At 43.5% G+C, this 144,179-nt stretch overlaps 1 protein-coding gene across 1 annotated transcript; it reads right to left on the bottom strand.

Moving 5' to 3' along the window:
* Nucleotides 1-6,985: 6,985 nt before the first annotated feature.
* Nucleotides 6,986-60,661, bottom strand: SYNDIG1 (synapse differentiation inducing 1; the record flags this gene model as incomplete). Its single annotated transcript, XM_084283505.1, has 3 exons — nucleotides 6,986-7,144; nucleotides 49,842-49,979; nucleotides 60,182-60,661. 3 exons carry the CDS (start codon nucleotides 60,659-60,661, stop codon nucleotides 6,986-6,988), a joined length of 777 nt encoding a protein of 258 aa, XP_084139631.1.
* Nucleotides 60,662-144,179: the final 83,518 nt, after the last annotated feature.

The raw sequence follows: 144,179 nt of genomic DNA on the forward strand, positions 1-144,179 counted from the left end.
CTTGGTAGAAACGAGGGGCTTGGGCAGCATGAGCTGTGCAGAGGCAGCGCATCTTATTCTCCCAAGAAGAATTTCTCTACAAACCGATGAAGTACAAGAGATCTGGAAATTGGACTTCCTATGTGATAAGTAACACCACAATCTGAACATGTGTTTTGGGCTTTAAACAGAGCAAAATATTGCATTTTGGCAGTTCCCTAAAAAAAATAAACAAACAAAATGTTTTTAACAATTTCAGTTTGGGTCTGTCAAACAAGGTTTCAATTAAAGAAAATTCAAGATGTGCTCTTGCCAGCTGGACTGCAGTTTGATCAGTATCAAATATTTTTGGAGACAAATAATTTCAAAACAAAATAGTCTGTTACATTTCAAAAAGGTCAGCGTGAAATATTCTGCCATTGTACAAGGGTATTACTTTTTATTTTCTCAATTATAAAATGTCCTTGAAAATGACATCTTCCTGCAGCCAGGCTTTCCTTTTGATTGAATGGCATTTTCTGGTGGAGAATGTTCTAAGCAAACATAAAAATGATTAGAAAATGCAACCAGCTCTAATTGCTGGTGTGTGCCAAGAGTACACTGACGGGTCTTTTCTCAGAGGGGAGGAGGAAAAATGAGGTTGCCTGTTTTGTTTTTTCTTTCTTTAGTGGTTCAAGTCACTAGCTGCTCAAGAGTTACTGGTATGAGTTTGCAGACAAGGCTCCAGAGATGGTCAAATGAACCAGTCAGCAACATGAAATAAAAGAGGGTGAGAACAGGATGTAGTGGGTAGATTCATACTCATGCTTTAGAGACCTCTGCAAAAACCTCCTTGAGACTCGGTTGCTTGCTGTGACCATCCAGCAGTATTTTTGCATGCATGCTACTTCCTTTATGTCCATGGAGCTGTTGCATCTGTGTCCTTTCTGGTCTCCAGGATGGTTTGCTTCCTTGGATAGGTTGTTATTCTGTCATGGCTGTAATCTGCTCATAACCAAAGCACTTTTAGTAACAGTGAAAACTGTTGCTTCATGAATTTGTTTTTGAAAGAAAATCCATATTACTTAGCCTGCATATTGGATCATTTAAGTATTTATTTATTTGTGATTAGTCTTGCCTCTTCAGTGTGTCTCAAATTAGTAAAAAATAACAAATATGTCAAGACTTGTAGGTATTCTTAAAATATAATGGATAAAACAGTTCTAGTACAGAATTCAGAAAAGCAGCCCCAGTTCTGAATGTGAGTCAATCAGGCTACCCCAGGTGCTCAAATTGTCTCAAGCAGAATACGAAGTTCTGTACTGCACAAGAGAAGTGGGAGCTTGATTTGCAGTGACCAGACTGCCTGAAGAACTGTCCTGTCTTGGTAAAACAAAGCTGTGAGCAAAGCCACACAGCCAGCAAAGAGCATCCTTTGTGCTGCACTGCTACAGGAAACAGAACAGGAGGCTGAAAAGGCTGGGCTGGTTTAGACAAGAGAACGCTATTCTTGTCTTCTCTCCTCTGTCTGATGCCTCTTGTCCTGAATTTGAAGTTGTCAGGTGCCTAGGACTATCTACCCGGAATGCATCTTGCTCATCTTGCACATAATGAGGTGTCCTAGGTACTCCCTTTCTGCAAATACTCACCTCATGGTCTTGTGTTGCTAACAGGTAAGTGCAACAAACTCCAAGTCCTACAGGTTGTGTGTACTGTGGCCTGTTGTGCACTCTGAGAGAAGCTCCAACACTGGCTGGGGCTTTTAGCAGCTGGAGTGTTGATTCTCTGACATCTAATATGTAGTGTGCTTTCTCAAAACCCCTTCCCATGGGACAATGATTGGGTGTATTTCTTCTGTTGCAGTGGTTCTTCTCATGAAGTTTGTAGGCACTTCATCATTATATTAATGATGTTAAGTTTCACTGAAATTAGTTACTGAATTAAAAAGTCACCGCACACACATGCCTCTCAGCTGTGATGGGTTCATGGCAGCATGCCCAGAGAAGGTGGTTGTCTCTGCCACAGACAGGCAGGCTCGTGTCTGCCCCCAGCCTGTTTCATCCTCAGTGTACAGTGCTGCTTCCAGCAGTCTGCATGCCATCATCTTGCTTCGGTCAGGAGCTCCTGCAAGCTCACCGTATGTTGGGTGTTGTGTGGAAGAAGGGGGAAATTCATCTCAGACTGACAGAGCAATAAAAAATGCTCAAGGCTACCAAGATTCCCAAATGAAGGCACCGAGAATCAATGGAGGTATCAGGGGGTTATGAAATGCCGTCAGATGGCAGATGTAATGTGTAATTAGTCTCTGACCCAGCATATTATTTGCTGAGAGTCTCTCTGTTCCCTTGATCTCCGAGACATTCACAAATACTTTTTTTTTTTCCTCCCTTCTCAGTGAGTCTCCAGCACTCCCCATGCATCTTTTGAGCCTAATCCACAATGACACCCTACATTATAAGATTGAGTTGGAGCCTTCAGACCCTGCACTTTACAGGTTGATATTTTTCCTTGTAGTAAATCTTACCTATCACTGCAGCCTGTCATCTGGTAAGGATATCAATGCCATTTCTTTGACACCTCCTGATTGAACCAATATGAGATGAAGGTCTCACCTCAGAAAGGGAGGGGAGCAATGAGGTACTGTAGTGTTTGGGGAAGAGTTTCTCTCCTTCCTCTCTGGGATGGCAGAATTATTTCATAAACTAGACAGGAACTCCATGTGTCTGAATGCAGGAAGGTACCCCAAATGTGAGGTCTATTTGAAATAAAGTTTCCTTTAAGTCTGGAGAGAGCATAAAAGGAGCAATGGCTTCTGAATAACAAATAAGTTTAAGGGATAAGTTTAAGCTGAACTGAATGACGGGTAATTTAACTCAGTTTCAAAAATCTTCTTTGAAAAAGGAAAGCACCCAGAGTAATTTTCTTGGTCTCCCTCTGTAGACAAGAAAATTTCAAGCGTCTATCTTTACCTGTCAATACTTCCACCTATCTTCTTCCAATTCATCATCCACAGCAGATGTATGATCCCTGCCTCTCCTCCTTGGTTGCACAACTCTTCCTTTCCCAAAGGAGGGGTTTGAATAATGATCTTGTGCTGAATGCTATTTCAGCTCAATAACTACTGTCAGTATTTGATAGCCAGCAATGGTAAGGCTCTAAACAGCAGGAGTCACTGCCATAGCAGTTTATGAAGGTATTGCTCTATCTGGTTATGTTTTCACTATCCATATAGGTTTGCACACTATGGCCTTGCTCAAAAATACCGTCATCTGGGTAAGGCAGATGCACATACTGGTGTTTCTGCCAAGTGAGCCTGAGCACACAATAGGAAGTTTATGCCAGGTTTATTCTGGCTGGGTGTAGACAGGTGGTACCTGGTCTGACACAGAGCTGATAGATGGAAAGATGACACAACAGCTTATTTCTGAATAGATCTTAAATGAGGAGAGTGCTTGGCAGCCCATGGTATATGGTGGTTTGGAGCTGGTATTCAGAAAGCAAAGCCTGGCAGTGTGGTTTCAGTCAGTGTGTGTCATGCAGGTTGTTGTCTATGAATAAAAGGCCATGGATCTCCTGTGGCTACCCAGCTTCAAAGCGGCATTTCCAACCTAAGCAACAGGAGCTTTTGATTTCATTTGCACATGGACCCTCCTCCCTTCTGCTACTGAAAATGGCTAGAAATCCCCCCAAGGGTGCTTGAAAAAAAAACATTCCCTGGATTTGCCAGCATAAGGCTTTCAACAAAGACAGAAAAGGTCATAGGCAGCCCAAGGTATCAATTTTACTTTTGGTTCTTGCTGTTCTTCTTGCTCAGATGTCTTACAAGAGCCCAAATCACCCACCTCTCAGCTCTTTCTAGTTGGGCCCATCAGGATGGCAGAGCTTTACACATCTCCCAGGCTGATGGGGAAAGAGGTACTGGTAAGCAGTAAAAATGTTTGGAAAAAATTATTTCCACAGCTGACATCTTCCAGGAGCATTACTGCAGATGGTGAGATATATTCACAACTCAAACAAAATGGGGATGAGCCTCTCTTTCATAATTCAAAGAATATGCATGTGCATGCAAACCTGAAAGGGTTTGATGTTCCTTGTGTGTGTGTGTGCACTGACTTCTTGTGAACCCCCATGTCTTTGTAGGGTCACCCACTCTGCTCCTCCAGCTGTGCAAGGAGGAACAAACCCCACTGCCAGGGTGGTCCCACAGCCGTGTTGGCCTGGGGCTGCTGGGCCAGGACACACCACAAACGTTTAAGAATATTTCTTTCAGATGCACTGTTAAAGAAGAGACAGATCCTGAAGTCTGTCTCCACAACAGGGAGTCATCATTTACAGCTGGCTCCTCAGTCTGTGTAGTGAGGTGCCGTAGGCAGCATTTTGGAGCCAGTGTTGTGTATTACCTGTCTGGAAATATTGTGTATTACCTGTCTGGAAAGGGGACCACAGCAGCTGAAATACTGTATCAGCTCCTCACAGCCTGCTGGAAACTTTCCTAGCCTCAGCCAGAGTTTTCACTCAGACAAGATGCTACTCCATGAATATGTCTGACATAGGCCCAGGCCTAGTGTACATAACCCTGTAGTTGTACAGGTCCAGCAACACTTCACTATACCCTTGAAAACAACCAAGAAAAAGACTTCCCACTCTTTGTGACTGGGAACAGTTTGAAATGTGACAAATTTTGAACCACAGTGGGCCCAGCCACCTGATCTCCATGTGCATGAGAAGGACTGCAACACACATGTCAGCATGGTTTTTAAAGCCATGATGCACTGCTTTGGACCGTAGCTGGAAACCCTGTGCATCCTGCTGGAAGAGTAAGGAGAATAAGATCGTGTCCTTGCCCATATCCAAACCTTGAAACTGCCTATTGGTGAAAATCCAGAATGGAAATGCTAACTTGACCATGCCTTAATGCCTGCCTTCAAAGTGAAGGCCCTCTCCATGGCAGTTGCTAGAAAAAAAGAGTTGGAGGGGAAGAAGAGCCACAGAACTGACTTTGCCTTAGTAGCAAAACCTGGCCAAAAACCTGCATTTACTGGGCTTTAGCAGTGGCCGAGAACTGATGAAAATGAATAGAGGAATGTTGCTGTACTCCAAGTTTGGTTTGAAGCCCAACAAACCAATGCCCAAGAAAAACTGCCACTGACTGCAATAGGCTTTTGGGTTGAGATACAGTTTGGAATAGTCCATATGGGTATTTTTCCAGGCAGGTGAATTCAGACTTGTACTGTGGCAAGTTTCACTCAGTCTAATATTTCACATCCATCCAAAGAAAGTGTCACACAGAGCAAAAGCAGCTGTATACCATGTATTTTAATAAACTTTATAACCAGCAGAAAAATAGTTTTGAATGTGTTTGTTCTCCTCCTCCCTAAAAAAAAAATAAACCAAAAGTCAAGCCAAAACTAAAACAATGTCAACCCCAAAACAGAAGGAAAAAAACATCCCAGAGCAAAACAGACACAAAATACAGAGGTGGACAAAAAGGTCTTTGGGTAAAGAAACAGTGTTGGTAAAACAGGAGGCAGTGAATAATAAAATATTTATTGTCTTGATCAGATTATGTGTAGATATATGCATATGTAGATACATATATATACATGTATCTATACACATAAATCCTTGGTAAAATGGTACATTTGTAAGAAAACAAAATAAAAGGGTGACTGTGGGGAAGGAGTAAAGAATAAAATAATAAATAAATAAACTAGTCAATGAAGTAAGGATAATGCTCAGTTCCCTTACAATATCCCATTACATCACTTATCAAGGGACATGCTTTTCTCTCCATGGCTATTTTGTGTCCCCGGTCCATGGAGGAGCTGTCCGCTTGTAATCTGAGTGATCCCCTTTGATGCTCTGTGTTTGAGCAATACCTCAGAAATGTATGAAGCATTCCTTCCCCTGGTTAATTCCCATGCTTTTCCATGTTTTGTAATTTAAAAATGGTTAGTATTTCAGTTTGCACTTTTCCCCCAGGTTTCTTGCATTTGCTGCTATGCATGTCTCCACAGTAGGGTGGAGCAACCCCGGCGAGCAATATGCCACAGGAATGTGTTGTTATCACGGTGTGACTGGATGGAGAAATTCATTTTACAATGGATCCCATGCTACTTCGACCTCACACTCAGTCTGCGGAGCCAAGTCATGCAGTAACCTCAGCTGGTCTGTATCGAGTGGGCCTGTGGGTCACATCTTAATCCAAAAAAATGAAGAAAGGAAAGAAAAATATTTTTTATTATTATTTTCTTTTTTCCTTCCATGGAAACCTACCAACATGAGAAGAGTAGGAAATACCATTCTCTGCTTCACTCTTAGGCAAATGAGTTCTGCATTAAAAAAAAAAAAAAAAAAAAAAAAAAAGAGAGAGAGAGAAGGAAAAAAAAAAAAAAGAAAGAAAACATTCTTCCTCCTGTTGTTATATTGCTCTTTCAGAGAACCAGCCACTGTCCATACTTTTCCAGATCTCAGTGCCGTGCTTAAAAAGCAAACTAAGCACAAGCTCATGCTGGCTGCAAAGTTCGGGTCACCAAGAAGGTATTCAGAGAACATCTCTGTTTGCCAGCTTCTTGTAAACACCATATTGCAAAGAAGGCAAAGGCAAAACACTCCTCTCCACACCTCCCTCAATTTTTCTTTTCTTTTCGTTTCTTTTCGTTTCGTTTCGTTTCTTTTCGTTTCGTTTCGTTTTCCTCTTCTCTCCTTCCTTCCTTCCTTCCTTCCTTCCTTCCTTCCTTCCTTCCTTCCTTCCTTCCTTCCTTCCTTCCTTCCTTCCTTCCTTCCTTCCTTCCTTCCACAGGGTTTCATGAAGAGAAGCAAGACTTGTGCATCACAAATGGTGGAATTAGCCCCATCGCAGCCACCTTCCCACCCTATAGTAATGCACAAGCCCATCTTAGCCTGTACCTGCCCCCAGAAGGTGTTTGTTTGTCTCTTGATCTTTTTGAAAAACCATGCAGTCTGATCTGCTGTGGAGTTCTGCAGTACAGGTGCTGGGTGGCTGGTTCTCCCCCTTTCCTGAGGCTCATAAGTGATTGTTTTTGGACAGGTAGGCAATAAGAGCCACGGCCACCCCGACATAGATGCCAGTTCCAATTGTGATGGACAGCACAGCCAGGAAGAGTGCTCGCCGAGAGCTGGAGCTTGCATGGTGGAAGTCGCCCTTGGCTACAGCTTTGTTTGTCTGCAAGATACACAACAACAAAAATGCAATATATTTATTTGTTTCATCTGAAAATGAAGATGAGATGCTCTTTTCTTAGCTGAAACATGCTTGGGGATATGACAGTAAACTGTTTGGGAATCAGATACTTTTTTAGTTGAATTGGATTACTTGTATGATTGAGATGATTATGGAACCAAAGGCATCTCAAGCAGTATTTTTAAATGCCTTGAAGCTTAAACAATTTGTAGGATTTAATACTATGTGTCACAACGATTCCTGAGACAGCTCAGCCTTTTCTGAGAATGTGAGCAGATAGTCTGCAAGCCAAGAGTCTCCTAAGTCCCCTTCAGAAACAGCTAGAACCCTGTTTCGGAAAGATGGGTGGATTCCAACCTGGCTGGGAATGTTAACAAGGGAAAAGCCATTTAAAAGTGTTATTTGGAACCAAAAATTCTTCCAAGTCAGCCAAAATGTTCTTACCTGGACAAAGGCAAGAGGGGCAGAATTTTCCTTTCCCATGACCAGGTGAAGTGACTGGTGCAGGATCACCACCACAAAAAGGCCAACCACCACCACTTACCTTGCCTTCACCTTAGTTCTGAGCTTTAGTACAGGACACAAACACTTAGGAAACTAGAGCTGGTAGACACTTGATTCAGCTGAACCCTTCTGCATACAAGCAGGACACTCTGCTTGATTACCACAGTGACAACGAGCACGCTTCAGCGCGATTCTGAAGCGGGGCCATTGGTGCTGGAGCCATGGCTTTGCCTCCTGGGGGCAGTGCATTCACACACACACACAGAATTTCTAGGTTGGAAGAGACCTCAAGATCATCGAGTCCAACCTCTGACCTAACGCTAGCAGTCCCCACTAAACCATATCCCTAAGCTCTACGTCTAAACGTCTTTTAAAGACCTCCAGGGATGGTGACTCCACCACTTCCCTGGGCAGCCTGTTCCAATGCCTAACAACCCTTTCAGTAAAGAAGTTCTTCCTAACATCTAACCTAAAACTCCCCTGGCGCAACTTTAGCCCATTCCCCCTCGTCCTGTCACCAGGCACGTGGGAGAACAGACCAACCCCCACCTCGCTACAGCCTCCCTTGAGGTACCTATAGAGAGCGATAAGGTCGCCCCTGAGCCTCCTCTTCTCCAGGCTGAACAAGCCCAGCTCCCTCAGCCGCTCCTCGTAGGACTTGTTCTCCAGGCCCCTCACCAGCTTCATCGCCCTTCTCTGCACCCACTCAAGCACCTCGATGTCCTTCTTGTAGCGAGGGGCCATTCGGGTGGATGTGTCAGCAGAAGGAGGAGTTTCCATTTTGATGGTGCTAAAGTGGCTTTGGTGTCTCTTGCTCTGGTATCCAGTAGCTTACAAGACTGATCCAAAACCCTGGTAAAGGCATCAAATCTTGTATGTAGGTCTGATTACCCTAGCAGCTGTCTTGAATTCAACCTGATCAGCTGGAGCTCCTGAAGTTACATGCCAGACATTTAGGCTTGAGTACAATGAACCTCACAAATTTACAGCTTTTTAGATAGCAGCAGGGTCACCCAGGAGGCAGTAACAGATCTGTCACCTACAAGAAAGGTCCTTTAGAAGCATACGAGCTCCATAAGGTCTAGATAGTCTTTGTTCCCGTGTTACAATGAGTGAGGAATTCTTAATGCTTTAATTGTACTTCTCCACAAATGCTCATTTTGCTGGGACACTTTCTGCTTCAGTATCATCTAACTTTCTAGACAGTTTTTGCTCCATTTTCTATCATTTTTACTATCTTGCTACTCAGAGCAATTTACAGCAGACGAATGACAAGATTCCAAGCTGACAAAAAGGCTCCTGGCCTTTCTGTCAATGACTTTATTAGGAGAACCGTCTCTTCTCATTCATCAACCTAATTTTTTAAGCATAATGCCTAATAAATGTTTCAGGCAGAAACAATGTCAAACAATGCATATTAAAGGAGAGGTGGAGCAGGCTGCAGGCAGGAGGAAAATGACTCTTTCCAAACAACAACATATAAATAACTCTCAGGTTTACCCTTAGCATCACGTCCTATAGTTCAGATGGGGAAGGCATCCGACTCACTTTGCAAAGGATGTCCAGCCAGCCCCTCACCAGGGTTAGTGGTGGTTTTATGAGCTTCTTGCCTGGAATCTCCAGACACTCAGAAACAGAGCCCTTTCTGGAAAAAGTGCTAGGGGATTTGGGAATCATGGAGGCTTCTATTAAGGTTGCTTGAAAGTCTTGGCAATGAAAGCAGAGAAAGCTCTAGGAATAGGTGGTCATTCAGCTCTCCCCAAAGATTTTCTCCAAGCACTTGCCATTCATCAGAAAGTTAATAAAAGCTTTGAACAGAAAGGCTCCTAATAACTGAATTTAGGTTGAATTTATTAGACTTAAACGTAAATTTGCAGCACTGAAGATATTTATGCCTTTGGATAAACAGAGTTAAAGAGTTTCAACACCCAAAATGGAAGAAAAGTTGGAAATTGTTGGAACATTTCAATTTGACATTTCTGAAATGTCACGTTATATTATGAAAAATTCTACAACATTTTGGGCTGACCTCTTTTAAATGAAACTTTGTAAAGCTTCAAAGCAGCAGCATTTTTTCATTTAAAAATAGCCCCAAAACTCCAAGGGAAAAGAAGCCATTAGCCAAAATGTCAAATAATCTGAAAACCTGACACTATGTCTTCATTGGATTCAATAAAACCTTAAGATCTAGCCAAAATGATGTGTTGAGCAACCCAAAGGTATTCAGAAGACTGATTTGTTGAGTGCTAATAGCCTTTTTTTCTGATAGGATCTTCAAACTAGTGACAAATCTGCTCACAAATAACAGTTATTTTTCCTTGTTTATTTGTTTACTTCTTGTTGAGCTCTTTGAGGACTGTCCTGACCTTTGTAAAAGGATTGCACCTATGATGAAAAAACAGCTTTTTGTTAAAATATTCAACCCAGCCAAAACCAGATGTTTTGTATTAACTGTGCGTTGCCATAGAGTTGCAGAATTTAACATCTTCTGTCATTACGATGTAGCATGATTTCACTTGTGGAACAAGCCTGCACTTTCACATAAATTTTATTTTCCAAAAAATTGCCTATTGCAGGAGTTGTGTGGTTTTGTTGTCGTTGTTGTTGTTGTTGTTGTTTTGTTTTGTTTTGTTTGTTTGTTTGTTTTTCTTTTAAACTAGTGTACGTTTTGCAAAATATATACTATAATACATTATAGCAAAATATATACTATAATACATTTACATATAATTATGGATGTAGAGAACATTAGTAAGTGCACATTGGAAGGACAACTTTATGTTCTTCCTTTAGTGCATTCAAAAAGTTTTCCGCTGAAATGGAGAAAGTACCAACACAAAAAACATCCTCCACTAGTGTAAAAATAGTCTGAAATTGCCTATTTATGACAAAGAAAAAATTTGCTGCTATTTGCTAATTAGAAAAACAATCCCATTATTCCCCTATGTCACCATATGCAAATTATAGCCTTTCTGCAGGTTTAAGCTAGATGGTTCTGGAAAATGGTTATTACACAAAATACAATTATGGCCAATTTTATTAGGTTAGCATCTGGCAACTAATAAACAGTTTTTCTTGAACTTTATTTATTTATTTATTTATTTATTTTTAAACAGGGATCTTTGATATTTCTGTGTACTTTGAGAAAGTCCCTTGGTTTTGGTAGCCATCCGCCAGTTTATGGCCTAGCCCATTTAATGCCTGACACAGAGAAACCACTGTTTGTGTTTGGGTTTTCCATTCCTGGGATGCCTCTGCCCTAGCAAATGCAATGTGGGAAATGAAGACAAGAAATGCCTCGTGTAGATCAGAGAGCCCAGTCAGACCCAGTCTCACCAGCTTCTCCTTGGCCTGGTAAAGAAGATGAAAATAATGGTCATAAAACCTAAAAATAAACTAGGGCATCTAAATGCAGACAACTAAATGTAGTGGTCAGGCTGTTTACGTGATTTTATAGTGTCTGTATTCAGACTAAAAGCTTCTCTTCTTAGAAGAACTGGCCACCTGGATCAAATGCCACAGACAGGTAAGCAGAGGCAGTGATTCAAGGCTCCAGAAGCCCCAAAATGTACAAGTACACAGACAGGCATCTATCATAGATCCTTCTTGGTATCTGCAGTCAACCACAACACTGGGACCTCAGGCACCAAAACAAATTCAACCTCCTGTTCTGACACGTATTTTTGGGTCAAATGATGAATGTTTTCATAATGCCACTCTGGTTAAAACTGTAGAAAAAAAAAGCTAAAAAAAAAAAAAAAAGCTGAGTATGTTGGATAAAAATATTAAACTGAATAAGGAAAAAAAAAAAAAAAAAGAAACCACCAAATTTTGGTTAAAAACACTTTTAAGCCAGTTTGCAGATTATGCAAGGCAGGATGCATTAGGCTGATGCTGTTCCCAATTTCACAAAAAAGCCCTATCTCAGGTACCTACAGTGCCTGTGATGGACATGCTCTGTGCACCCCTGGGTGTCCACAGGCACCACAGTCTACTCAGAAACCTTGCCTAAGATGAGGAATCCCTGCATCCACCCATGTGTTTTACTTATTAGATGTGGAAATTGGGTAATGTTGATCACTAGGTCCCTTGGGCTGATATGTTAAATGATAAAAAGGCAGTGTTTGCCCAGCCATTCATACCCAGTTTGGAAATGGATTTCTGTGAACTGCTTTTGGCAGACACAGCTCTGACCTCAGTAAAGCAGAAAATGCAATGTTTGCTTTCATTTTTTTCCCTTCCACTGAAAAATAAAGCTTTAGCTATTAGTATTAGTGGGCTGAATACTTAGCTGTTATTAACTGGCCCATCATACTTGACTCTGGAAGGTAATGCAGCAACAACTGGTACAAGAATGAAGATCTAAATGCCATAGTAACAAAGGCTTTGATTCACTAAATCATCTTCAAGATAAGTACCTTAATTTAACTAGTAAGGAATACAAAACAGCTATTCTAATGGGTTTAAAAGTGAGTGCAGAAGTAAGCACTTTTCTTAATCAGAATTATATAATGTGTGGAGTTTTATGGCATTTCTATCCATTTGTTTCTTCCCTTCCTTAGCAAGACTGTGTCTGGCAGACAGATGATTGATGAAGCAATTTAATACAGTCTTTGGGCAGCAGTGGGACCAACAGGTTTGATAAACAGAGCAGGGGATGCGTGCAAGACACAGGATGAATTATGAGTGGGGGAAAATTCATCACATCAGCACCAGGTTCCCTTGCTGCACAGCCAGAAGATGAGATACCTTCCTTGCAAAGGGCTCGTATCCCTGGACGAACCCCGCCTCTTGGTTTTGCTTTGGCTTGTATCCTTTGGATGTCCAGCTATGACCAGGGGCTTGTCAGCTACTGACATAGGCTGCCATGAAGTTTGAGGTCAGCTGGGGCTAGAGCAAATACCAGCCCTCACTCAATCTTGCCTTCTAGAGGCTTTGGAAGCACCCCAGGAAAGGGACAGGGTGGAGAGTGGGGGTTTGTAGAAGGGGTAAGGAGGCCTGAAAGGTTTTTCTGTCTTTATTTAACTAACAAAACTAATATCTTGTTTAGGAACACTTTCAAGGAACTTCCCTGGAGTTCCCACTTGAGCTTCAGCAAAACATATTCATCACGTCTCCAGGCTGCATGTTTTACGTGCTGAGGGAAGATGAATATTGTACCTGTACAGATGCAAGGCCAAAACATTCTGCTGCATCCCACACGAACTCATATATCATGCTCACAAAATACCTTGTGGTATGCTGTGTCTGGAGACAAGAAACACATTGATCACAATTATTAATCCTGCTTCATCCCCTTGAGGCTAGACAGCAGGAATGGCCCCATGCAGTAGGAGGAGAGGGAATCCAGACCTGTTTGATCAGGTAGCAGGAGGGTTTCTTTTCACTTTATGGGGAGAAATGGCCAGCAGGGAGCAGGGATGCACAGGTTACATGCAGTCATTAGCCTTAGTCACTGGGTCTTCGATCTTCAAGTGTTGTGCAAATAAATGACACAAAATGAGTGACTCATACAGAAACCGATCCTGCTCCCATCTCTTCTTCCATCTTTCTTCTAGGCAAAAGCCCTGGCCACTGTTTTTGGCTCGTCCGTCTTGTACTTCTGCTGATCTAAAATTTCTGGGCAGTGATATCTCCCATCTCTGGGTTGCACCACTTAGTTTCACTGAGTGCAAGAAAAGGACTCCAGAGACTTTTCTCAAGATACAGATGGGAAAAGGCTGCTCAGGATTTGCTTTTGGACCATAAATGACAGAAGGGAGGTGCCATTCAGCAGGGAAGAGCATGGGGCTGGCAGGCACCAGGCATGTGGGTTGGGATGTGGCAGGGGAGTTTTCAGGCTTGAGAAGACTTCTCTGGCAACAGAAGGGCTATTCAAGTCCCATCAGACAGCTTCACAGGCAGAAATGGTGATCCAAATAAATGACAGATGGTCCTGCACTCTGTCAGGCATTTGTGAATTCCTTTATGCCCACAATATAATAGAAACTTCAGCCCAGTAGAAACTGAAAGGCTCTTCTGGAGGTTTCCATCATTTCTGCTGTGAGGTTGACCCAAGAAATCGACACAAGTCTCAAGTGACCATTCCCTGCCTGTAACTTACAGTGGAAAGGGTTAAAGGAATTTCCACAATAAAGTGGAAAGTGGAGAGGGAAGAAGGTGTCATCTGAAATGCAGACAGTCCTAAACAGACACACAAACTTCCTAGTTTCAGTGCTGGACTTAATTTCTCATGATGCTTAAGTTTCTTTTCCTCTTCCAAAGCAGGTGTTCAGCTTACATGTAGTCTTATCCAGCCTTTCGACAGCAGTTTCTAAAACCAATTACTTGGGTCATCTTCAGGGGATTTCTGTCCATTCTCTGGTGCTGATAGGTAGAGACTAGATAACTTGGGACTGTTATCTTTCCTTCAGAGATGGATCAACCCTCTTCTAAATCCTGAGCATTTAAATGTTAAAAAGTGTAAAGTCTTGATGATAACCTACTGTCTGGTAGCACTGAGATCCAGTTGGGATAGCTTATGAGGGCCGTGTTACATGTGGGGCAGTGCTGAAATACCACTAGTGGTTGGGGAGCAATGCCAAAAGGATGATACAGAGACGTAAACAGAAATTCCTTGACATCTGGAGAGGGGATAAGCTGCTATAAGCAGCTGCTGCTGCTGCTCTGCTCCAGGTTCTTCCATATGTCTGAAGTGCTCTGCTGCACCTCCGAGTGGCAAAACAAAAGCTGGTATGAAAACTTACTCTCAGAGGATTTCTTCCTCAAGTGATTCCTCATTCTAGTAAAGAGGTTTGTGCTTTCCGTGGCCAGAGCATAGCTCTGTGCAATGCAGGTGCATCACAAAAGGCAGGCAGGTAACCATCTTGTGTCTGGAGTCAACTCTTACATTGCACTTCACATTTAGATGCAGTCTAACCAAATCTTACTCCATCCAGCCCATGAAGTGGCATTTCTTTTTGGGTGAGCATCACCTTCTTTGCCCTGTAATAGTATAGGAACATCCAGTTTGAACAAAATCACACCAAGCTCCTGAATGACAAAGGGGCAAGTGAAAACAAGAAAAAGGATTTCTACTACCATTAAATTAACTGATGCTGTTTTCATGGAAGGGGATGTTCTGGGAACGAGATTTATTCTTGGAAGCTCAAGAAAGGCTCAGGAAAAGAGTGTGTGAATAGGAAGGAGAGGGTGTAAATGGAGACCAGCGTGAGTCTGCCTCTTCTGCATGATCAACTTTCATAACATCTGGGTTTGAGCCATTAGATCATTTCAGTATCAATGTTTTCTGTCGGAATTTGAAAATATGACGTAGGCTAGGACATGATTCAGCCCCCGGCTGGTGCTGCCTGTGGTGTTTGATTGTATATTCAAGTGCAGATAAAACTATAAATGTCCGAGTGAGATTTTGACAGTTGGAAAAACAAGAGAATAATAATGAGAACAGCAGGCGTAAAAGGCCTGAGTGAGCAGAATGCAGAGAGATGTTTTTAGACGAGCTCCACAGCAACAGCAGTTCATTTGATTGCACTTGAGAGGATGAGACCTCAGCCTGCAATATGAGGGCAATTTTGTTTTCCTGGTAGATAAAGGAATTTGAGCCCTTGGATGTTTATGGTAAAGAAGAAGATCTCAGCCTCTCCAGTTTGTCTCTAGCCCTCAAGCAGATTTTGCCAATTTGTGATGGAAGAGAAGAAGAAAATTTGGGGAAAGTGACGTGGTGAAGCCTAGTTTACACATGCTGACAGGTGTGTGCCCACACAGCTCACATGGGTTTGTGCCTGGAGGTTGGATGCAGCTACCCAGGTACCACTTATGTTTATCAAATAATTATTAATGACCAATTCTAACCTAATGATCTCTCTCTCCCCCCTCTCCCTCTCCTATTTAAGTTGTAGTTTGATTCTTCTTTATATAAAGGCTAATAACCTTCATATATATTATATACAATAGCTTATATATAAGCTATTTACAACCATCTCCTGAATTTGGAAAGATCTGCATTCATATCTTTCTACCACTATCTTCTTTTATAGGGTTGGTGTAGAGTAAATTCCCTCTGTCTGCATCCAGTCCTTCTGCCCCATGACCCTCCAACTCCACTTTTATCACAGTGCAATGTGTGGTCCCAACCACATGAGTTGTGGATCTCAGACCTCGGTTTTGGGACCTTTTCTGTCCATGACGATGGCCACATGACCTGACACCAAGCCATGAGTGTATGTCTGAAGTGGAATGATGGCACCAATCCCCAGCTCCAAGCTGGGGCTCCTCCTTTTGTCTCAATGTGCTGTGCCTTGGGGTATATGAGCAGGACGTTTTGCCCCCATTTCACACCCTTAGAGCAGACAAGAAAGGGATGGTGGGGCAAGGATGTGATGGGACTCCTGCCTGGGGCACCCTGAGCCACAACTGACAGGGGACAAGAACAAGGAAAGAGCCTCTGCAGGTTTGAAAGTGCCTCTGGGATTGTTTCTTGTCTTAACAGGAAGAGATTTGTACAGAGAATGACTTCCTCCACTTCTGAACTCTCATTGTCTCATCTGCAGCTGCCCTGATTTGAGCTGAAAAAAAATATCTCTGGATTTTAGGTAAATTATAATAGGAGAATTTGTTAATGATATTTAAGGTAAAATTAAGAACTCTTGAAGTAGCACTCTTGTTTGTTGATACCAGTATTTTTTTTTTCAGCTTTGTATCACAATCCTCGATTACTCTAGGAGTATTTATTCTTACTGTTCTCTACACTGTTCTTTATCTGCTCCCAATTCCATGTGTTGAAGACATTCAGAGTAGCTCTTCCTGATCTGTTGTTGGGAAAGCCTGGTTTTCTTGAGATAGTTGTGTTGTTTGTTTTGTGTGTTTTTTTGTTTGTTTGTTTGTTTGTTTGTTTTTTCCTGGGTTGGTTTCATGGGGCTACATGGAATTGTTACAAGGATTGCTGCTGGGGTACTGTTTGACAGACCAACCTGAAAGGTCTGAATCCTCTGATCAACCTCTGCTCTCTGATTGCTGTGGTGGCAGGAGACCCAGCCCAAGATATTTCTGAGAAACTTTTTCTCATTTGATAGACCAGCTAGCAGAGTAAGAAGATACCAAGCACTGTGGACTCTGCAGCATCCAACAGTGAATGTGAGGTAATGTAATCCTTCTCCGTCAAGGGGCACACTTGTCTGAAAAGCACTTGGAGACAGCTCTTCCTGGGTTTTCAGCATATTTAACCAAACAGAAAAAGTCCTGAGGGCAGGGAGTGTCACAGACTATGTGTGGTTAACATGCTATCTCTTCTTACAGTATGTCAGAAAGTGTAATGGATTTGCTGTATAACAGGAGACCACAAGTAATTAAGAGCAAGCAATCCTGCAGCACTCTCTCAAGGAGAATAACTTCAGTGGGGATATACCCATTTTAGAGTTCAATCTGAACAAAGAATCAAGGATTTGCCTTTAATTTCCATGTGGACAGGAAGGAGACCAGTTTGCAAATTCTCTGTCAATGCCAATAGGCCAGGTTCACAGTCCTTTGGAGGCACTGGAAGGATTCCTGTTGATCCAATGTTGCTGCAGAAACTGCAGCAAACCCAGGCTCCTGAAAGGTATCCTGATGACACTTAAGTTCTTTTACTTTAACATCAACCAGAAAGAAATCTAACTAAATTGCGAAGGCTTCAGAATGTCTACACAAAAGTATTTGCTGATTTTATTGTATTGCTTTATGAAGCAAATCAGTTTACGTTGCTAGAGCTCTCTGTATCAGCCAGCTCTGCAATAAGCTGATGTGCGCAGTGTGAATGAGCCTGCACCTTCCTGTTAAGGACTTTGTTTTTGAAAAGAGACAAGGAGCTTTGTTTAGGAGCCCACAGAGGAAAGTGACTCTGAAATAACTTGGTGTGTGATACTAACATCACTAATATCACTAGTATACTGTTATCTAGTGATGCTAGTGATACTACCAGTGATACTATTAGTGATACCGTTAATGATACTAATATCACTAATATCTACTCTTCTAAAAGAGTGCATCTGGCACAGCTGGAAGCCCTGAATGCATCCCAGCCCCTCACTTTGTCTGGAACACCCCCTAGCTTGAGTGGTCATTCTACTCCTATTCTATTCTATTCTATTCTATTCTATTCTATTCTATTCTATTCTATTCTATTCTATTCTATTCTATTCTATTCTATTCTATTCTATTCTATTCTATTCATGGCAGCTCTGCTACTCTGCTTACTTTACAGCACAAGTGGTCAATGGATTGAAAAGCTCTCAGTAAGGGCTGATGGACAGGCAGGCAGACAAAGGCCACAAAAATTAACACAATCTGCTAGTTTTGCTAGTGGTTATGTCTATATCTTACCAGCAAAGAAATGCCTAGCCTTAACTTGTTATTGACTGCACAGGGAATTCCCTTGCACAAGATAAAGCTGTAAGATAGCTAAATTGCACCGAGCCATAAATTCAATTCCTGCAAACTGCTGATGGCCCACTTTCCCAAGGTGAAGTAGGAAGTGCCAGACACAGCCCTACAGAGCCCAGCAGCTTGTGTTAGAGAAAAAAGCAAGACCCAAATTTCAGTTCCTACTCTTTCTATCCTCTACCATTCCTAGACATGAGCAGCAGCTCCCTAGTGTAATAGTCATCTCTTTCCTGTCTTCTCACTTTGGCTGCAAGCCCACATGACAGTAGCAAATCCAGCAGGGTGTTACAAAAGTCTTTATGTTTAGGTACTTGTTTCAGGTGTCTCAGACGTCTGGAATCTCCTGTAAGCAGTGGCAGAGATATAAATGGCTCTGGACAAAAATGAACTCTTTCTGGCTGTACTTAGGTGTCTTGTTTTTATAAAAAAAAAAAAAAATAATAAGATTTGTTATATTTTACTTCTGATGGGAATGATTAACCTAACCCCATTGCTTAAAATAAAATGTCTTGAGTTAGTCAAGTAAAACACTTTATTTAATTGAATATACTTTTTTTTTTTTTTCCCATACCTGATTCCCTGAAACTATTGAAGAAGCTCACTTCAGATTAACCTCACACTCTTTTTCTTTTATGTTTTTTTTTTTTTTTTTTTTTTCCCTTTTTTCTTCCCTCTTCTTCTTCTTGTTATTACTACTACGTGGTAATACTTTTTTGAAACCTTCCAGGTTTTGGAGAATCAGTTATTCTCACACATTCATTCTCAGGCAGGCCTGCTCCCCATCTCACACCTGTGCAATGTCTGGTGCAGAACAGCTCATTTCAGGACAGCAAAGGGACTTTTCTCGTAAGACTGAGTAATGAACTGCAACAAGGTGTTTGGGGGATCTCTACCTCTAATCCAGTTATTCAGCAGAGAGCATCTTTTAAAAATAAGGCAACAGAGGTCACAGACAACATCCTTCTCGTTCTGCTTGTATAATAAATAACCAGAGGGGACTTGGTCCAGTCACTGACTTTTGATCTGCATCTTACGTTAACACTGATGGTTTTCTGCACGAGATAGTGAACTGATCCAGTGTATAATTCCTGTTGAGCATAAAGCACTCTGTCATCCTTGTATACTGCTACATCTGACACCAAAGAGCTGAAACTGTATTTATTTTTCCTTTTGAACTCAGCAGCAAAGTGTTTTCTTTCAAGGTACAGTTTCAAAGGGGATATTGTATTAGAACTTGTTTCATCACTGAGATTTTAGTAATTCATGTATTGTGGATATTATTTGGGAACAACATTGTGAAAGCAATATGGAAGTACATGCTTGCTCTGTTCTTAAAGCCCTCTCTTCCTATCCGTTTTTGACACCTCTGGAGACAGGTTATTGGGTTGGCTGGGCCCTTGATTTGGCAGAACTTTCATCTGTTCCCAGGAGGGTTCAGCATCGCCCGTTTATAATGCAGGGTGACATGCTGAGTTAATCCATTAAGCTAATATTCTACTCCTATATTTATTTAATTAAAAGCATTGGTTTTACTAACATAAAAATTGCACCTATTTAGGGACAGAACCAAAATCATCACTTTTTGAGAAAAAATCTGTTTACTCTTGATTAAAGTCTTCAAAAAGCCCTGTGAATTACTGGTAGTAGGTAAGCATTCAGTTCTGATTTCTGTTCTTGTTTCTACCAGGAAGTTTTGAGTTGGTAACTGGCATGGGAGAATTAATAATTTTGGAACAACTCAAACTGCATTTAAGATTAAAAAGAGATACAGGCAAGGGACCGAGCAAGAAGTGTGACATTTCTTTTTGATCAAGGGCAGAAAACAGTATCAAATAATGTTGTTACACACAAATATGTACTACCATGTGTTGCTTCTTCAGAAAATTGATTCTGAGGAAGCTACTGCTCTTGCTGGGGCTGGGATGGCCTCGAGTGAACAAACTCTTGTGAAGTAGTGACCCTCCCAGAAGAGATGGTTTGGTTCTATGGGATATTTTGTGTCTGCTTCTGGATGCAGACCTGAAGCTGTCTCTGCCACCTTAAGGAACACTTAGAAGGGTAATAATAAGCATATTAATCCTGGCTTGGCAGCCCATATTGTTGGGGAGACCTGGGAACTGCAAGGGAATTTAGGTGGTGTGATCACTGCAAAGAAGGTGCTCTCCTTCATGCCTAGCCCCCCCCCCCCCCAAACCACGCTTGGATGGGGAAAAATGAATAAGGAGATAAAAAAGTGCTGTAAGACAGGCATCCTACCCTATCCATCCCACGAGCATCTACTAATGCCAGCAACACCTCTGCACAGGCTGAAGAAACTGGAGGGCATGCTCATATCTTGACTCAGCTCCACACTTGTTAGAGGAAGACTCAACAAGATCTCATTTTTCACGATGGGGAAAGTTCATCAGCTGACCTGGAACAATTCATTTGTATTTGTCACCATGCTGTTGGCATGGAAATAGAAGGCCTAACCTTGTATTAAGCTGTCAACACCCTGAAATGACTGCTCTGTCTTTCCTATGACTCAGCGTCTGTACGACAAGAACTCCATGTTCTCCAGCAATAACACATTGCAGCATTGTGATGCCAACAGAGAAACTAGCTCCTAATCTCTTGTATACAAAAGTCCTCACTCCTACAACAGCAGTACACCCAGGCAGACAATCCTGGGCTTCAATGGTACAGTGGATTGCATGTGTGGGGCCTGTGAAAGGGCTTTATCTCAGCTCTTGCTCTTCTTCTACAGACTTCGTCATTTTTGATCTCCTGTAGATTATTTCTGCTCCTCTTGTTGCCTCTGTGCTCCTGGCTCACTCTCTCTTTCTTCTTTCAAGGACAGCAACCCTGCCCTTGCATTTTGTTGGCATTATTGCCATCCTCTTACACGGATGCTAGCTGTCTGAAGGGCAGATGGTGTGGTACACTGTGTTCTTATGCCAAGAGTTTCAGTGGGAAAGGAGCTGGGCTGTGGGTGTATAAAAGACATCCAGGCAGCAGCACTATCTGCCCAGGGGTGGGCAGCTGGAAGGAGCCCATCAGCAGCCAGAGAAAGCTGGAGAGCCTTTGCTCATTGTTCTGCTGCATGGTGAGCAGGGCAGAAAGACAAGAGATCAGGGGAGCTCTCCAGAAAAGCTGCTGCTAAGGAGTGAGTCACCTGCCCAAGCCTTGTACCAGCCTCTCCCAAACCAGTTCAGCTGCTGGCATCACAAAATGACCAGCAAGATCCCAAAAGACTGTTAAGAAGTGTGGGACCCCTGTGGATCTTGCAGCACAGAGCTACAGGTTTTCACCTCCACGATGACAAGAACATCTTGCTAATGTGCTTTCACTATGTTTGAGTCAGCTCTTATTCCTGCCCGTAGGAAGAAAGTGAACTGTCTTGAGTCAGGTATCTCCAAGAATTCTCTAGCTTTGGTACTCTATCTTCCTCCAGCATCTTATTAACATCTACAATAAACACCTTACAATACTGCTTTCTTGCTGCAGAAAATCTCCTCTCCAAATCTTCTATTGCCATGCTAAGAGAAAGGAGTAGGAAGGAGAAGAGTTGCAGCAATTCTTGCACTGGCGTGCTGGGACCATTATATTTTTTATTCATGGGGCCCCCAGTCAGAAGATTTGTTGCTTTGATGATAATTGGTGGAAGGAAAAGGCCATCCCAAAGGTCTCCTCTCCCTTTAACAAATTGCTCCTCAGGGGTAAGGCTCTTCCTCGGTGGGAACCTATTAGCATACAAACAGACTCCTGATTGTCTAACAGGGAGAGCACAGATTGCTAATAAGGATCTCTCTTAGTGGCTCCGAGGGGTCATCAACAGCCTGGCAAAGTTTTTTTTTTAAATATCAAATTATTCCAGGGAGTACAAACAACTAGGTGATGTCTGCTTCTCCTCTCCCTCCCTCTCCTTCTACTTGCTGTGTGCATACAGCAATATCTCACCGCTCTCCATTTAATTGGCGTTGCCGTGTCTGCCAAAAGTAATGGAATATGAAAATCCATCCAGAACAGCAGTCGCTGTCCGCGCCAGGACCTTGGCAGCGGGAGGGTTGTGAGCATCCCTGTCTACGTGTCCTGTGCTGAACGGGAGCGGCAGGGATGCACTGACACGCTCGCTGCGGGGGGACGCAGCACATGTGCCACACTCTGCCTGTGATGAGCGATAAAAGGCTCAGCGGGATGCCCGCTGAAGAGGGGACTCGTTCTGTGAAATGCAAGCCTCGGAAGTCGGAACAGATTCCCTTTGATTTGAAAGGGTTTTGCTTCTTGCTCTCCAATCCCTTCCCTGTGAGGTACTGAGAGGAGGCTGTGCTCCACTGGGCATCTGGCTGGATGACAGCCACTACGGAGAAGCAAGCCCCTTTCACGTGTAGTCCCCTTTAACTTGTCCATCTTGTGCCCAGGACTTCTGTACTACATCCAGACAGGCAGAGGAGTGCTGTAAGATTGTTGGAAACCCTTCACTCCTGTCAAATACAGGGTGCCACTTTTTATGGTAGAGACAAGCATGTCATGCTACGGCTTGAGCCACCATCTGTCAGCTGGGCTGCTGACAGCACAGAGGTCGGTGCCTTTTGCCCATCCCAGCTCATGAGGAGAGCACGAGGTAGCAGCCTTCACTGCAGGCTGAGAAGCAGTGTGCCTGGGGATCAGGCAGCCCATGACACACACATCCCAAGAGGGAAGATGAGGGGCAATAGCCCCATCTCATCCACACAGCAGCAGCTTTACATGAAAGGGTGTGGGAGAGGATGGGGGATGTCCACGGGTGGTAGCAAGTGAACAGGACAAAGGTCTAGATGAAGAGACATGAACTGGGTGAACACTTAAACTTACAGTGCCAGGGTGAAGCTACAGAAGTGGAGCTGTGTTAGGTCTGGTATCTCTGTTGCATTTATCTATCAGAGGATTTCAGCAGGAAGCCATTCATGTGGGGAGGGATTTGATAATTATTTCAGGGCTTGCTCTCTCCCCTCTCCTATCCTCTTCCTCCCTCCCTCTCTCTCTTTCATCTCTTTGCAGCACTGGGCAAATACACGCTTCTTGACTGAAATACATACTTTGTGAAAATATTCCAATAAAACATTCATGAACAACCCTTTCCATCATTTGATCAGTGCTAAATGACTTTGTGACCATTATGCAGCCAGAGGTCTAAAGCAACTGCGTGCCGTAGTGACCAGCTCTCCCCCGCTGTCTTCTGCTCCCTCTCTGTATCTATCTCACTTTTTCTAAGCTGTAAAATGTTGAGGAAAGGCTCATGCATTTTTCTTACCATTTCCAAGGTGTTAGCTTTGATTTGTAGCACAATGGGGATCCTTGTCCTGGGCAAGTGCTGGTGGCAGTGAAAAAGATACAGATGGTACCAAGAGCATCCTAACGACACTAAGTTAATTGCCCACACTATTTTTTCTCCACCAGAAAACAGCACAAGGCCAGGCTCTAACCCTCTTTGGAACAGGATACAAATGTTATTTCAGGGTTTTATCTGGGCCTTTGTTCCCTTTCAATTCAGAGATTGCAAAACCACTCAGAGTATAGGGTAAGATATATTGCACTTTTGCTTATATTTCTATCTCCCACTACATAAAAGCTGTCTGCTGATTGAGGAAAGATGTCTTCCTCGTATAATGATAGGTAGAGCTATTCTTGCTCGGTGAAGTTACCCATAGCTCTTCATTCAAACAGCACAGTAAACAAAACTTTCAGAGAGGGGAAATTGCTGTCGTGGGGCACAGCTCCTGATGGGAGTGGGTGCTGCATGACTTTGTCCCCGACTCCTTCAGCATATGTCTCTGTGACATTTCAAACCTCCAGCTGAGACAGATTTAGACATGATCTGTGGTGTCCTCATGCTGGAGGGTGAAAAGCAGTTGAGTGAAATATCCACTTAAAGCAACCCTTTCAGGGGATGAGAGCAAATCTGTCCCACAGGGTGCTACTGGGCAGAGCGAGGGACTTCAAGTGTCCACAGACATCTGGAATGATGAGGAGGATGCCCATAATGCCAGGAAGTGGGAGATTTGGAAGGCAGAAAGTTTCCTGACTGCTCTGGTAGGTGGCGTGGAACAGCCACAACTGTCTGAGATTTTGGCAGCCTTGGGCAGTAGGACAGATGGCAAAAGGTGCGCACACCACTAGGGTCAGTGTTGGACTCCAGGGCGGGCTGGATGCGGTTCCTTCCTCTCCACAGTGCTGCTTCCCTTCAGGGGCAGGACTGCAGTTTGAAATCTCCCTCCTGCAACTCATCCTTAGGCAATGTGGCAAAGAGCCCTGGGCAGAGGAGGATGCTGTGGAGGCTGTGTGTGAAGTGCAATGGCTCCATGGAAAGAAAAACATGTCAGGGCTGAAAATGGAAGCAGTGTTGTCACTAGGCTGGAATGAGTCTTCTTTCAAATGAGCCCTTTTACCAGGGAGAAGGGTTTTTACTATTTTATTATTTGCAAGCATGTGGCTTGGAGCGAGGCACCAGGTCACAACAGGAATCTCAAGCATGTTGCACTTGCCAGTGCTGCTGCTGGAGTAATTAGGCTGAGTCACCTCAGTGCTCTTTAAAAATCATCTTGGCTTCTCTTTAACTTCATATGAGAGCGAACAAAGGTTCTGGACCTTGCCCACAGAAAGCAGCATAATGAAAGGGATTCCTCCAGCAATTTGAGGTTACCTTTCTCTCTGTTTTCAGAATCCCTTTGCTTTTGAAGATCTTCCCATTATTTCCAGAGGAAAACACTGGCCTTCTGAAACATTTGAATGTTAATGCAAGGACATATTTTCTCAAACAGTTCTTTGCTTTTATTGTGCCTCTCTTTTTGGTGCCTAAGGGTTTCAGTATTGCAGAAATTATATTCTTGAGCTCAGGCTTTCTCCCAAAGAGAGCCTTTGCTGCTCTGACTTTTCTGGAGCCTGATCTGAAGCCAGATGAAATGGATGGGACACTCCTCAGTGGTTTGAGGAACTTTGAACAGGCTCCCTAGTCTGAATTTCTTTGTAGGTTGGTGCACATTTTGGGGCCAGCTATGTTAATTTCTCCCAACTTGAGTCTGGAAAAATCATTATTTAATCCTGCTGTGGCTGGCAGAGTGTACAAAGGAAATGATAATCCTCTTGAAGCTGTCCATGCCTGACTTCCTACTGTCTGGGTGTATATGCTGATGAGAATACCTTTGGTCTTCAGCTCTAATACTAATTTCTTCATTCTTCATTTCAGCTGCTCCTTTCTGACACTGGATTTCCTACTTCAGCAACAGGAGAGGCACACTGACTAATTCAATTACAGATGAGAGCAGGGCTCACCCTCAATTTCCTCCTTTCTGCTAAAGAAGTGCTTTCCTGTCATGGTTGCAAGGGCAGTGCAAAGCTGAACCTTAACTGAGCTTTGCTGAAAAGGTTACTGCAACAGGATGTCAGCCTCTTCATGTCACAACAATATTCACCAAGGGATGGCATTTCTCCTGCCCAACTCTTATCTTCATTTCCATTAACATTTTACTGTGATCTACTGTTGTGTTAGCAAATTCTAATAAAAAATCGGAAGTTTTCAATGACTTGTGAAATGAACAGAAGTGTTGAGGGAATAAGGGGGCCTGGGGTGGGGGGACCTGACACATTTACATGGATACCCCTGGGCTGGAATAGCCTGTTTGTACAGGTGAAACATTTTTGGCCATTATTTAGCTGATCTATTTCTAGCAAGAAAATGATGTCTAACAGCCAGTGAGAACATCCATACTTTGTGCATTGAATGTGTGAAGGTAGAAGGGACTTAAACACAAAAATGGAGCAAAGACACTTAAGCCTTCAGTCTGGAAAGTAACTGCTCAGTGAAGAGGGGAAGGTGGTTAGAGGGCCAGGTATACCCAGCTTTCCTAAACTCCCCTGCAGTCACAGAAAGACATGTACCTTCTGATGGTGCTTCACATCTTTGGAGAAACCTGACAAATTGCTAGGCAGAGGCAGTGTGAGGTGTTAGATACACTCTGGGTCACACTAGGTCTGTGCAAAGAAAGGTACACGACCCTTCAAAGCAAATCAGATGGCAGCTGAAAACCATAACCCAGGTATCATAGGGCTTTTTTAGCAGAAAACTAAGCAAGTCTCGTTCAGAAGGAAGTCTCTGCTCAGTCACAGTGAGCACTTTCTCTGTGGTGTTCGGGATGAGGTGGGACATGTATGTGGTACTGCCAGTGATGGGAAGCAAGGTGGAGTGATGCCTACAGCAAAGCATAAAAGCTGAGATGTATCTAATTAGACTGCATGCTGCAGGGTCCAATTAGCACTTAGAAAACAAATATATATTTTTAAAAGGAGTGTAATAGCTAGAGAGCACTGGATGTGAACATTGCTGAAATTATTGACTTTCAGGCAGACAAACATATGAAGGCATGTGTAAAGCTAAGAGGTAGTGACCTTTATGGCCCTTGGTCCTCACTGCCACTCCTGTCCCTCTTGCACTAGATACTCTGCAGAACAAAGAGATTCTTTCTCCTTGGAGCACTTCCTATCAACAAACATCAATTAAATTTTGCTGCAACAAAGTCAGGATGGAGCTGATGCCTGAACTTTCAAGGGCAGGAGGAATTTCATTTTTGGAAGTAAGCCCTGGGAGTTCTCCAGATCCCACAATCCGTGAAGGTGCAACACATGGTTTGTTTGGGCTGTGAATGCAGACCACTAGCTCATCCAGCATCATTTAATAGCAGATGAGAGATGAACTGGGCTTAGTGAGACAATTTCCAAACAACGTGCACTGAAATTTGGTACTCTTGACCTTAAATAAAACATCCATATTCACATTCTGCATCAGTGCAAGTCTATGTGCTTCTAATGTGATGTAAGTTAAGCTATAAGAAGAAGCTACCCTCCCACTGCTGCCATCCTAAATATGAGTGGCAAACCATCATTTTCCACATGTTGGAGCATGGGGATGGATTTGGAAAAAACATCTGCACAATAATTTTTTGAAACATATTAAGCAGCCAAAATATGGCCACTAGTGCATAGCAATGCTTATGTATATAAACGAGTATTTGCAAAATCGGGAGTTGTTTATGTGTTTTATTAATTGACTGCTACTAAGTCACCATTCTGGTGGCGAGAAAGTGGCTGGCTGAAAACTAACACAATTTCTTCTGCTTTGGCAGGCAGACCACTTACTGCATAGAAATAAGGGTTTTAAAAGCAGAGTTATTAAAAAAGAGAAAAGACTCATAATTCAAGTTATGGTGAGTGGCTGGAATTTCAATAATTTATTTTATCCCTTTTTGCCATGTTTTACAAAATATGTGCATATGTATAGTTGTGGTTTCCAAGTATAAGGGATTTTAGCCAGTGCTTGGCTTCAAGCGGTGGAATAACTGCTTGTCACAGAGTATTGAATTCAGACCAGCTACACACAGGAGTAAATTTAGGAACATTCCCAGGTCTGCATCGTAATTAAGAGTCTTGTTTTTTTGTACTCACTTGCATTACACAGAAACGAACAATATCTCTGTGGAAAGAAGCAACAGTTTAGATCGCTCTGAATGCAATGCCAGTGTTGAAGTGAGTAGACGAGTGACAGATATATCACCAGTTTAAAACCAGTGTCACTCTGAACATTGGGTGGTAGCTTTAATAGTACAGTTCATTAATAATGCGTGTGTTTCCTTCTTGAAAAGGATATTGTTATTTAAGTTGCAACTGTTGCTATTTTTTTTTTCAATATTCTAATTGTCTTATTAATTACAAGTTAGCTCTTTTCCAGCTTGTAAAGGGCCCGAGCACACCATGTACTTTTCTTTACATACTACAGGAGCACAGGTGAGCGAGCAAGAAACAGTTTCCTAGGGTCTAAGTGTACCCAACCTGACAGCTTTTGTTGTATTTGATATATATATATCAATAAATATATATATATATTTGATATATATATATCAAATCTGATATATATATATATATCAGATGCCACAAGTTTGCTGAAGAATATAAAGTAAGTGGCAGTTTTGGAAGAAGCACACTGTCCTCCTCTCTCAGGACGTCAGAAGTAGGGCTGTATGATGGTTATAAAGCCATGCTTCAGGAACACAGCCCACCCATGTGGAGCCATTCAGAGCATCAAGAACATATCCCTGCAAAACTAAACCACGTGAAGATCTTCCAAAGAAATTCAGGGATATGTAGGCAAGAAATCAAGGTTGATATCCTGATGTGGAAAAGCAGTCATATTCTATGGCCTGCATTTATACCAGTCATTCCAGAGGTCACCTACATCTTCACAAGCAGATAATTAAGACAGCACTGATATTTTCAGTTTACATGTAGCTGTTTATCTGGGAGTGGAACAATGTCAAACGCAGAGAGACCAGAGGTAGTTAATTGCATATGCCAGTTAAGATTTTAGTGAAGGAGAGAGAAAGTGAGAAAAGGAGAGACAGATAGAAAAATACCAATTTATGAAACATAGCACTGTAATGGCAAGAGACTGAAAAAAGAAAAAAGAAAAAAAAAAGAAAAGAAAGAAAAAAGAACTTTGCTGCAATTAGGCACACATAATAAATTGCACAAGAATGCAAGCAGCTCTCTCTGGTGCCCCTTCACTTCTATGGATTTTGAGATTTATTGTCATTTGCATGCTATATCCAAAAATATCCTACCACTTCACTGTTTTAAGCATGGGTAGCTTCCCTGAATTCTTCCTTTACTCAATTCTTGAGGCTGGAGCACATTCAACTCTTGCTTAAATTAATTGCAAGGGGACATCTTAGGTGCACCCAAACCTATGCACATTTGGACACGCACATATATAATATCTGATGTAAATAAAATCACTGTAAATCAGATGCCATCCTTGGAAAAAATAAAAATAAAAGTAAAAGCCTTTAGGTGAAGTTTTGTTGAGGATAATTCTTGTTTTTAGGGAAAAAATTACAGCTTTTCTGCCATTGTCAGCTGATCTCTGTGCTGCGCGGGGGTGGCATTCGTGTTTTGCAAACGGGCCCGGGCTATCCGCATGGAGCTGCAGCTCTGCTCGCTGTCATTAAGCTTCCTTTGAAACTTTCTGAAACAGTTTTTTAACACCTGCCCACACAGAGAATGACACACTCACAGGGCTGTGAGGGGAACTTAGCAACACGCTTGTGCGGGGAAGCCGCACAGCCATCAGCAGCCTGATCTGAGCCACCTCCCAGCGTCTGCACCCGCTCTTTCCCTGAGCTTTCCCTGAGATGGCTGCAAAGACACCAGCACTCGCTGCTGGGGGGTCTTGCTTCAAACAATCCTTCCCATCAGTAATCTGAGGCAGAGTCTGTGGGTACACCAACCATGGCAAACGTCGCTCTTTCTCCCGGCTGTTCTCCCGACTCTTCCCCTTCAGCAACCACCCCAGACCTCTGGTTGGTACAACAGAGATGTGCCATCTGCAGGGAAGACCTGAGGTGGCCCAGGGACAGGACACCTCCTGAAATCTTGATTCTGTGGTTGCGTCTTATGAAACAGACCCCAGATTGTGTTCAGACTGCTTTTTTTTTTTGGTACCCAAGAGCCCACGTGAGGACTGAATGTAGTGCTCCTGCTTCATATGTGTAGATATGAATCCTTGGAAATCTCTTCTCTACCGGCGCCAGGCTTGGAGGAGAGGTGGCTCTTTGAGATGTGAAAAAGCTAGATGTCACTGCTTACTCCATCAGCAGTACTGGTCTCCCCTCAAGAGCTCTTAACAAGAAAAAAACTACAAGCTTGTATAACATGAAAAACAGACACATCAAAAGAGACAAGACTTCCTATACTTGGTCTCCAGTAGTGGGAAACAACAGATGCCCTAGGAATGTAGAAGGGCAGGGTAAGGACAACACGCTTTTTCCCCTTAGCGGTGCCTCCATCTTCAAGGAAGGCTGCTTGGAAGGTTGCTATGTGGCAGAAGTGGCTTCAAGATCTCAAGCCCCTTTATTCATTTTGTTAGTTCCTTTTTTTCTGTGAAGATCTCAGAAGAAACATCAGCCTGGCTAAAATAGTCACTGACAGATCTTAAATATTAATAAACATATCTGCCTTCTGTAATTTGAAGCAATGTTCCAGATCGGGGTGCTGCAAAAGCAGCTGTTTGCTTGCAAGATCTGGCAGAAGAGGAGGAACACGTCAAAAGGGGGATGTGCAGAATGCAGAATTTGCAAAAGAGGGTGATGGAAATAGCTGTGACTGCTAGCAGAGCATGCAGTAAAAGTTCTCCTCTTGTGAGTGGATAAGTTACATTGAAGGAAATAGTTGTTGGCTGGTGTGGATATATAGCCCCAACTGCTATAAAATACAGGTCCCAAAGGGGAATTCTTCATAGGCCTTTCTTCACCAGTAAATGTGAAAAGCAGAAGCCTAGATTTACAGAAGTAAACATCAGGGTCTGGCTGGGAATCCCCTGAAAGTGTTTTATGTTTGTTTTCCTGTATATGAAATTTGATAGAACAGTTCTCTGTGAAGATTTTCCTAGGAAAGTGTAAAAAAATGCCAAAAAAAGAGGCAAACACTTCAGTTCCAATGCTCTACTGCAGTGCTGCTCCAATGGAGCTGCAGTTTGCCTGCCCTAGGTCTCCATCTCTTCTGGGGTCCAGTGTCTCTACTGGGACTGCCTCCCCACCACGATGCCCCATTGCCAGGGAGATCCTGGGATACACCTCCATGGGGTCCTGCCAACTCAGGAGCAGGAGTATAAGGCAGGATGTTATTTCTGTATGGAGACATATAGTCTTTTAGGTGAAAACCTGGGTTTTTTATTGTTTTGCTTTGCCTACTGCATTCTCACTAAAGATTTTTTTCTTGTTCTTTTTGAACTTTTTTTTTTTTTTCAGGGAGATTAAAAAAAGAATAAAACAACCTGCTCTGCTTTTAGACTAGCTGTCAAACCCTTTTTGATGGCCATAAATATATCAACACAGCCTGCTGGTACGAACTGATAACTATTCTTAGTCATGCAGTATGGGTTTACCGAACATTAAGAAACCCTCATGACCAAGCACTTTTCCTCCTGCTTTACCAAAACTGATCTTTTATTTTCAGAGTATAGGGGGTTAATACAATAAAGCACCAAATAAGTAAATGCTAGCCTCAAAATACACAGTGTTGAAGTCAGCAATCCTGCAAAACCAGTTAGCTCACCCTCTAGGAAAGCTGCCAAAATAGTGCATCATACGCAGCTCTCATATGATATCAGAAATCTGAGCAAGTTTCAAACATGCTAGAGCTCTCCTGTCAGTTTGGTGAGATTACCTTCACCAGCCAAAGGATATAAAAGCTGAAGAAAGAAGGGAAACACAGACTATCCTGCAGAGATGAACATGATGCCCAAAAACCAGGGAATCAAAAAAAGCCTGGCTGTGCAGACAGCACAAAGAACAGCTCGCTGATAACAAGAACAATTCAGAAGGAACCATCCCAGCAGCTTGATCTGTCCCATCCCTCAGAAGCAGAGTACAGAAGAAGCAAGCAGAAATAATGTCATAGTATTATGGTACCTTTTCTGCATCAGACTGCAATCACTCCCACTTTCCTGTGTAACATTCCTAATTTGGGGGTCCAGCAGTTTTTTAGGGAACACTCTCCACTGTAAGCACAGCGCAGCCTTTGAAGAACAAAGGAAATTAATTTTGCTGTCTGTCTGTGTTATTACATAACTTATCCCCACTGCGTATTAAGAAGCTCCAGCTGAGAGCAGAGTGCCTAGAGTGTCTCTGGGCTGCAGAAAGCTGTGAGGAGGACATGAGTTTCATTTCCAGTGGCCTATGAGGAGTCAGGCTCTGCTGCAGTGAAGCAAACGTGGAAAATTTTCCTGTTCTCTGAGCAGAATGCTGGCAAAAACCTCTATACTTAGATTGAAAATTAGGTGAAACCCAAACAGTCCATGAGCTCAACATTATTTTTTTTTTTTGTTATCATAATATTAAGTGAAAACTGAAACCTGACTTATAAAATGACTTATTTATTTATTTTTATGGCAAATAGAGTACTGACACTTGGGAAGATTTGGGTCTCCAGGTTTGCAAATTGTTTTTTGGTTATTTGACCTACCTATTTCCCATCTCTTCATGTAAAGCATTGAAAGTTTAGGGCCAGAATTTCAACCCACACTGAATTTTTGAAGAAGTCTGGAAAGAGTTCTTAGGATGGAAAATTATTTTTTTCTCAAGTTGATGGAGAGCCTACTGGTGGGAAGAGGAAGGCCTCAGGTCTTTACTGCAAACTCTACCTTGGTCCTTGAAAAAATGTTTTCAGTCCCATCCACCTGCCTCTGTGGCTTAAAAGAGTGCTGCCATTACATGTATGCTTGCTAAGTTGAGTGGCAACCCTGACAGAAGAGCAAGTAGTAGCCCACTAAGATCTGTAAATGATCAGAAAAGGCTGCAAAGACATCAGTTATTGGGTAGCCAGTAAACTAATTCAAGACTGAGAGAGGTTGCTGGTGTGTGAAATTACACTTTGTTATGCCTTTTTTTTTTTCCTGAACTATGCTGAAATTACAGAGTACAGGTCAGAGGCATGGCAATAGATCAGTTCCAGTGTATATCAAACTGGCATCAAGAGAGGGTTTTAGCAAAAGCAATGATGATCTTTTTGAAACCTCGAGCTCTACCTATAAATGTTACAAAACTATTCCTGAGGGTTCATCTCACCTGTCCTCAATTCCCTACCAAGGTAAGGTAATATAGCTTTTCCCTATTTTTAGCTACTAGAAAGATTTTCCTGTAGTCTAATCCAGACAAACCTCACTGCAATCTAGGGCTGAGTTTTTTTTAACTGTCCTGGAGTGGACATGGAGAAGAGTTTACTCCCTCCTAGTCTGCATCTGCCATTCACATACTTGGAGACCACTCCTTCATTTTTCCCTTGAGACCTCCTCTCCAGACTTTTTCTCTGCTCTGCTCTACAGCAGCAAGCAGTCTTAGCTGGCACTCAGGAGCTGGTAACACTGCCACACACCGAAAATGTAGGCAATAGCAAGAAGGGAGGGCTGGCACAGGCAGAGATAATAATACGTATTATACTGAACTTTATGTCAGGACCAGAAGGCTCTTTATTACGTGATTTTCTTCTTTACTGCTCCCAACAGAGCACCAAATGCATATATTAGACTGTAAACCTCTACAATGCAATCTATGTAAATCACAAATATAAAGGCATGTAATGTTCCCTCATGGTGATCCAACATCGGCATCATCAACACTGTCAAAGCCAACAGGGGCTCATTATTGCCTTCACAGGCATGTCTTTGCTGGCTGAGATAACAGAAAGCATTTTTTCCTTGCTTGGGTTGCACCCCCCAGCTCAGCCAGACTAGACAGCCACTGCTGGCTAAGGGGCCAGCAGCTCCTTTTGTTGGAGAGGTGTTGGCATGAAAGCTGATCCACAGGGGCTGTGTAATCAAAGCTCTGCTAAGTTATCACCCAAAGTTCCTCTCTTGTATCCTGCTGGAGGTACCTAGGAGCTGGAGGCAGAGCTAAGCCCTGGAGAGCAGGAACCTCAAATGTTCATATAATGTCTATTCAGTTATTTGTTACTGGTTGGAAATTTCCTTGCAGTTGAGGGGATTTGAGAGGGATAGAGTGAAAGGGGCTTTCTGACAATGGGGCACAGCTGGAGGAAGAGGCCAGAGAATCTCTGGGCACAGACCTTCCCAACATAAGGACACTTAAGAAATTCTAGAAGATAAATACAGGGAGGGTCAAGACAATTGTTAGCCTTGACTGATAGGTCATGGTAACCCAGTCTTGAGTTTTGGGGGGTCCTAAATTGGCTTTCAGCCCATTTCTTTCCTATTTTCTCATCAGCACATTGAAAGAAATTGCAGAAGAGGCAAAGCACAGCATGGGAATGCCTGCCATCCAGCAAGTAGGTAGCATTTTGTGGTTCTGAGGATGTTTGTGCCTCTTGCAGCAGCTGCAGGGAATCTGCCCACAGACAGCTTTTTGCTTCACGCTCGCCTCTGAGGAAGCAGGTTCACTTGCTGTGAACAATGCCGTTTGAAGAAGCTTCACTAGAGGAAAACTGGTTTGCGAAACAATTGGGAGCCCTCGCTGGTGAAATGATCAGTGGCACGTAATTTTGTGTTAAGAGGCATTTGCCTCCCGAGGGCTGTGCTAATGGAGTCTGACTGGGTGTTGATTTGGCTATCCTTCACTGCTAGGTAGACAGATACCCTTTTCCGCAGGCGGGCAGGCTGGGTGTTAATGATCCTTCCTCGCAGGGGCTCACAGGCAGTGAGCTCTGACAGAGATCCCCATGACAGACAGCTCAGCAGAGAGGTCAGCGCATCCCTGGGGGGACCCTGCCTTGCCAGGCAACTCTGCCAAGCTGGGAGAGCCTGGGGTAGACTCAGATAACTTGGTCTTCAGCCTGGCACAATGCACCTGCTGACTAATAAAGGTATCAGTTGGTTGCACTGCATTTAGGAGCCCCAGAAGTGAGCTGGTATGCCACAACCCTGTATTTCCAAAAGATGGTCCCTGCCTCACAGGCAGGCAGTGAAGGGCAGGGTTTTGAAGAGTATCCTTCAGCCTCCTCTGAAGGGAACTGGGTCCATCCATGCCAGGCTCTCCACAGAGATGCAGTAATAGACCAGTTCTCCTCTGCCACCTTTTGTTTCAAGGCCTGCCTCTCATGCTCTGGATTTCCAGCAAGTCACCTTTCTCTCTAGCACACATATTTTTGACTGCTCAGCCTGAGGTGTCCCTCACCAGGAGTGCTCTAGGACATGTTATAGTTCCCAGTGACTTCCACCAGTAGGTCATAAAAACCTAGATCTGAAAAGTAGATCTGAAAATTAAACCATTAAACCCAAATTAAGTCATCAAAAGAGACTTGACAAAGCAGTTGTGGGAAGTGATGTAAGCAAGAATACACAGAGGGAAAAATGGGTAGGAGTGGGAACAAGTTCTTTATCTTTGGAAAGGCTCTTTCAGGCTGAAAAGGTAAGATCTGCTTCAGCCTCATTTGATGCCCCATGGACATTGGCATTAACTTCGTGGTCCCTGCTCTCAGACCTAGTGTGATACACACAAATGACCGAGAAATATCTTACTCCTTCCCATTCTTTGAGAGAACATTGTGTCTGTCTCTAACATGGTTTTCTTGTTTACCGTTCTAAATAACAACCTGGTGGTGGCAGACAGATGGGCAAGATGAACTTAAAGGTCTTTGCCATGCCTAATGTCTATGATTTTATGAGTCATTTCAGTCAGAAAGAAAGGGGAGATGAAATGTTTGAATGGAGCTAAAAGACATGACATCATGGTTCTGTTTCCTTTCTTTGAAATTAGCAATAAACCGAATTACGTTCAGCCACTTATCATTAACAAAAAATCTTTAACTTGCTTTTTCCAAAATATGTTTCCCTTCTCTCCTAAATCAATTCACTAGAGAAAAGCAGGAGGCTTTCTCTTATATACGCACAGCAGAGCAATTTGGCCTTTGAAGAAGTAATAGAATTTCAGGCATCACAAACGAATCAGCAATGTCTCAGCTGTACGTACATCCAAACAGCAACTGAAATATTTAACTGCAGCCTTTAGCAGCATTTTTTGTTCTGGCTGCTCAGTTGAACATCCTGTCCTGCTGGGCTGGCTAAAATGCCCTGGTGAAATCCTCTTGGCATTGCTGTTCGTGCCTTTCAGAGCACTGCTTCATGTAGCCGACTTCATTTTAAGGTGAGAATTGGGGATTTTCCTCAGAGGACTTTGCTGCACGATGAAATTCTCAGTGACACATAATGTCACATGAAGTGGCATTCACCCTCAAAGCGTCCTGAGCTGGTTCAAGGACACCATGTCATTCATGAGCCTAATACAGATAGGGCTCATTCACTACCAGCACATGCCTCTCTCCATTTCCCCCTGCCTTGGAGCACAGGAGCCCTTTGCCCCAACACAGCCTGCTCTCCTAACCCTGCTCCAGCTCTTTGCTGCAGAAAAGGAGAATCAAAACTTGCCAGACTGAAGGAAGGAGGAGCACTGCCCATCTTCTGTGCTCTGCTGTTGGTTGAAGCGATGCCTGGCTACAACAAGTGGTTTGAGATAAAGACACAGCAACAGGAGAGGGTAACCAGCTATGGGCTGCAGTTTCATCTGTCATGTTTGCTGTGGTGGTACAGGGGTATTGGAGAGTAATTCACAGCCCCCTGGAAGCCTACCTCTTCAATCCTGACAGCTCAGCAACCCCTGAGACTATGTAAGGAGAGAGGGGGTGGGGTCTCCTGATGCAAGCACAGGTTGCATGAGTTGACTTGCCCATTTCAGAGTGATTAAAATGCTGGCAGTGAGAAAAGAGCTTCTCAGATCACATCAGGGTTGCTGCTTTGATTTCTCTTCTCTGATTGTCTCCCAGGGTTAAGACTCCATAGTTCTGCTATGCACATGGTATGGAGAATAAATAGGGATTACTACATATACGTATAAGCAGGTATTTGTTTCTGTAACTGCAGGGGTGTAAAACCAACCTCAGAGATGTCTTACTTAAACATTGCATCTTGTCTAGGCTCAATGCCATCCCTGTGTTGCAGACCTTTCTAATCAAAGTGGACAGAAATCCTTTCCCCACACATGACCAGATTTTCCTTTTCCAGCTTAGAGAAATCTCCCTTTTCCTTGTTGCTTTGCACCATGCACACCAATGTCCTTCAGACCCTTCCAGCGGTCATTTGGTTGTTTCATTCCTTGTTCCAACCTCATCCAGGCTTTTGACCACAAACTCTCCCACTCAAGCTGAAAGAGCAGGTTTTTTTCAGGGCTTCAAGAGCACAGGCTCGAAATAAAATCCAGATACTAGACAGCAAACTCTACAAAATGCCATTTTAATCTACCTCTGTGACCACAATGAAGTATGAGGACTTGCCAAAATAGCAATATAGCAAGCAGGTATATTTTTTTTACAAGGAGTGGATGGCATTTGCTCCTACTGCTGAATATCTCTTCTGAACTATTTATGGCCAAGGAGGTTTCAGGTCTTATGTATCATCTTGTAGAAGTCCAGACATTACATCTCGCCTTGTCTAAACTACTTCCACACAGGAACACCTTCCCAGATCTCAGGGGACTGTGATATACATCTCCAGGAGACCTCATGCTCAAATATGCTCCTCATGCTCCAGTTTCTGCAAGGTAGCTGTTGTCAAGGCTTTCAGTGCAGCAATGGGCTCTGCAGTCAAGTCCTGTGGGACTGCTCCTTGTGATAATGAGGACACTGCTCTGTCTGATTGTCACCCCTGGCTACCAGCTCCCCTTCTCTGGTGGAACAACCCTCATTTCGCTGCTCCCTGACACCTCTGAGCAAAGAACATTGCTGAGAAATGATTTTCATGGGATGAATGGAAATGTGTGAAAAACTGGTGTTATATTGCCTATCGTAGTTTTGTCCTGAGATTTACCTATGCTTATGACATTGGTTTGAGGTTATTATCAGTTCTGAGATTAGTATAATACCCTGCCCCATCTGGTCACCTTAAAATGGAAACCCTGGTATCCCCAAACTGGCTGCCCCAGAAAGACCTGAACAGGGTTTACAAACAGTGTCATTTCTACATTTTATCCTTCATCCTCATTGTGCAGTTGCTAGGAATAATGATCTTATTTGCTTTGCTAATAACTGCAGCCACATATGATGAAGACTCCAGGTTGGGAAGGTATGGGTTGGTAGAGATATTGAACATCCTGGAAGGGTGATTTTATGCTGATAATACTGTCACCACCCTGTGCTCATAGTGGAGATAGCAGATGATGCATGTTCTGCCAAAGAGATTTCACAGAGGTTGTGATTTTCCTTTGCACTGAGCTATGACAGCAATCTCTCAGCTTAATTAGCAATTGCCGAAATATGTCACACTTGGTAGGAGGTAAATTATTTTGGCCTTATCAAATCATTTTCAAACATGCTGTTTCCTTTGTGGTCACAAAAACATTAAAGCCTCAAATCAGCAAGGGAGCTGGTACAGGGAAAAAAAAAAAAAAAAAAAAAAAAAAAAAAGTTTTGCAATAATAACAGGGCTCTGCAACAAAACAGTGAATGTACAAGTATCTCTGCTCCAGGTTTCACTGTGACATGGATCACTGTAATATTGTTCAGGTCTGGCTGACTTCCCAAAATGAGGAGAAGCAGCTATTTCCCCGAAATCATGTTGTGGCAATCAGATAGTCAACACAATCTTCACACGTATCCCATTTCAAAAGCAAAACAGAAGCTCCCTAGCTCATACTGGAGCCCCAGGCATGATCTGAAGTGTTGAGAGGTGTTCAGATCTTGACACCCCCCCCCCTTTTTTTTTTAATTTCTTAATATTTTCTTTGTTTCCTGCCAAAGAGCAGCATTTTTAACATCTAAAGATACAATTCTCACTTTTGACTGTAATGGGTACCCCTATGTGTGGGCAGGGGAGTAAGCAGGAAAGTTCTTGCTCCTTGGGGAGATGCTATTGCACAGCATCAGCTGGCTGACCTTACGAGAGGAAAGCCAATGCCATCGCCCTGGTAGTGCCCCCACTCAGGTCCCCCCTCTCCCTGTGGTCTCAAGAAGACACCACAGGACTCATTGGAAAAGCGGTTCCCATTCCACAGAAAGTGTCCTGAGATGATGTGGCTGAGCACAGCCACTCAGCTGAACCAGCAGGCTTGTCTGGCAGTGGCTGAATCACTCTGCCTAGCTGGTTTTCCATATCCTGCTAACTCTCCATGTAGAAAACATCCATTTTGCCATCTGTTAAGAAACATCGTGTATATGATTTTTGTTTAAGAAAAAGTAAAAAAATTTTTTTTTTCTTTAGCCTTAACTTCTTCCTTGGACATCTTCTTTGCCCGCTGCTGGAGCCAGGACAGTAGGCTAGCAGCACCCTGAGCTGGACAGGGACAAGCCTCTATGGGAAGCAAGCATTTCTCAAGTCCCTGTAAGCCTGGCCACCACCACTCTTTCTTCTTCCCCCCAGCTTTTGGAAGAACTACCTTGGACTTTTGGAACCAGGTTGAATGCCTCAGTTGCCTTTGCTGTGCATAAACCTTCCCCACTGAACACCACACCACTGGGAGGCTCTTTCCTCCCTCCTTCCTCAGGAAACCTCTCCAAAGTGCCAGGTGACCACAGAGGACAAAAATCCTTCACCTGCAGAGGTTTTGCTTTTGAACCTTTCTGTCTGTGAAGAAGCTAATGAATATGACTGCTTTTTCAATGCTGATAAAGAACAGCAGCTTGAATCCCACTGGCTTCCAATGTGATCCATGTTCTTGTGACTCTCTGGGTTTCAAAGGAAAGGAAATTTCCTGGCACAAAAGGATAAGCCCCAGTTTCAGCACACTTCCATTGATGTGCCCTGCATGCCTGCTCCTCGTGGGGCTGCTCAGCTCCACAGGGTTGCTCTGTTCACTTCCTCTGAGAAAAACACCTTCCTGTGTGCAATATGTCATGAAAGGCAGATTTATCTCTCCTCTGACACAGCTACACTCCGGTGTCCCTGTTTCAGCTCTTCAAGCACTGTAATTTATGTGATTCTCACCCGTCACCCCAGCAACGTCCAGGACAGCCCACGAGGAACCTAAGTTCCACCTACAGACAGCAGCGGTACGACTGCATCCAGCAGGATGCTGCTTTGTCTTTCAAGCTACATGTAATAGAGTGTGCTTTCTGCTGGACAGATTACTCCTTTCTATATGTTCTCATATATCTGAGAAGATATTTCCTGGAATAAAGGGTATTGAAGCTAAGCCTGTATTACAGGGGTGGGCTGCCTGAAGTGCACTGCTTTAATTAAAGCAGTATAATTTCTGCTTGTAATTGATCCCTAATGGGTTTTGAAGATTGGCTCATTCATTCATCCCAGGCCACAGTAAATGGGAAATTTCCTGCTAAAGGAGCACTGGGCGCAAGGGACACAGAGATCAACACCAAGATGTGCAGAGGCTGACTGCACAGTTGGCAAGACAGGAGGAGAGAGGTTGTGCAATGGCCAGAGCACCTCGGTCACAGTGCCCTTCCAACAGGCACCATGTAGATTCCTCTCCTTTTGTACTCTCTTTTGTACTTCTCTGTACTGTTCTTTCCCCGTGCACTGGCAGCGTGATCTGCCCAAATATCAGGTGTCGTGGTTGCCTGGTGGTTATGGATGCAAAGGGTGCTAGAGACAGAACAGGCATCACCCACAGAGAGCTGCATTGTCAGGAGAAGCAGGAATGCTACTGTTACTTTTCCATGATGAAGGTCTTTCTGCTCTTGAGTCCTCAGTTCCCTCAATGAAGCAGAGCCAATGTGGTGCCCCATTTAGAGGTAGTGTGTATGGAGCAAGGGCTGATCTGGGTCTGATGTTTGCACAGGAATACAGGAACCCTGAACTGAGACACTCTTGGTTTCAACCCAAGCTACAGTGAAAAGTTGCTCTTTGAGATTACCTTCAATTTTGCTTAAATGCCACTTCCTTCTTCTCCATTTTCAATATTTCACTTGAATAACTTTAAGAAACATGTGGAGAACACAAAACTCCACTTGCAGTTCATGAGCAAAAAACAGACAAACAATATTACCTATTCCTCAGGCTGGATGCAATGCCCTGAAATACCTTGAAATTTCTAGCTGTTAATAAAAAAAAATGAATATGAACAAATGCTTCTTATTCTTCTTGCAGTCAGAGTGCTTACACGCACTGAAACCTTCCAAGATGATCTGTTTTCCAATCAGCAGACATACACGTTTGTATTATGGGTTTGTTGTTATTATACAACACAAAAGTTATTAAAAATGGGGGAGAGAGTCATTAGGCATCATTTCTATGACACAATTAGAATCAGAATATCTAAAGGCTTGAAACAAGGTTGATGAGGGGAAAATTACTAAAGTGTTGACAGAACAAAGTGAGATACGGTAAGAATAAGAAACTATCTCCATGTGATGTAAATATCCATTTAAATCAGGGGAATTCTGAAAGCCCTGGGAAACAAGAAATTTGTTTTTACCACAGTTTAGGAATAGACACTGCATGCCACAGGCCAAGATGATCTTCATGAGTTTCATTAAAGGAAAGCATTCAAATGCAGGTGAGACATCCTCAAGGCACATCAGGAAGCGCCCAGCGACACTCAGGGTCAGTCCAATCTGTCACAGATGTGGCTCAAATTAAGACTAAGCAGATGCAGTGAAACCTTAGCAAAGACAATTTGGAGAGTCTTTGGATCAATGCTGTAGCAAGGTCCCATAAGGTCACTTAAGTTATTGCTTTACAATAGCTCCTGTGTAAGTGCAAGCTCCTAATTAATTGCTTAATTAGTTGTAGGCTGTAGAAACCTGCTTAGAACAATGCCATCTGTGCTACAAGGTCAAGAAATGAGGACACGTTCAGCAAAATTATCGAGTGTGGTGTCTTGAATGAAATCCAGAAATCCCAGGCTGGGATGATTACTATTTAAATTAGTCCAAAGGCCCATGTGTCTGGGGACACAAAATCCCATTTCCTGGCGTATCACACCTAGGAGGATTTTGAATTTACTGTCTGCCATTATCGACACAAGGAAAGGGAAGTGCTGGGAGCAACTGCAAGGCTCTGAACCACGGGTAGGGAATTCTCCACCAGCTTTTGAGAGGGAGCATGATTTCTTCCAGAGATCCCCATGAGATGATTGAGAAAGAAAAATGAAATCTCTTCCAGAGTGGTTCCCTGAAGAGCCCTGGAAACAAAAGTTTTGGCCTCTCCTACTCCTACCATGCTATTACTACCTGGTGCCTTTTATATCTGGAGAGCAGCTCAGAGAGGCCATGACATAAGTAAGTCTATGTATCTGTATGGCATAACACCATTGCTTATTCTCCTTTGGCCATCCATTCATAAAGGCCTGGGAATTTTGGATAACAACTGTTCTGAGTTTCATTCCTTCCCGTGGACTTCATAACAACAAAGCATTCACTCTAAGGAAAGCAGGATGAGGAACGTGGTGAAGCAGGGATTGTCAGTTCCATCTCTTGCTCCATGCCATGGTCTCTTCTTTCATCTTTGGCCTCTCCTCTCCTTTTGGAGGAAGCTGAGTTCCTCTGTGAACAAGCAAGGACTTCCATTCACCCAAGCAGCCATGAATCTTTCACACTTCATGGAAGTAATACAATAAATGTCAAGATGTAGAAATGTCATTCATAATTCATTGCTCATCACTCCCCATAATGAACGCGTTTTAATACTACACTGGCATGGGGGAAGGGAAAAGAAAGATTTTCACAACAGAAAAAAAGTTGGTGTTTTTTCCCCTGAGCACATAAAATACTACATTAGTTTTATTACCAACGGTACATTAAGATCATGTGCCTTGATAGGTGCATTTTAATGTCCTGCCTACCTCCGTGGGTACAGCTGGAGGCAAAGCATCCAGCAAATGCTGTTGTTTAGATTAGGAAAGAGTGTTTGCAAACAATGCAATAATATTAGATAATGAACTAATCTTTCACTTCTCAGTGAAAGATTTCAACCACTTTATGAACACAAACGAAACAAGGGCTGGAAGCAGGAGACCACAGGGACTGGTAAGAGGCAATGCCAAGGCGCCTATAGATCAATGTAAGAACTCTCGAAGCAGGAGAGCACCTATCTGTATGCCTCAGGCAGCCTGAATTTCTAGCAGCTGCCTCATGGAAGCTGTTCCTGCTTGACTCAGTATTTTGTCCAGGATCGTGGGAACCAAATGCAATCTCTCCATTTAATTTAATGGGATGTCTTTATTTCTTGTTGGTCTTGTTGGTCCCTGTGGACACCACCACTAGCAGTAGAAGCCTGTTTTTTTACTGTGTTGCCTTCTACCAGAGGGACCTACAAGGCTCTCATAACACAATTCATTTTTTATCTTTTAATTTTCACGTGAAGAAACCCTTGCAGTCAGTTGGAAAGTCCATAGGATCACTGTCGGGATGGTCATAACAACTATTTGCTCTGCAGGAAAACTTCAGAGCATAATCACCAGTGATGCATGCTGCTCAGGCACAACATTTGAAAACATGGAAACCACAGAGAGCCTTCTCCCTTCCTTCCTCAGCTAACACGTTCATTTATAAAACAGCCACATTCCTGTCTCAGGTTCTGCCTTGCAGTGGGTTCTGAGACTCATCTGTTCCAATATTTTGATACAACAGGTAATCCAGTGTGTATTTTAGGCTGAAGAGCATAGACATTAGTTGTGGGAAGGCAGGATGCAGTTTTCAATACAAACTACACAGCTGCTGGTAGGTCCTCATCCCTTCCTTTTCAGCTGGTCCCTGTGACTTATTTCAAAATACCCATAAAAACTTTATTTCTTTTCTGCTGATGGGAATTCAGTTAAATCAATGACCAGTTGTGATTGTCTGGCAGGCATCTTTGGATGCCTAGATCATTACATTCATATCTTCCCTTCAAAGAGTTTTTCTGCAGCTCCTTTGAAATAGATATGTAGATTGTAATCAGAAGTGATCATTTCACTTTGTTGTGCATCCAAACAAAGTAGTAATTCAGTAGCACTCACCAAAACAGCTACTGAAAGATGGTGAAGTGTATATCCAAGATTAGAAGGTAGCCCTGAGTACACAGTGTTGATCTCCAAGAAGAAAAAGAATACTTGAACATTCTGCAAACTGATAAAAGGTTAACCTTAATCTTTGCTGTTGAAAACATCTATTCATTTTACCTTTGCATATATTAAACTTCAAATGTGCATGCCTTCTTTTGTTTTTGTTTTGGAAAAGGGTACTGTCACGGTGTGAGATGAAAGGAAGTTCTGTTATATAAACAGCACTCTTCTTGCCATGGGAGAATTCAAAGGACATAATTTGCCACCTTGGATGTGAGGATGTTCATCACATCACTGGGCTCCTGATACAGCCATTGAAGCAGCATCTAAAGATTTTTGACTTTCTTGACAACTGATGGTTGTCAAGCAGATAGTGGAATAGCCAACAAGGAGGGGGGAAGAGGTCTGTGCTCCACTCCCAGATCTGCAATGGGTCTCTTCTTTTCTCACGCCTTTTTCAGCAGGGGACGTACTAGGATGAAACTGTTCAAAGAAAGCATTGAAGGGCCAGCTGGTAACAATTCTGCATTTTCCTTCACTTGGAAAAGCAGGGCACTGAAGCACTAATCCCTGTGGGAGCTGACTGACACAGCACCATTAACTTACAGAGCTGTGAGCGCTGACACCAGTGAGGGAGCTCCTTCTTGGCTCCAGCAGCACCAGAGGTTGCAACAAATAAATAAATAAAGACACAAATGCTACACAAGGGCATTTCAAAAACCTCTCTGAGGTGCCCAGAAGAGATTATGTCATCCATAAATGCATCAGGTTTCATTTCTCAGGGCTTTGCAGGGGTGGAGGATGGTGCTTTGTCTTCCAGGGGGAGATGGTTGACTGCCACTCCACAGCAGCATGGACAACTCCCTACTCTCCTGGAGGCATGCAGAATCATGTTCCCTCTGCTTGCCCTTGGACAGGAAGTATCTACCTCTGTGTTGTCTCTTATAATGTAATTCTTTCTGGACAGTCTATATTTGCAAGTGTGAAAAACAAGTATTTAGCTGGGACACAAGCAGTTTACTAACAAAGGCCCCTCACTGTAATTCTAATTTCCTGTCCATGCTTAAAAAAAATCCTTTCTTACTACGCTAAAAAAAAAAAAAAAAAAAAAAATCATAAAAAAAACACCTCTGCCTAAATTAAAATATTGTTTAAACTTTGTGAAATTGCTTACATGTCAGGGTGCCTGAACCCCCATATCAACTGTTGATCTATCACCCTACTCTTCAGATGCCTCCGCCAGATGCCTCTGATTTTGTGGGTAGCACAGGCACACCAAGTTTAGCGGAAGGAGCACAAGTAACCTGTTGCGGGTGCATTATTCTGCACTGAAACAATATTCACTGTCTCATAAGCCTGTGAAATAATGAGCCGATAGATGAGCAACAAAAATTAACAGCAGGGAAAAAGAGGATGCCAGGAGGGAATAATGTTTTGTACCCTTGGAGCAGAACTCTATTGATACATCTCTTGGCTCCTGCTGTCTCAGCATAATGTGTGAGGCATAAAAGTCTGACAATGAACAATTCCCAGACAAAGTTTGCCATTGTGCAGGATGTTCTTGTTAATAAAGAGACTCCTAATCTCTTCAAGCATTTCACGTTGGTGTCTGTGCTGTCCCAAAACTTCCTTGTAATTAAACACCTCCATAATGAATTAAACTCTCTTGGGAGTGTTACGTGTGAGCTACCTTTCCAATTATTTAAAATTAGCTTAAGGGCTGAAACGATCAGGCCATTCATTAATCTAATCCCTTTTTTGTAATTATAGTTCGTGACTTGGAAATGTGACCACAAGATCAAAGGGACAAAGAGGAATGAAGAGGAAATTATACGAGACACTGATAAAGTTCCCTGGCCTGAGACTTCACCCACAGCCCAATGAAATCAGAAGTGCTGACACACAACACTAAATGACCATTTTTTTTTGTGCATGCACAAACATCTCTCTCTTCAGGAGATGTCTACCCTGAAGTGACAAATCAGTATAAGTCTACCCACACTCTCACCACTGGCTGGAAGCCAACTCCAGCCTGGAAAGCAGAGAATTAGGGGAACTGTTAGTTAATGAACCCCCCTTCAGGGCACCTATCATGGTCTGGGGCAGAGCTGGCTGCTGGCAGCCCCCTGGGGAACCAACAGGCCACAGGACACACTCTGCCTCTCTGCTCTGGACTAGATTTTCCTCTTCTCTGAAATGAGCAAAAGTTGCAAACCTTGAATGTGCTGAACCATGTGACAGCCTTTTTGCAAAGCCAAGGGATGTCACCCAAATGTCCCAAACCTGAGGCCAGGGGCATCCATTTCAGAGCTGCACTTCCACGAACAAGAGATCCAGCTCTTTCACACAGTGCCACATGTTCCTGGCTATCTCAGCAGGTAGCCAGCCTCTCTCTGTACCTGGGCTGAGAACAGCAGCCATGTTATTTAATGCTAGCACAGGTTGTGCTGCTCAGTATTCACTATCATCCTCTGCCCAGCAAATCTGCCATCTGCCTGCAGGGAGCAAAGGCAGCCAGCAGTGACCTTCTGCACACCTGCCCTGTTGAACACAGCCTCCTCTGTGCCCTGGCCACGCACATCATCTGCACGCCCATGGGCTCTGCTGCCATGGGGCATTATCCTCCAAATACTTGAGACTCAGCTGTGAAAGGGAGAGCTCCAGCCCCACACAAAGCAAGTCTGGTGGTGTGGTGCGTCACGCTGTTGTCCTGTCTCATGCTTTTTCTAGCTGAGATGGGGTCTGTGAGCTGGATTTCTAATGAATATTCAACAGATAACACCTGGATGTTTTTTTTCTGTCCTTTTCAGCAGTGGCTAAATGTCAAAATCTGATGCAGAAAAACAAAGAATGTGAAATACATTCACGCATGTTGAGCATCTGATCTCTGGTCTTTGATAAAGTTTAAGTTCATACTGTCTTCTCCCTCCCAGTGGGGACATGGACACTTGTCGCTTTCTTTTACCTGGCAACCACAATAACATGTCAAAAGAGGCTTTTTTTTTCAAAGCCTCTATCTCTGAAAATGGGATAGAATGTAACCAAATGGCCCAGAAGTTATCGTGAAGAAAGACAAGCTGCTCTTTTGGCTTATCTTGTATGCCTCGTGCCAGCGCAAATGCAAGAGATAAGTGCACAAGTCCCTTCTTTTCTGCAAAGGCATCCAAGCGATGATATTTTGAGCTGTGCCATTCAAACCATCCATGGATTTTGGGAATAATTAAGGAGCCATGCAGTTCTCAATCACTGCACAGGGGAATTAATTGCCGTACAGAGTAACCACGGCAGACGGGAAGCGATTGCTCTTGTGTGCTTGGATTGGAGTCTGCTGCCTGCCAGACCGCACGTGCTGCCATGAAGGAGAGCAGGGCTGGGGTTTGGAGGCTCTTTAAGCACCTAAGCATGCAGAAAATTGTCTGGTGGGATTTTTCAGGTGCATGCCTATGGCTTCTGAAAATCCCACTAAACCTGTCCTGGCATTTGTCAGCCTGAGAAAGCCAGCGGACACCTGGCTCCTGCTGCTTGCGGGAGAATCAAGGAATGAGCAGCCCATGAAAATTTACATTGGCAGTAGCAGGGAGGTTCAGCAGGAAGGATTTAGGGGAATGCAAAGAGATTATGCTGTCCTCCTTGTTGGCTCAGCCAGACCCGATGCACATCTTTAGTTCCACCACACGGGCAGCCCCTGCACAGCTGCACTGTTCAGTGCAGATGGCTTTCAAGAAGCCTTAAGTCAGCAGCACGTTGGCAAAAGCCTCCAGTCCCACACAGAGTGGAAATAGCTCCTGGCGGAAGCACGTTGCATTTATGGAGCGTGGGGAAAATTAATCTTTCTGTTCATACGGAGCATCTGTGAGACTTTATGACACCGATCCCTGTACAATTCTTTTGCACCGTGACACAGACATATGCAGCGTAAATGTACTGCTGGGTGCTGCGGGATTAAACTGAGAGCACCCGTCCCTTTTAATTGATCTGCAGAGCAAATGTATCTTTAGCAAACCAGGCCTAGATCTGCAGATGTATTGATCATCTAAAGGAGCCCAGTTTTATTATAAAAAAATAAAGTTTGCCACAGGTGCCAAGTCCTGGCACAAAGAATGCAGCCTCCACCCCTGCAGTTCCTATGTGCCACAGCTTTTTCCCAGACTGGGCCTTTTTGTTGAACTACCCAGGAGACTTTTGAACACGTGAAATTGTCAAGAGCTTGAGCAACTTCAAAAAGGGTTGGAATGCAAGTACCAAGTTTGATCTCTAGGTACAGTTCTGACATTCAACAAAGGATGGGGAACGCTAGCCTGCCATTACTTGTTAACAAGGGAGCTCAAATGTTATTCAGGAGTTCAAGTTAAAAGATCTCCATAAATAGAAGCCACATGCTAACAGGACATAATGTTTTACTACCTCACATATAAAAGATCATTCTGAATGCTACCTCATTTCATCAGCCCTCTCACCTTGTTTTTTAAAGGAGGAAATTAAATGAAAAGAACTATCCTCATCCATCATTAAGCCCAGCAGTTTCTGAAATATCCATTAACACTTCGCTGTGCTTCAGTCACCGACACAGGAGGCTCCAAGGCTCAAACCAGCAAATACCTGGTCCTAACACTCCCTTGGGAAGAGGCCATCAAAACATACTGTAAAGGCAGTCTCTCCTCTTCCAAATACATTTTCTTCCCTGCCTTCATAAGACCTTTCCCACCTTGCTTATGCTGCTATCAAGGCATCAGGGTTTTATGGGGTCATGCAGGCCCCTGGGATCAGATCACAGCTATTATGATGTCTTGTCCTTCGTATACTGGCTCTCAGCACATTAGCTTCTCAGCCATGCTGCTTTTTAGTACTTTATTATGTTGTTTGTTTTGCATTTATTGGGCTGCGCTGGGCTTTCACTGTTTGGATAAATCCAGCTAGCAGTCCCCAGGCCTCCCAAAGGAAAGCTACTGCAGGAAATTAATGAATGCACTGTTTTCCCCAACACAGTGCAAATACAGTGCCAGTGATGCCATACTCAGAACCCTTCCTTTGCTGCAGCTTTGGTAAAAAATCCTGCCTTGTCCAAGTACTAAAGTGCATGTGGCTTCCTCCCAGTTCCTTACTTTGTGCTGTCATTATCATCAGACAAATTCCTTGATCCAAACTTGAGAAATCAATAGTACTCAGACAAGGAAACTTGTTATTTTCCACTGGACAAACTTAATTGTCTCAGAGGCTTCAAAGCTCAATGATAGAACATTTAAATTTAAACAAACAGAAACAAATAATAAAAAGAATAACAAAACATTCATGCCGTGTCTCTTTATTTGATATTAAAGGGCAGGATTCTTCAGATCTGAAGTGCCTGTTCTGGTTTGACATATACGCCATGCTGGTAGATGTTTAGAGCAGGCAGATAAGAAAGGCAGGCAAGAGGGTGAATAATTTTGGTGCTGCAGAGCACAGTGTAGCTTCCAACAGGCACTGCTACCACCAGCAGATAGAAATATAAGTGAATGTTTCCTTGCAGTCACTGATGAGACTTTTAGTGTGACTTTCTGTCATGTTACATTTTCTGCCCTGCTGGGAAACTCAATAATTACTCTGCAGGCACTTCTGAAGACATAGTTGTCGAAACAAATGATGGGGCATTAGGTGGCTGTTAGGCACAGGCTGGAAACAGCAAGCCTGTCACAGGAAGGAAACAAACCAAAACACCATCGCTCCTCTGGTAAAAAATACTTCTATATTAATATTGGACAAAAAGAACAGACTGGGCAATTTTTCATTGGGAAAGGAAATTCTTTCCTGGAAAGCAAATCTGCTTCTGTAGAACAGAAATGAATTTCTGCTCCTGTTTTTCTTTTCCAGATGACCAGCTTAGGAACTAATAAATTATTTTACACAATGGGAAATCTGAACATTTGATATAGCAGGGGTGTTTTCCACTCAAAATTTTGGTGCAGAGAAAATCCCTAGCTGTACATTGTATAAACTGACATTGAACCTGACCATTGTCAATGAAAACCTAGAATATTTTGTAGATCCCTTGCTCACTAAAATATCTCCCAAGACTACCACTATCACCACAGAGACATAGTAAGGTGGAGAACAGTGTTTCACGCATACGCACGACTCTGTTTAACCACCTCCCACCACCCCGAGAGGCTGTCATGACCACATGTGTGTCTTGGTGAACTTTCCTTGCCAGTGTGAGATAATAGCTACTTTGTGGATGCAAAATTAATAATTAGCAGGATATGTTTTAGCATTACCTCATGAGACAGGTAAAAGGCAGCAATTCCCAGTGGCCAGAAACAGCAGAGCATGGAGAACACAGTGAGGCCGAGATGATCTCTTGGCGGCATCATCAGGAAATTGTCTTCACTTTCAGTGTCACTTGAGTAATCACTCTGGAACAGCAAGGGAGAGAGAAATGTAGAAGTGCTGTTAAGGTAGTGTTTTTAGGAAGTGTAACTCTGGAGTTACAGTTTTGGTGCAAGAATGGTCCCACAATGTATTAAGTCACCCTGGGAGCACCTCCAGTCTGAAATGAGGTGGCTGAAAATCTTCTAAAACAATCTTCTGGGGTTGCTTTTTCTTTACTGACTGTAGGAGAAATCCTGTGCAGAACCTGACTGAAAGAAAGACACTGAAAGACAGATGTCATATTTAGAAACTTGTCCTCATGTGCCTGGGTCCTGTGCCTGACATTTTAGCCAAAATGAATGATGAATTGATATTCTTCCACCAGTGAGTTATAACTTAGAAACTCTGGAACAGACTGCTAAGCGTCCAAGACGAAAATGAAACCATATGCAATGGTGTAAGTTTCTAAATACTAGTGAGCCACAATTAAGAAGGACACAGAAAATGCAGTCAGGCTAATGATATTTGAAAGACTTAGCATCAGAGAAAGCATTTACTTCCTGAGCCAACTCCTTTGGGAACCAGACAGGTGACCTGACCCATTGCTTGCTAAGATGGACAGACCACTTTCAGGGGAATTGCTGGCAAACACTGACCACAGACCAGAGAGGCCTGGGCTGTGGGAGGGACATGTTCCCATGCTCTGAGACTGCGGTGCACAGGAACACTTGCATGTGCAAAACAACTCGCTGTGGGACACCCCAGCCTGTTATGGGAGCCTTGATAACCTAGCAGAAATGGCAAAGCTCTACTTGGCCCAAACTCAATAAAGTCCTAGTTCTGAAGGGACAGCTGATGATGCTGTTGTGCAGCTTTTGAGCTTGGTTACTTACCTTTCTGCTTCAATTTTCACAACAAGGTTTGTAAGTCATTTTTAATATCAATAATCTTTCATTTCAAGAGTAAGAGAAGGGAGGGGGAGGAAGAAAATCCACATCATTGCTGAAACTGTCTCTTGAAACAGTGCCCTTACCTGAATTTCATGACAGGGAAGATAAAATGGAAAATGCTTTTGATTACCCAGTTGTTGGCTGAGTAGTGTGCTGATATTGTATCTGTGGAGACTACCTGTCTGGTATTTCAAATTGCCTTTTGTTGTAGATCGAGATGAAATGTGGCTAAGAGTCTCTAGATAACTTTGATCAAATGATGAACCATAAAATTATCAGTTTTGCTGCTTTTTAGAAAGCATTCTCAGGGTGGTGAAATCATGACATGTTAGACAGTTTCCATGCAAACTTGAGATGTGGCTGTTAGACTGCAAGAGGATAATAGCAGAAGTTTTCTTAATTATGCTAACATGAAAACTCTTGTTGGGAAAGATGAAGTCGCTATAGAAATGTACTAATTGAACTGTAGATTTGTGCTATGAATGCTGTTTTGATGGGTGAAGCCCCTGTAGTATTTATATCGGAGTAGATGATCTGACTGTCATTCACCAAAGGTAACAACAATTCTGATCAGAGAATGTAACCTAGGTAGGAATTAGTAGGGCTCTAATACATAAATAAGTAAATAAAATCCAACAACAAAAGGCAAAAAGTATCTCTTATCACTTCTGGATAAACACTTTTTCCTCCAAGCAAGCATTCCTGCCTAATGTTCTATTTTTCTCTTATAATGTGCTCCCCCACCAACACCCAGGCCTGAGGTTATCTAGACATCTTTCCTATCTAGAAACATTTTTAACATGGGGAAGCTTTTGACAATCTGGCTGGCTGTCTTCACTTGGTCATGATTTCACAAGGGCTGCACACTGATGCTGATGTGCTGGATACTAGAGTTGCTGAGAAATCAGAATTTCTGTCACCAGTTATAATCGCTTTGGGTTAACTGACTAATCCTGCATAATCAGGAATATTCTTGTCCACAGCATTGCGCCTTTCATGCTAACAGCCTCTTTATAAACTTACATAGTACTTACTACATCCTAATCACACTAATCTGACTGAAAGCTTTTAACTCTTGCAGAAGCTAGAGAATAACATAACCAATTAATTTTTAAGGCTTGGGTGGTGAGCAAAACAGCACAGACAAGTTTTTCTTTATTTAATGTTGGCCTAGATGAGAATAAGCAATCTGAATATCAAACTATTATTTTTTTTTCTTGCTACAGTTCTACTACTAATGCATACTACAGCCAAAGAGTAAGCAATGAAATTAGAACTTGTGTAACCAAAAGAAAAAAAAGTACTTGGCAAAGAGCATTCCTTTCTTGCTTGAGGTGATGTTCTGTTCATCAGTAGTGAAGAGATCCCTAATAGCTACTCTCGTGGCAACTCCCAGTAACTCCAGGCTTATTACTGAGGTGATAAAGACACGACCGAGTTATCTTCTTTGAACAAAGCTCCTCAATCAAAAGACATCAATGTCTTCATGATGCTACAAAAACCTTGGGATGGGAACAGAGTAAAATACATCCTAATGCAGCTGCAATGCAGTAAGTTACAAGGGACAAGATGATCATGGATCATCAAGCAACAGCAGCAACAGCTGATGGTCTCTTCAGGATTTTGAGGGATTCACTCCTCTTCAGACCTAACATCCAGTTCCAGCAGCTTACGTTGCAACTGAGCAACAAATTTTAACCATGACACACAGAGAATATTTCCAGAAGGCAGCATCTTTCCACCTGAAGTCAGACTTTGTCTTGGAGACACATCTTTATGCCTTTGTGTGTAATCTCAGCAAGGTCCACAGTCACTCCCCTTGCCAAAGGAGCTGCTCTCTGCAGCCCATGCAAGATGCTGCTGTGCAAACAAATACCTGTGCAAACAGCCCTGTAGCAGAAATGACAAACGATCTCTGAGGTTGCTGAGCACACAGTAGGGACTTCCTGCTTTCAGTGGATCCTTTGTAGCAAAAACAGTTATTACAATGACACCAACCCTCCTCATCCCGACTGTCGCTGTGTGTCCCTTGCCAACACACTTGGAGTTTAGCTGAAAAGACAGCACAGGATAAAGCAGTCTCCTGCTTCAGTTTATCCACAAGCATTTCCATGGCTGTTTGGAGAAGGAGGTGATTTCAAGAGCTCAGGCAATATTGGAGTTACCAGAACAGGCCCCATAGGACATCTCCCCAGGACATGAAATTCTGAAGAAAGCACAGCATGACACAGAATGACAAAGAAGGAAAGCAGCTCTTTTTCTCCTCTCCTTTCATTTCCTTTCCTTTCCTCCAGATGGGACTCCCCCACACCAGCTCTTTGACTCTCTCTTATGCCCACGTTTCTAAATGGTGCACACCTCTGCAGCCCTACACTTCATTAGGCATAAGTGATGTGGGCAGGACATATATTGAATTGTTGCAGAAACTGAATGTAACGAAGGATGAGTAGGAGAAATAAACCTTGTTGGGAGAAGGGAGGTATCTACTTCCCAGACACAGAACCTGTGGGATTTTGCAGAGCTGGAATTTGGGTGCTGGATAAGCTGATGGGAAACCTTGAGCTCTACATTCAAGGGGGCTGCTTTTGGCATTTCCCAAACGACCAGGAGCAGAAATCAATCAATCCATCAGATCTGGGAGCAGAAATCACCTGGCACAGAGCAAGGCATTCAGAATCAAAAAAAATCAGAATGAAAAATCCATGTGCATCATGCCGCAGGAAATCTTTCACCCAGGAAGAAGGTGAAAAGGCCAACTTCACTTGTAAGATAACTTTAAGATGCAATTTCATCACAATCTCTAAGTGCCTCTGTGAGTAGATAATTTCTGATCAGACAGCTCTGTTGTTTGGCAGAAAATCATAAGAAACCCCAGTGACTGAAAGTGGAACAGAGGAAGAGCAGACACAAGGTGCAGATTTTTAACAGAGATGGTGATGAACACTTTTCTGCAGTTGTAATGGATTTTCTATTACACAAAGACCTTTTTTTTAAACTGAAGCTAGCTATCCCTAAAAGCTATGTGCTTTACCTCAGCTGAGACATTACGAGCGAACAAAGGCTCTCCAGGCAGCCTGCCATGGGCTGCCTGTGACATAGTCTGGACTTGATGGTCACGTAGTCCCTTCCAGCAGCTAAATGCTGGTCACACTGGTGAAGTCAGACAAGGAGGTCTGCTGTGAACCACAGCTGCTAGCAACCTTTGATGGATTTTCAGGAAACCAACTGTAAGATAATGTGTGCTCTGTTTCCCTCCTCGCAATGCCTGGTTTGGTAATGTGGTTAAACATGAGGCCCTATTCTGACCAGCGCTCTCCATCCCTTTGCTCTTCTGCAAGCAGTCTGAGTTGGCCTCACTGCAGCAGATGGTGAAGGCAGCATGCTGGGAGGTAGCTCTCCCACCAAGGGCTGTGGTTTATCACCGTTCTTCCTCAATGCACTTGCTTGTCACTGGGCATCACCTGGCTGATGCTTTCTTAATGAGTAATGTCTCTAAAGCCTGTTGCCATCATGGATTCCTTGGCATGTCAGTGTATTATTTATTTACTTATTTATTTGCGGGTTTGTTAATTCATTTATTTTTACCATTTTGAGTTTTCCACGTCCTTTCATTCAATTTTAAAGGTATTTAAATATTCTGTTGTCCACTAACCCTGACCTGGTGCAAATTCCTTTTGCTCCCTCAACTCCTGGTCTATAATGCCTTGCCAGTCAAGCAGGCAGCCTTCCAGGATGGGCTTGCAGGTGTCTCTCCTTGTTTAGAAAGATTTTTATAAATCCCTTCACAATGCCAAAATGTTACAGGGAAGAAAGGAAAAAAAAAAAAAAAAAGAAAAAAGAAAAACACCACCTTGGTGCAGGTGTCCAAGCCCATTCTTCCTCCTGAATTTTGTTCAACTACCTTGTGGTGCTCTCTAGACACCCACAGCCAGTCTGTCTATAGCTCTTCAGTAACTTATATTCAACACACTGCCTCTGGAAGGGGATTACTGCAGAAAGCCATAAACAAATCCATACAGGACCAGCCCAGCTGCCATCGCCTCCTAAATCACACTCCTTCTTTTGGAGAGCAGTAATAACAGCCATGAAGTAAATATCCCTGATCTTTGTGTGAGTGACAGGGGCTTCCACCCAGAATCCCCCTGAGTTCATCGGGAAGGCACATGCGTGGCACTTTAACTGAAAAAGTAACATTGCACGGCTCAAGCTAGGGAGGAAGTGACCCTCCACAGCTGTCCTCTTTTTGCTTTGCAGCTGACACAGCTTTCTTAGTGCTCTGCTCCTCAGAGATGTGTGCCCCATCCCCACCTTCTGCTAATGACAGCTTGCAGCTCACCCACAGCTCCTGCTGCTTAGGGGCTGGAGGCCTGTACAGTGTCAGTCCAGCAACTCAGGGAAGTGATGATGAGAAAGAGAATTGCATTGGGAAAAGGCTGCCGTTAGCAAGATTCATAGAAGGGCACTTGGAGACTGCTGGACGTGACTTCCCAGCCATGCTCCCCTCACCGAGGGCTGCCTAATAAAGGTTAATATCCCTTGGCAGGGCTCCGTACCTCCAGACTCCAGTGGCCTCTCCTCTAAGGGAAGAAAATAAATCACATGCAAATGAAGTGTAATCCCTCGTGTAACCTGTTAATAATGTGCCTGTGAAGGAACACGGGGGCATAAAGCATGTCCTATGGGGTCAGGTCCATTGAGTCCTGTGCTCTGCCCCTGACAGAAGCAGCAGGACATTGCTGTGCAGGGAGCTCACATAAACCTGGACACTTTGCAGCCCACCCCTTGTGCTCTCCCAGCATCCACAACTGTTGTGTGAAAGATATTAGAAAGAAAAGCTGTGCCAATTGCTTTTAATAGCTTTTTATGGATCCCTTGTCCATAAATCAGTCTAATCGTTTCTGAACTTGCTGTTCCACCACTACCTCCTGTGACAGCAGGTTCACCAAGTGTTCACTGCCCTGTATGTGAAGAACAATTTTAAGATATCTGTGTTAAGGCAATCTCTCAACAGTTCTCTCAAGTTTCTCTCAAGTTTCCCCAACTTCTACTATTGCAGGTTTGCTGAGCAGCAGGTCTGCATTCACTTTATCCTTCACCTTCATGATCTTGTGCATCCAGGAGGTTCATACACCCCTCAGCTTTCTACCCTACAAAATGGAGAGCCCCAGCTTTTCTCACCGCTTTCCGTAAGGAGGCTGCAGCTTCCTCTTAATCATTTTTTGTTACCCTTTTCTATCTCCACTACATCATTAAGAAGAATACAAACGCTATGTAGATAGTGGATTGCAGTGAGATTTTATACAGCAGCAAAATGCTGCCGGTGCCCTGTCTTGTCCTCAGTGTTCTTTATGACATCCAATATTTTCTTGTCTTATTGGCTTGACCTGCACACTGTGCCCTGAAATTTCAGAGAACTGACAAGTGATTTCTTCTCAGTTTCTTTCCTGAGCTGCAGCTCACAGTTAGAAGCTTAGCAGTGAGTCCACATAGATTAGATTATATTTTTCTGTAAATGTATTAGTTTCCATTTCTTTACACTGAAACACATCTACCACCGTTTTGAGACTCAATTTTGTGCAGTCCTTCCAGAGTTCTTCTCCAGGGGGTGGACACCTCCCCAGGGGGTGTCCAAACACACTTTCTGGATATCTGGTCCCAGGGGAGGCTCAGGACGCAACAGCTCATCTCTTCTCATGATGCAGGATAGTCCAAGTCCCTGCAAGCTGGCAGCATTACGAGAAGACATGCACATCGGGGGGCTCCCTTGCATAACCCCCCTCCATGGCCTTCTCTTCACATTGCAGAAGAGACAGAGAAGGGAGGTGCTTGGGCATGCTGTGCAGAGCAGTAAGATGGAACAGGACATAGCTTAGGATCCACCTTCTCTCTCTACACTTCTATGCTCGTGTCAAAGGGATGGGTTTTCACAGCAGCATCCAGCAATTCATAGGAAGAAGAAAAAAGGAAAAAAAAAAAAAAAAAAAAAGGAAGTTTTAGCTTGAAAGCACTACATTTCTTTTCTTCTTTTACTCCCCAGAACATTCTATTTATTTCGCTTTGCAGAGACTGTGTCAGACTTTGCTGGGAAAAAAGGTTTTAAGAGAGAACTCAGATGTATTCTTTTATGCGACACATATGAATAATTCAATTTTCTGCCATCAATAGCTTGGATTCCTCTAAATAAGCCATCTATCTAGGGGCTAGGAGGAAGAGTAGCAGGAGTGTAATATGACAAACGATGTTTCTGGATGGCACTGCATTTACACATGAACTCTAACAGGAGGGTATTTCAGCTAGGAACGCATGTAATATTTCACTGGCACCACATTTGACAAGTTGTCTGTCCATTAGTTGTGGCATAAAGAACTCATAAGATATTTATAAGGGTTCCAGAGATACCTAAATAGGGAATCGTTTGATTTCAGGGATGGGCACAGAAAGGAGAAGTTTAAAGCTTTGACAGAATGCACAGCCTTCTGCTTTCATGCCTGGTAATTGCTGGAGCAAAGTGGGGCTGGATATGCTAATGAGAGCTGTTGCAGAGATGTTTTTCCCTCCAGAAAAATGTGATTTCCATATAACATTATGCTAGGACCTGAGACATACTGCTGGTAAAGAAATGCCAAAGTTAAATACAGCTGAATTGTTGCAGTGAATGCCAGGACCCCTGCTTTGGACATATTCTGATCCTCCGCTACATCTCCCAGGATTTTTCAGAGTCCCTACACCTGAAGAAGGAAGAAGATGCCTCCTTGTAGGCAAGCTGTTGAAGACATTGATGATCTGGTGAAACCCATCCTGAAGGGGACAACAGGCAGCAGAGCAGCAACCCTTGCAGCCTGGCTGGGTCAACTCTTCATACCGAAACCACATTGCTGTCAGTCAGTCAGAACAGCTGGCTTTTCCCAGAACATTTGGCTGTGGTAAGGTTTTCTGCAAGAAAACAACAACCTTTCTGCTCGTCAAAAGCCTGACTGTCATCAAAAACTAAACATTGGCAGAAACACACTGACCAGCTGGGTGCATAAAAGCTGTTCCTGGCATGTGTCCACAAACTCCAGGTAAGTATTACATGGTGGGGCTCATTACAAGAGGATGAGTTAGATTTTTCCATGTTTCCAAGGAACTAAATATCCAGTCCTGAAGACCCTGAGGCAGGTGCTTTGCACTAACACTGGCAGTGCCAGAGAGATGTGAGCAAGGCCAGAAAGGTCTTCCTCAATGTGGAAGCAGAAGATTGGACCTCTCCTATGTTATCCTCTCTTGCTCTTCTCCTAACTTTTGCTCCCAGTCCTTCTGCTAAACCTTTCAACCCTATTTTGGGTGTATTAGTAATTTAAAAATGCATTTTCTTCTTGTCTGTAACTGGTGGGGAAAAAAGCTTTCTACTGGGACAGACTCATGCTGCATGATTCAGATGCTGTATTTCTCATTTGGACAGATAAGCAATTTTTTTTAATGTAGTTAAGGATCTAGTATGTTTCATTCCTCCTCTTGGTGACTGCTGTCCTCAAATACTTTCTTCCATTCCTGGAGTCTCAGCACATGCAGTTATATCTCCAGCAAACCTCTGTACTAATTAAGCCCAGGGAAGAGCATCCTTACACCTCTTTGTTTATGAGCACAGTTACACAGAAAGACAGGAAGGAGAACCCTGGGAAAATGATGCACACACTGTTACAGCATGTTACAAACATTTGCAAAGGCATGGGGATGTAAACTCTCTCCTTTCTCCCCTGGAGATCTGAGGAGGAGGAGCGTGAAGTCCCTTTCCCCAGATCTCCAGTTTTACAGGTGGTTTTCTAGCAACAAGTGTTTTCTGTGCAAAGCTGATCCAAGCTCCTGTGGTGCCAATGGATGAGATGCCCTACACTGCAAAGGCACTTTAAAAATCCCACCAAGAAATAGCAAAATATTCTTGGTACAAAGTATTTTGTTGTTGTTGTTGTTGTGCATATTTCCCTGGTCTTTTTTTAGCCCATTCTAGCTAAAGAAAGCCTTGCTGGATTGACATGAGGTCTTTTATTTTTTTCTGCCTCAATGTCAGGCCAGATGTGTCAATAACACCATTAGGCAATTACTGCCTGCTGCTGTCACTTGCATCACAACTGCTGCATGAGAGAATCTAGGGCAAAAAAGCGGCATCTAGGCCTTTTATTATGATTTTTTTTATTATTTTTATTTTTAAATGAGGTTTCCCACAGCCCCTTTGAAATGCTGCAGGAGGGTGTGATTTGAGCTAGCACCATTACGGGCCCTGGAGAGAAACTTCTTGTCTCCCTGTGGAGCTACTGAATACTACATTGCTGGCACACACCGGGAAAAACACCTCTCTCCCCATACCTTAGCAATACAGAGAGAAAGGAGAATAAAACAGTCACTGGTATTACTGGTATTACAGGAGGTGAAAATAGAAGTTTTAGGACTTGTTAGGTCTCAATGGAGAAAACCCCTGCAAGAGAGAACATGAGAAAATAATCTCTTTATCTCATCTTGGACATTCAGATTGAAGCTATGCCTTTGCTCCAGGCTGACAAACGGTCTTTGCTAGCTTAGGAGTCTATGATCAATGCTGGAAAAGTTTTGTAATGAGCAGCATCATGAACACCCTCCATTCCCACATGCACTGGCCAGTAAAAAACTATGCTACCTTTAGGCTGCTGGTTTCAGCCAAATAGGTGGAGATTTTCTAAAGTTAAAAATGCATCATTTAAGAAAGAATGACGTTGATTTCCATAGAGTACCCCATTTGGAGAATAAAATGTATGTTACTTTAGTGTGAGCAATCAATGAAGCACGGGAACCTAGTGAAAGAAAACATTACATTTGGGGTGTAATGAAGTGTTTCATTCCATCAGAAAAAAAACCTTTTTCAAACGCATGGGATTCATTGTGTCTAGAAACCCAAAGACTCCTGGTTTTGTTTTCACAAAGAGGCACGTTTCATGTTTGAGCTAGTAAGACAAACAACCAGCTTTATACCCAGCTTAGGTCAGGAGAAAGTAAGAGATGATGTTGAGTAAGACAAGCTGTGGACAGGTGCTTCTGGCCCCAGCCTTACCAGCATTTAAGCGCATGGGTTTTCTTTGGTCTGTGACCAGCCCATTCACTGGGAATATCCACAGAGTTGGGACTTTACCCAGCAAATAAAGATAGGTAAATGCTCGCTGTCCTGGATGGAGGAGAGAGCAATACCTCTGATCCCAAGAAGACCAGGACTCAGAAGCTGTGCACTTAAGCCCATTATGTTCTCCCCCACCCCAAGCCTTCCCCAAGGATCCCAAGTGACATCTGACCTCTAGCTCCTGGAAATCCTCCTCCTCCTCCACATCGTAGGAGAGGGTGTGAATCTTGATGTCATCTGCCGAGAGGTCGATGAACTTGCTGTCCGGGTACTCCAGGCTGTCCTTGGTGGGGGAGCGGTCCTCGATGAAGGTGGTTTCGCAGCACTCCGAGCCGATGCTCTCACCCCACGAGCGCAGCACGTTCTCCGAGTAGAGGATGATGTTGGGCCGGTAGTGGGACTCCACGGTCTGCTGCAGCATGTTGGGATCCAGAAGCTGCTGCACGGGGTCGCTCCTGCCATTCTCCAGGCAGCTCGGAGAGGAAAGGCTCCCCGCTCGGTGGCTCTGATACTGCGGGGTTGGGTACACGGAGATCAGGCCATCTCGGCTCTCTGCTACCAAGTTCCTTGTGTTAATTAAACCATTCCTTTTCCCGGCTTCGGCAATCTTATTGTGCATCAGCACACTGTTTTGCTCAATCAAGCCATCCATACTGGGAGGTGTCTGAGGGAGCAGGGCGGGCGGTCTGTGTTTTGTTGTACCTTACAGATGGGTCACACTGGGGCAGTGGCCCCCATTTTCCTGAAGAAGAAAGGAAATAGACACCAAGATGAGGATATAAGCAGTGAATGGTGTATGAAGGCACCCAAATCAGCTTGTCTTCAGTATGATCTCATGAGGAAATACAGCCTCATGTATGCATGCACCTAGCTTTCCAAATATATCTCCACTTGGAAAGATAATAAATAAAAAACAAAACAAATAATAAAACAAAACAAAACAAATCCAGCAATAACAAAATCCACCAATAACAAAAAAGCCATGAGGTGAACAGGAACAGAAGATAGTTGCGGTCACAGAGAACTTACTGAGATGTCTTAGTAATGATGAGCAATGTCAGAGAAGGGCAATGATGTCCCCTCCATCCCCACCCGTATGCCACTGTCATTCTGAGGATAACGTCCCCTTCCTCTAAAGGTTCTGATAAGTGAGGTTTAAAAACACACACACACCCCAAAACCAAACAAAGATAAAAGATAAAAGAACCGTTTTCAGTTTTTGGAAAGCTGCAATTATGAAGGGCAGGCAGCTGGTGTGCTCAGCTGTCAGTCTCTGTGGCTACCCTTCACCTTTGGCAAGTGCTTTGAAAACACAGCTGAAGCAAAAAAGAAACAGCTCTCCTTAAATTGAATGAAGAAAAAAAAAAAAAAAAAAAAAAAACACCTGAAGGCGAATTCTTCCAATTCTTCCAATGCCTCTGAGAGTGCCCAGTAGTGACAGATCAAAGGGCTGTGACAAGGCTGGTCAGCATGAGCAGCCCCATCCTGATTCACCAAACAGGGACACAACTGCTTGAGCCCCAGGACCTGGTCACCTCCTTTGCACAGGAACAACTGTCGTCTGTCTCATCGCCCCCCCAACCTGGCTCTGTTTTGTGTGGCTTCCACAAAGGTATAAGAAATCAAAGGGATAGCTCAGAAGGCTAAAAGTACTTTTCCCCAGCCCAAATACTTTCTCACCAGGACACCTCTTCTGCTCAGGTGCAGCCAAAGAAAAAAAAGAAAGCTTTTTGAAATATGGTTGTACACATCACGGCTGCAATGAGCTCAGGATTTTGTTTCTGGGCCCAACCATAGGAATCACAGAGATCCTTCTGCCTTCAAATACACTTTTTAAGGTTCAAATACATTTGTTAAATAGTTAAGGTAGGATTACCTGTCCCCAAAGTGCTGCTTGGAGGAAAACAAGAATTGCATGTGCAAACAAACATACATATATACTATTTTCACTTGATGCTTTCTCTCTATTTCCCCTTTATATCAGAGATCTTCTAACAGACCAATGGCTAGCAAAAGACTAAATGTATTTCCTCTATAAAATTTTAGGCTTCAAATATTTTCAGTCTCCCTTTTGGCTTACAAGAGATATTGAAACCCCTAAGAGCTGGTCTTCTGTTCTTACACTAGGAATGAAGCAAGAAACTCATTTAATGTGCAAGAAAGCACTTGTTTTAACATGTAGAAAACCCATTTTAATGTGTTGGCAAATAGTTCAGAATTTGTTCTAAATGAGCTGTCAGGAAAGCTGCACAAGTGAGAATATATTATGGTGGGATCCTGTGGAATTTACGCTGCACTTCTCTCAGCCCTAAACCCGGGGAATGTGCTGGCAAAATAAAAACGATTTGCAAATTAGTTTGGAAGCTTGGACTCAGTTTCACCAAAGGAAAGACCTAAATCCCATTGCAGCAGATAAGACTGAGAGCAGGTGCTCTGTCTTTCCAAGGAAAACTCCTTTCCATATGTGACTACATCTGTGCTAAATGAACAGAGGACCTTGCTCTCTCTCCACTTACAGTAGGGTTAACACTGAGTAACATCTTGTTTCAGCGTGGGAATGGTGATGTAAGGTCAAGCTGCTTTTGTAGGAAGCAAGGCAAGAGTAGATGGGGAGGCCAACAAGTCACACATGTGCCTTAGGACTGATCCTTGCAGAAATATCATGTTCCATCGACTGCTCTGCAAGCACCATGGCCCCATGGAACAGTGCCAACATGCACAGTCTCCTGTAGGCTACTGAGCAGTCCCAATTTCATTGTTCAGACTCCAGAGGCATGGTGAGATCCTGACACGAGTTGAGTTGGGGAATACCTGCTGCTTTATCCAGGTTTGGTGGGGTCATTTGCTAAAGGGATTGTTCTGTTATCTTACTGTTTGCATATAATCATTCCCCTTCTTCCACCCTCCCCTCCCAGAGAAACAAAAGGAAAGCACATCACCAGAGGCAGGAGCTGAGAAAAACTCAGCGGTTAATGAGTAAGTTGTCACAAGGCTTTGCTCAGTTCCCCCTGAACCAGCTTGAAAAACGTGCGAGGCTCCCTGACATGTGACATAAACTCTTGACCCCACTGAAGTCAGAGAGATTTCACCCAAAACTGCAAACTGTCTCAGAGGCATTCGTAGCTCTGGCATTAGTCCAGAGCAAACAGAGATGGTCAGCAGAAATACTCTACAATTCTGCCACAGATGTAGCAGGAATGGGAAGAAGATGTACAAACCAAATAGATACCCTCCCAGAGAAACAAATGAAGAGGTCAATAATTTGGTCACTGCATCAATGGCTGCAGCAAAACGTGGGCCAGGCCTTGCTTCTTGGTGCACTCACATCATTCCAACAAATGTGTATTGTCTGGTTTGAGTAGCACTTGGGAAAATGCCATTTTAAAGCAGCTTTGTCTCATGCCTTTGAGCTGCACTGTCAGATTCCCTTCATGTTGCCTCTACACTCGTGTATCATCCAGATAATGCTTGGCTCTGGAAATGCAGGTCTCACCCCAGGCATTTCATTGACAGCTATACTGTCTTCATGGAAAATGCTAGCTTTGAATTGGTGCAAATGAGGCTCTGCACACACAGTGACACCAGGTCTGGCTGCTATGCAGACTGATATATGTTCCTCATGTAATTTGGAGAGGTCATTTTGAAAAGGTTGGATTATGAGGGAGGTTCACTCCCACCTCTTTAAAGCTGTCTTACATGGCAACAGTCCAAAGTCACTGGAAACAAAAGCCATCCTTTGGTCCTTTCCACACTCCTCAGGAAGAAGAGAAGAAAAGTAAAGAGAGGCCACAGGGAAAAATACTTCAGCATGCCCAAGTGATGTGAGACCCAGGAACACTTCAGGAAGTCAAAGGGATGTTGCTGTTGTCAGGATTTAGGACTGTCCCAAGCCACCCCTTGCTCCATTTCCAATCACATTCCCAGCTGTCTTTCCAATTGGGTGATTAAAAGGAAGATGGAGACTCAACAGCACTGGAAAAGGTAATTTGGCTCCAACGCCTTTGGAGTACCAACAGATATGATTCTGTAAAGTCCTGAACCGGGACTGCTTACAATACCTTTGGGATTCTACAGCTGATATCTCCACCATCCCATGGACCTAAAGGCAGCTACGTTAGAGGCTCCCTCATCACCCACACCACCAAGGCGTTAGCACACCCAACAGCCTGGCTTCAGCCTGTGCCCTCTCCCATGCAATACCCAACCAGCAGTAAATAAGCACCATGGATGTTCCTGAGAGGCACAAAGGGCAGAACCATCTCGTTTGGGCACGTAAGAGACTTTAATGGTATGGACAGAGCTGATGTTGGACCATTCAGCTTGTGGATGACAAGGTGGATCCAGGCCTGCCTTGTTTACTAAACAGGACAGAGCAGGTGGTGTTTGCTTAGTCCTACCACGGATCTGAACATCTATCTGGCCAGTGCCTACCTGCTGCGCATCTAAACCAGTCTTGTAAGCCAATCTTGCAGATTCTGAGTGACACTTTCCCCTTGGGATGGGGGAGGAGAGAAAGAAAACATCTGAAATGAGGCAAGGACAAGACAGGAAACATCCTTCCTGCACAGAGCCCCTCCAGTAAGAGGGCTAATGCATTGCTCAAGGCATCCTCTCCAGGGCCCTGCCTAGCTGTTCAACTTACATATGCCTCGGGGAAGGTCAGCAAAGAGAGATGGGGATGGCAGCATGCAATCAAGGAACACTGTCACTTTAATCCGTAGCTGGTTGGCTACCTTTCCAGAGCTTGACCCAATGTCTCAGCCCTGCAAGTGTGTGGCTTAATGGTGAGGAAATGGTGAGATTCTTGTGCCTTTCCATTATACTACCTTAATAGCTAATAATAATAATAATAATAATAATAATAATAATAATAATGTGGCATTGATTTTTCTTTTCCAGGTGAAATTCCTGAGTGGCTGGCCATTAGGTTTAAATCAATAACACCTTGATTGCCAGTGCATTTTGATGCACAGCCAAAACAAGGTCAATGGCTGTCTGGGGAAACTGAGAAACTGTTGAGGTGCCCAGAGATTCTTCATCAATAAGAAAGCAGGATTAAGTGTTGCCAGCCACAAATGAAATCTCATGTCTTCACTGATAAAAGAGAACCTTTTCTGGGCTTTTCACTCCTGAACTACTGGCTGAAGAGAGTTAAATCACACTTCCAAGGCCTTTGTTGCCTGCTGTTATCCTGGTGTTGGTAGGAGAATTAGACTTATGGTCTGGAATTCATTTCACCTACTCCAGGCATCTGACAATATTTCTTGGGAGAAGTTAATTGCAGTTATGCAAGGTGCATAGGACAGGCAGGCAGTCTCTCTGTAGAGTAACAGTACACCTGCAATCCACAGGTGAGACCCTTTCAGCTTAATATTAACTTTCAGATAAGTGAAGAAAGTGTTGTGAGTCCTCCAGGTTCATCTGGAGGAGCATGGAACAAGGGCACATGGTTGTGAAAGATGCTTAGGGGCAAAAGACTCAGCCTGTACTCTGCCTGCAGGGACTCCTTGGAGGAGAGGCTTATCAGTCACCAGCCTTTCATTACGGGCTTTTCCTGGCCTGACCTGCTCCACGCTCACATGTTCACATCTCACAGGCAGGTGCTAAAATGAAGAGTGCCCCAATTTCCAGGCCAACCTGCAGTCTGGAGGATCCCGGATGGCAGCGCGACTGCGCAGACATCCTCTGATAGACAACCTGAGGCAATCAGAGGATGTCTTCTCTACAGGGAGCCAACACTCAAAGCAAAAAGAGAGCCACTCTCATTGTCTAGGACCTCAGTGAGGCCTCAAAATGATGCTGTCAGGAAAATGAAACTCATCAGAGCCCTTTAAATAAGAAAGCTGTTCAATCTGCTCCAAGATGCAGAGTTAATTTAACTGGTTTGATTCAGGTTTCATTTGTCTTCACACGGTTTGAATTTCTCCCCACAAATCACTCACTGGTACTCAGGCTAACCAGAAATAATTCTGCACTTTTAGACTTGAGGCTGGAACCAGAAGGGAAAACCAAGTTCAAGCTATTGACAAATACTAGATCAAATTTCGATCTATTTTTTTCCTTGGGGATTAGAAATTTTTACCCAGGTCTCTGGTACTAAAAGTGGAGTTATTCATTATTTAAACCTTCATTTTTTCTCAATTTCTTTTTTTTTTTTTTTTTTTTTTTTTTTTTTCCCTCTCTCCTTCTTTCTTATTTTAATAAGAAGCTGTAACCTGTGCCAGGATATCTCATCTGCAAAGCTGTGGTTTATTAAGCTATCACTTGTGTCACAGCAGAGCCCAGCTACGGTAACTGCAGTGAAGGCTGTGCTCTGCTGGGTGTTCTGCAGGCTCCTCTGATGACAGTGGCTGACAAACTAATTAAGCAAAGGGTGTAAGGCAGAAAAATGCAAGCTGCAGAGAGGGTAAGGAGAGAAAAACTAAACACCGTGCCACAGGCTCTGTCAGACAGGGAGTGCCAGCTAGCTCTGATAGTGTCCACCATCCCAAAGCTCCTTCTTTCTTCTGTAATACAGTGGATACTGTTGTCCTCTTGCCTCCATGGGGCTCTCCCGTCCATGCAGCTCTAGAACAGCCTCAGGTTGTTTCAGCCTTTGGCAGCCCCCTGCCAGGTGCCAAAAGGTCTGTGTGAACAACCAGCTTTGTTACCTCTGGAAAATGAGACTAATACAGAAAAGCCCCAGACCTTTTTCCACAACGGATCAGAAAGACATTTATCTGGGCAGAACCACAACTTCAAGGTCTTGCCTGGCCAGGAGAAACAGCATCAGCCCAAATATGACTCTGCACGAGCCTTTCCTGGATATAAGGACCAACCTTTTCCCCAAGAAGAGAGTCAAGCATGGGAAAATGAAGGTTGTACAGTCTTGGAGATTTTTAAGACCCAACTGGATGAAGATCTGAGAAACTAGTGACCCCAGAGTTAACCCTGCTTTGAGACAGAGGTAGGACTAGAGTCTACCTGTGTTTCCTTCAACCTGAGTTACCCTGCTATCCAAATCTCCCTGTTCCTAGCAGATTCTCACCTGTATCCCCTGCTCCCAAGAAGACACCACTGCTCCCGCACCTTTCTGCTAACTCCTCAGTGACTCCAAACCTAGTGCCTGCATGGCAAAAGGGACGATAACCATACTTTGCAGACCTGTGCCACCAGCGGAAACTGCTGCTGCCTCATGACTACTGAAGTCCACAAAGTTCTGTTGGGTTTGATGCTACTTCCTATGTTGCCCAACAGAGAAAGGAGAGGGTAGAAAGCTTTCTTGAAGAGCTGCAAATAGTGAGACCTGCAGCCTGATAAAAAACACATGGAGAGGTTTGAAGGCTACAGGTTTTCTAGTGCAATCTTTCAGGTGTGTGTTTTTGTTGTTGTTGTTGTTGTTGTTGTTTGCTTTTATTTATTTATTTATTTATTTATTTTATGCATACTGCATAGGCTTCAACATTGTTTAAGGTATTTCCAACATCTAGAAATTACAGCAGCAGATACAGACCTTTTGCTTGAGAGAAATCACCATGGATCTGGAGAGCTGATATCAAAGTAAAATATTTAAGGAAAGGAAGGAAAAAAAAAACCTTTTCCCCTTGTATTTTTCTTTATTGATTTAGCCAGGCTCATTATAATAGTTTTTGTTTTAAGGAAATGCTACTACTTCAACAGCTGAAATTCCTTTTGACCTATTAAGTAAACTACAGGGAGTTTCATAAAGCTATGCAACTAACTCACACTGGGAGAATTAGGTATGCATGCATTAGTGATAGCTAAATGTTTAATTGCCAGCAGTAGAAGTAAAAAGACCTCCGTGCTATTTTAGTATTACCAATATGCAGCAAATCCACTGTGAGGCACAGGCCTGTCCTGCCCTAAAAAGGAGGGAGTCAGGGTGCAATGAGATGCCCAAGGTCATGTCAAACACAGTAGCAGAGCTGGAAATAAAATCCAGGTCTCTTGATTGCCTGTCCGGAGGTATATTTAAATGTGGAAACAATTACAATATGCATATTAGGTCTGCCTGAATAATTGATTGCTTGATTCAGCAGCTGAACCAAAGAACAGAGGGGAAACAGGTGGAATTACCTCGTGTTGGCCTAAAATGTAAAATGTTCCCCCTGCAAGAAAATATTTCTTTTCAAGCAGATGGGAGCATCTGGTATTAGCCAAAATTAAATATAATGTTTCATTTATTTATTTTTAATCGAACTTGCTTTTAGTTCAATTTGCCTCAAGTTGTCTCCAATAAAAGATGACACATTCAGGCTTTTCTAGCCATCCTCCTTCCCGACCAGTTTTGACAGCCTCAACGATTTATTGAGTTCAGTCCAAATTCACAACTTTTTTTCATTCGATGACAGAACTGCACTTTCCAGCTAATAAATAACTGACCTGAATAACAGCACCTGGCTGTAATGTAAATAACCCTCTCTGTTGTGGAAGGCGCCAGTATAAAAATACCTTGCCATCTGCACAACTTACGACAATTACTTTGCAAAGTGAAAACAGTCAAAAATCAGGCTCTGTGCCTCTTTAAGCAAGAAATTAATTTCACCAAAGTAATCGGGGAAAGCTCAGTGTCAGAAAGCTATTATCAGCTACCGAACCACATCCTGACACATGAATGCTATGAATCAGTCTTTGACCAAGCAGCTGGCGAGTTCAGCGTGAACCTGTAAAAACCAGTGGACCCTGTCCTAACTCTGCACCTCCGCATGAGCGGAGCCTCTTGCACACATGCCTGGTGCACGCTCCTCTCACACCTTCTCCATCTCTCCTGGCTGCAAATCTGTAGCCTCCTCTCCGAGCCTGGCCATCCAGGAGCTTGCAGAGCAAAGGATGCCTTTGTGCCAGCTTGCATCGCTGGGTACTTTGTAGCACTGCTGCTCAGAGGTCCCCAGTACTGCAGAATGGGACCATCTGACAACCCCAAATCCATCCTCATGACACCCCTCTGAGCCACCCCCACACTACTTCACACTGGGCAGACTGAGGCATGAGGAGCGATTCCTGCTACAAAAGCCCTACCTCTCCCAACAGATGGCCAAGCTGACGTTTCCTCTCCTTCCAGCCATCCCATAAAGCTCTGTTGCAAACCTCCTCAATTAAGTCCAGCCCAATAAAGCTGACCTTCACGAGACCATAAGTAGAGCTACACGCAATAAATAACTCAGGTCACTACCTTCAGCAGAGTGGTCAGGCTGAAGGATCTGTTTGCCAACTCCAAGAGCAGAAAATTGTGCTGCCTTTTGCTTTCAAAGCAAGTGAATGCGGCTGTTCTCTGGGGTGTATAATTGCATTCTTAATTGTACTGAGTGCCCTCACTGAGAAAAACTTGATCCAGACAGAGTCCCATGACTTTCCTGCATGCAGTGGAGAGCACTCCCAGCCTCTGACCGAGAGTTGCTCTAGCCTGTGGGGAAAACTTCAGCTCAGACCCGCACTTATCATGCCAAGTTTGAGGCCAGAGCAATAGTTTTTGTGGATTTAACCATGATCCATGCTTTGAAGAGCGAAAACTTGCACACAGCTAACTACTTGTTTCACTGCGTGTCATCATTTACTTGACAGACAAGCCGTATCCTCAGGTGGAAAGATGCAATGCCTCCGTCCTCTTGATTCCTGCACCGCAGAATCTGGGTGGTTTCTGAGAGTCAATCTAGATCTAAAGATCTGGGTAAAAGTGAATCCCTGGAAGTCTTTATCCCTGGAAGTCTTTAAAAGACGTTTAGATGTAGAGCTTAGGGGTATGGTTTAGTGGGGACTGTTAGCGTTAGGTCAGAGGTTGGACTAGATGATCTTGAGGTCTCTTCCAACCTAGAAATTCTGTGATTCTGTGAATTACCGCAAAATATCTCTGCCTGATTTCAGTTTTGTGCCTGGTGTTGCAACAGAATTGAAATTCTCCAGCCTAGAATAAGCTACCTGATGCTCTGCCCTGCAGAAACCTGCAGCCAGGCGAAGTTCCCCTGCAGCAGGCAGCAGAGCATTTAAATGAAGCCAGAGTGTGTGAACACAGGAATATCAGCATCATAGCATCCCCTGGCCCTCTTGGTCTGCTTGTGGGCTGAGTCTGGTGCCTCTCTTTGACCTAAAATCCCTGTAACCAGGCAGGTGCACAGACAGAAATACCCAGATGTGTGATGCTCTAAGCTAGGATTCAAGATCTTCCTAAGGAAGGAACGATAAATAAAGAGAGGACAGAACAGGGAAACAGCCTGGCAGTGTTGACTCGGTGCAAAATGAGGGTGTCCGCTTCTCCTGCCCCAAGAAAAGCACTTCAGGGTTGTAAGTCACTTTGTTAACAAAACACTCCTGTGATACTGTAAAATTGCTAGTGCTGGTTCATCAGGGCGAGGATGATTAGATTAAGCAGCCACTGCTGGGGCAATAAAATCAGGCTTGCTTCATCAGGCTCTAGAAGAATTGCAGAGCCTGAAATATGCTGTGGGACAAAACCTTTACAGAAGTGATTTAGATATAGCAAGACTAGTAGCTGGAGGCAGATAGGACAAGCAGGGAAATGGTGAAAAATAGTATCAACGGGTGTACATTGACCTTTACAGACCTTTCTTAACCCCATATTCAACCGTCCCTGAAGAAATCAGAGTTGAAATGAAACATGGGGCCCATTAGACTCAGGACATTGCCAGAGCTTGAAGAAAAGCCCTACGTTGACTTTCCTCTTCCTCCTTCCTATATAGAAATAGGAAATTTCGATATGAGAGGCACAGGCATTCAGCTGGCAGCAGTTTCACGCAGCATTGCCTCTGTGATCCTGCAAGCCACATGCAGTGGGGAGAAGGGAGATTATTTTGCTGCAGAGAACACAAGAACAGGAGCAGAAAGGTGGGTGAATGGGCTGGAGACCATGCACTGAGCACTGCATGCAGCAGGCTGCTGCTCTGAGAGATGTTTTGCAGGGGAACACTGAGCACAGCTGTCCTGCCCGACCTGATGCCAGGCAGGATATCTCATGGGACCTGGTATGGTCAGGGGACCCCTCAAGGAGATGAACTCTTTGATTATCCCATGATTATCTTCCAATAAAGTTGTCCAATTGCAAATGCAATATAAAAGACCTTCCTTATCCCCAGGGAGTTTTGAGGGGTCTGAGCTCTACTCAAAGCACATAAACCCACAGAAATCCCATTAAACCTCTGCTCAAATTCCAGCAACTTGATGTGAACGGTGAGTTTATTCTTCCTGTGCCTCAGTGAATTGCAGTCTCAGAGCTCGGTGACAAAAATAATTTACTGCATGGATTTGGGTGGATGGTTAATGAGGGAACTTTGCACATTCGGGTTTTATATAGATGCGGATACACAGATACACATTTGCAGTGATACCATGTTTAAAATTGGGAGTGCTAAAGGCATGCATGGACTCACACCTCTCATGTACTGCACCACTATTTTAAAATACAGTCTTTGCTGGTGCAACGAAAATAACCAAAATTCGTCATTGGTTCAATATTATGACATTAAACTCAAAGCTCTGAATCTTTTGCGCTATATTCATGGGTGGTATAAGTTGGTCCAGCTCCACCTGAATCCTCAGGGTTACTGACATTTACATCTGCTGAGCAGCATTTTACTGTGATCTCATTGCTCAAAGTAGTTTCCAACTTCTACCAGAGAGAGAGTATTCAGAAATGTTTGTTTTGATAGCCAGAGGATGTGTATTCAGAGATGAGCAGATACACACTGACACACTTACACACACACACTACTCATTCAGTTTTGTCAAAATAAAGTCATTGAACATGCAGAGCATTTTCCTCATGTTTCAGCCTGCAATTCTTTTCCATTTTTTCCTCAATTCTGCTGTACAGTGACCTATAAAAAGTTGAGTCTCCAAAGTGAAGAAAACAAAATTTGAAAGTCCCAGTATGTAATCTGCAATCCTACTAACCAAACAACCTGTATTACAAATTCTTCTGGACAGAGACATTTATAGCTGACTTATAAATGTCTACAGATGCAAATTCATAGCAGAGACACGGACAAAAAACCTTGCCCAATTATGCTGGCACTTTTTCTCTAATACTATCCTTAGAAGCCAAGGCATTTTAAATACTGCAAGCGGTGTTCATCAAGTTAAACGTGTCGTGGTGGTGCCCATGCACACCAGTACCGCATTACATCTGCATTTGTATAACGAAGAGCCTCCCTGAGCGTGTGAGATTTATTCCAGAGCATACGGTAGCAGCAATGTGAGATGTCTGCTTGCCCACTTAATAAGAGGAAGCTTCTTTAATTCTTACAAATGCATTCATCTTACATACACCCTGACACGACCTGTAGTTACCAAACTACCAATAAAATGTCACCTTGGCCAGTAAAATGAGAAGTGGTTTATTCTTTGGAGAGAAGTAATTTGAAACTAATATGAAGAGCATCTAAATGCAGCTTCTTTGAAGATGATAGCTCATTAACTATAATTAAGAGCAAGTCATTTAAATACTTGAATGTAGAAAAATGCATTCTCTTCTCTGGCTGCATTTTTATAATACACAATAATTCCCCTGAAAATACCAGTTAACTCATCTTCTTGTGTTTAAGAATATCAAAGCATCTTTTAATTGTTGTTAATGCCCTGTTTGTGAGGGATTAATATCTAATTATTTGTGATTTGAGTATTTAATCTCCCTGGAAGTTTAGATTTATTTATTTTTGACATCCTTCTCATTACATGCTGAGGCTGCAGCCTTCCCTCCGGTTATTTTGAAGACACAGTTCAACAGATTGCTCTCCAGAGCAACTCCTGCCACTAGGTAGCTCCATGGTTTTTAGGGGGGAAAAAGCCACCACCACTGCTGGTCCCAGACAGACCCTTGCACCTCTCCTCCTGCGCTGCATTTTGGACCGAGGAGCGCTACCAGCCCTGTTCCAGGAAGGCTTGCCCTTCTGCACCGCCAGTTCCAGAAAGGTCTCAAAGCATTTTTGCCAGCCTGTGCCTACCGAAAGGTCCTCCTTGATTCCTTGTGGGATGCTTTCGGGGTACCTACCCCAGAAGGAAGGAGCAGGCATGTGTTACTTACCCAAGGTCACCCCACTACACAGCAGGGATCGCTCCTGCCTCCTCGCCTCTAACCATCCCTCTCTCCAACTTAGCCGCCACTGCCCGCAAACTACAAGGCTGGGAAGGAAAAGAAATTCAACCCAGCGACTCTGGAACGGGGTGCTGAGGCAGGAGGGCAGCTGAGGCAAGCAGCCCAGCCTCCCGCAGCCTGCCCCGGCTCAGGCTGTGCCCCGGGGCTGCGCACCCCGCGCCCCCCTCTCCCCATCCCGGGGCGCAGGGGAGGGGAAGATGCTCCGCCACGGGGAGCAGGAGGGGGTTCCTCCTGGGGAAAGGAAAAAGGAGGGGATCCCACGCACAGTTTCCCTTCCAGAAAACTCGCCAGTGCTCCCACGGCCCTGGGAACAGCCCGATCCCTCCCCTGACCCCCTCCAGGCGCTCCGTGCCGGACCGGCCATGCAGATTTCGGCTCTCCAGCGGGGCACCGGGGCAGCACCGGGCCGGGCCCCCCCCAGCTGTCTGCGGGGGACAGGATCCCAACCACCCCGGCTCGGTGGGGGTCCCCCTCACCCCGGGGCTCCCCCCGGGGACTCTCCGCCTCGGCGGCTGCGGGAAGCGCCGTGCCCCCCGCCCTCTCTCGGCGCCCCCTCCCAGGGGGCTGGGGATGCGGAGATGCGGCGCATCGCTCCCCGGGGAGCCGGGGGGGTCACTCACCTCCCTGCAAGGTGACCCGCAGCGCGATCCGCCCGTCGGGGGCTGCAGGAGGGGCTCCGGGCTTCCCCGGGCCGCCGAAGGCTCAGCGGCCGGGAGAGGAGCCCGGCAGCATCCCGGCGGCTGGGGGGGGGAACGGAGTGGGGCACCGGGGGACCGGGGAGGGGAGGGAACGGGGAGAGGGGAGCCGGGGGTCGGGCAGGGCGAGCGGCCGGAGGGGCTGCGCCGCCTGCACCGCCGGGCTGCACTGTGCGCTCAACTCGCGGGGAGGAGGAGGAGGAGGTGGAGGAGAAGGAGGAGGAGGAGGAGGAGGGAGGGAGGCGGAGGGAGGCAGTAGAACCAGCCCTGCGTGGCAGCGCGGCCAACTTTGCTCCTGCAGCAGGAGCAGCATCGCAACCCCCCCACCACCACCCCCTCGGTGTCCCTCCAGGAGGAAAGGCAAAACGTTTCGCTGTCTGTCCCCCATCTCCTCCTCCTCCTCCCGGGGCCTTCCTCTCAGCCAGGGGGGCTCTGCTGCTCCTCACCCAGCGCCCCAATTCCCACCAGGCACCCCCCTGCACCCCCCTTGCCCTGCCGCAGAGGCACCCCAGCACTGCTCCTCCAGGGGCACGGGCACCTGCGGGCCCCGAGATGGACACACAAACTCCCCGAGAAGCTGAGGAAGGCTCCAGCAGGTCTGAAGAACTTTATTTATTTGCTTGATTTTTTTTTTTTTTTTTTTTTAGTATCGTGACGAGCACACTGGGCTGCCTGCTGCAGTGTTGAGGGGGTGTTCCCTGCTTTCCTAATAACCATAAATAATATGGGAAAGCAGGGTTCATTCATTCCTCTTCCCATCCCCAGCATGCCTGCTAGCCAAGTCATTTGCCTAAAAGCTTCTCTGTCACCACTTTTCTAGATGCTTCAACATCTATGGCTTAAAATGCTGTTGGAAGATCACATGCCCAGTTTAGATCACTGCTGTCCTTTGCTGCCGCAGGGAGAGACACGAGGCCTTATATACCCAGTGCGTTTTTGATGTATCCACCTCTCTGCTTGGGGTAAGGCTGTTTTCGCTCTTTTTTTGCCTACTGCTTGTTACTCAGACTCTCAGAATAACCTATGCCAAATCTTTGCTGAAGGAGGATGTTCAAGATTTAAAATACAAGCTAAACAACTTGTGCCTGTCTTGGGGATTTTCAGCAGAAAATCCCTCCACCCCTATTTCCCCCTCTCCCACCATATTTTAGTTCTCATTGGGCTACTCTTCAACATGAGCAAATACTTTCCCTTCCTCTCAGACCAATGGAACCCCTGGGATATTTCATCTTCATCCCCAAAAAACAGATACAAACTCAAAACCTTGTATCTTCTGGAAAAAACAAAACAAAAATCAGAATAGTATTTGAACGTTCAAAAGTATCCAAACGTATTTTCTGATTATTATTGTTATTAATTTTACTTTCCCTAAGAATAGCTTTTGTGGTTTGATTGATTTAATTCAATAACAGCAGTAAGTGATACTTTCCCACAGGAGATATCCCTTTCAGAAGAGCTTGGTTTCCCTGGTGGAAACCAAAAAGAAGAGGTCCTGGAACACCTTTTCCAGGCAGTGCTACAAAACTCTGTAGCTGAAATGGTGGTAACATTTGGGATCCAGTCTTACACAGGGGGCACCCTCATTTACGTTGTTGCCACCAGTGTTTAAAAATATATATATAAATTTCCTTGAAGCATGGGCCCAGATTAGGCAGCACCTTCCTCCACCTGCATGGGAAGAGTTGTGCTATGGCAAGGTGGCACTGCCACCAGACCCTGCACTCCTTTTACTTCCATGCTCAGCTCCACGTGTCCTTGGGCAAGCCATTCACCCTCTCAAAGGTTTTGGCAGCTACATTAGAGATGGGTTTGTGCCCACAGATGTGAGTGTGTGGGGTGTGCACAGCTCTGATGTGATGTCTCAGAGCCTGGATATAATTTGTCTCTGTGCTGCAGCCCTGGATGCAGCACAGATAATGTGAGATAAGCCAGGCGTGGCTTCTCCCATGTCAGCTCTATCATCAGCTTTCCCTGAAATACAAAAAACTCAGAAACTCACTGTCCACTTGCTATCACATTGCTAGCAGGAATCAGCATCTGGTAGATGAGAAACCTCCCTTCTAGTTGGCAGGTTGGCCCAGAACACGGAGTGGTTTGTGTCCTTCCAAACCCTCACTGCATTTTCAGTATATCCTAGCGGTACTCACAAAAAGATTTTTCTATCTAAAATGCTGGTCCCTTGTTCACTCCTGACATCCTCTGGACTTCAGGGAGGTTTTGTGCTTTAGTGAAAGGAGTATCTTCCTTACTGTAATAGGCACTGGGAGAGGATAAATACACGATAAATAGAATAAAAATAATCCCAAATTCTGATTACCCTGATTCTCCAAAGTGCTTTTCACCTTTCCTTTCTCAGAAAAGGAATCCTGCAAGCCACATTCATTAAGCCTTAACTGAGTAAGACTTTTAGGAAAAAGACTGTCTTTCTGTTCTGCTTGTACAGGAACAAAACTGTAGGGGTGCTGGCTTGCAACCAAATGCCTTCTAGCTGCTACAGTGCAAATTCTTATCATCATGCGTTACTGCTACTGATTGGAGCTATCAGCTGGCTTGGATGGCTGGTGAATTCCTGGCAATACACTGTTTCTTAGTGACTGGGGGAAAAGTGGCAAGATTTCCAAAAAGGCTTGTTAAATTTTTCCTTGGAGGAAAAAAAAATATTTGTTTACACAGAATGGAGCATGGAAAGGATCGTTGAGTCCAATTTTCTGTCTTTCAGGAAACTACATCCTGTGATCTTGTTTGGTTCCTTCTGACACTTCCAAAATGAAGTGTTTTTCATGCTGTTACCAAGGTAAGGTTTATTGACAACAGGGAAGTCATTTTCCATAACACAATTCCTCCACCTCTCCCATTCTTCCTGCACCAAAAGATATGTGCTCTTCTTTCAGTTCAGGAAAACCACAGGTCTTTGTGTCAAAGAGGAAATTAAGCCTAAATTGCTTTATTTGAGTTTTGCAGCAGAACCAGCTATTGAAGCAATCACAACTCAACAACCACGGTAGTTGTAACTACTGCTACAGACCAAGAGACCAGGACATACTTCAGCATCTGTTGTCTCGTCAACATATTCTCTTGCCCAAAACCACTAAGGAAGGAGTTTGCAGGTACTCTAAAATGTGTTGATCATAACACATCCCTATTTGCACTAAGCTTGCCATAAATTGGCCTATTCCTGACACTGGAAAGCTAGTGACTATGCCCAACCTGATTTTGATATCTGCAGCTCTCAGTGTTCATTTGGTACCCTGCAGATTGACACCACACCTTGCATTGCTCTTGCCACTTTTGGAGAAGAGTTTTCAAAGACCAATAGAAGGGGGCAGCTTGTAGTGAGGTGAAATGAAGCTCAATAGTTTGTGATTTGGGGGTTTCCAATCAGGTCTAACAATATTGCCTTCGACACCAGCATTTTTACACTTGGTGAACATGCACAATTTCTCCATAATGCATTGTGCCAGCAAGTTTGATAGCTACTTGGTAAGTGCTATGAGTGGGGAGAAACTGGAAAGATACAGTGGAATCAGTGGAAGCACCCTGAGTAACACCACTTAAAGCAGGAGTCCCTGGCTGGAGAACCACACAGTCCTGATCAAGTGCTTCGTTTTTGCTCCTCCAGATCCTCTGCACCACTGTTAGCAGTCACTCTGTGAGAACACTTGGAGACAAAGATGCTCCAAAAGCCTCCTGGCCAAAAAACACTACAGAGGCATCCCAGTGTGGGTGCAAGAGAGGGTTCATGTCTGGAAACCATGTGACAAATGCTGTAGGATATGAGGGCGAGTTTTCTGGTAGATGTGAAGCATCTTTATATGATACATCTGTTGATGTGTTAAAACACTCATGGGAGCTGTTGGGAGAAATGTTAAGCTGTTGTCCCCAGCAGTCCAAGAAAATTCTGAAGGTCTCCTGTGTGGCGTACACCTCTGTAGGCCAAGGACACCCTGAGTAGGGAAGTGGAAAGACAAAGACCTGCAAGTGCATCCCTGGGCTCTGGAAAGAGCAGCAGCACCACCTACCACCACAGGAGAAAGGGAGGATAAAGTGCTGCTCCTGTTCACTGTTTTTTTGTTTGCTTGTTTGTTGCTTTTTTTTTTTTTTTTTACACACACACACACAACAACAACAACAAAAAAAAATTACAAGATTGCAAGAATTGTCCATCATTTAGAGGATGTATTTTGGCTGTAGGAAGCTGCTTAGAAGTTTGCAGGGTCTTTGGTTTGCAGACCTGCTCAGTAAGGGTTTTGCCTCTCCAAAATCCTGACACCATAAGTTCTGTGGGGTCTGAACCACATTTCAGCTGATTATAATTCAGAGTGATGGTATGAAACAATCAGTAAGTAGCCCAAAATCTTTAATCTGTTCCTGCCAAAGGCAACAAGATTCTTTCCATTTAATTGGATCAAACCCCAGAGGTGTAGCCAAGAGTGCTTTTAAGTTTCTGAGAAAGAAAAAAAAGGTAAGCTGAAATGGCTGAGGTACGTGGGTGCTGAAGGTTATGTTGGATTGTTTGATTGTAGTTCTGGAACCAAAATAAATGTGAAAGCTTGGGCTGGACATTTTTTTCTTCTTATGTATTTATGGCAATAAGAAAAGTAATTTATTTATTTTTTTTTTTGGCTGTATGAACAACATAACTTAGCTGAAAATCAAATATTTCATTGATTTGACCTCTTTACTCCTTTTAAGACTGGACATGCACGCTTCTTTGCCACAGAGGAAGAATCTAACCACAATCACTGCCAATCTTTGTCTAACTTGCACCAAGAAAATTTGCCTGTTGGATACCATCCGCTAAGAAGATGAAGCAAACTGTGTGCAGGACTTTGCCTCTGGTACTAAATTAATTCAGGAGGACCTTTTAGCTTGAGTGAGACAGAACCATCCTTTCACATACACAAGTCTGTGGCAGAGTTTGTCTTTATCTCCTTTTCTCTTGGACAAGCTACATGAATTCAACTAAAGTGGCCTAGTTTCTGAGATGTCCAGGAGCTAAGAGACTCAGAAGCTCATAAAAAAACACACTGCTTTTATTTTGCCATCTGTGCCTCGTCCCACTACAAGTAGTTCTCATGTTTGAACTTTCTGGAGCTCTTCCAGAAAGCCTTACAGCAAGTACTGGCACCAACATTTCCCTATTCATAAGACAGCTCCTTGACCAGGAAGGACAGCTCCGAGGGAGAGGGGATTGTAACATTTCTGTGCCTTCTTGCATTGCTGGCCTTCTGAGATGGATGAGAAAGGCATAGGTTAGTGCTAATTGAGATGTGGCCATCTGTCAGACAGGAAACATGCCAAGGCCACCTTTTGATTGTTATGTGGGAAGGAACCAGTCTTTGGTGAAAATATTTAAGTGCTACAAACCTTGAAAAGAGTCAGAAATATATCTGAGATGAGAAATGTTCCCCTTGGATATGATTAGGGGTCTCCTGAGTTCAGCATCTCACATTAAAATGCCTTTTTATCCACTGTGAAACTGTAGCACAACTGCTTTATTTTAGGTCAGACACTTCTTTGGAGCTGACTGCCATGAAAATGGACCTATTATTTATTTTACGGTATTTCCCAGGCTCTCTGTATGTAAGGACATGTATATAAACATGTTAAGAGGCAGTCCTTTCCCCAAACATCTGATACTTCAAGTAGTTGGGACAGAAAAAGAGGGCACTACCTAGACCCACTGGAGGATTGGCACCTAGATATATAAAAACATTCTAATGTCTAACTAGGCAGACAAAATAAAAATAAAAAAGGAAAATAAAAAAGGATAAAAACATAAAATAAAATAATTAAAAATTAAATTAAATTAAATTAAAATACTGAATATCACACTGTGTTGGTTTAGCCCCTTTAAGAAAGATGTCGAGGCCTGTGGAGAAGCCCCCTGTCATCCAGGTAGAGTCAATGGACTCATCAGGGACATCCAGGAGAGCAATACCTCTTTGGAGAAGTGGCTTTATGGAGCTGAGCCATTATGGAGCTGAGCTGAACCTGTGGGTCTGATTTCTACCTTGGGAACTGTGAATTATGGATGCCTGAATTTAATAATTAATTTAAAATACTAATTTAATTGTTCTTTTTCTTGATGCCTGAAGCCTATATGGCATGGATCAAACCCTACAGCTCAGAAACTTTGACAGCAGATGTGCACAAAGAACACCATGGTTTCCAAATTCTCCATTCGCCTGCAGATTTAAACTAGTCAGTTCCTGTCCTGTAACATGCTTTAGTGAGAAACACAAGGAATGACTGAGTGAGAAGCTGTTGGAAGTAGCAGATAGCCCTGTGAGAAATGACCAGGTTTCACAGTTCATAGGGGAGTTACATGAGAGAAAGCAGTGCTTTGCAGATAACTGACAGGGAGCACTGGGGACATCTTGAGGAAAAGAGTCTTGCAAAGACAGCAGAGTCCAGGTCACCAGATCAGAAATACAAGGTGAGGCCGAGAGCCTCCTTGATAGCATCAGAAAATAGCGACTTTGGGCATGGATGAAACAAAAATGGGACCAAAGGTGAAAAAGTGTTTAATGATAGACTGATGATCTGAGAGAGGACTGGGGTAAAGAAAAGGTTTCTACAGGGTGGGTAGCGGAAGTGCAAAGATGGTAAAATGGAGAGAAGGGGTGATGAAAGGGCCCTGTTGTGAACAAGCAAGTGGCTGGTCAGTATGCTTATCTAGCAGTAACCCCTGCCGAATCAGCAGAATCTGTTCTACTGTCTTATTAAATTTTATTGCAGAGTATTTCCAGTGTGATATGGCTCTCTGTCTTCTGCACATGTGTATGTCGGGACATATGGGGCTAGCTCTTGCATGGGCTGAGTATTTAGAGCTGTTTAGCTAACTCCTATCATGATCAGCTGAAAAGGGGAGCAGGATCAGACCATCTCAGGAGTTCTGGTCTATGTAATAACTGTTACTCAGCCTTGCTACTGACGGGATACACAAATGGGAGCAGGAGCAACCACATGCAGTAGACTGAAACAGAAGAAAACTCCTGGCTCTTAGAGGCCACCAAGTTCAGCTGTAGTTGACAAGGAAGGAGAAGATGCCCAGGTCTCTTAATCCACCGAATCTGGTCACTCCTTTACAAGGTACATTCATGCTTCTGAGGACCATGATTTCATCATCCCAGGCCAAATCCAACTGAGAAACTATTGCATTTCAGCTGGTATATGTAGAACCAAGTGAGGAGAAGAGTGACACTGATATGAAAACTTGTGGAAGGGCAAACTTGAGGAGGCAGGACTAAATAAGAGGACATTATGGTTCGTAAGCATTGCAGATGTGGAGAGATGGCTTGAATACTCCTTAATGAATGGTCCCCCAAACATTTCACTAGATTCACTAAAGGAAGTAATCCATCTGGCTGATAAATATCTACTTGCCAGGAATGCTCATTGAGTTATCTGATGCCACCTTAAAATGCAGGGGGAACATAAATTTAACTTGGTCATTAATTTCCATGTGCTTACCTGTCTTTTATGTATGAGGAAGGTTTTTTTCCTGCTTTGGAGTAACTGATAAAAGAATGAACAGATTGTTCACAAAGAAAATGTCTTAACAAAAACCCCAGAGGTGCTCTGCAATTTTCTGCTGGCCCTGTACCGTGCAGAAAGACTAGGAGAAACTCACCCATATGCTGTGTTCAGACTGCCATAGCTCACTGCTTGCCTCACGTGGCACCCTGCTTGGACTTTGGGGCTACTTTTGAGGTGTGCATACTCCAATTGTCCTAAGCTAGCCAGTACTTTGATGCTCAAGACAATTGTGGGTGGGTTGGGATGTCAACAGGGGACTTCCTCAGAAAGTCTGGTCCCTCAGAGATCCCTCTTATTCCAGGGAAAAGAGGGAGAAAAAAAAAAAAAAAAAAGTCAATTTTTTGGCCCCTGTTCTTCCTGTTCATGAGAGGAAGTCTGGAGCCCAAACTGCTTATCCTTTTCACCTTGCTTGTCGGTGCCTCAAAATCAGATCATTTTGTCCTCACGACAGTGAGAGGATCACCTATATCTTATGGCTCTCTGTTGATCGCTCTGCACAATCTTATGGGCAAGTGGAGCTCCCAAAAGAGATCTATAATGGAAAAGGAACACATTTTCCATGTAAATACTATTTTAAAGGTAGTCAGGGACAGATCAGGCCTTCCTTTGGTGCTTTGGTGTTCAAGGAAAAACTCCCAACTGAAATCAATGAGGGGCTGTGCTTCCAAATTAATTGCACGCTTCTGTCCTTAGCATCTGGGCATGGAATCAAAAGTGATGAGCCAACAAAGCAGCACTGAACTGCTCCTGTGAACAGTCACCATCAATAATGAGAAATACTAGGAGAAGTGCTCTTTGAAATTCAAATCACAACAAGCATCATTTAAAAATGAACTCAGGAGAAGCAGAAATACCATGCACCACACATTAATTGTCATGCATGTGACAAAATCTTCTGTATTGCTGTTACTTAGCAGCATTAAATTTATTCTCATATTATTAATGCCGTACCTGGGATGAAGTAATTAAACTGGCAGCCCATTTCTTCTGAACTAGAGGCCAGATCTTCATATGGTGTAAATCAGAATAGCTCCACTGCAGAGACACGGATTTACAACCAGTCGGGGAACCAAGCCATTGTTTCTAAAAAGGGAGAGTTGAAAACGAAGTCAAAACAGTCATCACTCTATGTCATCCCTTCAGCCCCAGAATAAAGGTAAGTGGGGCTAAAGTCCCATCTGAGCTGCACCTGCTTCCAAAGCATACCACAAGTAAGCCGAAAACTCCTCCAAGCACAGTTAACAGATTAAATTTGGAAAGTTAAATATTTAATAACAAAATACTCACTTCTTCCAAATAGGCACACTTAGTAGCGATTATATCTTATTCCCTTTATAACCAAACTCATCAGAAATATCCACAGATCTGTTTTGACAGAAATGTTGTGTTATGTGTACAGGAAAAGAGCCAATGTAGTGTTCATTACCCTATTCTTCTCTTTCAAGACTTCTAGCTACAGCCCGTCTTCTAGCCTGGCTCCCAACGTGCTCATACCTCCATGACAGCAAGACAGCTCCACCTGCATCCATATCACCTCTCAAATCATGACCCCAAATGGCACGCCTGGCCCATGGACAGAAGTAGCCAAGTGGACAGCTGCAGTGAGAGCACAGTCCTTTCAAATGGGCGGTGTCCTGGTGAGAAACACATCATATATAAAGTTTGGACTGTGCCCTCCTTTCCTATATATGCAGCGTATAAAAGATGCCTATAGGTAGCCACATGGAAGAAAACAGGAACTAGAGGTAGGTTAGAGGAAAATTATGCTCAAAAATCAACACAGGAGTAAGAGAAGGTAGGTTTTAACACATAATTAGGTCAATTTCCAACTATCATAACTAACATTAAATGAAGATATGAAGTGCCAAGGTTCAAAACAAACAAGGAAGTGTTCTCCATACAACAGATCTGTGGAGCATCTCGATGAAAGATGCTGTGGATGTGACAGCTTACACAGGTGCAGGAAGAGACAGGATAGGTCTATGGAAGAGGTTCAGTGAGGGATATTGGATGGATAAAGATTACATCTGGTTTGGAAAAGCCTGGAGCTGCAAAGGGCTGGATGCATGGGTATGTTTTAGAAGTACTACCATATTTGCTATGTTGCACCTTTCCCTCAGTATCTGTTTTTTAACATTACTGGATAAAGACAGCCCTTTGGTCTGATCCAAGGTGGCTGTTCTTAAGTTTCCATGGCATCCTAACTTGCAGAGGTACCAGGCATACGTTGTCTTACTGCATGGGCACAAAAAATGCCGACAGATGATTTTTTAAACCTCTTTTTGCATTTCTAAGGTAGAATTTTCAGAGCGCTATATGCTCTTCTTTATTCAAGGCTGAGTTTTAAAGGCACCATCTGGCCCTTAATTAAAAATGGTAAAATAAAATTTTCCATTAAAATTGCTTTTCAGCATAAATAGTTTGAGATTATGCTTTTTTTTTTTTATCTTTTCAGCAAGTTTTTGATTTCCTTGAGAACTTTTGTTTATTAAAAGGAAAATTGAACCCCTCTCCACAATATACAGGTGTTCCAACATTTTACATTCCCTTTAACAGAAAGCTGAGGTGATCAAGGTTTGGGGATATTTTTGGAAGAAACATTACAGTTTCAGGGTTCTTCTATAGTGAATAGTGAGTGCAAAGAGATATTAATGCAAATTAAAACAACCTATTCATTCAGCTTAAAGATGCAATCCAGGTAGGACAGTTTTCTTTTCTTTCTTTTTTTTTTTTTTTTTTTTTTTTCTGTCTAAAACAAGGAAGCTATAGAAATACCATGCCTTAGATGTTTGTTCAAGATTTCCCATTGATCTGAGCAGTGCTGGTACCCAGATCTCTTAGACAGTTTTGATATTCATCCCCAAGCATTTTGACCTATATAAAAACAGCAGAACTGTATGGATCCTTAGTGTACTAGAAAAAAAAAAAAAAAATGTCCTGGATTTGCCTTGCACACTTCTGCTCCAAAATAGCAACTTCTACCTACATTTATGGAGACAACCAATTAAAGATACTTTGGATGGATAATGCAGTACTCCTGAACTCCAATGTCTGGGTCTTTGGAGCTAGATCACTGGAAATCTTTTTCTTTTTTTCTTCCTTCTGCTTGTGTTTCTGACAAAATACCAAATATGTTATACAAATCTGTATGGGTGCCTTGTAAATTTTGCTTTGCTTGATTAGTGCAGACTCTTCTTCACAAAATAAGTTATCTCCATTAAATGTGTCTTGCTTGCAAGCAGTTAGTCTGCCAGATTTATCCATCTCTTATGATCTACCTGTTCTATAAATTTCTGGAATCACTGGGACAATAGCACTCCCCTTCTTTAAATTTCTGTGCAATGCTTACCAGAAGGGAGGCAGGAAGACTTTAAACTTTGAGATTTATAGCTGCCATTGCTTCATAAATAATGAATCATAATAATATACAAACACTGACTTAATTTTTTTTTTAGTCCAGAAATCTCCCTTACTCCAGGGAAATGCAGAGCAGGCTCCCGTAAGGAAGTTTTCTACTAATCAGCAAGAGAAATACTTACAGCAGACTATGCTGAGCATACAAAATGCAGAAATCAGCACAGTCTGCTCAGGACAGTTGACAAAATAGAGCTACTGAATCCTAATTGGTATGTACAACCACAGCTGTAACCTCAGAGCTGGCCAGTCTAAACTTCCTGGGACCTGCTATGTCTATCATTTTAAGCTATTGCAATTTCCACCTACAACACTCCTCCAAGCAAATCAAGGCAGTATACATTCTTCATGTAGAACAGCTTCAGATTGAGTGAATTGGCATGGCTGATCAGATTAGGCTGATTTTCTTCAGGCAATACCCTAATGATTCAATGGTCTATGACTCTATCCTATAACAATTGGTTTTTTTTAAAGCATAAATCGTAAGAAAAAATGGCTTTACGTATACAACAGAAACAGAAATATGATTATATTCTCATTGCCCCACATGCCAAAGGATTTGGATGCAGCCTGCAATTACAGGTAAATTTATAAGACTTTATCTTTTCTCCATCTCTCTTCTCTGCCTGAACACCTCATCTCCCATCATTATCATGACCTCATGTCCTTCGGGAGACACACGAGGAACTTCAGTGGGATGATTCTCTGGGATGCACTGGAAACAAAACTGTATCATTTTGGGGTCTGACTAAAAAAAGTGGGGTGAGAAGGTATTCAAGCACCTTGTAAAAATCCTGAGGAAATCCTTATCTTTCATTCCTGTGAACATCCAAAATGTCAAGAAAGAACTTCACTCAAAAGTCAGATGTAAAAAATGTTGAAGTGTTCACACTTTGATGAAATGTATGCCTGTGGTGCATGTGAGAGAGCCTTTCTCCTCCCACCGCTCTTTTGCTGCTAGAGAATCTCACTCCTTGGCTTCTTCAAACATGAGTTTTCCAAGGATCTCAAGTACCAGCTGGAGTATTCTCCAAAAATCACTCACTAGCACTCCTTGTTGATACGGACAGCCTTTTCCCCGTTGAGACCACTGGTAAAGTAGGATTACAATGATCTTTAATTCACTTGGACACTGGAGATCTGCAGCTTGTTCCACGATGACCCTTGAACATAGTTTTGTTTCAGATGTAGTCATTTGGGGAGACAAATTGTCATCTGCAAGACAGAGAAGGGTGACCACAAAACCTCTGCCACTGGTTAGAACATCTGTTTGGGTTGATGCTGCTGATAAACTTTGGAGATGTGAAAGCAGAGCTTGGCATACACAAGTGTGTACCATCCGGAAATGCAAGCTGCTATAGGATCGACACTTCAAATTCCTCAAGTCTTCCTGTCTGGTTTGCAGTCTGTGTGAAGCAAAGTTATGCTGCTTTAAAGCCAGCTGATACTCTTAGTAACCTCTGTGGTGTGTCTCCAGCCTAACCCAGCTGCTCCTCTGGCATTTCCATGTCTTGGAAATAATCAAAACATAATCACACTGGGAGGATAACATCTGATAGATCACCATGTGTGCTGCCCCACTGCAGTGTGTGCTCTATACACCTTTCACTTGGAGGGCGGTCATGGCGATCCTTCAGAGCCTGCTTGTCAGACATTTTCCCAGGAAACATTGCTTGCATCTAATGTAAGTAATTTCCCAAATGGAAGCTCAGTGAGTCTCCTGTTTACTTGCTTGTTCTGCACAAACTTTTCTTGTACACCTACGTTTGAACCTTGGTCTGACTTCAAGAAAGAGACTAAATGAGTCAGCTGTGGTCACAAAGCAATCATGTGGGGATTTCAGATGCTGTGTCAACTCACCAGAGAAGTTTGCATCTTTTTTTCTTTTCTTTTTTTTTTTTTTTTTTTAATAGTTTGCATCTTTTACAAGATCATACTGACATGGACAAATTTGGGCTACTTGGTATCTTTTCTAAGCCCCAGGACACTGCTGTAAAAATATCCCCAAGTATTCACCCTGCCTGTCTTGTTCTTGTGGTGATGAGCGAAAAGGGAAATCTCTCAATCTTGCTGTTGTGTCCGTGTGAATGTTGTACATTACACACAGCAGATTATTTAAGCTTCTGCTGCCTTGTGCACTACTGCTCTATAGAATCAAAGGCAGGTTGCCTGTCTGTGATGGCAGCTCATAAAGGACAGCTGAGCTTCTGGCATCTCTCTGCCAATAGCTGTAGGACATAGCATCCATGGCTGATCAACCAGCACCGAAAGTGGGTTGCTCTTGGTGATGTTTACGAGTCAGCAGCAGCTGAATTTTGGCCAGGAGGAACTGGACATTGCTTTCCTGGGAGCAGACAGAGCGATGATTGGAGGACAGCTGCTGCAGTCTGAGAGCAGACCTTTGCTGCTGGCAGGGATCTCATAGCACCTCCTTCTACTCCTCTAGGATCTTGCCAGATCTCTTGCCTCTCCAAGGCAGCTCACGAAGTGTGACAGTGGCTGATTCAACAGCGTAGGCTTGTAGCTGTGCCAGATAAAGTCACACTCGGTTGTTCAACAAAACAAGTTTTCATAACATAACCTTTCCCACTAGTGGATACATCTCAGTCACTTCTGCAGTGAGGGAGATCTGTTACTTGCAAAATGTACACGGTCCATTTTCAGGTGCCCCTTCAACACAAGTGTGAAGATAACCATCTGGACCGTGGACTGATATGGAGCCACTGGCACCAACTGACACGGGTAGCCATTGCCTACAAGTCAGCTGGAAGACACGATGAACCAACGTTGTCAAACAGCTTTTTGTAGGAACTGCAGTGCCTCATGTAGCATTTGCTTCATAGTCTTCGTGCTAACTTAATTTCAGCTCATCTTTGTCATTGTGGGGTTTTGTTCTGATTCACTGGTCAACCATAGCAGTCTCCTGGGTTTTTGGAGACTGGTGAGTTCATCTGCACAAGTTAACATTAGGACATGACATTTTGTTCTTGAATACCACAATATAAGCTACCAGGGCTGGTATACACTCCTTGAGAGGAATAGTTCTTATATGCTCTGTGTCCCCAAGGTGAGCAGGAATCTCATAGAATTGTAGAATCATAGAATGGCTTGGGCTGTAAGGGACTTTAAAAATCATCCAGCTCCATTCAGGTCCTTTGTCCTTCAGGACAGTGTTCCAGGGGATCTCATCTACTGGGTCTTTAAATAGCTCAAAGTTCACTCTTCAGAAGGGTCTTAAATTTGCTCTTTGCCAGGACCATACTCCTTGAGGTCACAGACTCAACCAGGGAACAGTCACTGAAGCCCAGACTGCCTGAATTTATAACAACATTTGCTTCAAAACGTATTTAAAATACAAGTTCCATAAAAGATACAAGTTTTGTTGATTTCTCATTGGTGGTTATAAAAGGATTGTGCTCCTTTTCCATCAAACCGTAATTTGGTAGCTGTCTTCAGTCTCCACAGGGGCAGACCTACCTTTCCGAGCCAGGAACAAGTGGCAAGAAACCTGTGCAAGAAATGCAGAAGGAGAGCAGATGCTCTGTGCAGTTGGTACTCCTTCTGCAAGCTGTTGCCCAATGTTTGCACACCTGGGCAAACATGGACCAGAAATTCCACCTCCTGGGTAGCAGCTCAGGGCAGGGATGTCCAGGATGAGCCCCAGTTACATTATGAAAGCTGTACTTGCTTCCATCATCTCTCTGAGAAAAATGTGCATTAGGATGACAGTGAGTGCAAAAGTGAGTAAGTGTGTAAGTATGAAGCAATATGAAATGAGGTTAAAAATAGTCTGTGCTCTACTAAAGCAGGTGAAAGAAGCGTGGCTGCTCCTTTGATATAATCCTGCCTTCCAAAATGACGAAGTGGGGCGCTGACAGCAGTGTGGGAGCAATGGCCACAAAATAGTGCTCAGAGCTTGTATCCCTGAGAGACTGAATGCTCCTGGTGGTGAAGCATGGATCAAACCCAGGGTTATGCAGCTTCAGTAAACCATTGCTGTGGTCGGTAGCACAAAGGCTTTAAAAAAAGAAAACAAACACAGCCTTGAATCCAGAGCTGTTGTTGGCCTCATCCCACTGTCTCCCGTCCCTGATTTCCAGACACTGCAGTGCACATGGGAGAAGTGTTTGTTGGGCTGCCCAGAGAAGTGCCACTTGTTTCCCCTAGCAGGGGTTATAGCCCAGCAAGTGTACGGGGGCACAGGAGCAGCACTGTGTGCAGTCATAGCAGTCTGGCATGGCTGTGGGTTTGTCCTCACTGCTGGATGTAAAGGCTGAGAGTCCAGAGGCCCTGGGGTTGGGACAGTCCTGGCTGAGGATGGGAGGCTATGACAAAGTGGTGGTTTGCTCTTCCTCACCCCTCCCACAGATCCTGTGCCTGTCCCAGGATAGCTGCTGAGCAGGAACAAGTGGAACTCTGCAGCCAAGTGCTAAATGTTTTGTGCTATTGCCTGATTGATTTTAAACTGTGCTTACTTGGCAACACGCCTCTCAGGACTTGTTACATAAGATTAGAGATGTTTTTTCCTAATGCGGCACTGTGCCTTGTAAACCCATTGTGCGCTGCTGGAAACTTTAAGGGTCTGTGCTTAAAACTGGAGTTGCAGCAGCGTTTGACCCCCCCACCCCAGCCAGCAATGCCTCCATGTCCCCATGGCCCACACTGGGATGGTGCTGTGACGCACGTTGTCTTCAGCAGTAAATCACCACCATGTACAGTGATGAAGTCCCAAGTGTTCAGCTGCTGTCCTTCCCCTCAAAGACTGGCTTGGGAAAGGAAGTGAAGTCTGTATTATGTGTATGTTAGTGACCTCTCAATGCCTTTTCAGAAATATCTCCACTTTTGGAGCTGTTGCTTGGTTGATTTTTATATATACGTTTTTCAAATGTCAGGTGCTGTAGTCCTCCAGGGCCACTACTGGGTGGGAAAAAGCATTGCAGGACTCCTCCTGGGATGGAGGAGACATCCATCCTAGGATGGATAGAGGAATATTTCAAATCTTTGTGTGATCACAATGTTCTTCAGCTTTGGGGAAAAAAAAAAAAAATCAGGTCAAGAAGGAGAAACAAACCTCCTTTGTCAACACCACACCACTGGCAGTAAATTTTGCTCAGTTATCAAGAAAGCTTACACATATTTTTTAATTAAAAAGGGAGGAGAGAAATAAAACCATGTAACCATGATAAGGTTGTTGTCTTGCCAGGTTTTCAGAAGTAACCTCTGAGGAGACTCAGAAATAAGAAAGGACAGCTTCCATTTCAATGAGAAAGGATGCAAACATGGCCAAGTTGCCAACAGCACCTTTATTTTGTGAGATGGGAAGAGCTCGTCTCTTCCAGAAAATAATGTGCTTTTTATTCTGTCTTCACAGCTCATTCTTACTGTGAAGGACCAAACATCCACTCAACAGCACATGCCAGTCATTCAGCTGTGAGGGATGGTGGAGTCCCTCGGCCAGGTCTTGGGGAACAGATTTTTGCTCTGCTCAGCACCCAGATAGGAGAAGTGCTCTGGCCAGATGACAGAGCAGTCCTGAGACTTCAGCCCTTTGCACAGTTGCAAGGAGGAAACAACACATTCCTCCCTAGTCCCTGCAGCCTGCAGCACAGTCTGTGCAGTTCTTTCAGGTTTGTAACTCCAGGAGGTCACGTTGGTGGTAGGTAGAAACCTGCTGCTACCGAAGACAGAAGATTTGCTGCTGACCTGCCCATCTACAATTTGCCAGTATTAATCTGCCTGTATGTTGACAGTCACATCAAAGAATGAATGCTTCCTGGTGGTGGTGAAGGATTGCTTTTAATTTATGCTATGTGTAAGGGCTGAAGTAAGAAGTTCCCTGGCACATTTTCCATTTGTAATTGGCTGTTATATCTAAGGGATATTGCAACCTAACAACATTATCTAGAGGGAGAAGAGGAAGGGACAACTCCTTTCCTGCTGGCAAGAGAGAGGTGAGCTGTTTGGGAAATGGAGAAAAATAAGAAAATAAGGAGATTTCTTAAACTTTTCTCATTAGCTCAGTTCAGTAGCAAAGTCTGGGGCTGACTTCATGTTTAAGCAAAACATCAACCTCAGCTCTGTGTGCCACCAAATCTCTTACAACAGGGGAGACAGTAAATCTGCCTAGGAACAAAAACATGGGCTTCTGCATCTTGTGTATACTGAGACATGGCTTGTGAGTACAACAGGAAGACTTGTCATCTGGATGTGACCTAGGTATGTTGATGTGAACTCCCTAAACCTCCCATGAATACAGTAGCTAGCCAGGTCCCCTTTCAGCCTCTCTCTGTTAGGATTCAATGCAGATGATGAGAATATTCAGCCTTACTGTCCCCAGGAGAGTGAGGCAAACTCCCTCCTGCACAGTGCCATTGCTGCTGGTGTTATTACCTGATGGAGCAGTGGAAGCAGTCACCAAAGTAAAGGAGGTAATTATTTAAGAGTCATGCCTTACCCAGATTGGTCCCTTTAGGGTCTGGAAAGGAGTGAGAACTGTTATTTCTTCCTTCTTTCATCCCTGCCCTGTTTTCTTTAAGCACTGAAGAGTTTCTTTCTCTACTGTGTCATTAGATTAAGGGTTAGCTTCTTGAGAATGCCATTATGCATGTGGTTAAGAAGCAACACTCTAAATACAAAACATTGGGAAGGAATCTTACACACATCAGCCAGTATTTTCTAAGTTACATCAGTGTGAGAAGACAGGCTGGGCAAAACACATCTGTTGAAACTTTTTATTAGGTAGTAAAGTCACTGTTTGGAATTAACCCCCGACAGTTCCCCTCCTATCCCCATCCCTAGTTTTTTCAATATTTGTGGTCCTTTTTTTTTTTTTTTTTAACAACACATGCCATATTGAGCAATCAATATTTTCAGTGCAGTTATGTCCAAACATGTTCCTTAGCATATTTTGTCTTTCTGGAACTCATTCTTTCAGATCTCTTAGATCTCCAGCTCGTGGCTGAGGGTCAAGAGACAGCAGATTATTCACCACTTCTTTGGGAGATGATTGCCCCAGTTCAAAAATTGTTGTTTAGAAGTGACAGGGCCCCCGTCATTAAAAACAAACAAATAAACAAACAAACAAACAAATAAATAAATAAATAAAAAACACCATCAATATTTAAAATAATAGGACTCTACTGGCTGGAAGATCTGGTGAGACCTTCTGTTCCTCAGGGAAGAGCTCCTGTATATTTTTATATAGTAACTATTTTCATTGCATATTTAGAGGTCATCTGCATTTTTAAAATTATCATTTTAGAAAAAAAAATCTGTGTGCAACACCACCCATGCAGTTAGCCCTGCTCGTCAATAGGCCACTGACATACCCAAGTGACTGGGGTGAGTGCTTGACATGAGTAATGGAAGGAGAAGACAGATGAACCCAACTGGAACAAGCCCCTGAGGTCCCTGATGGTGGCAGCTCACTCATGCAGGGGCTGCAGTGTCTGATTGATTCCCCTGCTTGGCCTGAGTCACAGGGAGACAGCCCAGGGCTATCTCGGCTGAGCAACGTGACCCCTCTGGAGGGATGTGGCTGGGGTGACCTAGCTGAAAGAAGGCTTGCATGAATAAACTGACCCCATCAGCCCTGCTGAGATGGTCGCTGACGTCACCTGAGACAATCAGGAAACCCAAACCATTTTTAACTTCCAAAGAGAGAGCTGAGACAAATTCAATAGCCAGCAGCAGATATTTTTGAACACATTGAGAACATAATTTTTTATTATGATTTTTATTTATTTATTTATTTATGATATTACTAGAACCAGGTGGCATCCACCCCAAAGTTCTAAAGGTAATAAAAATGCTGAACCATTTGCTCTAGTGTGTTCTGACTGTGTGATTGAAGCTTCACCCCAGAGGAGGTAGCCATCAGAACAAATGAGATATGTCAGAGAAAAGTCTACAAAACATTATGTCTTCAAATCTGTTAATATTCTTGGGAGGACTCTGAATAACAGGGAGTCTTGTGCTGCCTATGTTTCTTAAAAAAAAAAAAATGTAGTAGGCAAGGCCCCAAAGATTCCTCATAAAACTTGACAAAGAAAACTTGACAAAGAAAAATTGGGTCAAACATGTTGTGGATTCACAAACAGCTAAAGGCATGGAGTAAAGGTCTGTTTTCACAGGGCAAGGAGATTACTGAAGATGTCCCCCCCCTTCCTCATTCACCTGTGCTACCCATCATATTCATAAGGGATATGAGGAAGAAAATGAGTGGGGAAATTGTAAAGACTTTAGATGATGCAGAATTACATAGGATGGTGTAGGTTGGTGATTGTGATTAAGTGTAGAGTGGTAGAAAGATTACTTGAGTAAGTGGTATATAAAATAACAAAGAAAAATTCAATGTCAACTGGAAATAAAAGCTAACATGGAAATGTAAGCCTTACAATATATACTTACTGGCACTAATTTTTGCACCCGCTTTTAACACTCACCATGCAAATTTAGAGTTACAAAGAATAGTATAGTTCTCTAAGGATAAGAAAGTGGTATGTAGTTACCTCTTCATTCTCCATGGCCTGGGTTAGTGTACTTCATCTGCTTCAGCCTCGGCTATGGGGTGCAAAGATCTGGGAGCAGGGCAGTGAGCTCAGCTTTAAACATTCTCCTCTAGCTGGGGTGAGTGGCAAGTAGTGTATAAATTATTGCTGAGGGTTTTTTTTTTCTTCCCAAGATGATGAATCAACCCAGTCTATTACGGGGGAAGATACAGAGAACAGTGGATCAGACTGCACATCTCTGCTCTACTCCTTTGGTTTCCTCTGCCTTTCCACTCTCAGCAGGGATTTCATCAGCTGTCCTGCTCCTGTACTGGTAAGAGCCTATTACATCCCTATTCTGTACCAATTTGCAGCTAATATATACTGCCTCATCCTTCCAATGATGAAATTTGACCTCTTCAGCCTGAGATGACCCCCATATATATTAGTTCTTCAAGTTCTTGGCTCGATCTTTGATAGGCTGGTAAAGAAAGAAACCTTTCAAAACAGGGAGGTAGCCAGGATGAGAAGGCTGTTTTGTCTGCAACACTGCACACTGAATGACACTCAGTTTTGAGAAGTTTGAGAAGAGGGTAAGTTTAAGCGTTAGAAAGAAGACCCAAAACTTAATTAAGAAATTGCTTTGCATCATCCTGCTGTTATATCTCCTGCTGCTGGCTAATTCCCTTCTCCTCAGCACCTGGAGCTTCAGGGGAAACACAATTTCTGAAACACAGCTAAATTACATCAAGACTGCAGTGACTTGAGAGCGTTACTGCCTTCCTCAACGTCAGATGTCTTCCCTGTCTATCAGTCTGGTGCTTTCATTTGCAGTATTTTGACTTTCCAGCACAAAGTTCCAGGACATTACAGTCTCGCCTTTATGGATATCTATGGAACTGCTAAAATTGTTCCAGGCTGCCAATCATTTCTTGCAACCTCATGTGCCCCACGGAACAGGTTCTTCAAAAGGCAAAGAAAAACCCAGGGTAGAGCACCACCCTGCCTCTTATCAAAACCTTTCTTTTGTCTGGGGTCCTCACGTACACCTCATGAAGTGACAGATGAAACATTCCATCCTACATTTTGTCTTTAATTTTCGTTTAATTTACTTGTGGTCCTACAGCTCTTCTATTATTTCAGGTTCTATTTTTTCTATAACATCCCAATTACATCAGCTTTGTCAGTACAGCATGCTCACGTATCTCGCACCCTGCCAATTATCTTTGCCCTAACAAATCTCATGAGCACAGCCTGTTTCTTGTGGTAGCAATAAAACAAATCTCCAGTCTTCCTTTGAGAAGTCATTCATGGTTTTCCACATTGTCCTTAAGAATTTTAAAATGCATTTATACATATAATTTTCCTCGTGGCATTCTTGTTTGCCCACAACACTTCACTAGGTACCTCATTTGTTGTTTTTCTAAGCTATCTCTCCAGCAGGATTATGTTTCTTCACCAAAGTTTCAGCCTGTCTGTTCTCTACTGTTTACACAGTTATCATTAAATGATCCTGTCATATGTTAACTTTGCCTTATTTTTTTTTTTTCTCTCCATCTTTCCCAGCAATATGTAGCCTGCTCTTGCTTGAGTACATGGTCATTAACATACACGGCACGGCTGCTGCTGTTGTTAGTCTCATTATTACCATAATGGCTAGGGCCAGAAGAGAGAAGCAGCTTTAGGCATTGTACAAACACAGACAATCCCTGACACAAAGGAAAAGCTCTAGTGTTGCTCAAAATAATTCTGAAAGCATTCCTATGAGTATCCTACTCTCCCTTTAAAATATTAATTTTTATCCATTGGAAAGTCACTTCCAAAGGGGATGTCTTCAGACCTTCATTCTCCTGACAAAGTTGACTGTTTTGCATTAGCTTTTCCTTCCATCTCATTTTCCAGGTAGCCTTAGTGACGACATTTCAGCTACAACAGGTGAATCCCCACAAGACTAGAAAAAAAACCACCTTCTAGCACTTGCTGCAGTTTCCTACATCCTTTTGGGAATGCAGCCACATATTAAGTACTAAAATAACATATGGATTCCTGGCTTTTTGAGAAACCAAGTCTTCATTTCATAGTTGTACAGTTTTCTGCCTGTGCCTGTATATGCCCCCATCCCCCCTCCAAATAGCCCTTCTGGACTGCCTTTTTTATCATCATTTTGTTCTTGAGATCAGATCTTCAGACTGGAAATGTGTTTACTTCCAGCCAGCCACCACTGGCCAGCGCTGCACAATAAATCAGCAAGTTAAAAGTCATGCACTCATTTTGCTTGATCCACTGTCAGCGCAGGGACATAGTGCCGAGCCCCAGTGAACAGGATATACTTTGCATTTTGACAGAATGCCAGCACTCATCTGCATTGGAGATCAAAGGCAGTGGCTGAAACATAGAAATAGCTTGTAAACAACTGGGCAGTGCTCATTAATACTGATTGATTACATAGTTTCCTTTCTGCTTAATTCATTTGTGAGATCATCGGTATTGAGCCATCCTGTGGAAGTAGAGACGAGCCACTGTGCCATAGAGGAACCTGATTTGGGGTCTTAGATATTAACATAAAATCAGGGTAGAAGTCAGGGCAGATGTGAAAGCAGCATCAACAGGCCTACAGCTTAACCAGTAAAACATGAAATATAGGTGGTGTGTGTTTCCTAAGCTTGGTGGTTAGAGGATAAAAGGAGCAGGTGAGAGCTCCCTGGCTGATCCCCAGAGAGACGGGCAATAGACCAGGAGATCTTGGTCCATCTGTCAGCAGAATTTTGGTACTCCATGCCTCCCCAAAACTTGGCCTCATCCTCCCTCTGCAACACATCACCCACTTACAGAGCAGAACAAGGAAGTCTTTATATTTTAGGAGCAGGAGGAGAAAAGCCACCAAACTACAGACAGTCTGAGAGGAAAGCAGGCTAGAAAGCTGTAAGGATAGCATACAAGACATGCTTGTGGGACTGGTAGTGAGAAGAGCTTTCACAAAGGTCCCCAGGCTCTTTAGTCCAAGGGTAGTTCTGTGAGGAACTGCAGTAACACCATTTGTTTTTATTGTCTTTCATCACCACGAAGAAAGGGGAGGACTCCAGGGTGGTGAAACCTTAGGATGTGGAGTCTCCAAAAGCTGTGCTCTGTCCCTGGCCCAGCCAGCTGGGGAGGTATTCTCTGGCCAAGAAGCTGCTTTTCACATATGTAGAATGGCGATAATGCTCCCAGCTGGTACTAGAAGGCTTAATTGATTAATATATGGAAGACAGTATATTAACACAATGTTATCATCACTGGAAAATAAGGAAAGGCTAAAAATAGCACAGTACATTTTGACAGAGCCTTTGTTATTTTCTTTTTATGTTCAATTCTTTTGAGTCTGTCTTCTTCCTTGTTAGGAAATCCTAATTAACATTTTCATTACCATTTCATTACAGGGTCCAGGTTTTGGTACTCTACAGACAGACACTAATAATTCAGTCCCCAAATGAGATGGAGGTTTGTTGGTATGGGGAGTGTTACAGATATACCAGGGAAAACCCTGTCCTCAGTACCCTGAACAGAGGCAGTGGAGGAGCAGTGACTTTGCTACAGTCAGAGTGAAATAGGTCAATAGACATCTGGTCTGGCATATGATATCCACTGTCACAAATTGTTTTGAAGTTCTGTTGAGGCAACTCTAGGGCTGAAGGCATGCACTGAGCACTGTACTCCCAGTGCCTGCTTCTATGTGTTCCCATACTGGCTGATGGGATGACTATATAGGGGCAGGAAAGGGGCAAACTGAGCAAATTCATGATCTGGTTGTTCCCACATGAAGCATGAGAACAACCAGGTGTATGGGGTCAACACAAAACATCAGGCTCTGTATCCTGCTTCCAACAGTGCCAGCATTTGATGTTCATAGGAGAGTAGAGATGGGGCAAATAGAGAACCATATTTGCCCAGTACATATATTTTATACAAAATGTGTCTGAAAGTCTGTGTGTACAAATGTTACAGTAGGAGAGGGGGTGTTCAGGGAACAGGACTGTGGTCCTTGGATTGAGGAGTGGTATGACAAAGTATGTAGATGTGGGGAGAGAATAAGGGCCTCAGGCCATTCATACCCATTGTGCCTTCATCTTTTGTAAGGCAAGGTGCTAGCCACACTAGGAGCCTGTCTAGCTGAGCAAGTACTAACTCAAACCCAAACACTGTAATTCCACTGATTCAGAGTCTGCTGATGGTTGAGATCCCACTGCAGATCCTGCTTGATTTCATTGTCTATTCTCCCCAGGTAGGCTGCAAGTAGGGGGCAGGCCTAACACCTTGCTAATTCTGTTTATGTCACTAACAGACGTGAACCTAGATTAATGGGCTTGAACATGTAAAGGCTGAACATGTGTCCTGGCTCCCCTCTTCCAGCTGGGGAGGAAAGTCCATAATGATGGCGTGGCAACATTAGTTAAATCTAAACTAATAAAGCTAGAGAACAGAGGCTCGAGCACTGTGTGCTAATCACCAACATTAACACTGTCCCTCATTCATGGCTTTGACATATTTCCAAGTGGCAGCATGAGGAATACAATCCCATTTTGAAGGAAAAGATAATTTAGCAGCATGGTCAGGGACTGTGTGGTGCCACATGCCCTTTGGGCCAGGCCCCTGTTTACTTACAGTGAAGATGCAGCCCTAGGGGCTCTCAGGAGCACAAAATATCAAGGCTCAGAAGGCAGTCTTTATTGCAGCAATTGAGAAAGCCTTTCCCCAGTTTATTACAGCAAATGCCTCCTGACATTGAAGTGCCAAACAGAGCTTTGGGCAAAACCTGTGATGAAGGAGGTTCGAGGGTGTGAGGCTCCTTTTATTCATTTTATTCCTACTGTAGCAAAATGACAGTGTCAGTAATGAAAGCTGTTAGTACTTGCATGAATGACCTGTCTTCATCAGACAGACAACAACATGAAAGTTTTAACAATACCATTAATAATTATGCGTGGGCTGACTTATATGGGAGCCTCCCACCTCGCATACCCTGCCGAAGAAGCTGTGTGAAGCAGAATTGTCTGTGCATGAATTAATCATGGTATGAATCTCCGTGGCTGAGCTTTGTTCTGCACGTGGTAGCACACACTAGCTGCTTATTGAAAGGCTAAGAACTTTTCTCACTCCCCTTCAGATCCCAGCAACTCGTTTGGTGGAAGTGGAGAATACTAATGCAATGCTCAGCCATCACCTGGCATTCCCAACACATCAGAGGACTGTTGCACCAAAGTACCAAACTCCATGGGGAGCGGATGAATGAGTGGGTAGATAAAAATGATCAGGGAATTTCTAAGTTTGTTTAAGATTGGAAACATATTTTTCTTGCTTTGCTCTCCTCTAGACATTTGTAAAGATACTGAATTCTTTCTGAAAACAAGGCCTGCTTTGGTGCTTCTGAAAGCTCCCACTTCCAGAGTTTGTTCTTTTCCTTATTTTTTACAGGCAAACACAACTATGATACAAGTGAATGAAGCTCTGCAGAAATATATATGTCTCCAGTGACCTGAGCTTTAAGCCTAAAAGCCCTTTGGATTGGATATAAATGCTTTTGCCTTGGCCAGAAATTGGCTTCTGCAAGAACAACAGAAGATTAAGCAGCCCATCTAAACCCAGGTTCATCTTATAATGATGATATAAATTAGTTTCTAGCACTCATCCAACTCTTACGACTGTTGAAACTTAAACTGAAGCTGAGTGCCGTCTTTATGAATCAGGTAGCATATTTCTCAGACTCTAACTCCACAAGGGCAAACAACAGTGCTTTGTTCAATACCTTTAGCTGTTTAAAACTTAGTACTAAATTATACAGAGGCAAACAAGCTGGGTAGGAGGACAGTTGTTCCAGCCCACGTCAAGGATTCCCAGTCAGTTCTCTGGGCTCCTAGAATTTGGCCTGATTCTGATTTTTTCCTCTACACAGGGGTGAAAACAGCTAAACTGTTCAGCTCTCCCAGGGCATAAGTCCAGTAGCAGAGTGGAAAACACCCCTGTGTAGAAGCAATTGCAGTGCTAGTTTTCCAAAAGCAGTAATTACCCTGTTGGATTTCCCTTTTTTCTGCTTGTGTGTTTTATTTGTTATTTATCTGAGCTTTGCTTTGTTTTCTAATTGCTTTCTATTAGCATAGCTAAGGATTTCCTTTGGGGTACTACGTTGCAGCTGGTGATCACTATGTATGTTATAAACGGTGAAGGCTGGATTTCTGGTTTTGCCTGTTCATTGTATTTCATGTTTGACTGCTGTTTCTCAGTGTTAACAGCTAAATGGTAAGGGTAGTTCTGACTGCAAAGCTTACGAACCTCCTGAGTTCATGGATGAAAAGAGCCATGTGGCTCTTTGCAATACAACAACAGCCACGTGTACTGAGGAGGACATTTCCTTTGCTCTAAGCTCACACTACAGGTGGTTTCTTGGAGCAGTAGCCAGATGTTCTTTGAGCCATTGCCCTCAAAATAGAGCCTAGCTTTACAGAAGTGGAGCACAGGCTGGTATCTGGAATGTGGTCTGCACTCTTGACCATCAGCTGGTTTATGTTTGACTTGTCTTTGATATGTGCAAGCAAGACGAAGCAAAAAAAAAAAAAACACGTTTTAGACTATCTTTTGCACAGCCTTCTAGCACCCCTTTCTTTCAATTGCTTGGCTGTTTTAAGAAGCAGAGTGAGCTGCAGGAGAACTGAGTGAACTAAAGATAAGTGACTGTGGGTTTTACCAGCCTCTGGCAGTGGAGGCAACAGGCTCTGCATATTTATTGATTACAGTGTGCTTTACATCCTGGGAGGGGGTATTCAGAGCTAATGGTGGGTGTATTTGTTATGTCTGATTCAGAAATCAGAATGAATAAATTATAAGCAGTGAAATGCAATTGGACTGCTAACAAGTTATTTTGACTTGCTTCGTAGTGAGAGCCCTGCAGAGCTGTGAGCTCTGCACAGGTGTGGAAGGGCTGTAGATGTGGGGAAGATCATGCTGGACTTAATCACTGAACCTGCAAGCTGAGCAGCTGGCTGAAAACATATCCTTCTAAACCATGCGTGTAGCCTTGCCCGACCAGAAAGCACAGATACACTCAGGCTGTGGGCCTGGTGGGATGTGGAGCTGGGCCATGTCCATCCACGGAGGCCTCATACTGCACACAGATATCCCTGCTCAACACAAGTGGTGCTTTAAAGCAAGTAAGAGGGCAACAAACAGGAAGAGGGCTCTTGTCCATTAGCAATTACCTAGGCCACCACAACTTAACTCTCCTGAATCCACAACTTCCTTTTAAATATTTTTGGTTGTGTCCATACTGAGGGTGTTTCCGAAGACATCCTCAAGGCAGAGCTGGTTTCCTTGGTAGACAGTAAGGCTTGGGTGCAGCCTGAAGGCATACGTTCAGTGCCCAAAACCTGCCTCAGATCTGCCAATATCCCACATGGCACAGCCCTATCTTGCTGGTGGCTACACTTCAAAAAGTCAACTGCAACCTTTCCAGTGCTTCTCTGTGGGCTCCCACCTTGCTCTCAGGAAAGAACAATTATCTGGCTACTAATTTGAACACCACTGGCATATCTCCTCCCTGCCTCTATACAGCACCAAGACTGGTTGGACATTTTACTGACTTCATCTTACATTTAGTCTTTATTCAGCATGATTATTTGTCAATGAAATGAGTAACTAAGGCTCTGGGCCCCCTGGGAGTCTTGATAATTATTTTAGTAGGTTTTGTTTGTTTGTTTGTTTTGTTCCAGCATCTTTTCCCAAGGAAAAGAAACTCTAAATTATCTGTAAATATAGGACACTTGGAAAGGAGTCCTTTTTATTTTTATTTTTATTTTTATTTTTATTTTATTTTTATTTTTATTTTTTTATTTTTATTTTTTTTCCCCTAGCTTGGCTTACATGAAGAAAAAAGCTCTTCTATTTGGATTACAGGCACAATTTCTAATCTTCCTTTCTGCTGTGGAAAGATTTGCTTGGGGAATACAAAATATTATATACCTACTGTTTGTGATAAATTTAATCCTCTCCCCAGCAGCAACATTAGGAGCCTAATTTGCATTTACAACAAAGTCTAGATAACAATCCTTTTACTGCAGCAGCATAAACAGCTCCTCATGTGAACGGCAATCAGGCCTAGTGTGTCCCTATAGATATGGGTGGACACTTGTGACAAATAAGAATTTCATTCATTTACATCTTCATTTTGTTAAAGGTGTGTTGGAATTGTTCTTGTCACATCTGAAGTTGGAAGGGAGGCAACGCTTCCACCTGAAAACAGCAAATGGGAAGGTGAATCAAGGTCTCCAGAGTCCTACAACTCTTTCAGGGTGTAGTGGTGACTTTTCTCCATGACTACTAGGGTAAACTGAAAGAAAGTGATCTGGTTTGTTTCAAGGGGTATTAAAGCCAGTCAAAGAATGTTTAGGGATATTAAACTTAATTGGAAAAAAAGGTACCAGAGCACTTCACCGGAGATGGCAGAACAAACTTATCCTAGAATGGTCCAGACAGATCATATTTACCCTCAGAGCAGGATGAAGTAGACAATTTCTGGGGGTCTTGCTACACAGATTACCTCTCTCTGCCCCTGCCCTTATGCATCACCTCTGACTTGGTGAAACCCCTTCCCCACTGGAAAAAAAAAAAAAAAAAACACAACACCTTACACTTTGCTGCCTCCTTGATTGCATGTGTATCTAGCTCCTGTGACTGTATGATATCCTACCTGTTAGTCTGTGCTCAAGGAGTCATATGGCTGCATGAGAGCCATGCGTTTTATTTCTTTATGGCATTACATTTCTAGCTCATTTGGCTGCAGGCAACAGTTTGACATAAAAGCCCTAAGGAAAACAAGAAGATACCAACATTTGTTCTGTCTTCCAAACCCCTGTTTTTAAGCTAATTGAATTTTGGAGAGCCAACTTCTGGGTTTTGCACTCCTGAGGACAGTAACTTCATGAAAGTTTTGTTTGTTAGCTGATATTATCTAGCACAGCTCCCTCCAAAGCAGAACAATGAAAGGCAGTATCGAGTGTCCTGGAAGCCGCCTTTCTCTTTGAGGAAACATCTTGGGAGAAAGAGAGCTCAGAAGGACCCAGGTAAGGTACTGCAAGGTCAGCACAAGCTTGGTGCTAAGCTCTAGACATGCAGAAGAAGGCAGACCCTCTGCACCTATCAGCCATTTAATAAGCACTGATGGTTTTACCTGCCATCAGCATCTTCACCTGCAGCCTCTTCTCTCTTGTACTCATCCTCTTAAAAAAAAAAATAGATAAATAAAAAGCCCCTATATCTCCCTCCCTCTGTTTTTATTGCTTCATATAAGATATTTTCTGCCTTGACTTTGTATCGTTTTTGCCAGTAACTGGCAGAAAGTGAGTCACTCTCAGCAAGCTGGAAGGAGGCCAAGGGCAGGCAGGAGAAGGGATGTGAATGCTGTTTTCCCTGCTGTGGCAGACCCCTTCTGCTGTGCTGCTGGTGGGTAAGCACTGCTCTTGGCTCTAGCACAGGGCCATATGGTGGAAAGTAGGTGGGAAAAGCCTTCCCCATCCAAAGAGAAGCCCTCTCCTGTTGTGTGTGCTCAGGAGGTGGTTCCCATCCTCACTGCAGCTTTTCTCTCCTGCACCTCCAGAGCAAAGACAAGTTGTTGCATTTTGCAGGAGAGCCTTGGTTTGGTCCCATACAGAGACAGCAGCAGGTGGTGGATCTCTACAGCCCTGCTTCATGGCTCACCATCTCCAGCAGGTCACAGGCAGGGAGGAGGCAGGCGGTCCCTCTCCTGCTCTGGAAGCACTTTGTGCTCACCGTGTGCTGGGCCACTGCCTGAGCCAGGGCAGAAGGAAGCCCTGTGCTCTGTGGTGTGCTGGGAGGAGCTGGGCTCTGAGGAAGTGCCAGAGGCAAGATCTGTCAGGAGAGGTAATATTTTTTTATGGGAGCAATTCACAGAGGTGGATAAAAGGGACAAGCTTTAGAGCTCCCAGGACCTTCTTCGTGGCTGAAATAGGAGCAGCATGAGACGAGCTGGGGAGCTGAAATTCATAACTGTGGACACTAAACATCATGGGCTCTATAGAGATATTGGTTTTATGGCACATTATAATTCTTATCCCCTCCTCTCAGCTAACAGCTTCATGTTCCACAGGCAGTAAATTACCTGCCGCTCTCTTTTTTTCTCTCCTTCCCAGAGGACTGAATGACTTTTTTACCTCTCCTCCTGCTAGAAACATCCCTCCTCCACTCACTAGATCCCAGGTACCTTTTCTCACCCGAGGTGTCACCAAGTTAATTAATCAAATTAAACCCTGAACAACTGTTCTCAGTTTGTACTTAGTGCTGCAGCTTAGGTATGTGTGCCCAAAAAGCAGCTCGTTTCAAGCCAAATATATCAGTCGCATTAATAAAAGGTATTGTGCTTAAGGCAAGTCGGTGCTGCTGTATAAAGCAGGTGTGCTGAATTTGCAGTCATACTGGGAACTTTTTCTGGTGTACAGAGCCTCTGTGCAACATTTGAGCTGTGGACAATTGGTAAAGGTGATTTCTCTGACACCCAGGAAACTGGGAGCTGGTCCTGAACTGCAAAAAGTGCATAAATGGGCTCATTTCCAAATTCAGGCAATTTGAGCTGCAAATTATTACAACTACCGTGGGATCCACCTTAACTTCCAATAAAGGATCTACTTTCTGAGACAGGCAAATTAAATGCAGAGCATCCCTCTTGTCTCTTACCAGCGATGGGACTGTGAGCAGCAGGGGGAGGCTGGGGTCTGAGTGACCTCCCAGCCTACTTGGGAGGATCTCTCCCTCTTTGCTGGGAAGTGTAAATAGTGTGAATCTGGGCCTCGCAATTACTAAAAATAGGTCTGGTTACACAGGCAAGTGAATGCCAGGGGACTGTTGGAGCCTTTTTTGTCAAAGGAATGGCAACAGTGAAGTTTCCAGCCTCTAACCCCATGTCAGCAGCTCTCACTACAGCTGGACTTCCCAGGGAGTCTCCAGCTCTTTGTGAGGATGCAGAGAATCACAGAATCATGAAGGCTGGAAAAGAACTCCAAGATCATCTGGTCCAACCATCACTAATCACCGATATCACCCACTAAACCACGTCCCTCAGCATCAAGTCCAACCTTCCTTTGAACACCCCTAGGGACGGTGACTCTACCACCTCCCTGGGCAACCTGTCCCAGTGCCTGAAATATGAGAGACAGCAGCAAAACATGACCCAGCATTTTCAGATGTGAACAAATACCTTGGATATGAAACCATAAAACCATTGTGGCATCTCATAATCCTGATGCTAGCCCAAGGGGAACACCTGGTGCATCTCCTAGTACATCTATGGCTGTAGCTCCAAGGGCTCCAAGCTCATTGCCATGAGCTGACTTCAGCCAAACAAGGGGCTTCCTCTGGGATTTTCTTGACCCTGTTGCTACCTGTTTTTCCAAACATGGTGAATATAAGCTGAGGACAAACCAAGGAAGTTTGAGAAAGCATTCTTGTGGTGTGGTTTCTGCATTATGTTCGAGCAGTAAAGGTGATTGCTTTGTAAAGAACATCTTCTGATGGAAAAACATGCCACAGTTCTAAACAGTCTCTTCAAGACAATTTATTTATCTTCTCACATCTCCTACTCCTTGTGTAGCACAGCTTCTGCTTTTAGATTGTTCTGGAATACATTCGTGAGAGTGTTTCAGGAAGATACCATGCACAGCTCAATTGCAGTTGTTTTGATCACACTTGTTTAGCTGTCAAGGGATGCCAGTCTGGAGCGGTCATATTAAGTGTGAATTTGGTGAAAAGATTAAGCCAGAAAATGTGGATGAAATTGAACGGGCAAAGTTGTTCACTTGAATATCTCTTTTAAGAGATCTGTTTTGATTTTTCCCTTCCAAACAACCTTTTAAGGACAAATTTAGCTCTGTGTGTTTAAAATAAATAAAGAGCAATTAAAGTGAAGAGTCACCATCTCATTTCAATTAAATCAAATATTTCTGCTCAATGAAAATATTTGAGAAGGCCTGAAGTTTCATTTCAGACAACTTCAAAATATTTCTACAATTATTATTATTTTGGTTCAGCTACTGAACTGAAAAATGATTTATTTGTACAGCGCTGATTAAGGCAGAGAGAAACTTATTTAAGCACTTTGATTAATTGTGCTTCTATTCCCAGCTGAGCAGGAGTGGGAATTCCAAGTCAATGGCAAGTATTGCTTGTCCTTTCTTCATTACTTTGGTAAATGGCTTTGAATATGCATGTGATACCATACCCTTCCACTATGGCAGGGCTTCTGGATACTGCTAGGAACAGCTTCATGACATAAGAGTAATTTACTTTTTTGTCTGTACCATACCTACATGCCAGGGGCCAAAGTCATTTGTTTCTAGGTCTCAGGGGCATATGGAAATTAAACAAAAACAACAACGTTACTTTTCTATATTCACCAGGCTGTTTTCTGTGCTTCTTACTCTCATTCTTAAATGTTTTGTTGGTGCTGTACTATCCAGAGATTGGGAAGAAGAGTGGGAAGGAAAAAAGTGTGCCAATTTTAATACCGATAACATTGCAGCTGAAAAATTGCAATTTTTTTGTTGATAACCGATGTGTTCCTACTTGGTAATTCACCCTGTGTTTCTGTTCTCTTTGCCATGTTTCACCCTCATTTTCCCTCTACTAAAAGAGCAGCTGTGAATCTCTTGGAGCAGCACATCACAGCACACACGGGCTGGGGTGGCTGGACCAGGGCAGCCTATGAAGAAATCAAATTATGATCCATAATGGGGAAAAAAACAGTGACAGAAAGTGCTCAGAGATGGGGGCAGAGGACCAAAATTTTAAATTGCAGATGTGTGGATGGAAGTGCTCTGCTCAGATGTTGGGGCTTCTGGCTGTGCTGGCAGTCATGCTGCCTGCATGTACCATGCTCTAGCACAAGCCGGGGGTCATTGGAGAAACTGGTGTTCATTTCCCAAACACAGGCACTAAGGATATGCTTGTCTCTTCTGCTTTCTTTAAAATGTATTTCACATGATAAATGGCCAATCAATACAGCCATGACTTTCTTTCTTTTTCTTTTTTTTTTTTTCTTTCTCAAAACATTGATCAATAGATGTTGCAGCTGTCTGCTGTCAAAGATTTGATTTACTGTGAATCTTACAAAAGCTGAACCGTACTGAAGTTATTTCTATTCTTTCTAAATTGCATTTGAATTTGCCTTGAAACAGCTGCTCAGTGCTGCCCAGGGCTTGACCATTTCTCACAATCAGAGTTTTCTCCAATAAGAAAGAAATTGCCTTAAAGCCCTGCAGTGTTCTCTGGCCCTGATCTCAGCAATACTCCTGTGTGTGCATAATTTCACATTTTTAGGGACCGGCTCTATAAGAACCATGCGTTGTCACGGAGAGCAGAGAGAGCACAGGGAGTTGTCATGGAGAGCAGCATATCGTCAGGGTTTTTGTTTTCAGTGCTGAGTAGACAAAACATTTTGGCTGGCATGAGAGAGCACTGGGGGCTCCTTACACACTTCAATGCCCTCAGGACCCTGTTAGGAGAGCAAATTCCCTAGGTACTGTCAAACAATCTGTTCTTTAAGTGCTTATAGGTGCAAGAATGTACAGTTTTCCCTGATATTGTTGAAAACAGGCATCAATAAGTACTTTGCAAGAAAAAAACACAGCTTTATTTTCTGGACATGATTGATAGAGAATGACTACAATACACCTTAGCTCTTCTCGAAGAGAGATGTCCTGCCACTCTGGAAATGCAATGAAACTCCAGCAACTAAATGATGGAGGTGGATGTTAGCACATCCTGTGCACATTCGCAAATCTTCCAATCTGTTCTTTAAACCTGCCAGCCAGATTACTGTTAGAAGGCACCTGGCCAATAATTGGGTGACACTGAGCACCTTTAAGCCCTTATTTCACAGAGGGGCACCAAGAAAACTATGGCCTTGTAGCAGTTCCTTGTGTTGGGGCTGTGACCCTGGACTCCTACCATCTCTTCCACCAAGGAGGTGAGCTGCTCTTTTTGCAGTTGAGCAGCCCAAGAAACAAGGCTCTTTAAACCTTTAGACAGTTGAAGAGATGTGTCTGTTTTATTATTATTATTTTATTTTTATTTTTTAAGATATAGTGATCCTGGACATTGTTGAAGCAGTGTGCTGTGGATCTACACACTTGTAAATTGTGAAGTGTCCAACGACTGCAGTGATGGTCTGACGGTCTATAACATTTTATACACCTCAAGAGCAGTCTGATTCCAGTCTGAGAGATTTATTTCATGTTTCTATTGGCCTGCTTTTTTTCTTAGACCTGGAAAAGCAAATAGGCTGAAGTGTGAATAAACATAATTTTGAATTCTTTGCTGATCCCTCTAGGTCTCCACTGTGGTGAGGCACAGATGGGCTGACAGAGAATTTCAAGTGCAGTACTGATCTCTGCAGACCTTCATCACCTAGACAGCTAGCTAAATAATTTCAGTTTCTCTGCTGATCCCTCTGGGTGAGCAGATATTTTCAGATTCTGACCCTATCCCTCCACAAGGACAGTAGAGAAGCAGAGGGACAATTCCTGCTCTGAACTCTCATGTTCTTACAAATCTGGATTAATAAAATGCTGCTTGTCTCTCTTTTCTGTCCATGCTGCCTATCTCTTGCCTGGCTTCTGGTTTGCAATGCAGGCTCAGGAAAGGTAGTAGCTGAATTAAGAAGGACTGAAAGCCAGGGCTGTATGGTCATACATCCTCTGTGCTACCCTACTGCGACTCAGTGCTACAAAATACCTGGAGTGATTGTGAGTGGGGAGACTAAGCCCAGAGGTAAGCACGTGGCTTGCAGACCCCACTAGCAAGCTCTCCAAGCCCCAGGTTACTCAGCTATGCTGGAGCAAGGAGCAAGGCATGAGAGTGCAGATAACAGCTGACATTCAGCTCTCCATTTGCCTAGGTCCACTGGTAAACTCTGTTCTACCTACCAAACCTTTATTTCATGCTGCATGTCCTCCCTATCCGGAATACACCAGAGGTGCCCACCCACATCCTTGCCTTCCATCTACCAGAGCCACCCCTGCAAAGGTGTTGAAGGCTGTATCTATACTGATACTGTTGGGACAGCGGGATGTGTCCTTTGCAACTGTCTCTGAAGTCTTACAAAGGGTAGTGGAGAGATTAGAGAGGTAGGAGGTGATGGAAATCTGGACAGCAGGCACAAAGACCCCTGGAAATAACCTCTCTTGTATGGGAGCAGTTAAAAAAAACAGAACCTCATTTGCAATGAGGACCAGAAAATTTAAATGAAGGCCTAGATGTGAGCAGACCTTGCTCTTCAGCCCTTCCCTTTGCTTTGGTGCTGTGGAAAGACTCTCTGGCCCTTCTTTTTGTTCCAGCTTGTCACCACAGTCCCAGCTTGCCTGAACCTACCTCCTTGCCTCCTCACTCCAGACTGCTGGCAGTGTGGGGAGCAGGCTCCAGAGCTCACAGTATATTTATTCCACAATGAGTTCAGCATCTGCTGCGAGTGCTTTGCAAGCATAGACATATTTTGTGTTCATTTTACATTGCTTTCTTGCCAGGCCCCAGCCTTTCTCCTCTTTAGCTCTTCTGCACCATTGTAGGGAACCAAGGCCATACTGTCTTCACAAAACATTTTTTTCTGTGCTTCCTACAAGGGACAGGAGATGTAAACACGTGACGTGGCTCCTAGGTCATGCTGCCCACGGTAAGCTCTGCTACTCTCGGATTGCTGTTTAACTGGAGAAATATTACATGGCAAAGAGTGGATCTGAGATGGAGGGAGAGGGTTTGATGCTGCTGCTTTCTGTCAGACACAGAAATCTCAAAAGGCTGGTTTTTGTTTGTGTTCCTTCAGGGCTGGTTGCGCAGTTTCTGTTTAACATGTTTTATTGAGATAGCATGTGTACTTCTTTTTTAAGGGGATAAATCTGCATGGTATTTTTGGCAAAGACCTCTGACAAAAGCAAGGCTTCCCAGGAGCTGTGATTTTCTTCTCCTGTCCCATTCTCTTCTCTTTTATGTTTTCATAAAGAGTATCTGTACCCTTTTAAAATAGCTGTAATGGAAAACTTTTGGCCAAAAAAATCAACATTATTTTCGTCTAGGACTGTGGGATCTGTGGAGACCAGTGGAAACAGCAATTTGACCTCATATCCCTTCCTTTTTTTTTCTGGTTGGGGAATTCCCTGTCATTTTACAACTGTGCATGCATATGAGTGCAACTCTTTGGGAAGAAGAATAATGAGCAACATGGAGCTGAAGCACACAGTGATTTCTGGGATATTTCCTGACATCTTAATTCAGAGGATCTTGGTTCGTGAGATATTGCAGCTTCTGTTTTTGGCTAGACCCTTCAGGTTATTTCAGAGCTTTGGACAGGTTTTGGTGTCAGTGTATATTGTTTTGTTTGGCTTCTGTCTGCTTTGGGATCTTTCCAAACAAGGATTGAGCTCTACTAAGCTTCCCTAAGCAGGTAACCCCAATAATAACACCAGACCCCTGAGCAGTGAGGATTAACTTAACCAGTCATGAGTTATAAAATTAATAGATAATAAATATAGAAAAGCTGAGGTCTTTCATGATTCCTCTGGATTTGTGGCATCAGAGGAACCTTTTTTTCATGCCTGATTGCTTAGTCAAAGGCTGGAAACATATTATTTGGTTAACAAAGTTGAATTAGTTCTGTCATATTCTGACTCTAGGGACTGGGTCTTTATGAGAGAGCCTAACAATCAGATGAGTTTATTACATGGCAGTGGTGCGGTGAAATTCAATTAATTTGTTTGCTGTGCTTCCCGGAATGAGAAATAGACATGCCATAATGTGAACGACGCCATCACTCGGGTCCTGTGACAGAAAACAAATGTAATCTGATGATGTTTTGGAGTCTCACCATCCTTCCTTGCACACCCTGGGTCTCTTGCAGGTCCAGGCAAGAGGATGTTAAACAAATGCACAATGCTGCTTTAAAACTGTGACTATCTATGACCTGTGGTGAACAACAGGATAGGAGGCCCTACCTGTGAAAGAAGTCCTTGGCTGGTGTTGCCTTCCCAATTGCTGCATTTCCATGGACACAGGAGCCATGTGGTGGTACATCTGCAAAGAGTCACCTGGCCCTGATCTAGTCTTTGGGTCCACACAGCCTGGATGGAGAGGTGGTTCCCATCCCTGTTCACAGACAATCTACAGGAATGATTGAGGGGGTGCAACTGGAAAATCCAGGAGCTGATGTGTCCTTGGATAAGGATTTTGTTGAGCTCAGCAGAATCAGGCCCTGTCTGGCAATATGGGACTGGCCTGTTACTGATGTCAGGAGGCAGGGAGACATGAAGCACAAAAGGAAAATCCTCAGAAGGAAATTCCTCAGGTGGGAAAAGTGGGCACAGAAATGGTTTTATGCCATCTGCCAAATTCTCCTTAGGGGAAAAAAAAAAAAAAAAAAAAAAACAAAAAAAAAAAAAAAAAACAAAAAACAAAAAAAAAAACACTAATAACTTTTCCCAGAGGACTGTGTGCTGGAAAAGAATTTAATATTGAAGAATTGAGAGATCTGGCTAAGAAGCTTATCCTAACAAAATGAACATTCCTTTCAATAAAAAGCTAGCAGTCAGTGACTGTTTCCAGCCCCCACTCCTGAGCTGAGCTGGCACTGGGTGTGCTGCTCCTATGGGCTCTGCTGAGAGCCACCCTGCACATCACCATCATCATGTGGCAGTTTGCATGGCTCGTCAGGAGCCCATCATTCCCAGGCAGGGATGCTGCTTGGCCATATGAATATACAAACAGCTGTCTGGAGGCCTTTCTCCCCAGGAATGCATGCCTGCCTTTGTTAGCATTAGAATGAGTTTCCTCACCTCTTTCCTTCACTTGAAACTGAATATGAGTTGGGTATCTGCACCCACCTGGTGGAGAACAGGACAGCAGAGGGGGAGATGCTTCCCTTGGTGCTTTCTCACTATGACCATAGTCAATTAAGCATCTCTCTGGCCTGGTTGGAATGGTATTTTTGTTATAATGCAATTGGAGTCCTGATATTCTCTGACAAGCTCAGTGCTTGTATCCATCCTAAGGGGAAAGAGAGAAAGCCTTGATAACTTTCAGAGTTGGAAGGCCAAGACTTGAAAGGAACTAGAAAAATTTAAACGATGACCCCAGCTGCAGTCCAAGATGTGACACAAGCACTGGAATCAGGTAAATGATCACTTTATCTTATTTCTGGCCTTTTCAAAAATAGAAAAACAGGCTCAGCTACTGGACAAAAGTTGAGAGGGAGGTGGCCAAGTAGCTGAAGGACAAAATAACAGGAGCAAGGAGACTTCAGTATGTTTTCTCTTCTCTGCTGTTCATTGTAGATGGGTCCTCAAAGCATCCCAAGGCTGACCAAATTCATACAGGGATTTCAGCACTCCTTTCATTCCCAAGCACAGTTTTAGATGGCAGCTCTGGACACAGCCCAGAAAAGGTATCTGCAGGGTCTAACTACTTTGCCTGTGTCATCGAGGTTTATCCTGAATCAAAATGTCCCCAACAGAAACCAGCACATGTGAATCATCTGTGGCTACATAGTCTAGGAACCAGAGGTACTTCTTGTTTAGGAAAAATTGTCTAAACATTCAACCTTTATGTGGGCATTGTTAGGTTATGTGATAAAAAGCTTTGTGCCTTCACACCCACAAGGAAGCACAGAGGAGCAATGAAAGGAAGGTAATGCCTACTCCTGGCAGGAGACTGCAGCAGGACCTGGCTATTTTATGGACCAAAGGATCCTGGGCGACTGCTGCAGAGACTGTGAGGTCCAGGGGTTGATTAGGAAACATTAGGGCAGAGTGAGCATCCAGTACTTGCTACTGGATGGCCTGCATGTCTATGCCAAACTGCGTGGGGCTCCACATTGTATCTATAAATAAATATGCATATATATTTCCCCCAATATCCTCATCCTCGTCAGCCAGAGAGGAGAACAGAATGAGGCCAGACTGTTGGTGCTGTTTGTGCTTGCACACATGCTGAGTGTCTCTGTGTGATAAGCTATGTGTATACACATATGTGTGCTGTACACATGCATATGCTGTGGAATAGATGCTCAGCCTCACCACTGGCTGGACCTGGAGCTGCAGCAGCCTCACATCTGTCAGGCTGCCAGAAGCAGTAGCTGCCCAGCAGATATAGCAAGAAATGATGTTTCAGATGTTTCTGTTGGAGGGGATGAAAAGGCTTTGGGGTGTCAATACCATTTTTACACTGCTGTCTTATTCCTGGAAATCTGGGCTGGTAGAGAGAACAAGACAGTCCACTGGAAGAGATGTGCTGTCAGAATTCAGGCAGCAGAAAAGGCTATTGCTTTATCTTCATTTGCAGAATGAAAAATCTCAGAGGCTTACAAGATTTCTATCATGTAAGCTCCATGTGAGGATCTGGATGCTCACCAGGATGCTGGGTGCAGAGGAGGTTGCCCTCCTCCTCCCTAAATCCAGGGCTCTACCTGCAGCTCACTCTCATCCTGAGAAAAACACAGAGAAAGCTTTTTTGCAAGAAAGACGACCATGACTAAAGCATTGAAGAACTGTGTCATCCTACACTGGGACAACAGCAGGATGTGTGGGTGTATTAGTTAAGGAATGTGAGAGGACCAGGTTTTGGCCACAACCTGTGAAAAGAAATCCAGGAGAAGGGTATCCTTTGCAGTGCTGTTAACTCAGAGGCGCTAGGTGATTCATCACAAGCTTCTTAGAGTATTTCTAGACACTTGAGTGTCTTATAGTCAGCTCCTCTGAGCTTTTAGGTCACACCTCCCTGAGTTAAAGGCTGTTTCCAATGTACCCAGGCAGCCAAGAAGGCCAAGGGCGTCCTGGCTTGTATCAGGAACAGTGCATCCAGCAGGACCAGGGAGGTGATCACCCCCCGTACTCTGCCCTGCTGAGGCTGCACCTCGAGTACTGTGTTCAGTTTTGGGCTCCTCACTACAAGAAGGGCATCGAGGCCCTGAAATGTGTCCAGAGAAGGGCTACAAAGCTGGTGAAGGGCCTGGAGCACAACTCCTGTGAGGAGCGGCTGAGAGAACTGGAGTTGTTTAGTCTAGAGAAGAGAAGGCTCAGGGGAGATCTTATTGCTCTCTGCAAATACCCAAAAGGAAGGTGTGGGGAGCTGGGGGTCAGACTCTTCTCACACCTAACTAGTGATAGGACTAGAGGGAATGGCCTCAAGTTGTGCCAGGGGAGGCTTAGGTGCAGAGGAAAGCAGAGGTATTCATCAGGTCAGGGGCTGCAGAATGGAGGCTGGGGGAGCTGGGCTAGGCAAAGGGACAAATTTGTTGCTGTCTGCCACTGCCTACCTGGAGTTACAGAGAAAAAGGAGACAAATTTTTCTAGGAGGTGTGCAGATACAAACTGGATCTTTGGAAAATCTAACTAGATTTGAGGAAAAATATTTCACCACAAGAGTAGTCAAATACTAGGGCAGGGCCCTAAAGGGATGAGTAGGATCCCCATTGTTTTAGATACTCAGAACTTGTCTGGACAGGGCCCAGAACAAACTGACCTAAATTTGTCCTTCTTTGAGCTGTGGTTGGACTAGAGACCTACATAAGCTCCTTCTAACCTAAATTATTCTATGTATTTATGGTTGCTTTGAGACCCTGGGCAGCTTCCTTTCTTGACAGTATCCCCCTTGAAGAGTTCAACCCAGAATTAGAGACCACGAGAACAGTACCTGTCCTGTTGGCCATCAGGATTTCTGGTTTCTTCTCCTACCACCCTGTGGAATAGGATTTATCATTTACCACTCATTCCTTCTACGTAACTGCAGTGTAATTGCATGCATTCTCTCCCTGACTATGGAGAGAAGCCAGGAGTTCTGTTTACCAGACTTCTCCTTGAACCACTATGCTGGTTCTGTCCTAAAGCCTGTTACAGGCCACAGAAGGTCTCACCCCCCTTCTCCACATTGGTTTGGGTAAGCATTTCCCATTGTTTACTTCCAGGTGAGAATAACTTAGGCAAGTAGTAAAGGCTGAGCAAGAAGGTTTCCCAAGGTGCTCCTTGTTACCTTCTGCCCTAAAAGACATTTAGAGAAGACTCAGTTGTGTGAAGCACTGGTTTTGGTTGTGAGCTGACCAGATGACCTTTTTTCAGTGTGGTCTAGGATTGCACAGAATGGTACAGAAGTCTCTTAAAATACTCCCAGACATTTCAAAATCGCATATCAGATCCCCAACTTTGTAGACTGGCCTAAAACACGTTAGTCTGGGGAGAGAGTGGTTTTTGGTTGTTTGGTTGCTCTTTTAAATTTCTTTCTTTTATTTTTCAGAGGGAACCTGTGGAGTCTGTCTTCTTGTCTTGTAGGATTTGAGCCTTCAGAAGTCTTGCTTTTGAGTTTTCCTCTTCAGCCACAGAAGAATGGAAGTTTATTTCTGGTTTAAGGATGTTGAACTGCTCTGTCAGCTCTTGACAGAAGATTGATAACAAAGTAGCTTTGCTTTGAAATTCAGATAATGTTCCTCCTGTGCTTTCCAGATTCAGCTATGCACACACTGTAGCAGCTTAGAGTATTTGAGAGTGTATGAAGGTTTCTCTTAGATTTTTTTTTCCCCCAGAGGATACAAAGGGCTTTCTTTCTTGAGTAAGAGTTGTGGAGTGGAGTTAAGCAAAGAGCTCAGAGATCCTGAAGCTTTGTGTGTCAGGTATAAAGTGCTTTGTAGTGTAACCCAAATCTCAAAGCACAAACTAGGAAAGAAAACATCCTGTTTGATCTATGACAGACAATAAAAGATGGAAGGCAGATAGGATAGATTTCTGACAGAGCTCTAGACCTTCCCGTTCTTTCTCTAAACATCCTAAACATGGGAAGGCCAGCCCCTCCCTTCCTCTGAGCACCTTCCCCTACTCTTCAAGACCCACCAGTTCCAGTCCACTCCTCCATAAAATGGAAGTCAGGACCCCAATGTAGATGTCCAGCACCTGCAATTCTCCATAGTCTTGGGACCCTACTGCTGAAAAAGGTTTCTTAAAGGTCATGATTGATCCACAGCCAACTTCCATTTGGCCTCAAGCTTCTTGGTGGCAGGAGACTGCACACCCCATCACATACCTCAGCAGTTTCACCTCAAAGTCAGACCTCCTCAGTCAGTGTATAGCCCTTTTCACATAAATATTTGCAGTAATTATTAGTAGGAAGCATAGGAAGCATAGTATTTTTCAGGCTAGAAGACATGTCATGAGGTTGGGAGTGGAGAGTGACAGATGTCTAGCAGGTCTTGAAAATGTGAGTGGGGATTGTTAGATTTTCCCTTGATTTTCAGATTGGAAAAGAAGAAATACATGAAAATAAAAGAAATCAGACTGAAAAAATGAGCAGAAGGATGTGAGCCTCATCCAACACATGATTGGGTAGTGAAGCTCTGGCTGCAGGACATTGTGAAACCATGTGCTTGTGTGGTTTCAAGGAGAGACTGGGCAAGTGCATGGAAAGAGGAGACCTAGCCAGACAAGGCCAACCTGTCACTTCTAGTAATTACTGTCTAGTAATTTGCCTTTCAAGGTAAGTAAACTTGCAGAAAGCATATATGGCTCAGGAAGTGCTGGCAAATGAATGAAGGCTGGCAGGAAATGTTTCGGCTGCTCGCCCTGTTCTTCTTCTAAGCACCTACTTATGACTAGGGCTGGGAGAAGGAACATTAGCAGGATGGTCTGTGCACTGATCCTGTCTGACTTCTCTTATTTTTTCTCTGCCTAAGAAAGTCAGAAGAAAGAACTGGCAGAGGTAGGCACATGGTCTGAGGGTTGAAACACAGTTCTTCTGAGGTTTGGTGTGTTCAGTGCCTTCAGAAAGCCCAGGAGCTCATCTGAGAGAGCCCAAGGAAGTGCCCCAATACAACTGTGGCAATTTGGGATGTGATAGAAGGAAACCTTTGGGTGATGTCATCTGATATAGGGCTCACTTTCTGTCTAAGAGATGGAAAATTTACTTTGTAATACATATTGTTTCTGGAAGACATGCCAACACTGGTTTAAGACAAGCCTTTTGTGGTTGTTAGACCATAGCAAGAATTTAACAGTAAAATGTACCCAAAATGTAATAGACTAGTGGGAGAAAGGGCTGAGCTGCTGTGATTTAACCTATCCAAGAAATTAACTTACTGTAGATGCTACAGCTGACTGTTCCAGGAAAGCTGCCAGAAAGTAATGAAAGCAAATAGGGGTTTTGTAAAAAAAAAAAAAAAAAAAAAAAAAAAAAAAAAAAAGCAAATTCTCTGTTACCTGAGTGAGGAAATGCAATCAGTTTAGAAGAGAATGACAGAACATCTTTTTATATCTAACCTTTAAAAGCCCTGAAGTATATTAGCTAAGGAAGATTTAATTGTGTGCAAGAAACACTGTTGATAGACAGTTAGGAATTTTCACCTGGATTTGGGGGAACTTTTATACCATAATAAAGATGTTTCTAAAAAATACGGAAAAATGTACCTTTCTGCCACTATGTTTCTGCAGCAGATTTGAACACTCATAACAGAAGACAAAACACCACCCGAATCTCCTCTGTTTTAATCAAATTACAAGAAATGTTATTAATTGTGTAGATCAAATAGATAAGAATGGGGATTGCCTAGACTGCTGGAGTGAAAAGTTCAGGCTGCATTTCATTGCTCACCAAGAAAGAATAAAATATCAGTAGTGACAATCCAAAGAGCAGCACGGATGATTACATTTGCTTTAATTAGTTTCAAGAAATCTTGATTGAAATTAAAAACCAAAGTGCTGTGAACAAGCTGTTGTGCTAGCTTGGAACACAGAATGGTTTTGATAGTGCTTTAAAACTGACAGGGCAGGGAGACCCTGCCAGCTGAGCAGGTTTGACAGCTTGGTTCAAAATACAGCAGGCTTTATGCAAGCTGTAATACAAGTAGCGTCTCTCATATTGAACCTTGGGCATTACTTTAAGAGAGAAACTGGCATGAAGCTGTTGACACTAAGATATATCTTTTTCTTTTTTTCTTTTTTTTTTTTCTTTTTCTTTTTTTTTTTTTTTCCCCAAACACACAGCCCAAAGCTGCCATCAGTTCTCCAGAAGAACACAAGCATCAATTTCCCACTCAAAGTTCTTGATTTGGGCCAGAAAGCAGTATTTACTTCAAAAGAAAATTATTCCTCACAAAGGAAAGATCATCCTCAAGGGAAATATATTCTAGGAGATGACATGGGAAGTAAAGGCAAACCAGCACTGGTTCAATTAAATGTGCAAAATCACAACTTGGCATGTTAAAAACACTGACCATGGGGCAACAAAAGAAGTGGTAATGGTATGAATGGGGAAACCTCAGTGAATAGAGTGTGAAATTTCTGTGAGGTCTAACGATAGTGCCATTTGTGAGCATGCTCTGAGCTGTTAAACGAAGGAGCAGCACTGCTTGGTGATGCTCTGCAGTGAACAAATTGGTCTGAATAACAAAGGTCCTTCCAGCACAGACAAAGTAAAGGCAAATCTGAGAGCTCTGCAAACAAACAAACAAAAAAATTTTTTTCTTCCACTTAAACAGGAAATGAGAGTAGATAACTTAGTTGGAAAGAGAAGCTTGGCACAGTATATTCTCAGTAAAATAGAAGGTTAAGGTTTTCATAAAGCACTGGAACAAAGTATTCGTGGTCTTTAATCATGATATTCACAAGCCAACAGGAACAGTTATAGGAAATAAAAGGTGTGCTTGATCTTAAAGCTGCCACTGGAACGCACATCCCTTGGCAAAGTATGGTGTTAAGTCCAGTTTCAGATAAATAAAAATGGTGATGTCATGAATGTTCCCATATAGGTCTGGCCACATAAAGAACTGGGTCATTAGCTATGGTATTACAGAGGAGAGCTAAACACCACTGTAGCGTTTGCTTATCAGGATAGTGCTATCTCACACCATTTAACAGTGGGATATGTACTTTTCATTATGCTGCTGTGGCAAAAGTGGAAGTGCTCATTAACTTGGCAGGGAATCAGATGCTCCTTCTGGATAAATATGCCTGTCAGAGCTCTACCAAGTCATGATATTATAAGGGGATACACTGTCCTGGCAAATTTGCAGCAGATTAAATTTGAAATTAGAGTAGATATTCAAGAGAGAAAGCCTTTACAAGTGAAGTCATTGTGGAAAGCCAGGCACAATGGTTGAAGGGTCATGGAGCAAACCTGCAGGCAGGGTGATCTGTGACCAGCAGGAGTGATCTGCACATCTTGGAGCCAAGACTAACTATTTGTCAGACAAACAAGGGAGCCTGGCAGATGTATAACAAGGTCCAGAGATGGTGGAAGTGCAGAACAGGTCTCCAATCTGCAGCTGCTTTCTAGTTAAACAGACAGCGGTCACTGCAGATCAAAGCACCAGCATCTCAATGTTACAGCCTTCATGTACTGAGAAATGCTCTGCAGTTTTTAAACAGAAGCGAATTCTGAAATTAAGACTTCCAAATAGTGGCTTGCCTAAGAGAGGAGCAGTAGTTTGCATCTGGACATAGCACTGGGGAAAAACAGAAAAACCACTGAGAGGCAGCCATGCCAGGACTCAGAGTTACACAGATGGCAACGCTTGATCTTTATTTCCTTAATGGAGGGGGAGCTGCTGCCGTTGTGGAGCCATGGCTGAAGACAGTTGTAGGACTGCTGCAGTATGCCTTGAGGGTTTTATAGCTGGATTAGTTTACTGAGTCTGGGTGAGTGCTAGGCAGAAATCTGGAGGTAGCTAGAGGCTCTCTTTGCGTGTGAGGCACCATCAGAGAGACAGTGGGGAATGTAGACCCATGCGAGAACTACACATCTTTTTGCAGAGAAACCATCAAGCTCCAGTGGATATTTTGGCTACCTCCTGGAATTCCTTACATCTGCAGCTTTCTTGATATAACAGGGTTATTCCCCCAAGAGGTTGACTGTAAGTTGGGAATGGATACATTGGATTTCAGAAAATAAAATCAAAAAGCAGGGTCAGAGCTCTGGAGAGACTGTATCTCAAGAACTGTTTACGTTTTTGCAGTGTTACTGGGTGGCTGTTTGCAAGCTCACAATCTCCAGGTAAAGTAGAGTCACAAACCAGAATTAATCTTTTTTTTTCTTTTCTTTTTTTTTTTTCCTCTCCTTTCCTATTATCTTACATGTAGACCTTCTGCTAAGAGACCAGGCTTACTTCTGCTCCAAGCAAAAAATATGAAAATAATTGTAATTGATAACTGGTGAAGAATCTAACCACTGCGAGTATTCTTGACATCACTCAGAAAGCTGGAGTTCCTACCTTTTAAGTGGGCTATAATTGGCAGAATGACATGACTACCTTTGTTTTGTGCAGTCCTTTGTGCTTTATAGGTATTGCAATGTGTGAAATGGTGCCTTCAAGTCTGCACAGGTGAATATCACAGTGCACTGCAATTAGCTGATGATTTTTTAAGGCAATTATCTAAGAAAATGCAATTCAAGGTGGAAGAAAAGGAAGTATGAGTTACTTAGAATACCCCCTTTCCATAAACTGCAGCAGAACCAGACCAAGACTGTTTTTTAAATCACTGTATAGTCCCTCATGGCTTTGAAAGGAGTCCAGAAAGAATTTAGGAGACTAGTTGTTGGCCCCAGTCCTTTGGCCATGTAGAGATTAAACATAAAGCTCCTTGACAAGGGTCATCCACATATGATAAAGATCATATTTTAAAATTCTTTTAAAAAATGCACCACAAAGACTTAGAACATTATGGTGGGTTTTGTTTGTTTGTTTTCCAGTACAGTTGGGGTTTTGTAATTTAATAAAAAGAAAAAAGAATGCATTGCCTCAAACTACTCAGAAAAGCACCAGTGAAGAGCCATAGGAAGAGACGGGAGGTGAAATCTCACAGGCATGCTGGGCACTGCAACATCCCACACTAGCTTTGGGGAAATGGGACTCTTTCATCGTAAGCTCTGCTGAGTTTTTCAGCCTCACGGAGTTGTCCTGTGTGTGAGAGCTGCCCAAGCTGGCTCCTGGTTTCTGCAGGAGGTTAGTGAGCACCTACAGCCACACCATCTTGTTTTAATGAAAGAGTAAGCCCTTCTTTGAGCCACGATAGAAAACACAAACTGTTTCATGAACAAGGCGGCAGCTTGCTTTTATTTTTCTCAGATAAAGCCCATTGATTCTGGTGAAGGTGACTTTTTTTTTACAATAATATATCTAAGAAGCAAATAACTTCTGCTGACTGAATCCCACTTGAGGATTACAGAGGAACCCATCCTGCACATCCTGTTTCTATGGAAACTAATGTACTTCTCACAGCGGGGTAGGGGGGAAACGAGGAAACCAAAAACTAGTACAAGTAGCTAATAAAGTAGGATAATTCTGTACATTTTGGTGTCATTTTTCTGTGAGTATGTACATATCCCACTGAGGGCTGTCTCACCCGTGACTGTAAGGCATCATCCCCAGACCCTGAGGCACAGAAGACTTTCTGAACATGATGTTGGACCTATGGGGTTATTTGCAGAGACTGCTTAGTGTCAGTTGTCCTCACTCCAGTGACTTCAGGAGCACCAGATCAGATCCTATACTTTCTGACATGCACGTGAGGATAAATATTATTTAAATTCTAGGATGGAGTCTGGTACCAAGGGCAACAGTGCGTCACTTTCCCTGACTTTGTTGGGAATATTTATGAAGCTGAGCACTTCTGCACATGAGAAAGGATGTGAGGGCCTGGCAATGTAAACACACACTTGTAACTCTGTATTTTGTATAGAAAACATGGTTTGTAGAGAAACTTCTTCATCAGGTCCAAAGAGTCTTATTGGCCAAATACCTGTTTTCACTTGTGGTGGAAAAAAAAATAAAAATATTTAAGATTTGAGAGGTCTGGCTAGGAAGTTTATCCTAAAAAAAGGAGTTTCCTCACCTCTTTCCTTCACCTGAAACTGAATGAGTGGGGTATCTGCACCCACCTGGTGGAGAACAAGACAGCAGAGGGGGAGATGCTTCCCTTGGTGCTTTCTCACTATGACCATGGTCAATTAAGCATCTCTCTGGCCTGGTTGAAATGGTATTTGTGTTATAATACACTTGGAGTCCTGATATTCCCTGCCACAGTACTTAGCTAAGTTCTAGTCAGCTGATTTTTGCATCATTGGAAATACTACGAGATGCAGGAAAGTTGTCCTGAGGTGTGCAAAAGGAATTCATAGATTAGATACCAACTGTCACATCTGATCCTTCTGGGAATCCCATTAGATATTAGTAGACATCTACCTGCATCTTTAAACAGTTACAAAACCTTTCCAAGTTTGTTTTTGGATCACTCCTAAAAACAGGACTTGGGCACCTAATATCCCATTCAAAAACCATGCAGTCTCTGCTAGATAAACCAAGCAGCAGATAAACAAACCAAAAAAAAAGCCCTACATCCTTCCCATGTCAGAGTTAGATGCACACTGCAGCACATCGTGCTTTGCCTACAGGTCTGGGTGATGAAATACAGCAATCAAATGCAATGTATAATAATGATAGCTGTTTCCAGAATTGTCAGGATTCTGCAGTGCCCAGTCCAAGCACCCCCAAAATCCTTTATTCAGCTATTTTTTCTCACACGCTGCACAGATTTATTAACTTTATTGACTTTCCAAATGTTTACACTTGGAACATTCATCTGTCAACGCTGCTTGCTGCATCTGCAATCAATCTTTGTGGTTTCAGTGCCACGGACAGCAATATGAAAGCTTTGTTTTAAAGATCACCCAAACATTTTTGTTAGTCAGTGTTGCTAAGCAGGTGAAGCTGGAGTAATGTACACAGCATGCACATTCAGAACTATGTCAGAAAACCTGATTTGTGTACATTCTTGTCACAGCACTTCAGATTTCCTAGATAGCCAAACTTCTCTGCATCTTTTCTTGGATCAGTAAACTGCTGACACAAAGGGCAATGCAATTTTAATTCCACAGCCCTTCCAATGAGGCATGAAGCACTTAAGGAGAGGGAAACTGAGGCTCAATTTGCTAAGTGCTCCCACAGTTCTGAACTGTCAGCAGCGTATCCCACTGGAAAATTTCCAATGTTTTGGCAAAATTCCTCCAGCCTTAAGACAAAACAAACAAACAAAGAAGCCACCACCAACAACAAAAACCAACGAGCAATTAGGATTTAGAATTAGCTTTTAGTTGAGAGAAGACAGGCTTTCCTTCAGTGTGAACACCTTTAGAAATAAAATGCATTGTGTGCATTCAGCTATGCTACAGACTCTAACCTGGATGCAAGGGCCAGCAGTCACTCTTTTTCCAATGAATTCACAGGCTGCAAACCCAGCCAGAGAAAAATGTTTCTGGTTTCCTCGTGACACAGTGCACTTGAATGAAAGCTTCTTGTTCTATAAAGACTTTGGATTATTTTTGTTTTTCACTTGACTTCAGCCAAGACTCTTGTGCATGTCTACATCTCATTCCCTCAGTGCTCCAGCAGCTGACAACTTCCTAAAAAGCTTGTCTCAGACACCCTTTTGGTGTATGGAGGTGTAAGCAACCTCCACTTATGGATGGCCCGGATTCTGGCCATTAAATTTCCATCAGTATGACAGGTCTTGGGTTTCCTCCTGGCTGTTTCTAGCTTGTGACAAATGGCTGCTTCCAGGTAAAGGGAGATACAAGGTCTGGTGAAGATTCGAGGACTTGTGGTCTCTTTGACCCCTAATCACAGCCCAGATCTATGGTAGTGTTTTTATCTTTTGCTTTCATCTTTCACTTTCATCTTTTATCTTTCACTTTCATCTTCTGCTGGCTGCCAGGTGACCTTTCAGCATGCCAGACCATGCACAAGAGCAATGTGGCAAAGCCAAGAGCTGGTCTGATAACCAGCGATGAGTAGAAGACATCCAGCTGCTTTCCATTTCAACAGCAAGATGAAACCCAGGCATTGACAGACCAACCCTCTGCATCATGAACTTGTCATCACCCTCCCATGGTAATCACTGATCTTCTGCTCTGCTCAGCCAAAGATATATTGTTCCCTGGTGTTTAGGCTCATAAAGTTACTTCTCTGGGACTAAACATACTCAACTGTGGATGAAGTAGTATCTTCAGTTTTCCATGCCCTATCTCATGATCTCCATCCATCCATATTCTATCAACACTTCCACTCTGCTTTTGGCATACGCTTAGGATAATGGTTTCCATGGATAAAACGCCTGCATTAGCTTTGAGGTCAGGTTGTCTTTGCTCATCCACCTGCACACTTACCTTCCTGTGCTGTTGAGCAGGATCTGTTATAATCCATTTCTGACATAGATAAGGGTCCTCAACCACAGCCACCCCACCAGGTGACCAGAAAATAGACAGCATCCTTTAAAACCTAATGACATTACCAAGTGACACTTCCCTAGCCATTACCTCACTTGCCAAAGGATTTGCTACTCTGGCCCTTGTTCAGCTGGACCTTGCCTGGGTATTTTTGGAGCAAGGAGCTGTTCCAACCCTTTTGCAAATACACAGCATCCTCATGCTGTGGCTCTCCTTCTCTAAGAAAGATGAGTGGAAATCTGCACTTGCAGCAGTGGCACTCCATGGAAAGGTGGGTGCCAAAGCAGTAAAAATAGCTTTGGAAGAGCTCTCCCTGCCCACTCCACTCCACCCAAGCTCTAGTTCATTTCTCACCTTCAGCTTTGCTGTTTTCTGTATGTGAGCCAAGGGAAACCAACTTCATCTAGTGCCAAGCTTCCTTCAGGAGAAGAAGTTTTTTTTTTTTTCTTTTTCTTTTCTTTTTTAAATGCTTTAAAAAGACTAAGCATCTTCATGTAGCAAAGGCAGATTCACACCTAGACTGGAAGCTTCTGAGCTTGGTGGTATTTCTACGATCCAAGGAGTGACGTGGCCAGGAGGGAGGGCTCAGCTATTGGCACCAATGCCAAAGTGCTCTACCAAGCAACAGAGCACCTGCTCCCCAGACCCTGTGACCGTGCCCTGTCCCAGGTGTTTGGCACGAAGGATGCTTCTCCTGCCTGTAGGGCTGGCACTTGCTGGAGACAGCTCCATGATACTGGGAAAGTTGGCAACTGGTTGTTTTCTGGAACTTTAGGAAAGTTTTTCATAGACAACCTGTCCTGACTTCAGGCTTCTGGGTCACAGGGTAATCAAAGCCAAAGCAGAATAGCCACAAATTTATAATAGCTACAAAGTTAATTCCCTCTCCTGCAAAATCTGTAAAACAAGCCACTGAGAGGTATTACTAATGCCAAGAATGTAACAGGAGACAAGCCCAGATGAGCTGTTTTTATGGCTGAGAAGGAGTTGAGTTGCAACACTGAAGATTTAGATAGGAGCTTTGGGGAAAGATTAGAAATCCACATTCTCCCAGCTTTAGAGCAGCTGCCAGTTGGTGAAAGTCAGGAAATCATTTTGTTTTGGATAACTTGCTATTTCCTAGGAGGTCCCACACCTTCCCAGTAGCAGAAAGGTTATAACCAGTTATTCAATCCTGTCCAGAAATTTGGTTTTTATTAGCGTTTCATACTCTATACTGATTTCCAGCTGCTGTCACAGATGTCCTGGGGACTCATACTGCTTAATCACCTGACATTATGCTGAAATTCCTATTTGGTCCAGCAGGTGGGTTATACAGAACCAAAGCTCATTTACATTTCCAGTTTCTTTCTAATACTTTTACTGGTGTTAATATTTTGAGCAGTTCCTGTCTGTTTGCCCCTCCTTGGCAGGTAGCTTTTCTACAGGAGTAATTGCCCATCATGGCCAGGATAAATACATTTTTCTTCAGCTTCCATTTACAGAGTGCTCTCCTTGAGAGGTAGCTTTGAGAGAAATTATTTGGCCTGAACAGATAAATTTATGCTTTAGACCTCATGGGATATATTTTCAAGGGGAATTTATTTTGCACTGTAATTAATGTTATTAATGTTAATGGGACTCATATCTCCAAATCTCTGCACAGCCTTCTGTCACTTCTGTCCCCCACACCGTGTGTCTTACATGGAATAAATATTCAAGTGAAACAAAGATCTAAAAGAGGAAAAGCAGAGGCCAGAAGCTGAGAAATCGATTACTGGCTTTGTACCTGAGGGTTACACCTGTGCACGGAAAGCCCTGCTCAGACTAGGGACTCAGTCACCCCATCCTCCAGCTCCTGGGAACGGCATCAAGCTTTCCATGCGAGCCCAGAACCTCCCAGCACGGTGCCATGTACACCGTGCTCTGGTTCCCCAGCCTGGATTCACCAAGCACTGCAGTGCCACAGCTGGGCAGCAGAAAAGAGAAGCACCCAAAATTACAGCCCACAGGGTGTGTCTGGTACATTGTATGACTTCTTCCTGATGCCTTTTGCCCCCTTCTGAGTCCCCTGTGCATTGCTAGGGGATGGTTGCAGAGATGTTATGGTGAGGCCAGAGCCCATCATCGCACACCACTAACCAGGCATCCAGCACACCGCTGCTTTGGATTTGGGGGTTTAGAGGCTCCAAGTGCTTCCACGAGCAGCAGTGCAGGGCACTGTCAGCAGAAGTCCTTCCAGATGAGGCAGAGCTTATCCCTCCTGGAGGAAATGGCAGACACTAGGCTCTTTACCCAGACCTGATTTTTATAATTTCTGTATTCCTGCGTCTCGCTCCTGATGTTCAGCTCCAACACATACCAACAGCAACCAGCTGCAGAGAACAGGAGACTGCAAGCAAGCAGAAATCCACTAACTTGTATACAAACTTATTTCTTATGCTTAATTAAACAAAGAAGCTGTCCTTGATGAATAACAGACCTTCAGCTTAGTGACTGAAATAAAAGATACACAAAATAATTAAGCTTATCCTGAATTTATTTTGCTCAATCTCAGATGGAAGGATTCAGCTGGCTTTGGGCTTATTTAGCAGCTTTTCAGCCCAACTTGCTCCTTTTCTGTTCATTTTCCTAACTGACAGCTCTAAGCCACAAACACAATTCAGAGACAATCAGCATTTGATGGAGCTGAAATGATACCACTGAACTAATGTGTTTTCACAACTTAAAAAGTTTTCCTACATTTTCTGCTAAATTTAATTCTTAAATAGATTATTTTCTTCTGAAACTCTTTTTTGAGCAAACTTATTGGTGTTTTGTTTTTTAAAATAAAAACAAACAAACCAAGAGCCCCTTTGCCAGCTCATTTGCTTTTAGTTCACCGAGTGTGCTTTTCGTTATGAGTGCAGAGAATGTCACAAGTTTGTTCATTTGAGATTTCTTAAAATAAACATACAGAGAAGGCTGAAAACTGTAAGTAGGCATTTAAATTAAAAAAAAAAATAAAAATTAAATACTAAGAAAAATTAGCTTGCTTAGCAAAAGGACATGCCTCATAAAACCAGTACTGGATTTTTCCAGGGGGAAATATATTGGTATGTGAATACAAACCCATATGGGAAAACTTATTTACTTATGTGAATGCAAGAGAAAATTGTTTCTCAATTAAAATCCCCTAATTTACATATTCAAATATTCACTAATCTAAAATTTTACCTTCAGAAAAGTATTACCAAAGCACTGGAGCAAAAACGGCGCTACCAAGTCAGCTGCACTCTGCATTAACCTCTGCAGAAAACAAGTGTGTAAGACAAACACTGACTTGTTCCAGAGAGAAGCTCTACAGCACTCACCAAGGAAGAGCATGCAATAGTTTGAAACCCTGGAGCTTTCACTGTAATTTACATTATATCCTGGAGCAAATAATGAATCAATTCATCTCCAAAGCTGTCCCCACCAAGCTGAGAGTCCCAGGGACGTGTTTTAATGTAAATTACTTACCCTACTTCCCTCTTTTTTTAAGGAGACAGAAGGAAATTTGCAACTCCTGGAAGGATGTGATACACGTATCTCCTCCCCACCTCATACCTTGCACCTTGGTGACTACTACAGAATTGACACCTGCACCTCTCACCACCACAAAAGGCCAGAGAAGGAAGAGAAATGGTTTGCCTTGTGCATGGCCAGCAGGAGGGAGCCACAGGCAGGAGGAGATGAAGTCAGACAGGCTAAGTGCACAGATCACTCAGAGTTATCTTTTCAGCACATACCTCTGGGATGTGGTCTGGCAAAGGACAGTTTTGCTTTCTGAGAGCTTCTTCTTTTCAAACTATTTTCTGAGTGTGTAGAGAGTGCAAGAAATACCCATTTGTACCTCTGCACCCATCCCTTAGCAGGAGCAGAGCAAGAGCTCTCATGAGGAAGAAGCAACTCACTGCCGTCAGCACAGGCGTTTTACAAGAGGGGCTCACATAAAGAAGTTAATTTGCCACAGTCTTTTAAAAAGCAGACAACTTATCACAGCCACTGGTGCAGCAAGCACTGGGCAGGGAAGATAAATTTCTTCATTTTTTACAGAGTTAAATCTTGCTAATTAAGACCACATTGCTGTTTGCTGGAGAGAATTTGCATTGATATCTAATATTTCCCACATGGACTTATCAGAAGCAAATGTCTCAGCCTGCCTGAAATATGGGCATTGACTTCCTCTGCTTCCCAGGAGCATAGCTTCTGAAAAATAGACTTCTCCTTTTTGGCCGTGCCTCTGCAGGCCTCATTTTTTTGAGAAATATTTCTCCAGTGAGGTTATTTACAGAGATACCCAGTAAGGGTTCTGCATTCCCCATCTGAGAGTTGGATTTTCATGAGGGCAAGGGAAAGGTAAGCAGAAGATGCTGCGCTTGTTTCAGGACATTTAAATGACACATACATGATTTAAATTTATATACATGGGACTAAAGGTCTCCTGGGAGAGTTTTAATGGCTGCAAATTAAGAAAGCCTGAAATTGTCTCTTTCAAGTAATCCACCAGGACAGGAGATGTTTTCCAATGCAGAGCCTTAAAAAGGCTAAAGGTGAAATTGCGACTTTGCTTCTGGACTTGCTAGCTGGCATCTCCTTAGCTAGATATTCAGAAGGGTTTTGTATCTGAAGCTTCGCTTATGAGGAACCTTTCTTACAATGCCTAGCAGGTGACCCTGTGCAGGTGGGAAGGACTTGAGAAAAGGAAATAAAAGGAAATAAAAAAGGAATGGAAGAGGGAAAGATGCTCTCACCTAAATGATTAACTGAGACGGATAACCAGATAAAAAGGGTGGGCCCAGGGAGCTGGTAGAGGCAGTGACCCTACCTGACCTAGCTGGTCCTGACCTAGCCCTAAAAACACCCTAAAAGCCACTCCTTGTGTTGGGTTTCTCACCAGGATGATGCTATTTACCCCTCTGCTCTGAAAGCAGAATATAATTTGCCCAGCAGGGACAAGCAGAGAGCCAAGGAACTGATCAAGCTGAAGGTGTTAAAGGAAATTCTTGGACAGCAGAACAGGTACATGCCAGAAAGCCTTGTTAAACAAGTATCCACATGCTAATTAAACGAAGACCTTTGAAAGCAAAGCCATTAACATATGTCTGCATTTGCAAATGAAGGGAAAGAAAAAATAAATCTTCCACCATGCTGCAGGTTCTGGTGCTTCCAAGCTCTACTTTAGTTTGACAATAAAACAAATAGTCAAAAAAGATGAGATTTTACTAGAAAAAAAAAAAAAAAAAAAAACACTATAAAAAACAAAAATCACCTCTTTCCTAAAGTCTCAACACAATCTAGTGGTGGACAAACATGTCATTTGTTATAATGTTGGTTGACATTTACTTCCAGTACTGCCAAAGAAACCTACTACGAAGGGGTCAGCACACATTTGGCTTTAAAAATGTTGAAGCCAAAACACTAATGCTGCAAATGGCAAGGTCCATTAAAATGAAAATGAATGCTAATATCTCTCTGTAAAGCCAAAATGGAATGAAACAAAAAAAGTTGTGAAGCAGCATCTTATGTCACTAAAAGAAAATCATCAGGAGGATTGAGATGCACTGACTTGACATTATCAGAACAAGCTGGGCAAGGTGGAAAGATTTGTCTTGACACTTATTTGTGGATGGATAATTTTGCTGAACTGACTTTCTGAGGGGAAACTGGTTTTGACTTTTCTTGTGTGTGTCTGAGGGTCCTACTTAATGAGCCAACAAGAAAGACCAGTGAAGGGCACTAGGGCAAGCCCTGCACTGCTGAGCTTCTACTAGCCCACTGTCTCTGGCAGCAACATTGATATTATTGCTAGCTCTTGCCTTATGATTATCAGCTTCAGAGCTCTTCAGTTTTGTTACTGTTTTTGTTTTCCTTGTATAACCATTTTCTGGAGTCAGGAGATTCAGGTGCCAAACCATTTTTCCTTTTTTTTTTTTTTTCTTCTTTTTTTTATATATATCATAGAATCATAGAATATCCTGAGTTGGAAGGGACCCTTAAGGATCATCAAGTCCAACTCTTGACACCGCACAGGTCTACCCAAAAGTTCAGACCATGTGACTAAGTGCACAGTCCAATCTCTTCTTAAATTCAGACAGGCTCGGTGCAGTGACCACTTCCCTGGGGAGCCTGTTCCAGTGTGCAACCACCCTCTCTGTGAAGAACCCCCTCCTGATGTCAAGCCTAAATTTCCCATGCCTCAGCTTAACCCCATTCCCGCGGGTCCTGTCACTGGTGTTAATGGAGAAAAGGTCTCCTGCCTCTCGACACCCCCTTACGAGGAAGTTGTAGACTGTGATGAGGTCTCTCCTCAGCCTCCTCTTCTCCAGGCTGAACAGGCCCAGTGACCTCAGCCGTTCTTCGTACGTCTTCCCCTCCAGGCCTTTCACCATTTTCGTAGCCCTCCTCTGGACACTTTCCAACAGTTTCATGTCCTTTTTATACTGTGGTGCCCAGAACTGCACACAGTACTCGAGGTGAGGCCGCACCAGCGCAGAGTAGAGCGGGACAATCACCTCCCTTGACCTACTAGCGATGCCGTGCTTGATGCACCCCAGGACACGGTTGGCCCTCCTGGCTGCCAGGGCACACTGCTGGCTCATGTTCAACTTGCTGTCTACCACGACCCCCAGATCCCTCTCTTCTAGGCTGCTCTCCAGCGTCTCATCGCCCAGTCTGTACGCGCAGCCAGGGATATATATATTCCTAGATATCATGTCTGAAAGGTTTGCACCATATGACTGCCTTGACATTTTCATAGCTAGAAGGAAATAAGGAGAACCTAAACTGTAACTTGTATGGTATTCCTCCTGGCACATGGGGTTAGTCCCAGCATTTCTTCCAGGAGAAGGTCAATTGCTGTGGTTTTCCCTGGCCAGGACTAATCCAAGATGGTGCTGCAGACCAAGAAATCCATGATTTATGACAGATCAGCTATGTCTTTCTCAAAATGTTGTGCAAATCACATTTTTTTCCACAGGAGGTGATATTGTTTTAGGAACAGCATGTATGGTTTTCCATCCTCTGGCCATTAATAAGTTCTCTAATTATTAATAGCTTTTCTAATTACAGAGTTGGGCTGGACTCCTACACACACAAATGGTTTCCAGTCCTACAGATGGAGGTCAAGGAAAGCAGTGCCTTCCAGGCACAGAAGTGTATTTCTCCACAAAGTGTTTGCATGAGCTGACAGCAGGGAAAACATGGGTTCAGACCTCATTTCTGCAAGCAGGGACAGAGCCAGATAAATCTCCTTTTCCTTCCCCTGGGAGAGCAGTGCTCACCGGTGAGCTGTGTGAGGCAGGTGACCTCCTCTAGCAGCAGCTCTATTGCAGGTATAGAAAGGTCATTGTCCCAAGAGATGGCTGGCAAATGGAAAAACATACAAACAGGGGAAAAAAAGAAAAAAAAAAAAAAAGAAAAAAAAAGCTGCTGGAAGGGAAAAAGCAGTTTTGTATGTGACAACCTCAGACTCCAGCACTGGACTGGGCATGTGCTTTGCTGAGCAGGAACCACGGGACATCCATTTGGTATGGATGAAGAGGGGGCAAATTATCTGCTGCCTCATTCTTGGAAATCCCCATTAAACATCAGGGGATGCTGTGGGGTGCACGGGTAAGTCACACACCCCAGAACAATGAGCAGGTCCCTGCCAAGCCTGAAGCTGGCTTCAGTGTCCTGCAGAACAGTGTTGAGTTCTTCCCATCCTGGCTTCAGGGATGCTCCTCCCAAGGCTGGAGGCAGTGATGAAGTTCTGCTTGTTGGGAGCGTTCTTGGCGCCACAGGTAACTCCAGATCTCGTGTGGGTTAGAGCTGGAGTAATTAATAAAGCGAGGCTGGCAATGGAGCGTTTCAGCAGAGCTGAGGGAAGGCAAATCTCTGCTAGACCCATTCTCCAAAGCAGAGCAGCTCTCAGAGGCCATTACAGCCTGGCAGTCTGTTTGGTGGGAGAGCAGGTGGGAACCGATCCCTGAGAGTGTGCCTCAGGAAATCTCCTCCCAGCTCCTCCAGAGAGCTCAGCTCCCCGCTGTTTCTGCTTGGCATTTACCAACAGATTTTCCCAGGCAGCCTCCCACCTGCTCAGCTTTTTTGCAAATCTGGACCCTAAAGAGGAACTCAGCTCTTTCAGAAAATCTGCTGTGAAAGGAGCTGAATGAAAGTTTTCTGACACCCATGGGAAGGTCCTTGCTGGTTCCAGCAAGCCTTGATTCATTTCTCTTCTCTATTCCCGGCACGCTGGCATGGTTCTGGAGATCGAGATGAAACACTACCACGTACTTTGCCACTGCCGTAGCACAAAGAAAATACACGCAGCCCAAAGAATAATTAAAGTCACACTTGCAGTTCTTAACTTACTTTAATTGAGGATATCAAAGAAGAATAAATTTCACTATCAGGCTCAGCGGGGAAAGCTACGTTGGAGGGAGGTAGCTCTTTATTCATTTACATGGCTATGTATCACACATAATGTCTGGCAGAAAATAAAGTGTTTTAACTTGGAGGGAAATACTAATTTTAGCTGAAAAGAAACAGTGGCTAATATGCCTGCCACAGCTTTTTTTTTTTTTTTTTTTTTAATTTTTCTTTTTTTCCCAGCAATATGGCTTAGAATCCAAAGATAAATATTCTAACTGCTAACTTTAAAGTAATTACATCATTACAATTTCTGAGGAGGAGTATGTTTTCAATCACACACACAAAATAAAATCACCACATATCAGAAAGAAACCCAGCAGTCTGGATTCCATTTGCATCTGGTGTAATGGGTTGGATGCTACTGAACCAATTAAAGTCTATTAAAGAGCTCTCCTTATACTTGTTATTGAACCCAGAATTTGCCAAGCCCTGTTCTTGGATCATTAAACACCTTGGTCTTTTCCAGCTAACATGTTCTAACACACTAGTCAAGACATGGCAGGGACACTGAGCACAGAACAGGTAAATTCCTGAAAGTATGAGGCTGAAAGAAAAGTCCTGTCCTGGTTTCAACCCAGGGTTGTGGATCAACGTAAGGATGGCCTAGTTCAAAAAAAGCAATGGACTCTGACTTGTGTCCCTGAATTGGTCATGAGGCCCCTTCACTAGGGTATTACTGCCTCTTGAGTTGGGAAAACAGAGAAAGAAATTGCTATGAAAGAAGTTCTAGAACGAAACCATGAAGCAGATGTCCCAGTGCAGGCTGAGTCCCTGCTCTGGGCTCCCCCAAAAGAAAGTAATTTTGGAGAAGACCGAAGTTGTGGAGAATTCTTTAAATGCACACTTTAAGGAAATTGTGCCAGAAACAAGAATGTGATATGTTTCTGAGTACCTGGAACTGATATAACATCACTGTGGAAAAATTATCCCTCACAGTCACATATTTTGGGAAATTTGCCTTTGAATGTGGGAAATTGTCAGATGGTCCAGGTCATGGTAGATCTGAGGCTCACACAGGAGAGATAGCATAAATCTTTTAAATAAAAATTAATTGGTATTACATTGAGAAATGCAGAACAAGACTGTGTTAATTCAGATAGTTTACTTTCTCTAACATCAAGGACTTATCACAGTTCAAAACAGTGTTATGTGGTGAGATGTGTTTGCATCTGACTTTGAGAAAAGACTGGCCACTGTGTGAGCTTTCTCTTCAAGGATGTTTTACAACTTCATGCAATAAACATATAGTTCCACAAAAGCTGAGACCTCTGAGGCTCCCTGACCACCCTTGTATGTCAGAGCACCACCCTAATTCATGAGTGGAGTGAAGCATGCCCATTACAGAGCCCTGGTGACTTCTAGCAGACCAGGGCAAATTCATAGTCTCCAGGAGCCAAGGAAATCTGGTTCTCTGAAACTCACTCATTTCTGAGTGCAACAGAACCAGAAATGCATCACTGTGGGTAGAGTAGCTTGCTTCAAAACACCTCTTTGAGATTGATTGGTTACACTGCCAGAAAGCACAAGAAGCACTTGCAAAAATTAGAAGTTTCAGCTGAATTTTCTGTTTCTCTCCTCCATGCACCAACAAAGAGGGAGTAACCAGCCTCCTTTTTCTACTACCACCTTTTATCTAATAAAAAACTGAAAGTCTCTGCTCAGTCTCTTCTTTCCTGGGATAATCAGATTTTTCCTCACAGGTGTTATAGATGTCCCCTCTTTCTTGCTCTTCTACTCTGTTGCTCCGTGGTTTTGTTTGTTTGTTTTTTAGTTTGCTTTTTTTCCATCAGGTCAGCATAGCCCTTGAAACATAGCTTCAAAATGAGATGCAACACTTAAACCCTTTCCAGACCCAATGTGACCAGACCAGCACTAATGTCTCACAGGCTGCACTCCTGTTTGCACCTGTTTGAATCAGCTCTGTCCTTTTTGCCAGAGCATCCACCACACCCAACGGTCTGTCCCCTGTATCCTAACACACGGTGTTTCTGTTTCTCAGTGTCATATCCATATTCTCATTTTTTTTTTGGCTGCTGAATTCTCTCCTGCCCTGTGCGTCATACCCAGTGGGTCAGTAGGAATGTTTCCTGGGAAACCTCAGACCCTGATTCAACGAGGCCAGCCTGACCAAATTCTGCCCCCTCGGTGGGACAGGACACCCCCTGTATCTATAACTTACTCATTTTAGTCATTCCTGTAATTCATAAACCTACTTATTAGAATCAGCCATTGCTAGTGCTCCCTCCTTCCCCTTCAAGTGGGTTACCCAGGCAAAGAAACGTCATCACCTTGTTCTGGCATGCCCTGCTTTTGATGAATGCAAGTTGACTGCCTTTACCCCTCCAATTAGTCTTCATTAAGAACCTGTTGCATAAGGAATGAGTGCATGACAGTGTCATCCCAGGCATTGCAGCTAGACTGTCAGGTTAATGAGACCCCACCTCCTTCCTTTCAGAACAAGCATCATCTCCAGAGCTATAGGCCTGCAGCCATGCTCCAGGAGTGCTCAGAGATAAAAGGTTTAGAAAGGAATTTTTTGTTCCAGCCTTGTTTGAAAAACAATCTTCTTTTGAAATTAATGCATTCAGAAGTAGCCTATTTCAATGAAATAGGATTTTCTGACAGAAATATGTTCTGCCACAAACTTTTTAATCAGTTCTATTCCTAACCCATTTGAGGAATAAACTAATATTTTTCACTCTTTGTTTTGTTCTGTAAAGCTTAGATGAAGAAGATTGCTTGCATTTCCTTCACTCATGATGTCTGTTATGTTTTTGAAGTGCTGTTCTCAGGCAGTGAAAGAGTTTGGTCTCTATGAATCTTAAAATACTCACCACAGGAATGTTAATAGACCAAGGGTAGAACTAAACATTGTCTTTGCTGAGAGCAGAGTTAGATTGGAAAATGTTTGAACTTGGCACAAATCAAATGAGTCAAGAGCCTTTCGACAGCTGATGATAAAATCTGAACGCCTGACCACCTGCAGAAAATCTCAGCTGTTCTGTCTCCTTCCAAGGTCTGGGTATAAGATGTTTAACTTTAAAAAGAAATCTTGTTAAATGAAAGCCTTTAGGTCAAACGCTCTTCTTCTGTTAATTGACATAACTTCCTGATGTTTATCAGCCACATTCTCATGCAAGCGATCTTTAGGGGAGCAATCAGGTCTTCAGCCAGGTGAAGTGTTACAGATCAGGCTGTGTTGGATTGCCCCCCATGTGAATATAATCAGGAGGGACCATGGCTGAGTCGCCTGATGTCAGGTATCTCCTGTTATCAGAGATTTCCCAGCACGTCCTTGCTTACCAGGTGCCCTTCTCCTACCACCAGCTCAGCTGGTGCAGGAAGAGCTCAATGGGCTGCAGATCACAAGGAAGGCCTGCACCAGTGCTGTCTCTGCCATGGGATAAAGAGCAAGTTCAGTTTCAGCATAACCATTTAGAGCACAGGGGTAAAAAATCTTTATTCAGTCTAAAGAGTGACTTGCTTCAGCACCTAAGAAATTGGGTTTAGAATCCAGTCATTGAAATGTTCACAGAGGAGCTCACAGCATGGAAGTTAATCCCTGGCAGAGGATGTGCTGTGGCCTCGAGACCAGTGCCACATCGCTGAAGGAGGGTTGGATTGCTGGGCTGGCTCTGCTGGCTGCTTTGGGAGCCAGAAATGTGTGAAAACCAATCCACCTTGAAACGCAACTTTTCATTCTTGCTTTCCCTCTGGCTAATTCTAGCCAAAGGATGGTTTCATGCTGTAGGACCTTTGTCCCTAGGATGAATCTCAGATAAAGGCTGCTTTCATTTCAAAACAAACCAGCTCATCTTGCCATGACTTCTGCTCCAGTTCCTAGCTCAGAAGGTCTCGACACAATTTTTCAGTGCACCTGGGTGAATGCTTCTCTCTCTACCAACATGTTCTCCTGTCCTCTAGTGTTTCTCATCCTTTGATCCTTTGCAAAGACCATCATTATTTCCATGTCACATGTAGACAGGCCTAGCTCCTGCCGCACAACTACATCACCGCCAGTGTGGAAGAGAACCTTTACCATGCTGTGCACCTTCTCCGCACACATGTCCGAGATGAGCTCCCTGGTAAGTCCTTTTAGCACAGTTTTCAGAAGAAGAGACAATTCACCTTACAAGACCCCTGTAAGGTGAACTGCTGCCTCAGGGAAGTTCATCTCTCCCCCTGCAGTATTTTCTTGCTCTGTAGATTTCTTCCCATGTGGAGTTCTTTTGTAAGGATCAATGTATTTTGTATCAATGACTGTCTACCCAGAAGATTGGTCTACCAAAAAAGAAAGACTTTTTCTCATCAGGCCATACCTAACAGGTCCCCCAGGACTTAGACACCCTAATAATCACTTGGTCAGGGACTCTGGTTATATTGGAAAAATACAGGATGACAGGATATATCATATTAACATGCTACAGCTCTCTGCTTTCCAGCTGCATGGAGCTCTGAAAGCTAGAAAGCATTCCACATATTAAAATGAAATATTTAAATTTCCCATTTTTATTAAAGATTATTTGCTGTTCCATCCCTCCCCCAGATTTATTTTTTTTTCCTTTTCTTTTTTTTTTTTTTTTTTTTTATCTGCTTCATTTCACTTTACTGCTAACTGTGACTTAAGTACGATTTATGATTCAAGTCAAGACCCTGATTGCATTTAGTTTGCTGGTGACAGAATCAATTCATCCCGGGTAGGAAAAATGATGCATTGCTTGTCAGCCCCTTACCAGCCCATGGATTATTGAGAAGCCTAGCGAGTATCTTTGCATGTTTTGGAGTCGTGGCTTTTTGGTTAAGTAGCTTCATAATTACTGAAGTTCAATATCCATCTTCTCACTGGAGGTTATGGGAATTCTCATACAGAGTGAATGCATCCTGGTTTGCAAAGGTCTGGCATGTGGACCAGAATAGGATGTGGCCTGGAGTTAAAAGAAATTCCAAATTCTGTCCAATTAACTGTCCCTGCACTGCCAGGTGGGTGTAGGTGCCTGGAACAGCATGACACTCGAACACCACATGTCTTCAAGGCCCTTAGCTGGTGGAAGGCTGGTGGTAGTGGAAACCATCATCCCCTGATGCCTCCCTCACATGGCACAGACCACGATGGTCACCCAGCACAAACCCAGTGCCTCTGCTCTGAGACAGCAACAGTCAACCCAGAGAATTTCCTTCTGCCCTGTGGACGAAAGGCAAGGCAGGAAGATGTCTCCTAGGAATACTCAGAGAACCAGGAAAGACAGAAGGTCAAAGGCCTGTTGTAGCCCTCGATTAACACCGGGCATTGGATGTGGTACAAATGACATCTGTAGTAGAGAGTGGAGAGGCCTCAGGGCAGTAGAAGAGGTAGCTTTGAGGAAGCATAACAAAGCTGGAGCTTTTCCAGCATAACAGTTTTTCTTAAGAGCATTTGCCTTTGATTTTGTCAAAAATGTGAAAGGCCTGATAAAATGACTAGAACAAAGAAAGTACTGGAAAAAAACTCTTGCTAAGTTTCTCTTCATAGTACCAGATCATCTCACCCTACTGAGGTAAAGTAAATAAATTCCTCTTTCAACTCATCCATTTTCATTAATTTCACGTGAACTTTTAGGATAATATCAAATATTAATTTTAATATTATATTTCAGTGATGTCTTTAATATTTGCTGGTATAATGCTTTGTTATTATAGAAGTAAAATGTGTGTACCTTAGGGAAATGGAGTGTTTAGGTATTGTTGAAACAAAATGATTTGATGTAGTCAAGACCAGCCAATTTGATTATTCAGATTAGACATTTCTGGAGGAGGGAGAGAGAAGAGCATTTTATGTTGAAATTTGATTTAAAATAAAAATGACTTCTGAAATATTGGGATCTTATCACTGGCTGAAAATTCTGATATCTGGCAAATATTTTTACCAAGAAACAGAGAAACCAAGAAAACCAAGTGAAAAAATGAAAAAGGAACAAAGAGACAGATTTTTCTGCCTAAGGCTGTGGAGGTTAGATTACCAGTCTTTAGATGTAGCAGAGCTAATGCAAGAAAGATTGGCAGAAAAGCAATGTACTCATGTGTACAAATTAAAAGTCTCAGGTTCATCTTTCAACCCTTCATATTGTATTGTATTGTATTTATTTATTTATTTATTTTTATCAGAGGAAGTTGTTGCCTGTTCCTCATGCATATATCATTGCTCGAGTTTCTCTTGCTGCCCTGAGAGAGGGGGAGTGGGAGTTGCCTTTTCTTCCTTTGTGCTCAAAACCTCTCACGCATTTTGCACGTTGTTGGGCTGGTCAGGGTGAAGGACAGTTTTGTCCAGCCTGTCTGTAGGTCCCCACAAACAGCCAGAACAAATGTATACAGGACTGAGCTAACAGGCTGGAACTGAGCAGACCTGAGGATATGTTCATGAAAATCTGTAAATATCTAACCATGGAATGTGAACCTAAGGTTATTCTTGACCAACTACACCCCCAAAAAATTAAGTCCTGTTTTAACTATCTGGCACAACCCACCTCCATTCCTGGAGAAGAAATATCTTCTTTTGGAGCTGAACGTAGTTGACATACGTATGAGGAGGGCTGGATGTCCTTCACTTCCTAATGGAGCAACTCCTGAGCTAAATGCATATAAAGCTTTGGCTGCATCTGTTCATCAGACTAATGGCATGGTGGTAGCTGTGTTTATTGGATTAAATCGGCATGGAGGCACAGACTTATGCTAAGAAGTAGCAAGTCCCACAAAGTCCTTGAAGTATGTGATGTCTGCTGACTGCTCCTCCAGAAGCCATGGGCACCATGTCAGAAGGTGCATTGTGAAGTGTCCACAAAGACATTTTATGTGTGATAATAAAGTCAGATTGAGGGTCTAATCAATACTGACCCATGCCTGAGTAAATCAGTGCCAAAATCACACACATGATGATTCCCTGCTCTTCAGGAGACCCCAAGAGATGTATCACTGTGCTGGTCTCCTTGGGAGCACAGGCAGAATGCTGTCCCCATGGCAGCAGGGACTCCTGAGCAGACTTTGAGGGAATGACTTGGCAACTGCTGATAAGCATTACATGTTGACCTGGGCAAGTCTAATGTTTTCCCTCCAGTGGCTGGAAATAAGTAAAAAAGTTTTCCATGCACTGGAAAAAAATAGATAAATGATATATGGCAACTGTCACTTTGGGGAGGTTCTTGCAATGACAATTGCCCCAAACTGTCTAGTTTGGTGGCCTGCAAGACAGGAAAGCATGGTCACAGATGCCTTTTTCTTAATGCTGATCAGTTTTGTGTGTGTCTAGGGTAGGCAACAAAGACTGAAACATCAGAGCTAAGACCTTTGCTGCTCTCTGTTCTTGGCAATAACACTCCTGTATACAGAAGTGGACAAACAATGACACCTCTCCTTTAGAAATATGTCCTGGCTAGGACTCTCACTTCACTGAAACACTTAAATAATTTGATGCCACCACATACTGAGACACCTTCTGAACTCTAGTTAAAGCTTTGCTTTAAGCTATGCATCTGCTTGAGTGCCACTCACTCTGTTGCTGACAGAGGGTTGGACCAAGCCATTCCCAGAGATTATTCTCAGTAACAATTTTCCTTCCCAACAAGTTCCACTTATTTTTCTCTTTCCCATTCGTTATTAGTGACATCTAGTGACCAGCTAGAGTCATGCAGAAAATGAATGAAACCATAATTAATAAGGTAGATTGAACATACAAGACAAGAAAGTACGTGGTCCATTAATTTATCAAGTATTTCTCACTGCCACCAGTAGAGAAATTAACCAGGCAGGAGCTCTGGGGTTTGAAGTTATCCTCTTTCTACTCTTTAGCTCTTTGTAGAATGCCAAAGGCTGCCCTAACTCCTGCAGGAGGTCCTACAGAGAAAGCCCTTGGCTAAGATTTTCCAGAGTGTTTTATAATGCAGATAATGGTCTAGGGATTTGCATATGAGGTACTTCAAAGGGCCTGATTTTCAGGTAGTGGGCTTTCAGCTCTTTTCATAGGTCACGCTTCTTCAGGAAATCTCAGTTGGGTGCCTGATAAACATACTTTCCTGATGAAATAATATTATTTAGTTGCTGTGAGCATTGCAGTCTTTTATCTGAGCCTCTATCCCCCACCAGCTTATACATCGTGTGACGGAGCAGTAGATATCCCTGAAGTTATCACACCCAGGCGAGTAGGAAATCACGTAGAGCAAGGTCCCTGAGAGACTGCAGCAGCACCAAAACTGTAACTAGATGCTAACAAGCTCATCTGGGAAAGAAGGCAAGTGGGAGAGGTGCCTTATGTATTCCTCAGCCACAGGAAAAACATCACTTCAAGTTCATGTCTTCAACGTGAAGACAAAAGTCCACACAAAAACAATCTGCTTTGAGGTGCAAGCACGGGAAGAAATGGGCTTGGTTTGGCCTTCAGCTTGCTATTGCAAGAATTTGTACGAATAACCTGAGAAAGAAGCTATGATCTCTGCTTGCCTCTTCTCTCTGGTGCTCTCACCCTGAGGAACTCTGTTTTCAGATGATGCCCAGCTTTCAGCTCTGCCACAGCCATTCCCTAGAGGCTGAGAGGGAGTGGGGGAAAGAGCTGATAACAAAGTGGGTCCCAGCTGAGGAATCCAGCTCCCCTGCAAGATTTCAGAAAGCTGGTGCCTCTCTCAGTAACCAAGCCTAATTCTTCAGATAAACAGATTTTTATAGGAGTTTATGGCTTGTGCAGTCACCACTGTGCCATTCAGGACACGAACACCGTCATGCCATGGGGCCTGTTCAGTTCCTGACCTTGCCACAGTAAAGAATGTGACACAGGACTGGAAAAAATGTGGAGACACACAGCTCTGCAGCCAGTGCTCACTGCTGGTGCACTCTCTGGGAATCTGGGTGCCAAATTGCCCCAGTGGAGGTCTCCCACCTGGTACGTGGGACCAGGGAGCCCTAGGGAATGTGCAGAGCTGGGCTGAGATTTACCAGCAGAGCGAGGAATAGTGAGCAGGGCAGGCAAAAGCCAGTAGCAAGATTCACATTTCTTTCTGTGTCCCTGCTGTCCTATCCTGTCCACCCCTGGGTACACGCCAGCACCCATGCTGCTGGAGGGGTGCATAAACCTCTGCGAGACAGTGGCAGATCTCACGTGCTTTGACCCACAGGCTGGTTAGGTGCATGTCTCAGCATCATTTCCTCTGACAGATGCTGCAAACGATATGACTCGTAACAGACTGAATGCAAAAAAGTGTTGAAGCCCCGAGCAAATCCCGAGCTGAAAGGGCCACAGCATTGCGCTATTAGTCAGAGCAGATGCTCGTGACGGTGGCAGTGACCTGAAACTGCTAATCTTGTTACTCGGGGAGGGCCTTCAGCCATGGGACTGGCAAGTGTGGAATAAATAAACCAGGCTCTTTTTTCCTTCCCCACGCTGCCTGCCACATTCAGATCTCACTTAAGGCAAAGAGAACAGGGAAATGGTGGTGGCAGCTGACAAGCAGTGCCCTTCACAGCTAGCCCACTGGTAGAAACGGCTGCTGAGATGACTTTCAGGCAAAGATGACTTAGTTGGGGCTCAAAGCTGAAAGGCTGAAGCCTAGTGCCAGCTCTGGTTTTATATTCTTTACTCAGGCTCTTTCTCTGCTTCTTCGTGAGGTTTCATTCTGCCTGCACACCACCAAGCATCCTGGGGCAGTCACCCCAGGGTGCAACCTGCAAGTCCACCCTCACATGCAATGTGACAGTAAGAATGAGCTCTTGACTCCTTTAAGGAGCACAGGGTGCTCCACAACTTCTGCACAGCTGTCTCCTGCATAGAGTCTGTACCCAGGTAACAGGATTTGGGGCTGAGTGGAATGAGGTTGCTGCTGAGCTCAGACCTGCCCGGAGTTTTCCGTGTCTTTTTCTTAGCAAGTGGGTTGTGCTATCTGCATCACTGGGGCTTGTGATGAGAATAAAGCATTGATACCTTTCCTGGTTAATCCCCAGCACTCTGACTATGGGCTTGTGCCCGTATTCTCTCCTTTAGGACCTGACACTGCTCTAGGGCTGACACACCTACCGTAGTTAGACACAGACATCCAAGACAGCTGCAGTGGAGCTACAGAGATTTTGCTTCTTCTTCTTGGGACAGAGTTGGAGACAATGCTGCACTTTACAACCTTATGAATAACGTTTTGATGGCTGTGTTGATGGAGAGGATTTCTATCCCACCACTTTGTGGTGATGCCACAGAGGAAGTGTCTGCAGGTGGATCACAGGTAGGGCTAAAACACAGTGTGGTTTATCAGGAGAAGAAGGCTAGCTTCAGTACGGAGACAGGCTCTGCACAGGCATCTGTCCATACCTGTGGTGGACATTCATAATTTCTGAGCTGTTTTCTCCTGTCTTCCATAGCAGAGTAAGAAGTGTCAAAGCATGCTACAGCCAAAGGACATATCTGGAGGGCAGCACCCCTGCATGTCTTCTCACCATCTCAGTCCCATTCCCCTTGGTTTGAAAATATGACAGAGAAGTATAAAGAGGCACAAATTGACTGGAATGTTAGTCCTGAACTGCTAGTTGTTGTCAGATAAAGAAAATGTGATGGTGTAGAGCGTAGTGATGAATGTAAGCAACTGAGACATGCAGCCCTACCCTGAGGTTTGGGCCAGTGCATAGACCAGCCCCTGCCAGCCACTGGCATACTGCAACTCAACAGCTTGGGGTAAGCCACAAGCAAACCCCCAGGAGTTGGACAGGCAAGAGAAATACTCAGCACTTCCTAGCATCTCATGGGGAGAGCAAGGAGATGGCAGGAAGAAAAATAAAATTCAAGATTTCTACCAAAGTTTCTACCACTGTTCAGACACCACAGTTGGGCAAGCAGAGAAGCAGAGAGGTTGTTCTTCCATATTTTTTTCTTTAAAGATCCCTCTTTTTCTCAGAGTGATTCCATTCCTTAGAAAGCAATGCTCCCCGGAGCTCTGCTTGAGCAAAGGACAACAGCTGTGACAACAGCGTGACCCCATACCTTGGGAAGTGTATGGACAATCACCGGCACCAAGACAAATCACCTTGGATAGAAACTGATTTTTTATTTTTTTTCATCAGCACCTCCCTGCCTCCCCAGCAGTGTTACGGGCTGTGACTTTCTGAAAGCTCTATGTAAAGCCATAAAACATTTGCCTGCTGCAGGCAGCATAAGAATGCCTTTGTGGTTTTCATTTGAACAATTTCCAGCCATAACAATGGACGAATCTGCACAGGCATCTATGTCAGAGGCAGGAGATGAGCAGATGCTCAACTACATCTACTTCTACAATCAGTATCTGGGCAAAAGGCACTTCCAGGTACACCCTGGGATATACTCTACAGACCTGCCACGGTGTCATGGATGTCTGCCTCCATGACCGTCATCTAATCCTTCCCAGGACACCTGTATGATGCTCTCTCCCTGCTTCCTGTACGTAAATCTTGGCCCCACTTTAAAATCCTAGTATAAACAGGCAAGCATTTAAATGCTACTGTTGCAATCTTGTCAAATTACATGGTTTATAATTACCTTAATTATTTTTAATCGCTTCACATACTACTGCCTAGATCTCATTAACATGGCTAAAAAAATCAATCAGACCGAAAGCCTTCTCATATTTTGCTGTATGTATCAAAAACATAACCTTATAACACACAGGCTGATTTTTACCCTGTTTTCCTAAGGAAACATCTGCACATCTGTCAACAGCCACCTTCATTTTCCTCTTTAAACTCTTCCAGTGCTGTGTCCAAAGCAGGCACAATATGAAAGACACAAGAATGCTCAATTCCTTCAAATACCATGAAAATGTACAGGTGGGTAGGAGGCAAAAAAATCTACTGCTGCAAAGATCAGTTCAACCTTTGACAGACCCTGTCCCCATTAGGGAAGGCGCTTCTGCAGAAAACAAACCTTTCTTGATTTTGCTGTTCCTTCACTGTAATTACCCCAAGTGATGGAAACATCAGCTGGCTGACACAACCAGTGCCTCTGATGAAGGCTGATATTGTCTGCTTCGGGAAAAAAACAACTCCTAAGAGCCCAAAGTAAAGAAAATAAAGCAGAAATTGCATGCATTTAAGATATACAAAATTCACAGACCACAACCTGGTCCCATGAGCTCTTCAGCTGCTGATCCACTCTGACACCACGTCCTCAACTGGCTCATGGCTTTCCAGGACAGAAGCTCCTCTGATGGCAACGTGTAAGTTCCTTTTCGCTGAAGAAACAATATTTCGGTGCATTACAAATAT

The sequence above is a fragment of the Netta rufina genome (assembly GCF_964035555.1).
Source record: "Netta rufina genome assembly, chromosome: 3".
Lineage (NCBI taxonomy): Eukaryota > Metazoa > Chordata > Aves > Anseriformes > Anatidae > Netta > Netta rufina.